This window comes from Megachile rotundata, chromosome 15, assembly GCF_050947335.1.
Source record: "Megachile rotundata isolate GNS110a chromosome 15, iyMegRotu1, whole genome shotgun sequence".
Lineage (NCBI taxonomy): Eukaryota > Metazoa > Arthropoda > Insecta > Hymenoptera > Megachilidae > Megachile > Megachile rotundata.
The window spans coordinates 9,852,020-9,996,198 of record NC_134997.1 but is presented as its reverse complement, the minus strand read 5'-3'; the positions used below and the strand labels follow the sequence as shown (position 1 = coordinate 9,996,198).

The following is a 144,179-nucleotide window of genomic DNA, read 5'->3' as shown; positions in this document are numbered from 1 at the left end:
TTTTACCAATGGATTTCTGGTGCTTTTCTGGTTAAAACGAGACCAAACACGATGTGGTTTGAACTATTTTTACTGGTTTATCAATTTTGAACGCGCGAAAATATGGAATAAAAATAATTTAATTATGAACTTCGCCATTTTGTTTGACAGAACATAGAAGTAGAATATGAGGATTAGTATATGATTTTATACATTTGCAAGAGAATATAAATTAAATTTTTAAATATGATTAACTGTTTAACTAACTGTTTAACTAACTGTTTAACTAACTGTTTGACTAACTGTTTAACTAACTGTTTAACTAACTGTTTGACTAAATGTTTAACTAACTGTTTAACTAACTGTTTAACTAACTGTTTAACTAACTGTTTGACTAACTATTTAACTAATTGTTTAACTAACTGTTTGACTAACTGTTTAACTGACTGTTTAACTAACTGTTTAATTAACTGTTTAATTAACAGTTTGACTAACTATTTAACTAACTGTTTAATTAACTGTTTAATTAACAGTTTGACTAACTATTTAACTAACTGTTTAACTAACTGTTTAACTAACTGTTTAACTAACTGTTTAACTAACTGTTTAATTAACAGTTTGACTAACTATTTAACTAACTGTTTAACTAACTGTTTAACTAACTATTTAACTAACTGTTTAACTAACTCTTTAACTAACTGTTTAATTAACTGTTTGACTAACTGTTTAACTAACTGTTTAACTAACTGTTTAACTAACTGTTTAACTAACTATTTGATTAACTATGTAATTAACTGTTTAACTAACTGTTTAACTAACTGTTTACCTAAATCGACACTATACAGTAATAACAAAGAAATATCTTACAGTAATTCAGTAAACTATTCAACTAAGAAATGATAAGGTTGCAGCAGCAAAAATAGCTTCTGAAGTATGAAAACGTTTCGATGCAATTTGCAATGTTGTTGTAAAACAACGCCTACACAATCCCCTACGGTGTAGCTATTAACAGCCGTTGCAAGCCTAGCAGGCCCATCTTAACGTAATCGATCTCCTCTTCAACCTCCACGTCCCTTGTGTCTCTATTGTACACACACGTGTTTGCACGCGTACATCACGGAAGGGCAACTCAGTGTTTTGGCTATAAGACCGTAAACAATGGCGGCAACTGTGCCGAGAGAGCGAACACATGCAAGTGGATTTAACGGTCAAGCAATATGGGGAGAAAGACGAACCTGCGGCTTTTAATTAGAATTAATTTATGGCTGACCGCGTGAAAGCTTCTTAAACCGATTGACCTTTCATTCATTGAGTTTCGTGATACGTGAAGATCTATGCAAAATGCAGATGTATTCGTATAATTTAATATTAATTATTTAATGTGTAGTTTAATGGTTTTAGGTTATGTGTTCGGCAATTCAATGACTTAGTGGTGCAACTATTGGACAATTTGACAATTTGATAATTTGACAGTTTGGCAGTTTGATAATTTGACAATTTGATAATTTAATAATTTGGCAATTTGATAATTTGACAATTTGACAATTTGACAATTTGACAATTTTACAGTTTGACAGTTTGACAATTTGACAATTTGACAATTTGACAATTTGACAATTTGATAATTTAATAATTTGGCAATTTGATAATTTGATAATTTGATAATTTGATAATTTGATAATTTGATAATTTGATAATTTGATAATTTGACAATTTGACAATTTTACAGTTTGACAGTTTGACAATTTGACAATTTGATAGTTCGACAATTTGATAGCTTGACAATTTGATAATTTGACAATTTGATAATTTGACAATTTGATAGTTTGACAATTTGATAGTTTGACAATTTAACAATTTGACAGTTTGACAATTTGACAATTTGATAGCTTGAAAATTTGATAATTTGACAATTTGATAGTTTGACAATTTGATAGTTTGACAATTTGACAGTTTGACAATTTGACAATTTAACAACTTAATAGTTTGACAATTTGATAGCTTGACAATTTGATAGCTTGACAATTTGATAATTTGACAATTTGATAGTTTGACAATTTGATAGTTTGGCAATTTGATAGTTTGACAATTTGACAGTTTGACAATTTGACAATTTAAAAGTTTGACAATTTAACAATTTATCAATTTTACAATTTTATAGCTTGACCGTTTGACAGTTTGACAGTTTGACAATCTGACAATTTGACAATTTAACAATTTGACAGTTTGACAATTTGACAATTTGACAATTTGACAATTTGACAATTTAAAAGTTTGACAATTTAACAATTTATCAATTTTACAATTTTATAGTTTGACAGTTTGACAGTTTGACAGTTTGACAATCTGACAGTTTAACAATTTAAAAGTTTGACAATTTGACAGTTTGACAATTTGTCAATTTGACAATTTTACAATTTGACATTCTAACAATTTGACAATTCAAGAATTTAATAATTCCCAAGTTCAAAACATCAAAAATTTGCATAATCTTGAAAAGTAAAGAGAATGTAGAAATTTCAAAATTTGAAAGTCGTTTGAAATTATTCGAAAACACCGAAGTGCACTTCGCCTTTACCGAGATTTACGTGTCTATCGACTACATCGGGTAATCAAGAAGCAATTAATACGTGAGCGCGGAGTACGGCTGTAATATGTATAACACGTACTGCGTTATAGCAGCGCCAACTGTAACGCAATTTAAAATTACGACTCCACCGACACACATACGTTCACTGCAGCTTACGTAAATGAACATACATCAACGAATTTCGCTTTATTTATTTGTAAGTTAGCAATTAAATTGCGAATTTCGCGCTCCCTGTTAAATCATCTGGTTTAAATTCAACGAATCATCATTTTCGAACGTAATAAATGTTACCAAGAATATCGCTAAGATTTTGCTGTAATTTTTATTCTTCTGCAGTTAAAGGATGATTTTTAAACTGAATATGTGAAAGGATATAACATAATTTACAAGATTTAATATAATATAATTCATCAAATTTAATATTGTATAATTTTTTAAAATTTGTAACATAACCCATAAAATTTGCAACATAACCTATAAAATTTGATATACAACAATTTATAAAATTTGCTACAATGAACAAGATTGAAAAGTCACAAAACTTGAAGCATAAAAAATTGATCAATTCGAAGATTTAATTTGGAAACCCCTTTAAACACGAAGAGCCGAGGGCAGTGGCACGTTTGCCCGACATTGACGTTCAATGCCGTTGAAAACTGAACGATGAAAAACTTTGAAACTAACCGAAAATCAATAGCACGTTGATATATCGAATTCAGCCACGGGCTGCTGGTTACAATAGGCAGCAATCACCTGTACCGAAATTGAAATCATGATTTTATTTGCTGTTATCCAATTTGCGTCGAACATCGAGCGGGAAGCGGTGAGAATAGAGATCAATTAGCGTTACATTCATTTATTTGCGTGTTAGATATCCAGGTTTCTATATGCAGCCAACGTCACGGCGAAAATTAGTATCGTAGCGAAGTACATGTCGACCTACTTAACACGTTTCCGTAATTGGAGAGTTTTCCACCTCGAGAATTTTTTACTGTTGCGCAGTGTTTTAGTAACATTCTTTTAATTCCGGATTCCGGCAATTCGATTATTTGTACAGAGTATGTTGGGGAAGTAACGGAAGTTAAATTAAGGGAAAACTAGCGCCTTCTATTAAAGCGTGTTATCTGAAAATAGTATACCTCTTCTGCAGAACATAGCAATCATTATTGTGAGATAGAACGAATAGATTTACAGATGTTACTTTAATACCGATTAAAGTTGTGGCGGTTCGTACGCTCATCGCTAGACGGCGCATGAGACTTGACTTTCTCGCGAGTACTCAAGGAGCCCTCCCACACAGTATGTCGGAAAAGTAACGGAACTTAAATTTAAGGAAAACTAGCGCCATCTATTAAAACATGTTATCTGAAAACAGTATACCCTACAAAACACAACAATCATTGGAATCGAGCAACGAATTGTAAACTTATAGCGTTTAATGCGACAGAACCTTCCGTCACCGTGTCACAAAATCACGAGCAAGCGCAACAAATTGCTCGCGTTGAATATTGCGAGGATCTTATCAAAACAGCACGACGAAACTGTACATTCCTGGAATCAATTGTAACTAGTGATGGGACTTGGTGCTTCAAGTCTGAACCTCGAACAAAGCGCCAAAGTGCTACGTGGAAATCTCCAGGCTCTCCAAAATCAAAAAATTGCGATTCCAGAAGTCCCGAGAGAAGACAATGTTAATTTGCTTCTACGATTCTGAAGAAATTATACTTCAGGAATTCGTTCCACAGGGATGAAATGTTAATGGCGAATATTATCTGGGTGTTATGGAACGTTTGTTGAAGAGGATCGTTCGTGAAGCCCGAATATCGAGCGCCGAATATGACACCATGCGTCGTAATTCCACGCGTTGTAATTTCTCGCTTCGTAGTTCCTCGCGTTATTAACTCCATGCGTCGTAATTGCATGCGATATAATTCCTCGCGCTGTAATACCATGCCTTGTAACTTCTACGCGTTGTAATTCCACGCGTCCGTAATTCCACGCGTCATAATTCCACGCGTTGTAATTCTACGCGTTATTAATTCCACGCGTTATAATTCCACGCGGTATTAATTCCATGCGTCGTAATTTCACGCGTTGTAATACCATGCCCTGCACTTCTACGCGTTGTAATTCCACGCGTCATAATTCCACGTGTTATTAATTCCACGCGTCGTAATTCCATGCGCCATAATTCCCCGCGTTGTAATACCATGCCCTGCACTTCTACGCGTTGTAATTCCACGCGTCCGTAATTCCACGCGTCCGTAATTCCACGCGTCCGTAATTCCACGCGTCCGTAATTCCACGCGTCATAGTTCCACGCGTCATAATTCCACGCGTCATAATTCCACGCGTTGTAATTCTACGCGTTATTAATTCCACGCGTCGTAGTGTTATTAATTTCATGCGCCGTACTCCTACGCACTTTAATTCCACGCACCGTAATTCCACGCGTTATAATTCCTCGCGTTGTAATTCCACGCGTTATTAATGTGAAAATTGTATAATTCTTGCTAATTATATTGCACAAGTGCTATTATCTTTAACAATTTTGCTACCTATTTTTTATTACTTATAACAACAATTTTGTCATTTATTATATTTAACACTAAATGTAACAATAAGCTTCTAATAAAAATTTCATTATTTATTATATTTAACAGTAAACTTAATAAGCTTATTTAACCCTTACATTTACCTCCTTAAATTTAACGCATAAACTCTCTCTCCATAATAAAAAACCAACAAGATAAAATAGAGAAATTAAACAGAGCCGCATAATATTTTCGAAGCAGAATATTTGCATAAAACATGCACGTCGGAACGGGGTCGTATAACAAACGTAACATTACAGGATAGCTTAACTGAAACTCGCAGTTGAAGTAAACTGGTCGATCATAAATCAAGCATCAAACGAAAACACGAAACTGGAACTGTTGTCAGTGATATAACCACACAAGTGGTCAGCCATCAAGTGTACGCTAGGCAACGCGTTGGAAACGTAATTCGATATCAACAACAGTGGCATTGCGGTGAGAGTATCAGCTGTTACTCTCTCTTGAAATGTTCACTTTTTTATGTAGATAAATTCTGTCAATTAGATGTTAAATTAAACATGCTGTCGGAAATATCAGTTACTAGGCGTTCATTTTCGTTCGTACACCGTTTATTGTTCTTTTGTTGTTTTTTTATTGGAAATTGCAATACTTTTTATTGCTCTTCAATATTTTATTGCTGCGGAATATTGTTTTTTATTACATTTGATTACAATGTTAGTAATATATTTTTTTTGTATTTTGTAAGTGCAATATTTTGATGACGAACATTTTTTTAATTTCTCTGTGTTGCTAAACTTCTTAATTTGCAAAAATGCAATAAATACTAAATTTCTCAATTTTTAAATTTGGTAACTTGCAACACAAATTGTATTTCTATCGCTAAACTTTGCTAATAAGAATTTTCAAGATCTTCAACTTTGAAAAACAACCCTCACACATAAAACCCCAGATCTATAAAAAGTACATAAAAGTACCTCTTGAAGAATCGGAAAAAAGAGTAAATAATGATTGGAATTTCCTAATATTTAATGATAAATCAATAACCAAAAGAAAAAGAAAGATATGAGGCACAGTTCAAAGGGTTAATGAAAATGTTATAAACGTCGATGTAAATAATTGTCACATTGAATATACGAAATTGCCGTCACTTAATCACCAAGGTACACATTGAAGTGTTAACGATTTGGAGTACACTCACCAAGATGAGATACCATCAAATATAATCGTCTTCTTCGACGACTGAAGTAAATGAACCACTTAACGAACAGCGTGTCAAGAGAGGTCGTGCGAGACACGAGCAATAAGGGGTTAAGTTGATTAACGCGGAGAAAATAGTGGCAGACGGGGAAATTTGCTCTTCGAGTTTTCGATGTTAATAGAATGGCCATTTTGCGGATATTTCGCAATCACAATTTTTATTTAATACACCAATTTTTTTCTTATACTTAAAGGCTCAAAAACCTGCGATTTAAAATATTTTTTACAAGGCTAACTTTTTAAACTTTTTAAACTAAATTTTTTTCAATTATATATGTAACTGTAGTGACTTCTTTTTGGAAATTATTTTATAATTTCATATGGAGACTTCTTTTTGGAAATTATTTTATAATTTCATATAGAGACTTCTTTTTGGAAATTATTTTATAATTTCATATAGAGACTTCTTTTTGGAAATTATTTTATAATTTCATATAAAGACTTCTTTTTGAAAATTATTTTATAATTGTCTGATTTTATTTTATTAATTTTAGATTTATTGGATGATTTATTAAAATTTCGTGTTGTTTTAAAATTAACATATTCTTCCCTAAATTAACATAATTTGTGTAAATTCAGAAATTCAGCATAAAATGTTAAAACGACCTTCCCCATAAAACGCAGAATTAACCTAGAAGAACTAATAGGCAAAAAGAGGACATTATAAACACGTTTCTTCTGCACAACCGAAGAATTTCCCAGAATGCTTGTGTCAGAGCTTGTAACGATTTGTACATTAATAGCTGAAAGCCACGGAATACTCATTAACTCTCCCTTGATGGTCTTTCGCTTCTTTTAACTGCTCATTAGCTATTTATACCGTCGTCACTCTGTTAGCCGCATGTTTCATCGTGTTCTTCAACGTTGGCGTGGCACGTGCGTCAACATTCTTGGTAGGGATTAAATTTTATTTTCGTCATTTCACTCTGTGCGAAAGGATCTATACATAGATGTCGAAGGTAAAAAATTCTTACTTAACAAAATTAATAAAAAGCAATTTTACATATTTTTCATTGGTAAATTTTCACATATTCACATACTCGGAAATTCACATATTTAGATGTTCAGATGTTCACATGTTCACATATTCACATATCCACACATTCACATATTGACACATTCACATATTCACATATTCACATATTCACATATTCACATATTCACATATTCACGTATTCACACATTCACATATTCACACATTCACATATTCACACATTCACATATTCACATATTCACATATTCACATATTCACATATTCACATATTCACATATTCACATATTCACATACTCACATATTCACATATTCACATATTCACATATTCACATATCCACACATTCACATATGCACACATTCACATATTCATACATTCACAAATCCACATATTGACATATCCACACATTTACATATGCACACATTCGCATATTCACACATTCACATATTCATACATTCACAAATCCACATATTCACATATCCATACATTCACATATTCAGACATTCACACATTCACATATTCCCACATCCACATATTCACATATCCATACATTCACATATTCAGACATTCACACATTCACACATTCACATATTCCCACATCCACATATTCACATATCCACATATTCACACATTCATATATTCATACATTCACATATTCACACATTCACGTATTCACATATTCATATATTCATATATTCACATACCCACACATTCACATATTCATATATTCACATATTCACACATTCACACATTCACACATTCACACATTCACATATTTACAAATTCTGTTCACAATTCATTCATCATTTGCTATTTCCAAATCTTATCTTCACTAAATGCTAATTTACCTAACATGTTCTCAAACCAACAGTTCATCAGTACTTACGAAAGAAGGCTCAGTAAAAAAATTAGTTTGTCACACATGTACGGTTGTTGAAAACGACAAGTGTCACGTTCGAAACGGTACAAATGGCGCAGCAAGGACGTCCCAAGAGAATCCAGCTCTCGAAATTTCGCTGACTTCCGCATTTATCGCCTCTCGTCGACCGCGTTTCAACGCGGAAATATTTCTCGAGGATCCAATTCGACAGAGAATATCCGAGATGACTCGCGATATTATCGCGTCCAAGCTCGAGGATTATCCTGCCATTGGTTTTCAATCGAGGCTGCTCCGATGGACGAACGGGTCTCTGCATTTCGTGTGTACAAAGTATGCTTGTTCGAGGCGAATCGGGAAATTGGTTTTCCGTGATGCCGAGCATTTGTAACCTGGGTCTTTGAACTAAATGGAATGCCCTTGTATCGTTGACGTAGTTACATACTACTCGTTTCATTCATTCGAAAGACCAACTCTTACGATTCGGTTAAACATTTTTTCCCTGACTTGTAAATAAAATACTTCTCTTACTATAATTCGGTAAAACATTCTGATGAGTTTGGTAAATGGTAAAAGTTCGCGGGACGCCATTAAGATCGAAGTCACACGACCGGTCACGTGATCGGTCACGTGGCAATACCGATGCAAGTATGAAACTTTAATATTTTTCACTCGATTGTTGTCAAACTTTTACCAATGGATTGCTGGTCTTTTTGCGATTAAAATGAGACCAAACACGATGTGATTTGAACTGTAAACACCGGTTTAATCGACGATTATCAGTTTCGAACGCGGGGAAATATGGAATAAAATTTAATGAACTTTAGAATTGTGTTTGATAGGACGCATTAGAATATGAGGATTAGTAATTTTATACATTTCGAATATAAATTTTTATTGAGTACTGTTTGGTAATCTACCGTCAGTAAAATCGATTGTTATTAAACAGTGGTTATTAACCAGTTTATCAATTTATCGCCCGATATTCATCCAGTGATTTATGGCTATGATACACCGATCAAAAACGTGAAACAGTGAAAAAGCTCATGAAAATCCAGTGAATTTTTCAGCTGAAATCCGCTTAAAATCCCCCGTGGCTAAAGTCAAAAGTCCATACTGATATTATCGAAATTATAACTTTGGAACCGAAATCCCCGGTTAATTTCTGATAAGCTCTTTACAAAATACGGGAACGAAACTTTTCATTTTATTTCGGGGTTGAACAAAGAGCGAGCGAAACAAGATTCGCTAACTTCCTCAAACGATTACTTTATTCGGCGAATTAAATTCGAAACTTCTTCGAAACGCTAATTAGCAATTTCGATCGAATTACACAATTAAACGGGGAAGGATACAAGTGGCGAGTACATGAATTAATTGCCTGTTTATGCAGACCGAATCTGTTTCGCTGTAACATGTTCCTTCAAACGTATCCTCTGTACGACTTCCCTATCGCAATTACAATGTATCCTTTTGATCTTCTGCACGGCCCGAATAAACAATAGTCGCAATGTACAATTGTTATTCAGCTGAGCCTTTGCAACCTCGAGTGCGTGAATATTTGTTGAATAATTCCGCCGACGGATCTATTCATTTGTTATTCTTTCTTTGAATATGTTACGGACGAGAAATTCGAAGTACGAACAGGCAAAATTATAGGAATACCTTCTACAAAGAGATTTTGATATTTTCCATGCAAAAATCATGATTTTTAGGTTAGGAAAGTTACGTTATAACATTTTAAGAGTTTTAATTTTTCGATATTTATAATATGCGATATATTTAGATTTTTAGATGTTTTTATATATTGCAGAAATTTTCTTTGCAAAAATTATGATTTTTAGGTTAGGAAAGTTAGGTTATAAGATTTTGAGAGTTTTAATTTTTCGATATTTATAATATGCGATATATTTAGATTTTTAGATGGTTTTATATATTGCAGAAAAATGGATTTAGAGAGTTTTGTATTGGAGACTGAATATTGTACTCCAATTTTTATATTTATAATTTAATTTTTATATTTAATTTTTGTTATAATTAACTTTGTTAATTTAACTCTGTCATAACTTCGTTAATTCATAAAATAACTAATAATTAATTTTGTTAATTTAATTTTGTTATAACTTTGTTAATATATAAAATACCTAATAATTAACCTTGTTAATTTAACTCTGTTATAACTTTATTAATGTACAAAATAATTAACAATTAACCTTGTCAACTTAACTCTGTTATAACTTTGTTAATGTATAAAATAATTAACAATTAACCTTGTTAACTTAACTCTATCATAACTTTGTTAATGTATAAAATAATTAACAATTAACCTTGTTAACTTAACTCTGTTATAACTTTGTTAATGTATAAAATAATTAACAATTAACCTTGTTAACTTAACTCTGTTATAACTTTGTTAATGTATAAAATAATTAACAGTTAACCTTGTTAACTTAACTCTGTTATAACTTTGTTAATGTATAAAATAATTAACAGTTAACCTTGTTAACTTAACTCTGTTATAACTTTGTTAATGTACAAAATATTTAACAATTAACCTTGTTAACTTAACTCTGTTATAACTTTGTTAATGTACAAAATAATTAACAATTAACCTGGTTAACTTAACTCTATAATAACTTTGTTAATTCATAAAATAATTAACAATTAACCTTGTTAACTTAACTCTGTCATAACTTTATTAATATATAAAATATTTAACAATTAACCTTGTTAATTTAACTCTGTCATAACTTTGTTAATGTATAAAATAGCTAACATTTAACCTTGTTAACTTAACTCTGTTATAACTTTGTTAATTCATAAAATAACTAATAACTAACTTCGTTAACTTAACTCAATTATAACCTTATTAATTTATAAAATAAAAAATATCCATCCCTACCAATAACTTAAAATAAATCCCCACATCAACCACACTAAACTAACAACATTTCACCATTTATTAACAATTAATTGAAAGTTTTCAACTCAGTTTGAAATTCCTAATAAACCGTGAAACAAGGTAAAGCAGTAGGTGGCAGTATATCAGAAGTGTCCTCATTCAAAGAAGGCATAAAGTCAACCATCAAATAGTTCATCGAGGTAGAAGGTTCCTGATAACTTCCGTAATTCGGTATTTCCGGTACACTCGCGGCTATGTACGTATGCAAATCCTCCAGCAGGCAGTTCCTTGATCCTGTCACTGAAAGTTTCACGGCTCGAAGTAACTCGCCGTCATGGCGTATTTCGGCCAGATCAATGATAACAACTGCCATGAATCGTATTCCCTGGCGTAGTTTATTGCCAGCGAAGTTTGCGATGCCGACAGAACTTCGTGATAGATATTTTTGTCTGCGGATTTTGACGGCACGCTTAAAGATTTAGAAAGCACAATCTTTGTACACGTTGAACTTATAAAAGTTTGACAAGTTTATTTTTTAAATTTCAGAAGTAATTTTGCTGCTTTTTATCTTGATAGATGTCTTTATTTTTTAAACAGTAGGATGCGTGATACGAGGATTTGCTCTCTGCGCATGCGCAGTCAGATTCCAATATGGCGGCTTACGATCTTATCGAGAGACTCGTATTTAAGATAATTTTAGAAAATTATTGAATACAACGATTGTAAATGAAGAAAATTTGTTATGTAGTTCAATATAAAGATGGCACAAACTGTTTTAAATATAAAATTTTTAATTTTAGTATGAATTTCAATGTAAAATGATAGAACATTTATCTCTGATACCAGGTGCAATGTTTCTTCTATACATTAAATTAAAAATTATTGAACTAAGAAAGATTATCGAAAGAGAATGAAAGTCCAATATTTAAGAGAAGAAATGTTAAAAAATAATTGAAGTAAAATAATAAAAAGTTGCGAAAAATCCAGTTTATCGAAGCACTGTTTTCCCGTGGAGCAAGAAAGCATCAAACTAGACCGTCAGAAAATTCCGATTGGATTCCCTCGACCACGATGCCGGAGTGTGAGTTTTTTCAATTAAATCGGCAACGATAAATTCGCGTCAGTCGACGAGAACGAACAGCCGTACTTGGCAACGATCGAACTCAACCGAACTGAAGAAGATCCCAGGAAATACGTCGACTTTAACGACACGGTGATAATGCGACACCGGTGTCTGTCGATGGCATCCGGCTCTATTGGGTTTTGATACAGTCTCAAGCTGCAACCAACGTAATCTGACGTTGAATAGGAAATTAATTACATGAGCCGAAGACCTCAGGTATACAGGACTCTATTAAGTAGGCGTACGCCTTTGTAACAAAGAGCTAAAAGCTTTCTGATATCTAATAAACTTTAACCTGTGAAATTGTTTGGAAACTTGTTTTAATTAACTTGAATGGTCAGGTTTATGGGGGTTTAAATAATCGGACGTAGACGCTTTAATAACTGGGACTTAAATGCATCGCAGATTTACTGGGACCTAAATAACTGTAATATCTTAAATAGGTTAACTATGACTTAAATAGCTGTAATATGACTTAAATAACTGGGTAGTAAATATGACTAGGTGTAATAGCTGGGGGTTAAATAGATTTAATAGGTGGACTTGAATAACTGGGTATAATATGATTTAAATAACAAGATGGCTACTGTGACTTAAATAATTTGATGTTAATAAAATTTAAATAATTTGTTGCAATAATTATTATACTTTACTAGTTGTTACAATTATTGTTCAAATCATAATTCAATGATGACTGTATCCATAATTTATTTAAATTACAATTGCTGCTAACTTTAAGTCAATTTCTGGAGAATTTGTTCAAATAAAATTTAATAATAATTTTCTAAAAAATTATATGAATATTTAATTTTAATATGCACATATTTTTTAATATTATTTATTAACCATCTTAAAGGTAGTTTTTCTTAAATTAGTAAAAGCTATGATTTCATTTTTATTTAACCTTATTTTACTTCTTTTTTTTTTTAATTTTCAAAGTAGTTTAATTGTATTTATAGTAAACTTCTAAATTATTTATCTTTAAGTGCATATTTTCTAAAATATTATTATCAAATATTATAAAGAATTTAACACAGAACTAAATGCATGTGTGTTCATATTTTTAAAAAAGTAAGGTTAGGTTAATAATGCACAAAACAAAGAATTTAACAAAAAATTAAATACATGTGTGTCCATATTTTTAAAAAAGTAAGGTTAGGTCAATAATACACAAAACAAAGAATTTAACAAAAAACTAAATTCATGTGTGTTCATATTTTAAAAAAAGTTAGGTTAAGTCAATAATACATAAAACAAAGAAAACTAAATCCATGTGAGTCCAAAATTTTAAAGAGGTTATGTTACAAACTAAAAAAGATGAAATTGAATATAAATAATGAAATTATAATTGTGTACATTAATATAATCTCCTACTGAAAGCAGAGGAAAATGTTTTAACATGGTAAAAACATTTTAATAAAGCGCAACCTTTCATGCCATTACAAATATTGTAAAACGTGTTAAATTCTTGCAGTACGTTATCAATGAAATTATCAGATACGTTTACAATAACAGAGAATATATTTGAAACCAATTTTAAAGGGGGTGCAAAATTTCTTCATAATTATTTTGCAATCACAATTGCAAGAGTCAAATTAACAAAATAACTTTGAATAGTCAGAAATGTTCAATAGTCTAACCACGTGGATTTTCAAGAAGTAAAAAATGTAAAGGAAAAACTTACCTAAATAACGTTGTAGGAAAAAGTGAACGAACCCCTTATCCAGTACACGATCACAGAAATTCCCATGCAAAAAGTTATCTGTCGATCGATGCACCACCGTGCTTTATCACCGTTTCGTTATGGTACAGATCCCCCGACACAAGCTTTAATCGTCAAGCGTATTCGTCGCGTGTCCGGTGAAAAGACAAAAAACCACCCGAATCGCACAGAAATCACGAACTCGCTAATCCTCGATCGATGTCGGTCAACGCACACAAATAAAACATCTTCGTCGAAGCACTCTCTTCATTTTTCGAATCCGTCGTAATTGGACAACCGACTTCTCGATATCCGAAGCTCTTTTCCGGAGGGCTAATTAGGAGACGGGGTATTTTTCGAGGGTTTCTGGCAGCTTTGATCGAAGCGAAACTCGGCTGAGGTGTCGAAGGGGTTGCGCGGGAAAATCAGCCGGGCTTCTCGTTAGGATGGTGCGCAGAAAAGCAGCAAAAATCAGCCGACTGGCTGCGTGGCGGCGTTGTTGCTGTCCGCGGAGACACTACGGGTCGACGTCGTTTCCAACCCCCGGGTTTCCAATTTCCCAACCCCTGCTGCTACCGAAATGCTGCCCTCCCTCCCGCTTTCGCTCGTGCGTTCTTCACAATCGCGCTGCCGGACGATGGTTCGATGCGACCGGTGATTTGGAATAAATTTGTTCTTTCAGCCTCCGCCTCGTATTTCGACGCTGTTTTTTTCTGCACATAGTGTTGCGTAGCAGATTCAATTGAAGTTTTTCTGCTAAAACGCGTTACTCTAGAGCAGAAGTCCTTTTTGGAGATAACTTTCGAAATACCAAGCGTACTTAATACACAGTACGAAAAATAATAGAACTTTTTAAGTAAAAAGAGAAGAATTAGTTATTTTGCTAAAATTAATTTTTCCTATTCAAAATACATTCTTTAGATACAAACACCCTTGTCATAGCTGCTTGGACTTCACTTCCTACGAAGAAATTATGGCGCGTGGTATTACAGGGCGGGGAATTACGGTGCCTGGAATTACGACGCATGGAATTAATAACGCGTGGAACTACGATGCGTAGAATTAATAACGCGTAGAATTACAACGCGTAGAATTATAACGCGTGGAATTACGGTGCGTGGAATTAAAGTGCGTAGAAGTGCGGCGCATGAAATTAATAACACGTGGAACTACGACGCGTGGAATTACAACGTGTGGAACTACGACGCACGGAATTAGTAACGCGTGGAATTATAACGCGTGGAATTAAAGTGCGTAGAAGTATGGCGCATGAAATTAATAACACGTGAAATTACGACGCATGGAATTAATAACGCGTGGAATTACAACGCGTGGAATTAACAACGCGTAGAATTACAACGCGTGGAATTACGGACGCGTAGAAGTTACAAAGCATGGTATTACAGCGCGAGGAATTATATCGCATGCAATTACGACGCATGGAGTTAATAACACGTGGAACTACGACGCGTGGAATTAATAACGCGTAGAATTACAACGCGTGGAATTATAACGTGTGGAATTACGGACGCATGGAATTACAAAGCGTAGAAGTGCAGGACATGGTATTACAACGCGGGGAATTATGGCGCATGGAATTACGACGCGTGGAACTGCGACGCGCGGAATTAATAACGCGTAGAATTCCAACGCGTGGAATTATGACGCGTGGAATTACGGACGCGTGGAATTACAACGCGTAGAAGTTACAAAGCATGGTATTACAGCGCGAGGAATTATATCGCATGCAATTACGACGCATGGAGTTAATAACGCGTGAAACTACAAAGCGAGAAATTACAACGCGTGGAATTACGACGCATGGTGTCATATTCGGCGCTCGATATTCGGTCCTCACGAACGATCCTCTTCCACAAATGTTCCATAACACCCAGATAATATTCGCCATTAACATTTCATCCCTGTGGAACGAATTCCCGAAGTATAATTTCTTCAGAATCGTAAAAGCAAATTAACATCGTCTTCTCTCGGGACATCTGGAATCGCAATTTTTTTAATTTTGGAGAGCCTGGAGATTTCCACGTAGCACTTTGGCGCTTTGTTCGAGATTCATACTTGAAGCACCAAGTCCCATCACTAGTTACAATTGATTCCAGGAATGTACAGTTTCGTCCGGCTGTTTTGATAAGATCCTCGCAATATTCGACGCGAGCAATTTGTTGCGCTTGCCCGTGATTTTGTGACACGGTGACGGAAGGTTCTGTCGCATTAAACGCTATAAGTTTACAATTCGTTGCTCGATTCCAATGATTGTTGTGTTTCGTAGGGTATACTGTTTTCAGATAACATGTTTTAATAGATGGCGCTAGTTTTCCTTAAATTTAAGTTCCGTTACTTTTCCGACATACTGTGTGGGAGGGCTCCTTGAGTACTAGCGAGAAAGTCAAGTCTCATGCGCCGTCTAGCGATGAGCGTACGAACTTCCACAACTTTAACCAGTGTTAGAGTAACGTTCTGTAAATCTATTCGTTCTACCTCACAATAATGATTGCTGTGTTCTGCAGAAGAGATATACTATTTTCAGATAACACGTTTTAATAGAAGGCGCTAGTTTTCCTCAAATATAAAAACTTCCGTTACTTTTCCGACATGCCGTATAATTCTCTTTTTCATTTAAGAAAACAATTTAAATACCGCAGATTATTTTTAACACGAAAATTCGAAAAATATTCCAACTGCCTCCCGAAAACATTAAGAATTCAGAGTCTGAAAATTTAAAACATCTCTTCGAGCTTAAAAGCCCTAAAAAGGTTCTCAATCGTGAAAACGCTTGAAAGCTCGGCAACCTTCAATATCTAAAACGAACTTTCAAATGAAAGTTGCAACGTCCTTTTTTATCATTAACGAGACCATAGCTGGAAACAAAACGACACGAATAACGTGTACGAAGGATGCAACGATAACGAGTATAAAGAATGTCCCAAATATAATATCCATTAAATCGAACGAGTGAAATATGCTGCACGGTTCCAAAAGTATTGATTGTAACTCGAAATCCGGCGTAGCTTCTAACGATCCACGAACAAAACCGGATGTTCCGGGGGTAGAGATAACCACAGCGCCACGATAAATTCGCGATGCACTTTCTGTTTTACAGCGACATTCATTAACCCGGCGACGGGGGATGAAAAATGCAGCGGCCGCATAAACGAGTACAAAAGTGCTCTCTGGCTTGGTGGACAGTGTTGCAGCAGAGAGGAAAAAAATGAAAGAGAAAGAAAATGAAACAGAGAAACAAATCTAACGCGGGGTGAATGAGAACGGAACAGATCGCAAGGACGAATTCGGACGACGAAATCTTGGTAAAAGACTTTTGGGGAAGAAACAGCTGGTAAGTCAATTTTATTACATTTTACATTATTATTTGTATTAATACTGCTGAATTTTGTTAGATATAAATTTATATTAATTAATCAGTCAGTAGGAAAAATTAATAAGAACAGTGCTTAATGATGGACAAAATTAATAAGAATAATAATTGTTATTCAATAAAATTTCTAGCAATGAAGATTTTTGATGATGGATAAAATCACAAATAAAAATTGTAAATATCAAATAAAATTTCTGACATTTCTGAGCGCCGATTATGACAGCATGCGTCGTAATTCCACGCGTTGTAATTTCTCGCTTCGTAATTCCACGCGTTATTAACTCCACGCGTCGAAATTCTGTGCGCCATAATTCCCCGCGCTGTAATACCATGCCCTGTACTTCTACGCGTTGTAATTCCACGCGTCATAATTCGACGCGTTGTAATTCTACGCGTTATTAATTCAGCGCGTCGCAGTTCCACGCGTCGTAATTCCATGCGCCATAATTGCCCGCGTTGTAATACCATGCCCTGTACTTCTACGCGTTGTAATTCCACGCGTCCGTTATTCCACGCGTCGTAATTCCACGCGTTGTAATTCTACGCGTTATTAATTCCGCGCGTCGCAGTTCCACGCGTCGTAATTCCATGCGCCATAATTGCCCGCGTTGTAATACCATACCCTGTACTTCTACGCGTTGTACTTCTACGCGTTGTAATTCCACGCGTCATAATTCCACGCGTTGGAATTTTACGCGTTATTAATTCCGCGCGTCGCAGTTCCACGCGTCGTAATTCCATGCGCCATAATTGCCCGCGTTGTAATACCATGCCCTGTACTTCTACGCGTTGTAATTCCACGCGTCCGTTATTCCACGCGTCATAATTCCACGCGTTGGAATTCCACGCGTTATTAATTTCATGCGCCGTACTTCTACGCACTTTAATTCCACGCACCGTAATTCCACGCGTTAATAAATAAGTGATTAATGAACTTCAAAACTTGTTAAAAAAAATTGTAAAATATATATTTACATGTCCTATGGTCCTCAAACTAGATTTTATTAAAATACTTACTTCAATAACATTAAATGTATAATATACATAAAAATCTACTATTATTATATAATATAAATTAACAATTATATATAGCAAAGATTTGTTACAGAACCTCCAAAGATTTGGTTCATTTAATTCACCAACATATCTGCAAATCAAAATTATTCAATCAGCGTGTGTAACTTTGATTTCCCGGTGTGCGATGTTTAAACAGGATTTAATTCCATCGTTAAACAAACAAACGAGTAAATATGCCGCTGTTTGGAGCAACTCGATCCGTAATAACACGAGTATGTTTTCACGCGATACTTGTAAATGAGGACATTAACTATGCTTGTTATTGTAATAACCAATTTAGTAAGAAAGTCGAACGCCATTTTATGACGCCATCGCACAAAATGGCGGCTATGATGCATCCACGCGAAACTTCATATTTGACGAAATTATACAAAATTAAACTTATAATTTTATAAATGATGTGCATTTAAAAAGGGTTCGTTTAAAATAATTTAAATGAGTTCTACACAATTTTTCGCAAAGTGCGAATTAACTTCTCGAGTCACAAACGTACTGCAGCCGTACAAAATCAAGATGGCGCAGCGATCGCCTTCATCCGTCAAAAATAATAACTTCATGCGAGACAAAATTTAAAACCGCCACGTGTTCCGCGAATTTTGGCGAAGTTTTATCGTCGCTTCCAAATGAGAGGATAAGGGGGAAGGGAAGGCTTGTTAGCTAATGAGAGAATTTTAAATCTCCGGTAGAATGATGGTAACTCCGTGCTGGGATAATTACGTGGCAGGGTGGGCACGTAATTCCGACTGGAACTTTCGCAACTCGTAAAAACGAATAACGAAAAATCTCTGATAGTACAAATACTTCACGAATTCTTGAATTTCATTTGACTGTTCATATTTTAACGATCGACGTCTTTCCAGTTGTCGTACAATAATAATGACGTAGCAATGTTATACTTTGTTATTTTGGTGCAATATCAGTAGTGCAGTTAGGTTAGGTTGAGCTAGGTTATGTACTTATTATATTAGTACTGCTATATCATTAGTGTAGTTAGGTTAGGTTAGGTTAGTCTATATACTTATTATGTTAGTACTGCTATATCGCTAGTGTAGTTAGGTTAGGTTACATTAGCTCGAAAAAAGATAAACACTATATTTAAACAATCAACCATTCATCATAAACGAACCAAAATATTGCAGCATATCAAACAACAATTTTCTCTGCATCCATAACATTTATATAAAAATAAGAACACATGAATTTGTGATCATATTTTGTTTTCAATCAACTATGTATCAATTTAAAAAATAAAATGAATCCAGTTTGAATCTCGTGAACTCCATATCCGAACCGACCGAGGTGTAGGTCAAAAGTCATCGTTGACAGCGGGTTAAACCCGAGTCGAGTGTCGATTACGAACCCGAAGATCGAGAATCGAGTGTAGAGGGAATTTCGATTCGTCGCATCAACCCTGTCGACGAGGGTCGAGGTCGGAAGGTCAGGTACCGTTCGCTATTTAGAGCAGGACCTTGGGCGCTGTTCTTATCTCGAGAGCGCGAGAGAAAGAAAAAGGAGAGAAAAAAAAAATGGAAAGAGGTACACGCGATGTCGTGTCGAAAGATGCAAGGGAAAGTTTCTCGGCCAGAAGTGGTCACGTACCGGCTTTGTCAGACGCCGCCAATCTCCTCGAACGATCTAGCCTCGAAAAATCCTACTTTCTTAGGCACGCTGCCTTTCCCTTTCTCTGTCCTTCTCTCCCTAATACCCCTTTTCCTTCGTGATCGCTGACTTCATTTTCCTCCGCCTTTTTTTCTGCCTGATTGATTTTTTCCTCGAACCTTCACTTTGTTGCAAGTTCTCGCTTTTTTCTGCTTATCAGTACTTCAAATTTACTGACGATTTAGTTTAGGGGAGCCCTTTTATTGCTCTTTTCGGTATACCTTTTGCTGAATTATTTTTGATGCTTTGTACGAGGTATTTTATGTTGTGCATCGTTAAAGCTATCATTTTAATAATTAGTATAGTATAATGCTAGCTTTGACACTGTTTTGACTATATCTTTGTAAAAGACGTTTCATGAATATTATAACAGCATGTAAATACGATTTTAGGTATCATTTCAATAACTTAATTATCAAAGTGCAACATTATACTAGCTTACACTAGCTTTAATGAATGCACTAGCTTTGGCACTACGCGTAGTTTTCTAACACGTGGTAATCCAACGCGTAGTAGTGCAATACGTAATTCTACGCGTAGTAATGCAACGTATGGTAATCCAATGCATAGTAATCCAACGCGCAGTAATCCAACGCGTAGTAACCCAGCGTGCGAATATCCAACGCGTAGTAATCCACCACGTGGATATTTAACGCGCAGTAATCCAACGCGTAGTAATACAACGCGTGGTGATTCTACGCGTAGGAATCCAACGCGTGGAAATCTAACGCGTAGTAATGCAACGCGTGGTTATTCTACGCGTACTAATGCAACGTGTGGTAATCTAACGCGTAGTAATCCAACGCATAGTAATTCAACGCGTAGTAACCCAGCGTGCGAATATCCAACGCGTAGTAATCCAGCGCGTGGATATTCAACGCGTAGTAATCCAACGCGTAGTAATACAACACGTGGTAATTCTACGCGTAGGAATCCAACGTGTGGAAATCCAACGCGTAGTTAACCAACGCGTAGTAATGCAACGCGTGGTAATTCTACGCGTACCAATGCAACGTGTGGTAATCCAATGCGTAGTAATCCAACGCGTAGTAATCCAACGCGCAGTAACCCATCGTGTGAATATCCAACGCGTAGTAATCCAGCGCGTGGATATTCAACGCGTAGTAATCCAACGCGTAGTAATACAACACGTGGTAATTCTACGCGTAGGAATCCAACGTGTGGAAATCCAACGCGTAGTTAACCAACGCGTAGTAATGCAACGCGTGGTAATTCTACGCGTACCAATGCAACGTGTGGTAATCCAATGCGTAGTAATCCAACGCGTAGTAATCCAACGCGCAGTAACCCATCGTGTGAATATCCAACGCGTAGTAATCCAGCGCGTGGATATTCAACGCGTAGTAATCCAACGCGTAGTAATACAACACGTGGTAATTCTACGCGTAGGAATCTAACGCGTGGAAATCTGACGCGTAGTTAACCAACGCGTAGTAATGCAACGCGTGGTTATTCTACGCGTACTAATGCAACGCGTGGTAATTCTACGCGTACTAATGCAACGTGTGGTAATCTAACGCGTAGTAATCCAAGGCGTAGTAGTCCAACGCGTAGTAACCCATCGTGCGAATATCCAACGCGTAGTAATCCAGCGCGTGGATATTCAACGCGTAGTAATCCAACGCGTAGTAATACAACGCGTGGTAATTCTACGCGTAGGAATCCAACGCGTGGAAATCTAACGCGTAGTTAACCAACGCGTAGTAATGCAACGCGTGGTAATTCTACGCGTACTAATGCAACGTGTAGTAATCTAACGCGTAGCAATCAGAGCGCGAGGATTACGCGCGCTCAGCCACTAGGCTCGAGCTGTCGCTCTCGCGTCTGCGCATGCGCAATCCTCGCGCTCTGATTGGTCCGCGTTTTTCCTTAATAATTCAAAAACGAAGCTTCCTACCCCATTTTTGTAAAGGAAAATCTTATTCAGAATCACGTCAGCTACCTCCCATTTCAGGGACCACTAGTTATGAGGCACCCTGTACAGTACTAACATATTAGTATTATCACACTGCAATAACATACCACATAATACATCATACAACTAATATATTGAATCAAATCCATTGTACTAACACAGCTCATCTGTCATACAATTACCAAAGTATTAATATAATCTCTTATATGTAGCATTAAGCAGTATACCGTAGTATTAACGTACACAGTATAAGTAGTGTACAGGAAAGTGGCATGTGTAACGTGTCGACAACAAGGTATCGAAGTTAACGTTCAACTTTAAATGCTTTGCCGCGAGTATCACTTGAAAGATCTTATTAGCGAAAGGTCGTGCTAAAGTACCACTATTTAGTGAACCTATGCAATTTCGTGCAGTAGAATATAGAACCTCCAATTTAGTGCTATGTTGTAACTGTGGCTCTCAACCTCCCTTATTCTTTTTTTCACAAATCTTTACCGAGAATTTTCAAGCTTTGTTAGATATTTATTTCAAACTTTATTAGATATTTTTTTTCAAACTTTGTTAAATATTTATTTCATACTTTGTTAGATATTTATTTCAAATTTTGTTAGATGTTTATTTCAAACTTTGTTAGATCTCTATTTCATCTTGAATGCTCAAACCTGAATAATTTGTGCGTCATTTCCGAATTGCCAATCATTAATGTCGCTCTCATTTATAATCAACGCATTCAATATCGAAAGCATCGAATATTCATGACAGTAATTTGAAGGTAATTTTCCCAAACTATCAAAGTAACAATACTAGCAAAGTACTAGTTTTTTACAACCTAATTAATTTTCCTTCCACCCTCCACCTCCACCTTCCACCCTCTTTACTCTCTGTTCTGTTCCCAAAATAGCAAATGTTTTAAAAAAACTTTTGTTTACGAATTTCCAACCATCCTTTATCAATTTTCAAAATCCTTTTCAAACGCCATCGTAAAAGTGGCGCATTTAAATCCTGAGAGCCGCTGTTTCAGAAACGTGGACAAAGTATAGGACGTGTACAGTGGCACAATTAAGTTGCACCTCGAATTGCTTGGTAAAATGGTTAGCAGCCCCGTTTCTCATAGCAATTTAACATCAAAGAAGTCTCAAATGTGAGCCAGTACACGGAGTCATTTATCGTGTGACAAAGAAACGGAAGCAAAGGGACACGTTAATATTCCCGGATGCCACGAGTTGGATATACTGGCAATTTGGGAAACTATTACGTAATTAAATTAAACATAAAACGCCGCTTTTTTGGGTCAGTTAAATTATTAAATAGTTTTACGACTCGGAGATTCTATTTAATCTTCACTCACTGCAAAGGTGATTCTTGGGGTTGCGATGCAGCAGTAAAATTTATTTTGCTAAAATTTGTTTTGTAAAAATTTATTTCGCAAACATTTATTTCATAAAAATTTATTTTGCAAACATTTATTTCGTAAAAATTTATCTTGTAATTATTTTGTAAAAATTTATTTTGTAATTATTTTGTAAAAATTTATTTTGTAATTTATTTTGTAAAAATAAATATTGTAATTATTTTATAAAAATAAATTTTAACATTTAACTACATTCTGTACATATAAATAAAAACCTAAATATTTTGCAAAACCTAAATATCTTGAAAAGCCTGAAAAAATAAATTTTGCAAAAATAAATCAATTTTATAAAAATAAATTTTATCATTTAACATTATGTACACATAAACAAAAACCTGAACATCTTCGTTAAAAAAATTCATCACAAAAGTGAAGTAAATATAAAAAAGAAGTAGGTCATAAAATACAATATTTTTTCGACATCCACTTTTTGTAAAAAAAATTTGTAAAATGTTTTTAGTGAATTTTTTCTGGAAACTGATAAATTACAATAAAATAAGAAAGATCATTTTGCAGGAATCTAAATTCATCTCTTTTGAAACAGAGAATCGTCTTAGACAGTGTCCAGCCTCGTTCGGCTGATTTCGTTAGAAGCTCGAGTAACTCCGGAATAACAGGTATGTCCCTGGACTTCGGCAAACGAGATTAGGACAAATCTGAGCGAACAAGTCGCAAGTCCCACAGTTCGTTCTCCATCGTGTCCTCTGGAACTGCAAACAGTCGTTTCACGGACGAAATTGGATTCGAGAGACACATCTTGCATGTGCCAGCCTTTCCATGGACTCGATTATTAACCTTAGTATACCAGAGACACTGTCTTTGTTCTCTTAAAAAGGATGTTCCTTTAAATTGTGCAAAGGAGCGGGAAATTTAAATCGAGCAAATCTTTCGTGTCGATCTCTAATAATTTGTAATAAATTTTCTGTATATAATATTGTCTTTTGAGGTATTTTTATTAATTTTACGGCGTTAGTTGAAAAAGAAAAGAATAAAAATTGCTCTACAAAATAGTTTAGTAAAGTCAAAACAATTCGATGTTAATTGCACTTTGATGTAATTCGATTCATATTATAATTATTATACTAATAAAATCAATTACTATTTGAATTTAAAAAGATACGCGTGGCGCCGTCTGGTGGCAGTGTGGAGAACTAATGAAACTGCTGTTTCAAACCCGTGTAGTTCACCCTGTTCGCCGGAGAGATGGCGCCACTAAAACCGCGCGAAAATTTGAATTTTTAAAAAAATATAAGAATAGAACTTTTCGAAAAATAGGAAACTATTGTGTGTTCAAAACAGTTTGCACAGTATAATAATAAATAATCTATTCGGTAATAAATAATTACAAAGAATTGCGTAAAAATAAATTTGAATGCAATTCGTAGATAATTTACAAGATATTCGCGCGAGAAAGTTATATAAATAATGAATTACAATAATTAATTTATATAATAATGAGTTACAATAAAATATATTGTAATACATTGTCAATTATTTTGCAAAATATCTGCTGAAGTGAGTTAATAAAATTAGAATTAGAAAAGTGAATTGGAATAGTTACAATTTTATAAATAAATAATTAAAAAATTATTAATTACAACAAATATATCGTAATATATTAATTGACAATCATTTTGCAAAATATCTGCTGGAGTGAGTTAATAAAAACGATGAATTAGAATAGTTACAATTTTATAAATAAATGACTAAAAAATTATTAATTACAACAAATATATCGTAATACATTAATTGACAATCATTTTGCAAAATATCTGCTAGAGTGAGTTAATAAAAACGATCGATTTGAATAGTTACAATTTTATAAATAAATAACTAAAAAATTATTAATTACAATAAATATATGGTACTATATTAATTGACAATCATTTTGCAAAATATCTGCTGGAGTAACTTAATAAAAACGATGAATTTGAATAGTTGCAATTTTATAAATAAATAACTAAAAAATTATTAATTAGAATCAAATATATCGTAATACATTAATTGACAATCATTTTGCAAAATATCTGCTAGAATAACTTAACAAAAACGATGAATTAGAATAGTTACAATTTTATAAATAAATACCTAAAAAATTATTAATTACAATAAAATACAACTATATTAATTAACAATCATTTTTCAACATACCTACAAAAATAATAAATTTAAACAATTGCAACAATAAATTTGTTAATAAACAGTCAAAAAATATAAAATTATAACAAAATTAACATTAAAATAATTATACAACATGCACTCATAGTGGTTGCACGCTATTGGTGGGTTACATGATGTCTGATTGGCGCTATACACTACCAATCACTCAACACTCGAATCAGATCTATTGATGGATTATTATGATGTCCAATTGGCTGCTGTAAACTACCAATGACTCGTACACTGGAGGGAGGTCAAATGTTCTCAGTCGTATTGTGGAAGTCGAGGAGGTCGGGTCGGACCTGTCAACACTTACCGGTACGAATTAATGGTTCACTTAACTGATACTGTGCTTGTCCCTGGGTTACCTAGTGTGCTACTACTAGTGTTTAGTGTGCTTTAACAAATATTTTTTAATAAATATGTGGTTGTATTAATAAAATTTATGGTGTGATTCTACAAGTGTCAGTGACTTAAACAGTGTGCTACCTGCATGCATATACGGATGCATTAGTGTACCTAGTGCACTACTACTAGTGTTTAGTGTGCTTTAATTAATATTTTTTATTAAATATGGGGGTGTATTAACAAACTTTATGGTGTAATTCTACAAGTGTCAGTGACTTTAATGGTGTGTTACCTGCATGCATATACGGATATATAAATGTACCTAGTGTATTAATAACAGTGTTTAGTGCGCATTATTAAATATTTTTTATTAATTATGTGGGTGTATTAACAAATTTTATGGTGTAATTTTACAAGTGTCAGTGACTTTACTTGTGTGTTTTATTAAGTGATTGCGCACGTGTACACGAATTTATTAGTGTGTTTTATGGTGCGGTTATTTAAGTGTTTTATTAATTTTTTACTGGTTTAATGTATTTTGTGGAGTGATTATTTAAGTGTTTTTACAAATTATTAGTGGTTATTAGTGCACTTTATTTAATGGTTATTTAAGTGTTTTGACATATTGTTACTGGTGCTTTAGTGTACTTTATGCAATGATTATTTAAATATTTTGACATATTGTTACTGGTGCTTTAGTGTACTTTATGCAATGATTATTTAATCGTTTTGACATGGTGTTACTGGTGCTTTAGTGTATTTTATGCAATGATTATTTAAATGATTTGACATACTGTTACTGGTGCTTTAGTGTACTTTATGCAATGATTATTTAAATGTTTTGACATATTGTTACTGGTGCTTTAGTGTACTTTATGCAATGATTATTTAAATGTTTTGACATACCGTTACTGGTGCTTTAGTATATTTAATGGAGTGGTTATTTAAATATTTTAACAAATTGTTATTAGTGTTCTAATGTGAATTATGGAATGATTATTTAAATGTTTTGACATACTTGTACTGGTGTTTTAACGTGTTTTACAATGTAGTTATTTATTTATTTTAGTATAAATTTGCAAACGTTTTAACATGTGGCATACAATAATTATTCCAGTACATTGACATACTTTTTCGAACATTTTATAATGTTTTACTGAGTGACTATACGTTTTGATACACGTTTGCAAATTTATTACAAGTTTTTGTAATGTAGTTGTATGTAGTTCTGCATGCATGCTTATCAAAATCACAAAAGCTAATCGAAATGCAAATTGATAGTTACTAAATTGTTGTCCTGCTATGATTACAGAAGGTCACTCTGCCAGTCCAATGGTCACTCTGCCAATCCAATGGTCAACCTGCCAAATCCAAACCAGTCCAAAGCAGTCCAAACCAATGCAAAGCAGTCCGAAGCAGCACGAATGTGATGCTTTGCCGGTCAAACGATCGCAGTGGCGCAAGTCAGCGATCGGTGAGTCGCATGCTTTACGATTCCTCCGGTTCCCATCATGTCGTAGGACGAATGGTCCGAAGCGACACGGGAACTGGTTGTATTTTACATTTTTGAGCGAGCATAGTGACCACGACTGTACGATCGTGCAAAATTCGTACAAACTGTCTATTATATTTATTAGCTCAGGTCAGGGTTTTCTTGTACATCGCGTTTTAACTTCTTTACAATTTAAAATTGAAATTAGTACATAGAAGTCGGATGACCCTCCGATTTCACAGTAGTTTTCGAGTCACTTTTATAAAGTTATCGAGTCACTTTCAATTTTTACGTACGCGTGAAAATTTTTTAAATAAATGTACAAGAAAGTATCGCGAGAAACAGATTTCGATATCAAAGTTATTTACGAATGTTTGAGTCATTTAGAAATTTACTTTGATATCGCAAATCTATTAAGAATGAAACTACCGTATACTTAGATTTTTGCAAAGTGATCTTCCATTTTCCATTTTGAAAGTTTTTTAAAGTTAGAGTCAATTTTTGCTGGAAGACACTTTATTAGCATGTTTCTAATCAAGTTTTTAGCTCAGGATTTTCAGCACACATGAAGAAAACTGGTAGGTCAAAATACATGTGGCCGTGTTCATTTTTATGCTCTAAATTCATGCGCGTGCTTAGATGCTACTCGCATGAGTTAGGGCAGGTGGACACGGTTTAGTTTTAAGATATTTTGGCGATCGACAAATTGACAGTGAATTATCGACACAAGTTACACGTGTGTGTGTGGTTAGGTCGTGGACCTTGTGTCGATTACACTATAGATTCATTTTTTAAATTTTGCAAAATTCTATTTGAAAATGCATACAAAATGCAAGTCGAGTCATTTGAAAACGCATACAAAATGCAGGTCGAGTCATTTGAAAATTACATAAAGTTATTAACTTACAAAATTGTATGAGTAGTTTAAATTATTACATATACATATTACATTGAATATTCTAAAGAATATGAAATATGTTCACTGTCGATTGTCGATCGATTTCAGCAAAAAGGTATGAACTTAGAGTGTGAATGTAGTATTGAACTCGGGTGTCGGAGACGTCCCGGGACGTACTCCCTAGGATTAGGCTTTTTTGCACCCGGGTGGTATGTGTGAGAACCGTGGAGTGTGTTTTTGTGAGAATGGACTTTGCAATTTTTTAAATATAGCGATAGGCAGGCAGGTAGCTTACTTCTGGTGTGAATGAGTTAGTTTTAAGTAGGTAGGGCCAGAGCAAGCTTTCACGTTTCTCTGTCCTCCTCTCTCACACGTGAGATGCTTGCATCTGGGGGGTTCACGAAAAATCGAGAAGAGAAAAATATTAAATATGAATATATTTAATATCTCTTGAACTCGATTGTTCGTTCAGGCCAGGCCTTTTAGTTTATAAGCCGTAGTCGGGTTCTAGATCCGACTGCAAAAATGAAGTATAAAGTGAAGTGAAGTGCAGTGAAATAAAATATTCTGCTCGGACATTCTTTTACGGACAGCGCATTCTGAGAATCGCTGGTCGTATTTTTAATTTCGAGTCATTTTATTCATTTTTACAAAAGTAGAGAATTTTATTTTACAAGAATTGTTACATAAAATTTTGATTTCGTTGTTGATCAAAGCAAGTGGATAGTGGTCATTTTTATTTTTATAAAAGTGACTGCACTCTGTTTGTGGAGATCGATAGCGAAATCAAGAATTTATGTAATTGAAAGCAAAGAATGTCCGAGTTACCGTAAAATTTCGCGAGTGATTTTTGTGAGGCTTTGCCGAAGAGAGAAGAGGCTGTATGCCGAAGAGCCCCGGCAAAATTGCCAAAGAAGAGGGGAACTATTAATGGCTGTCAATCTTAAGATGGACAGTCATTTTGTCACTATGCTCGCTAATATTTTCTTGTGTTTTACAGGTATTTTTTTGAACGATACAAAATGTATCGTTTTGCTCGAATTTTTACGAGCAAAGCCACTCGCCCTCCCAATTAAATTTCGAGATTAAAGATTTTTGCATAACTTCGCGATTAAATTTTGAAATTAAAGATTTTTGTGTCCCTTCGCGATTTGAGATTTTTATGCCCGCCCAATTAAATTTCACGATTAGAGATTTTTGTGTCCCTTCGCGATTACATTTCGAGATTAGAGATTTCTGTATCCTTTTGCGGTTCGAGATTTTTATGCCCGCCCAATTAAATTTCATGATTAGAGATTTTTGTGTCCCTTTGCGATTACAGTAAAAAATTAGAGATTTTTGTATCCCTTCGCGATTAAATTTTGAGATTCGACATTTTTATATCCCTTCGCGATTTTATTTCGAGCATCGAGATTTGTACACCCCTTCGCGATTTTAATTTCCCCGAATTTTATGTACTAATTATTTTTCTCTGTTTCAGGAATTCATTTTGAATAAATTGTTTTATTGTTGATTGATCTTAATTTCGTAATTGTCATTGTGTTTTCTGTTTTTCGATAGGTTTGTTTCACTTCTTCTCGTACAATTTTATAGGTTAATCAAATTTTGTATGTTTCAGATTTTATTTTTTGGTAAGTTAATATGTTCTCTTCTCAAATTTCTGTCTTAATAAATTTTTGTCTGTTTTAGTGTTTCTTCTTTGATAAGTTATGTCGTTTCCTCAAATCCGCAATTTTCATTGCGTTTTGTATTTTTTGAAATTCTTGTACGAAATAAAGAAAAATTTTCCTCCTCCTCCCACAATTTTCTGTGTTAATAAAATTTTGTCTGTTTCAGATTTTTATTTTATGTAAGTAATGAAATAATTTATATTTGTCTTAATAAAGTTTTGTCTGTTTCAGATTTTTATTTAACGTAAGTAATGAAATTTATATTTGCCTTAATAAAATTTTGTCTGTTTTAGAATTTAATTTTTGGTAAGTTCTTACATTGTTCTTTCTTCTTGAATTTTTGAGTTAATAAATTTTTGTCTGTTTTAGTCTTTCTTCTCTGCTAAGTTATGTTGTTTCCTCAAATCCGCAATTTTCATTGCGTTTTGTAATTTTTGAAATTCTTGTATGAAATAAAGAAAAATTTTCCTCCTCCTCCCACAATTTTCTGTGTTAATAAAATATTGTCTGTTTCAGATTTTTATTTTACGTAAGTAATGAAATAATTTATATTTGTCTTAATAAAATTTTGTCTGTTTCAGAATTTAATTTTTGGTAAGTTCTGTTCAATGCATTAGTTTTTTAATTCCGAGCTTGTGGGAGGAAGGGTGGGCTCGGGCGCAGGTTTTTCGTCACGATACGTGGCGAAAAGCTTGCGCAAATTGTAAGTGCCTTTTGTTCTAACTTGCACTCATTTTTACAATTTTTTAACTTGTTATATATTAGATTGTTACAAATTAGATTGTAGTAATAGCCTATCATTTTTATTGTCAATTGCTTGAAACTTAAAAGAAAGTTCTTCCAACTTTCTTCTTTAACATTTTTCTTTGCAAAGTTTTACTTTATACGAGTGCAATTTTAGAACAAAAGGCACATTTAGGGCTTTTGTATTGTAGTATGCGTGAGTGTGTGAAAGTGTGAGTACAGGATGCAGGACCTATTTAGTTTAAGAGTTTTTCAGGTTCTAAATGATTTTACTTTTTATTTCGAAGATTTCAGGTTTTCTTTCTATTTTAGTCCTTGCTTGGAAGTTTTCAAGTCTTCTCTATTTTATTCCTTGCTTGGAAGTTTTCAAGTCTTCCCTATTTTATTTCTTGCTGCAAAGGTTTCAAGTCCCTTCTCTATTTTGTTCCTTTCTTCGAAGTTTCCAAGTCTTTTCTCTATTTTAACTCTTGCTCCGAAGTTTTCAAGACCCTTCGTTATTTTATATCATCTAATATACTTTTGGTCATTTTAAATTTTTCCAAAGATGGGTTTTGAATAAAGATAGATTTCATTCCTTGTCTTTCAATTTTCTGTCTTTAACTGCATTCGTCTCTTTCAGGTTTTAAATTTATGTAAGTAATTTTTATATCTTATATTTGTCTTAATTAGTTTCGTCTGTTTCAGGTTTTAATTTCATGTAAGTATTTTTTAATATTTCACATTTGTCTTAATCACTTTTGTCTGTTTCAGGTTTTAATTTCATGTAAGTAATTTTTAATATTTCATTTTTGTCTTAATTGCTTTTGCCTGTTTCAGGTTTTAATTTCATGTAAGTAATTTTTAATATTTCATTTTTGTCTTAATCACTTTTGTCTGTTTCAGGTTTTAATTTTGTGTAAGTAATTTTGAATATTTCAAATTTGTCTTAATTACTTTTTGTCTGTTTCAGGTTTTAATTTTGTGTAAGTAATTTTTAATGATTGATGTTTGTCTTAATTACTTTTTGTCTGTTACAGGTTTTAATTTCATGTAAGTAATTTTTAATATTTCAAATTTGTCTTAATCATTTTTGTATGTTTCAGGTTTTATTTTTGTGTAAATAATTTTTAATATTTCATTTTTGTCTTAATTACTTTTTGTCTGTTACAGGTTTTAGTTTTATGTAAGTATTTTTTAATATTTCACATTTGTCTTAATCACTTTTGTATGTTTCAGGTTTTATTTTTGTGTAAGTAATTTTTAATGATTCATTTTTGTCTTAATCATTTTTGTCTGTTTCAGGTTTTAATTTTGTGTAAGTAATTTTGAATATTTCAAATTTGTCTTAATTACTTTTTGTCTGTTTCAGGTTTTAATTTTGTGTAAGTAATTTTTAATGATTGATGTTTGTCTTAATTACTTTTTGTCTGTTTCAGCTTTTAATTTTATGTAAGTAATTTTTAATATTACATATTCTTAATTACTTTTCTATGTTTCAGGTTTTAATTTCAAGTAAGTTATTTATTGTTCATATTTTTCTTAATCATTTTTCTATGTTTCACGTTTTTATTTTAACGATTCATAGTTGTCTTAATTTTATTCGGATCTTTTTATCTTAATAATTCATGTTTCTCATAATTTTGTTCAGATATTTCAGGTTCTTATTTTAATGATTCATGTTTCTCTTAATTTCTTTTAGATGTTTCAGGATTTTTTTTTATTACGGAATTGAATATTTCTTAAGAATATTGCATACTTCGTATGCGTATTTTTATCGAGTCAACTCAAGTTTTATTTCTCTTTTATTCCGACAATGGTAATATGCATTTGAATGTTAGCATGAATTGTGCATGCCCAAACATTTGAATGTTAGCATGAATTGTGCATGCCCAAACATTTTAATGTTACTAGTCTTGCATTCACTTTTCCGTCTTCTCCTTTTATTGTTACACCTAATTATTTTATAATTAAGGAATTGGTCATCATTGAATACTTCCTTCGTGGGATTTCATCAACTCATGCGCTAATTTAAGTTAATATTAAGTTGCGTCTATTGTAATACACTGTAGTATGAATGAGTGCATGTGTGAATGGCGTATACGCGAAGACTGAAGACATCAATCATCAGGAGATCATCGAGGTATCATCGAGGGATGCGTGCGTTACTTTTAAGTTAATTTTATGCCTGCGTTAGTTTTAAGTTAATTGTAATCGTGTGGGAAGGGTGGGTGGGTCCCTGTAAGTGCCTCTCATTCTAACTTGCACTCATCTTGCATCTTCTGAATTCTCAAGCTTTGTACGCGTTAGCTTATAGTATACTCAGTTATTTTTTGTCAATCGTTCCGAACCCAAGTGGATCATTGGGGGTTCATAGCGCTGTGAACACGCGGCCGAGGTGAGCTGCAAGTGCTGGTGTAGCGCCAGGGACACATCTCTGCGGGGCCGATCGATTGATGAACCATCTCGATTTGCCGCCTCACGGCAGGGGTCTCCTCTCTGCGGTCAGACTTGCTTCAAACGCAAGCGGGGAGAAATGGGAGACCCTCCGCGGATGTGTCACTCGTTCTTGCCAGTACTCTCGGTTCATCTCGGTCTCGTGGTTCACGTAAGCCACTGTGGACTACCCTTTGACCCATGGAAGGCGAGGTTCACTTGGCGAAAAATACTGATCCCCTTTTCTGACAGAAAGTTCTTCTAACTTTCTTTTCTTTTTGACAGAAAGTTCTTCTAACTTTCTTTGCTTTTAGTAGAAAGTTCTTCTAACTTTCTTCCCTTTGCTTCTTGAATTCGTCATAGATTATTTGAGTGCAATCTTAGAATGAGAGGTACCGTGCGGCGTTTAGAATAAGTACCTAATAAGAGTGTAATCGTGGGAACCTATGAGCGTATTAAATTTTAAGATGTAAAGTGTATGTGCGTGCGATACAAGTTCTTTGCTATTCTATGGTAAAGAACTTGTATATTTTTGCGAGCTTACGAGCTAAGTAGAGTCAAGACTCATTTATCCTTCCGATAAATGAGGTAGTTGCAATTGGAGGGTGGTAGGGATTTGGAGTTAGGGTGGGTCACTATCGTAGCCACCTCCACGTGGTGTGACCCGGTAATCGATGTCGTTTTCTAAATATTTTTCACGAAATTAACTTTAGAAAACGATATCGAGCTAAGAGCTACGGTTAGAACTTCTGAATTTCATATCTAAATTACATTAATTCCGAGCTGTGGGAGGAAGGGTGGGCTCGGGCGCAGGTTTTTCGTCACTATATGTGGCGAAAAACTTGCGCAAATTGTGCCTTTTGTTTTAACTTGCACTCATCTTTACAATTTTTTAACTTGTTATATATTAGTTCGTAGTAGTAGTCTATCATTTTTATTCAAAGTTGCTTTAAACTTAAAAGAAAGTTCTTCTAACTTTCTTCTTTTACTCTTTTCTTTACTTACTTTTACATTATACGAGTGCAATTTTAAAACAAAAGGCACATTTAGGGCTTTAATTTTATGTATGCAATTTATTTATTCATATGTGTCTTAATTGTGTTTGTATGTTTCAGGTTCCTATTTTAATTAAGTAGTTGAATTTTTCTCAAGTATATTGTATATTTTACAGGTGTGTTTTTATGGAGTCGGCGTGAATTGTGCATGCCTAAACAATATAATGCTACTAATATTGCACTTGTTTCCCCGTTCCCTCTTTTTATTGTTACGACTAATTCTGCAGGTAATGAATAGGTCATCATTGAAGACATCCATCGAGGGATCATCGAGGGATCATCGAGGGATGCGTGCGTTAGTTTTAAGTTAATTGTATGCGTGCATTATTTTTAAGTTAAGTGTGCTCGTGGGCAGGGCGGGTGGGTCCATGTAAGTGCCTCTCATTCCAACTTGCACTCATCTTCTCAATTCTCAAACTTTGTACGCGTTAGCTTGTAGTATACCCACTTATTTTTTGTCAATTGTTCTGCGCCCAAGTGGATCATTGGGGGTTCATAGCGCTGTGAACACGCGGTAGAGGTGAGCTGCAAGTGCCGGTGAGCGCGAGTGACATTCTTTGCCCGGCGGGGCGGATCGGGGTTGGCACCTCTCATACTCTGATGTGCCTCCCCGACCCGCCGCCATTCTGCCAAGGGGCATCACGGTCTGGGTATCCTCTCTGTAGTAAGACGCGAGAGCGCTGGGGGAAATGGGAACCCTCCGCCAACTGGGGTGTGTCACTCGTTCTTACCAAAGGTATCTTCGGTTCATCTCTGTCTCGTGGTTCACGTAAGCCACTATGGGCTACCCTTTGACCCATGGAAAGCAAGGTTCACTTGGCGAAATATAATGGTCCCCTTTTTTCACAGAAAGTTCTTCTAACTTTCTTTTCTTTTTGTAGAAAGTTCTTCTAACTTTCTTCTCTTTTAGTAGAAAGTTCTTCTAACTTTCTTTTTTGCCCCTTTGCTTTTTTACTTCGTCATAGATTATTTGAGTGCAATCTTAGAATGAGAGGTACCGTGCGGCGTTTAGAATAAGTTAAGCGTGCGTGTGTAGGATCCCATGCGATTAGTATTAAGTTAATGTATGTGCGTGTGTGTGTGTAATACAAGTTCTTTACTGGATTGTGGTAAAGAACTTGTATACGTATAGAGTGAGAACTCATTTATCCTTCTGATAAATGAGGTTGCATTTGGAGGGTGGAAGGGATTTGGAGTCAGGGTGGGTCACTGTCGTAGCCACCTCCACGTGGTGTGACCCGGTAATCGGTATAGTTCTCTAAAGATTTTTTACTCTTTAGAAAACTATACCGAGCTGAGAGCTACGGTTTTATTTCGCGATCTTATTTCGAATATTTCACTCCTTTGTCTAATTTTCTATGTTGATAAAATTTTGTCTGTTTCAGAATTTAATTTTTGGTAAGTTATGTTCCCTCTTCTCAAATTTCTGTGTTAATACAATTTTGTGTTTCAGAATTTAATTTTTGGTAAGTTCTGTGCATTAGTTTTACATGAATTCCGAGCTTGTGGGAGGTTGGGTGGGCTCGGGCGTAAGTTTTTCGTCACAATTTGTGGCGAAAAGCTTACGCATTTTGTAAGTGCCTTCTGTTCTAACTTGCACTCATTTTTGTGACAATTTTTAACTTGCTATATATTAGAGACATATTAGAGATATTATTAGAGATTTTGACAATTTTTAACTTGCTATATATTAGAGACATATTAGAGATATTATTAGAGATTTTGACAATTTTTGCAAACTTAAAAGTAACTTCTTTCAACTCTTTTCTTTACTTTTCCTTCTTTTTATTATTTTACATCACTTTAAATTACACGAGTGCAATTTTAGAACAGAAGGTACATTAGTATTTAAGATATGTACTATGTTGTAGTATGCGTGAGTTTGTGTGAATGTGAGTACAGGATGCAGGTTCATCGAGGGAGTTCATAGAGTTTTCAGAACTCTATTTTCTTTCTGGGTTCAAAGTTTTCTAAACTCTATTTTATTTCAGAGTTAAAAATTTTCGAAACTACTTTATTTCAGAGTTCCAAATTTTCTAAACTCTATTTTGTTTCAGAGTTCAAAATTTTCTAAACTCCATTTCATTTCTAAGTTCAAAGTTTTCATGTTGCTTCGCTATTCTTGATTCCTCTTTTCATATCATTTTATTGTTCGATCGTTTCTTCATACTTGTTGCCACTTTCGTTTCCGATGAAAATTTTATTTCGAGTTCCGAGGTTTTTGGATTTCCACACCATTCTGATTCTGTTCTAAAGTTTTTAAGATTTCATTCTGGTTCGATCCTCATCGTGATTTCATTTCGAATTGTCGTTTCATTTCGAATTTGAGGTTTCAGGAACATCTTAGAGATTTTATTTCGTGCTTTGAAGTTTCAGAATCTCTTCGCAATTTAATTTCGGGTTTTGAGGTTTTCGAATATCTTTGCATTTTTATTCCGGAATCTGAGGTTTTAGAACTCCCTTCATTCTTTGTGTTAATTATTATTTGCCTGTTTCAGATATTTATTGTAAGTAAGTAATGAAATTTATTTTATGTCTTAATGAATCTTTGTGTGTTTCAGGAATTTATTGTAAGTAAGTAATGAAATTTATTTTCTGTTCTAATAAACATTTGTCTGTTTCAGAAAATTATTTTATGTCTTAATGAATATTTCTCTGTTTCAGGAATTTATTTTATGTATTAATAAATGTTTGTCTGTTTCAGGAATTTATTGTAAGTAAGTAATGCAATTTATTTTCTGTGCTAATGAATATTTGTCTGTTTCAGGAATTTATTGTAAGTAAGTAACGAAATTTATTTTCTGTATTAATGAATGTTTGTCGATTTCAGGAATTTATTGTAAGTATGTAATGAATTTTATTTTATGTTTTAATGAATATTTATCTGTTTCAGAAAATAAGTATTCATCAAAGACCTACTGTAAAGTTCTGTCATCGATGGATGCGCTAATTTTAAGTTAGTTTTAAGTTGCGTCAAAAATTGTACTTCCATTGTAAAGTATGTGTGAGTGCATGTGTATATGCGTATACGCGAAGAATGAAGACATTATGAAGACATCATCGAATCATCGTGGGAAGCGTGCGATAATTTTAAGCTCGCTACTTTTAAGTGCGATAATTTTAAGCTCGCTACTTTTAAGTGCGTTAATTTTAAGCTCGTGGGAGGGTGGGTGGGTCCCTGTAAGTGCCTCTTATTTTACCTTGCACTCATCTTCTCACGTCTCAAACTTTGTACGCGTTAGTTTGTAGCATACTATCATTTTCTGTCAATCGTTCCAAACCCAAGTGGATCATTGGGGGTTCATAGTGCTGTGAACACGGGGCAGTTCTGAGCTGCAAATGGTGGTGTAGCGCCAGGGACACATCTCTGCGAGGCCGATCGATTGATGAACCATCTCGATCTGCCGCCTCACGGCAGGGGTTTCCTCTCTGCGGTCAGACTTGCTTCAAACGCAAGCGGCGGGGAAATGGGAAACCCTTCGCGGGTGTGTCACTCGTTCTTGCCACTATTTTCGGTTCAAAGCTGTCTTCGTGGTTCACGTAAGCCGCTATGCGACTACCCTTTGACCCATGGACGGCGAGGTTCACTTGGCGAAAAATGATTCTCCCTTTTACAGAAAGTTCTTCTAACTTTCTTTCCTTTTTGACAGAAAGTTCTTCTAACTTTCTTTTATTTTTTGGAAAGTTCTTCCAACTTTCATACCCTTGCTTTTGTACTTCGTTATATGTAGATTATTTGAATGCAAGTTTAGAATAAGAGGTACATGCGTTTAGTATAAGAGGCACTGCGTTTAGAAATATGTTTGTAAAGCGTGCGTGTTTTATATTGCACTCTTTTTAATTAGTAAACTTTGTACGCGTTAGATTCCTTTTCTCTAAGATTCTTCGTTTTATTATGATTTTATTATGATTTCATTCCGATTTCAATATAATTTCATTATGGTTTCAATATGAGTGCAATTTTAAAACGGAGTAGTAGGTTCCCACGAAATTAGTATTAAGTTTATAAGCTAGTTTGTATTAAAATTGTACTGCGTGCGTGCGGTGCAAGTTCTTTGCTATTTTATGGTAAAAAACTTGCACATTTTCGCGACGGGCTAAGTAGAGTCAGAACTCATTTATCCTTCCGATAAATGAGCGGTTTGCAAATGGAGGGTGGTAGGGATTTGGAGTTAGGGTGGGTCACTGTCGTAGCAACCTCCACGTGGTGTGACCTGGTAATCGCTATCGTTTTCTAAACATTTTTGTAGAAATGTACTTTAGAAAACGATACCGAGCTAATAGCTACAAATTAACTTATAATTACGTTTGTCTCACTTTTCATTTTCTAAAATTTGAGCAAAATTTTCTCGTCTAAAGTCTGAGCTTATTCCTGAATTTGTAAAAATTAATTGTAATTACTTGGTAAATTATTTGTGCAGGAGGTAATTTGCAGAAAGGGATGCTCTTTTTGAGTGATCCTGTACCAAAGACAGGAGTAAGGAGATTCGGGATAATTTATCGATGAAAACTTAAGCGAACAGGCTGTGGGTATATGTAGTTTGGAACTGCACTTAACTGTGAAGTAATTATTATAGGTGAGGGGGTGTCGACTTTGGGAGAAACTACTTCCGGAGTACGTCAGAAATTTATTAATTATTACATTGAACAAAACACGTGGCACGTTAGATGAAAGAGCTTCGGGTGAAAGTGTGAAAACCTAGTAATTACAGCAATAGTGCAGTTTATGGACTAAAAAATTGGCGTCCATTTAAGAGCGAAACGGTTGAACTAAACCTAAAAAATGAGGGTCCGAACGCACATATAAGGAAAATAAAAAAATTAATATTTCGGCTCTTTGGCAACATAGTATGGTTCCTGAGGCATTTAGAAACAAATTTCTATAAGGGTTTGATGCGTTTTGATGCCTAATAAAGACAGGAAATCAATTTTTGTCGGATTCGGTTCAAAACGGTACAGGTGGCGCCATCTAACGGCGAGCGGCGGAACTACGAAAAACTAAAATATCGATTTTCTCAAAAACTAGGGACTTTTCCGAAATTCTGAGATATACAAATTGTTCCTTGTCGCCTACGAAATCGAACGAATGTAATTATAGCTTGCTACGATAATTATTAAGGAAAATAGAAAAATAGCCCATTTCATGGACTAAAAAATTGGCGTCCATCTAGCGGTGAAAGTTGGAACTACAAAAACATAAAAATGCGATTATCTCGAAAATTAGCGAACTTTGAGTACTTCTGAGGGTCAGAAAGTGTTATGTGATCGCATTAGAATCAAAATAAAGCAATAAAAGTTTTCTGAAAGCTTTAATAAAGAAAATAAAAAAAATGTCATTTTATGGAGAAAATTTGTGGCGCCATCTAGCGGCGAAACTGCGAACTAAACTGAAAAAACGTATGTCCGCACACGCATTATGGAAAAATATAAAAAGTAATATTTCGCAACTTTGACGACGTAGTGTGCTTCTTTAGACATTTTAAAGCAACTTTTGTTGAATAAGTTATTCGTTTTTTTGCCTATTAAGCCCAGAAAATCAATTTTTATTTGACCCCTTAACGCGTGTTCGGACATACGGTTTTTCAGTTTAGTTCGCAGTTTCGCCGCTAGATGGCGCCACAAATTTTCTCCATAAAATGACATTTTTTTTATTTTTTTTATTAAAGCCCTTAGGAAGCTTTTATCGCGTTATTTTGCTTCTAATGCAATCACATAACACTTTCTGACCATCAGAAGTACTCAAAATTCGCTAATTTTCGAGAAAATCGCATTTTTATGTTTTTGTAGTTCCAACTTTCACCGCTAGATGGACGCCAATTTTTTAGTCCATGAAATGGGCTATTTTTCTATTTTCCTTAATAATTATCGTAGCAAGCTATAATTACATTCGTTCGATTTCGTAGGCGACAAGGAACAATTTGTATATCTCAGAATGTCGGAAAAGTCCCTAGTTTTTGAGAAAATCGAGATTTTAGGTTTTCGTAGTTCCGCCGCTCGCCGCTAGATGGCGCCACCTGTACCGTTTTGAACCGAATTCGACAAAAATTCATTTTCTGGCTTTATTAGGCATCAAAACGCATCAAACCCTTATAGAAATTTGTTTCTAAATGCCTCAGGAACCATACTACGTCGTCCAAGTGCCGAAATATTGCACTTTGCAAACGCAGTAGAATTGACATAGGCGTCTCACGTGCGTATCGCAATGCTGACACAAAATAATTATTCATTACCCGAACATTATTTATGAACTTTTATGATCTAACCACGTAAATAATGCATTGCTGTCCATTCTTTAATCATAAAAGTTCATAGACTGTGCTCAGAAAGTGAGTAATTAACAATTTTGCATACTCATTGTCGTGTATATTCCTCCTGCCCGGCGCTTGCGCATGCCACGGAGGAATAATTACCGAAAAACCATATCCTCGTAGATTTTAATGTAGAATTGAATTTGCTCACGCTTATATACTTGACTTTTTAACTTTTTTGTCCATGTTTTTCTCTTGCACCACTCAACCAATTCAACCGGATGACACGGTTAACTATTTTTGCTTTAGCGTGAAATTTACTTGCTCGCTCAACACCGTTAGATTAGGCGCGGAGCGCCTCAATCAAACAGACCTAGTTAAGTAGTTTTCCGAATCAATAATTTACTCAATTAAATTACATGACTGTGCTTACTAATTTTTATAAATATATTAGCAAAAGACAAAGAAATTCACTATTAATTTAATAGAAGAATATATGTGTATAAATTACACACGCTGACACATAAAAAATAGTACGTTCAAATGATATCACCGACATTCTTAACCTACAAATTAAATAAATAAATAAATCACAGAAACCAAAATCACCTATCGTATCGTTTGAGACATGTGCAATGGCGTTAACATCAGCTCGAATGCAGCATCTTTTAAGTTCGCGCCGCGTAAATTAGCTTCTTGTAAGTCTGACCCAGATAGGTCACAACACTGAAATGCATATGAACAATTTATTCATTTTATCAAGTTTTATAAAAAAATAAAAAATTGTTACCTCTAAATCAGCACCAGCCAGTACTGCTGATCTAAGATCACAGTTCCTTAGGATTGCATTTTTTAATGTTGCTACCCTAAGATTTACAGCAGCCATGTTGCTGCCTTCAAGATTGGCACCCTTAAGATTTACACCTTCCATATTCGCAGGTAAACCACCAGGATCTTCAAAATTACATGAGTGAAGATTAGCAGCAGCCAGGTTTGCACATAACATCCTGACACAAACTAACTGAGCACCTTGCAGATTTGCATGGGACAAATCTGCTCTTTCAAAACAACAACCTGATAAGTTGGCACCTGCTAGATTACAGCCACGCATAATTGCATACTGGAAAAAATAATGAATATCTAACTAGGTACAAATCATCTACTTTGATATAAAAATAATTTTACTTACCTTAAAATTAATATTTCTAAGATCTAGTTTTGATAAATCAGCACCAACAAAATCGACACCTTGGAATCTAAGTTCTGAGGAAATTGGTGTTGACATCAGTGCTTTAAGTACATCTTTACGAGTTAAAGACACCATACCACTTTTTTCAAGATTATCATCATAGGCCATTGTAAGCAATATTTCAATGGCACCTTCTATCCCATAAAAACGTGCTTCTGCCAAAACTCCTGTAAAAAATATTTATTACATTAGTTTAAACAAAAGTGTGGCACAATAACATAAAGTAACTGAATTAAAAACAATTCTATCGTACTTCAAAAACTTAATGAAGAAATTATATATCATTAAATCATGTTTAAACATAACAAAAAGTACACCTTCTACATTAACGTTAGCATCAAGTATTATTTGCCCATGTCTTAAATAATTCAGTAATGGCTCAAAGTATGTAGGACTTCTGTCAATTAAAAAGGCTCCATTTTGATCCTGCCTGCTAGGCAGGATTCTTTGTTCATTGCCTATGGTGTCAATAAACATTCTGTAAATATTTTATATGTTGAATATATTATATATAAAATATGTAGAAATATTTTTAACACAAAAATCAATCAAAAAAGTTATGTTTACCTGGCCAACATACTCATTGGCTCCTTTTTAGTCAAAGTATCTCTAGTTGTAGTAAAATATTTTCCACCAACATTTAATGTGATCCATTCTGAGTTTTTATTTAACTGACCCTGTATATGAAGCTTATCCTTTGCAATAAAATCTTCTCCACTTGAAACATATAGGACATCGTCATCTCTACAAAAAAAAACTTGTGAATTAAGCTTGTTCCTATAACAAATATTATGAAACTAATTATTAATTTTTTAATCATGACACTAATCAAAGGCTCATTAACAAAGTATGCATTTTACCGGATTAATTTAATATCATCAACCTCCCCACCTTGAGGAGTAAATATTCTTTTAGCAGTTATTTCAAACTTTGCGCTGGCAGCTGTTAATAATTCATCTAACGAATGAGTCACCATAAATACCTAACAAAATTAAAAACCACCATATATGTAAGATCTATTCCAGTTTGCGTTCATGTTAAACCATTAATTTTACATAGAAAATTACGCTAAAGGCAACAGCATACTGTACATACATCATTTAAAATGTGACAGTACAGAATTTCTTTATATTTTACAAAAATCATTTAAAATTTAAGTCAAAGACAAGAGAACGTAATTTACTATAAATAAAATTAAGTCACCTTGCCATTTACATCAGTTCCATTCACAAAAAGAATTACTCTCTTCATAACTAAGTAGCAATAAAATTTTATGTACAATAAGAGAAAATAATATTAGTATTTAATTTTACAGAAATACAATAAAGTCAAAAATAAGTTGTATTTGACATCGTACAAGTTGCCATCTTAAAAATATCTACAAAATATAAAACATAAATTTTAGAGATACATCTAATGCAGTAAAAACTATAATTGTGACTGTGCGTTGTACACCGCCTTAAAACTACATTTTCAACGAGAGATCATACTCATCGAACGAGTTTTTGTTTATTCAACACATCAGACCTGATTGGCTCGAATGTTTTGTAACCATGGATATATGATGGATCTTTGGACCGTATTCATAATTAATTAGCATAAATTATTTGCTGACTTTGTTCCGCAATTAGAGTAATTCCAATAGGCTCATTTTCATCTGCATAGAATTGTATACTTCTAACATCTTGTATTTATCGCATTATCAGCGGTTTTTACTGTTTGTTTATTTTTTCCCACCATGTATATCTCCGTATGATAAAAACTAGTTGTGCAGGAACATTATCTCTTATGGTCAGGAATTTCCCTAGACTGAATTGTACAAACCACTGACTATAGTTATTCTCTTCTTGCGGTAAACACAGTGTATATAATTTGTGCAGTTTCCAGTAATATATTCGTGAAGAAAATGCACTTTTAAATGATTGATTTTAATAATAATTGTCATTATTTATTTTGTATGATGATGTAAATAAAGAAAATACTACGATTGGTATCCCTGATTATTATTCATTTACATACTCACACAGATAAAACATTTAACCTAGACGCAAACTCAGAGAGTATGGCTGCGTACAGTTTCACGGAATGACTTCGTCGGTGAAAATGAATAATTATTTAATATTCAAGTGAATAATAATCATTTTAAATATTTCTGTTAGCATGGAATTGGGCTTATCCAACACACTATTAGCGGGTGATCCACGATTAGTGGATCACATTGTAGGAGAAGTTAAATCTCAAGGGATCTTTGATCAGTTTCGTAAAGAATGTATCGCTGATGTTGATACGAAGGTATGCAATATGTATTTTAACAATTAATTTAACAATATAATCTCAGAAGAATTTCTGTAATTATTCGAACCAGTATTCTAATGACTTTTAACATAATTCATTATAAGATCACATTGATTTGTTTTTTTAAGTACTATATTTATGTATGTAAATGCTATATCTGCATACTGAAGAAAAAAATGATTAAATGCAAATTATGTATGACTTAAAAAATATTCTCATTCTGTAATTAATTTGAAGAAAATGTATAAAATGATACATTACACAAAAATGACTTGTTGGTTAGCAAAAGAAACATATGATTAGTTACATGAGCATAAACTCCATTTTTTGTAATGGTACCATACAGATACATTTCACACATTTTCATCATTTATTAAAATTGTCATATTAAAAAACTTATATAACTTGAATATTTCATTTACTCCTGTGTTATTTTGTTAACCAATAGAGTACATTAAAATATTATTAAATTACACTGTATTGCAATAATTTAGCTGATGTCATGATGTATTATGTTACAGCCAGCATATCAGAATTTACGTACAAGAGTTGAAGGATCTGTGAATTCGTTCCTTAGTAAACAATCATGGAAACCAGATTTAAACAAAAATCAGTTGAGAGAAACTCTACGGAAACATATACACGATGCTCCTTACTTAGATGCTGGTGTAGAGCGTATAGTGGATCAAGTTGTAAATCCAAAAGTATATTCTGTGTTTATGCCGCAAATTGAAGATGTAGTATACAAATTTCTAGGCATAGAAAGACCTAAGGCAAAAGAAAAAAATGGTGCATGTGGCCTTAAAGATTTATTACCTAAGGATTTAGATCCTGTTTCACCAGAGTCTGACAAAAATAGTTTAAAAGATGTGTCTTTGGAATCCGTGGATGCAATAGAAAGTTTAGATGTGAGAAAAGATGAAAAATTATTTAATGAACAAAAGTCGCAAGAGGAAGAAGTGTCGAATGAGAAGAATAAAGATAATATTTCAGAGAATGGACAAATTTTTTCGGAAGAAAAGGTGTTAGATGAAAATGAAAAAACTTTTAATAAGACTGGTAGTAATTTAAATTTAAATACCTCTGGGAAATCGGATGACAAAACAGAAGAAGATGAAGAAGACAGTCCTACTTTTGAACCGATTGATATAATGAATTTAAATGAGTCTAACATTTCCAATGATTCACATTTATCGGGAATATCAGAATTAACTAGCCATAGATCTAGAAGTCCTGATTTTTGCAACGAATTATCGAGGGACAACTTTGAGTACAGCAACCAAGACTCACAGTTGAGCAAAGTTTCTTCAGACTCTCGATTATCGATTGTAACAGATTTTGGATCTTCAAATCATGCATCAACACCGATTCAGGATTCTTTAAAAGATGAAGTCAATAAAGATAAATGTGATGTTAGAAATATTAAAGACAATTTTAAAGCTGTCAGAGAATACGAGTCTAGTAAAAATAAAGGTACCAAAAGTATTTTTGAATTAAATAAAAATAAAGATGGGCAAGATACTAAAGATTCTAAAAATATTAAAAACAATTTATCGTCTAAAGAAAACTCGCGTGATGCTACAGATAGCAGTACAAAAGACAAATATGAACATAAAAATAACAAGGATAAAAACAAAGATAGTGAATCGAAATCAAAACCCAGAGATAAAAATCATATAAAAGATGACAAGCATCATAAAGAGAGGAGTAGCGGTAAAAAGCATAGAAGCCACAGCAGCTCAAAGTCTGATAAATATGATAAAAATAAATCTAAAGAAAAAAATGATCAGTCAAGAGAGAATGTAGATAAAAGTAAAGATACAGAGAAAAATAATTACACGACAACAAAAGAAGATAAAACAAAAGAAACGGATAAAAAAGATAATATTAGCAAAGAGGGAAAAGATTTAAAAGATCTTTACAAAGAAAAAATTAGAGAACTTAGAGAAAAGAAAGAACTTACAGAAAAAGAAAAATTAAATAAGGACAACAAAGAAACGAAATCAAATAAAGAGAATAAAGATAGAAAAGATTCTCCAAAAGATAAGAAATCTTATAAAAAAGATCATAAAAGTTCTTCCAAAAATTCTTCGTCAAGTTCTCATGAAATTAAAACGGCTAAGACATCAGAAAAAATTGTGGATGGAAAAGAAAAGAAGAGTGATTCAAAAGATAAAGATAAAAGTAAACGAGACGAAAGACGTAGTTCTAAAGATTACATAAAATCTAAAAATCATGTTAGCATTAAGTCGGATGGTACCGAAAAGTTAGAAAAACAGGATACAAAAAAAGTAGTTAAAAATGAGAAAGATGAAAAAACTGAAAAATCTGAGGTAAGAAAAGAAATTAAATCAAATAGTGAAAAACTAAATTGTAAAAAAGATGCCAAAAATTATGTGCAAAACAAAAATTTAACTCGAAACGATAAATTAGATAATAAGAAGGACGTTAAAAGTGATCCACAGGACAAGGATAAAAAACGAAGAGAAGAGAAAAAATCCAAATCAAAGGATGATCATTCAAGTTTAAGAAGAAATTCTAATGACCGGCGTTCTACAGATAGGGATGGTTCAAATGGATCAAGCAGTAAAAGCTCACAGTTCAGTAGTAATTCAGGTTCCAACAACACAAACAATAAATCAAATACATCTACTTTCTCAAAGGAAACAAATCATGTGAGTAATTCTGGTAGTGAAATATCAGACAGTATCGATGAAGTATGTACAAGTGCATTAAAATTATCACCAGAGCAGTCAAATTATAAATTGGACAAAGTTACAGAATTTTACACAGAGTACAAAACAGATGATAGTAGTAATTATGAGGTACATACTAAACAGGATTCTGAACTGAATGACGGTAACTTACCTTTAAAGAAACGAGCATTATTTGGAGAAGATAATAGTGCTTTAGGAGAAGTGAAAGTGAAGAAACCAAAATTTGCAAAAAACATACATGAAGCTAAAAAATTGATGAAGATTAGGAAACAAATAGAAAAACAAAAGCTTAAAGAACACAAAAAATTAGAGAAAAAGATTCAACAGAAGGTACAAACAGTACAACCGAGTACAGGAAATAATGATAATTTTGAAAGTATGCCAGATGAAGAACGCGTTCAAATAATAGAAATACCAGACGAGGAATATGAAGAACCGTATCCCGAGAAACATACAAATTTAACATTAGAAGAAAGATCAATTATGATGTTACAAAGAGAAGCAGGTACAAAGGATTTATTAGGAACACATTCTGATTTAAAATTAAAATTAACAGACATGGAATTGTGTATACAACAATCCTTGGGTGAAACACTTCCTAATAAAAAATTAGAAAACGTATCTTCACAAGAGACAAATTCTAAGACTCAAGCAACACTTACTGACAATAAGGGAAATGAAGAATTATCAGATAAAGACTCATTGTCTTCTATAATACTAGGAACTAGTTGCAATGTAATAAAAGAAGAAAAAGTAAGTGATTCTCCAAGCATATGTTCAGAAAAAGAAACAAAACAAGAAACTAGCATTTCTAATTTAGAAGAAAAATTAATACCTGAAAAATCAGACCCTTTTGATATTGATACCAATAAAAATAACAGAAATGAGATATCAGAACAAGACTCAACAGATAGTGTAGACAATGTAAATTATATAAAAATTGATAAAAGTATAGAAATACCTACAACGTCGAAATCTAGGGATGAAGACGTTTCTCAGGATATCCCAAATAACAGTTTTTCTAAATTAAATGAAGGTATTAATGAATCAGATAATATCAGGAGGATTAAGGAGGACAATGAATCTTGGGCTGCAGAATCTACATCAACAGTAGCTGAGGATAATGAAGAGTGTCGCTATTTCAAAGCTGATAATGAAAAGTCGGAAAAATTCTCTAATTTTCTAGAATCACTGGAATTAGTAAAAAATAGTTCTTTAGAGGACATTATAGAAAGTTTAGGAGGGCAAGTTGTATCATCAATGCCTAAAACAATGGCACCTCCTTTACCCAAACGCAAACATTCTTCTAGCCCATTAACAGATATATTGTTAAATAATTCAAATAATAATAATGATGGTCATAAGAAAGCATTGAATTTACCTACTGAAGATGCATTAAATAATATAAAAAAAAGAAAACTTGTTGTACACAAAAAGCAAAGACTTCAATCTAATGTATGTGCTCCACAAGGATTTTTAAATGGAGAAAATTTTGTTATGCCCCTAAGTCCAGAAAGTGATGTGTCTGCAACTAGTGAAAAAATACCGTCATCAAATCTAATTAAAGAAGACAAAGGGTATGTTGAATAATTATTTTTCTAGTGAATGTTTTTTACCATGGTTTCATAAATTCAGGATTTTATTCATGAAATTTGGACACATTGCTGATATTTATGAATATATATAATAAACCAAGAATACTAAATTTATATCTGTTACATTTGTTTATTTAAATCTCCTATGTAAAACAAATTTTCAGGTCAAAAACTTTTTGTAACAAAAATTTACACTGTAAGCAAAATGTGTAATGTAGAAACTTAAATTGATATATATATATATATTATTTGTAACATCAAAATAGTTCGTTTGAGATATAAATATCTCTTTACTATTCATGTCATAACTAGTTTATTATGTAATTACAGCCGGCATAGAAGCAGTCAACGTTACTCAAGTGATGATTTATACAAACCACGTCCATTATTTTCAAGTTCTTCTCGCAGAAGTAGGAGATCTAATCAGGTATAGCTAGTAGCTTGTAGTTTCAGATGTTAAATCTTTTTCTTTGAGTGATACAAAAACAAGTCCTGGTTGTTGATTCTAGTAATACACTTTATATTCTACTTGGATCAAATATTTTTGAACTTTAACTGATACTAATTCTGGTATGACCAAACTAAAACTGTAAGCTATTAGATACATTATAGTATCTTTAAAGTTTGTTCCAAATTGTATTATATGCAGAAAAGTTCAAATTAATATATTTAAAGCTTTTTTAGATAATTGTATTAGAAAAATTAAAAAGATTTCTATAGGTTGACGTTCTTTACATTTATTATACATTTTTTAACAAATTTTCATTACACTTAGTAACAAAATACTAAATATTTTAAATAATTATTGTCAAATAATGCAACTTGAACAACAGTTGTTTGTGTAGAAATATTGAATCCAATGCAGTATTAAAAAATACGCACTTAAGAAATATTTTTAAACGAATGCAAAGGTTTTTTAAAGATACTTATTTCAAAAAGGACATACTGCAGTACTTTGAAACTTTTAAAAATGTGAAAAATGATAAGTATATGTACACGTTAAAGTAAATTGTACAGTCATTAAATTCCATTAGAAATCATGTAAAATTTTATATTTACAAGAGCATGTATAAAATTTGTGTGAATAATATATTTTTAATTTACATTTAAAATTACATTGATACTACATATTTATGTAGTTCTTATTTATTAAAAAAGGGGTGAAAAATAATATTTTTTCACATTACTTATATTAAACTTTTTGTATAAAACCAATTATAAACAATACACAGGTTTGCAATTAATACTGTGCAATTTTCATTAAAATATATTGTACACAGTACATTGAGAGGTACAGAATGTATTTATAGGATCACAAATTAGATAGATATCATATATATTATTTAAAATAACTACATTACTCATATCTTACAGTAAGTTTTTATATATGATTATAAAAACCTTTCATTTTTATTGTTCAATTTTCTCATAAAATTTTTTCTGAAGTTAAAAATTGATGGAAAATATGTATGAGATTATAAGCCTGATCAGATTCAATCAGAAGAAAATTACTATGTTTGAATAATTATTGTGCATTGTGTTATGTACAAATAATTTTCTACATCTAATAATTGTTTCCATTTCTTAACATGCTACTATTGATAATTTGTTTTATAATTAAATTTAGTAAGGAGAATGGATGTTAAAACCAATTACTCTGTGATGTTAAAAGAAGATAAGCAATAGCTTCTACAAGTTTCTTTAAAAGATTATGAAACAATAGTAGCAAGAGAATTGCGGTGCAGAAGAGTCATTCATTTTTGCCATGTTAATAATTGCGCATCACATCACTTTTTACTTAATACTTAAAATTGTAATATTAAATTTTTACAAGGATGTTACATTTGTTAATAAGCGTGTTCTTTATTCTGTACATGTATAAGTTTGTATAAATATGTATATAAAACTGGAGTACATTACACTTTATTACTGTGAAAATATTGTAGAATATTTTTTCCAACTTTTTAAAATATTTATTGCCATATGTAATATAGTGATTAAAAATTTATATATACTATAAATCTCACTATTATTATGATTGCTTTAAAATAAAGCGATTTTTTGTATACATGTTAAACAGTGCATAAATATTACAACCTTCCTCCACCTTACATAACAGTACAGAAAGCTGTTACTTCATATATCGTGTTACAAATAAAACTTTTCTACTAAAAATAGTAATTCTTCTTTCTGATAATTCTGGTGCGAAAAGAAACAATTTCCCCTTTATCTAATAAACATTGCAGATAATAAAGATAAAGTAGAGTCAACTGCATACGTACGATATTTGTATTACGATATCTGACGCAAAGAACGTAAAATTGCATGAATACGGTATAGCAGGCCAAAACAAACAAATTACATTAGGTAATCAATTAATTACAACTGTATTTTAAAGCATCTTCTTTTGTTCCAACTTTTATGAAATTGTACGCGTCAATCAACCTTGCCATTTAACCGGAGTTTTCATAAATCCATATGCAATAACCACGGTGTATAGACCTTTGTGTATTATTCAGAATAAGAAATTTATGTATTAGAAACGCTAACTATTTCGCATACCATAAGGAAAATACAATATTGAAAATACACATGTGATACTTGGTAATCGCAGTATTTCCTATAAATAGAATGACAATTTGTGAACATTTTATCATACTACGTAATATGATATTGTGCGCGTTTACACAACACGTGCATTGTCCGGAATATTGTAGAATAGGGTATTAGAACACTATGAAGAATAGAGTTTTTTCAATATTGCTGGTTATTTACCTTTGCTACGCAACAAACTTCTTTCTAGATTAACTTGTTAAACGACGATAAGAACATAGGAATAATTTTTCTTTTCAAACATAATCTATTGTGAAATCATCAATTCTTTCAAAAAATATAAATGTCAATAAACAGAGAATATTCTAACCGTATATATTTCAAGTAAAACAATGTACAATGAATTTGTAGTAACAATTTAATCTGTACAGAAGAGTAAAGTAAACTCTTTTCAAATGAAAGATAACGATCATACAATACTAATTCGTATAAATTGAATGAAGCATCTCTTCGTCGTGATAACAAGTGCAATATCAGGGCCGAATTGAAATCTTCAGAGGACCCAAACGTTAAAAAATTTTAGTAGTTTAATTTTGGAAAATATGAGCCATAATAAATTCGATAAAAAATTTCTGCATTATCCTTTTCCCTTGGACGTTCTAAACACGTGTTTATTTTGCCTATTGATTTTATACCATAAATCATGAATATTTTGATGCAAAGCTAGAGCAATAAAAGAGCTAAATATCACAAAAACTGTTCACTAAATTTATTACAAATAAAATAACCAACAGAAAAGGTTTGATGGTGCTCAAAACATTAATGCAGCCCTGATTATCATGCACATCCGTGCACATGCAAGCCTTGCACGATAATCAGACCTTACGTATGTAGGTAAGCTCACTACTGCGTAGCACACATGCATGAACCACGTGGTTGAATACGACGCATGCGTGACACGTGCGCGCACACCTAACCTCATCGGATCAATGTATGAGTATTCGTAACAGTATTGTGAAGAATGCCAGTATGTATCGGATTCCGTAACGATTCGAATAAACAATCGGAGGCAAACGCCGTATATTCTTGTATTTCAAAGAGGACTTGTAAGCAAGTACAGTAATTTCTTTACAACACGGAATACGTGGAGGGGATTCACATTGTAAATTTCTCTATCGAGGTAGCAACCTTTTCGATTTCAATACGATTCCATTGAGCACGGACAACGAGTACAATTACGTCCCGTCATTTCGAACGAATAAATGTTTCCCTTAATTTATTTTTAATGGAGATTTCATCAATTATTAAGCAAATGCTGCTATATCGGCGTTAACTCGGCATCGGTCGCTGCTGAAACTGCGTTGTCTGTTTCGAGAGTACATACAGTAATTACGATAGTTTAAAGACCTGAGCTGGAGTTTGTATTAAAGTACCTTCAGAAACATGAATGCGGAAATTTACGAAAGTTTACCGACGTCTTCTGTGGCTATACACATGACAGCAGGTGCATTCGCTGGAATTATGGAACATTGCGTGATGTATCCACTTGACAGTGTTAAGGTAATAACTTTATTTCTCCTACATTTTTTCTAGGATACTTTACATAACCTCAATTACCGTTTCACGATATTTAGTTTGTTATATTCGAGTAAAATGCAATGACATGTAAAACTATGACATTGTAAGTCACATGGTCTTTGAATAACAACGAATATGGTATTCAAGGCACGAATTAATTCTTGGAATTCTACCACTTTCCTTGTTGAAACGTGGGAATCTCCATGCATCACGATCGTTGTAATCTTAAATAAATAACGAAATATTTATCTTCTCAAGATAATTACAGTCATTCTTCGGTAGTCGGTAGTCTGTAAAATTATTTTGACGCTCGTATTAGTTAAAAAAAATATTGTGTAATCAATTTTAAGCAACATAATTTCATAACTGTTTCTAGGTATTAATTCTCTTGATGCACGAACGATTGTATTAGTCATCAAATGATTTAGCAAAAATGTTTTGTAATGATGATTTACTATTATCTTTTCAGTTGTTATCTATGTAATAACAGGTGTAGGAGACATGCATACATATAATGTGCTATCAAACATTGTTGCTAATACAAATTTAGTTTTTTACATAATTTATTAATGGTGAAATTATGTAAGCAGTACCAACAAATAAAATGAATTCTGTGTAACAGAAATAAATCATTTCTATTGTCTTCTTAATTATTTTTAATGGAAGTATTCCTGTTATTTTTATTACATTGTTCTATTAATAATATATATTTAATTTATATACCACATCTATCATTGTTTTTTAATCTCCATTGTTTTTTAGTTGACATATTTCTATTATTTATAATATAATCGTTATAATCTTTATTTTAAACAATTTATGTCGAAACATGTGTATCAGTTTAAACTGTAATTATATATAAGAAGAACAACAATAGTATTAATACCTGAAAGTAAAATTATCTTGTACTGATACTTTTGTGTTACTACGAAAAATAAATGTCTGACAGTGTTAATTCATGTAAGATAATGAAACAGCAAGATGAATTTGAAACACTCGTTATATAACACAGGCCCGTCCAAGTAGGGGAAGCGAAACCCAAAACATGTGTTACATTGCCCCTTTCAGCATTGCTTCTTCAGCTTCTTGTCTCTAAGCGAGAAAGAGAGAGCAATAGAATTCTTACCATCATAGCTGAAGAAGTACTATTGGAAGGGGAAGTGCAATACATGTTTTAGGATTCACTTTCCCCTACTTGGACAGGGCTGATATAACACATTTCTTAGTTCTATTGCAGTAGATCCTATTTTTGGTTTTCTTTTCAACCTACAATCTATATTAATGATTGCTTTCATGCTTAGAAAATATATTATTAATAAAATATACACATAATGCAATATGTAAATGTGTTATATAACATTTAAATATCCCTATAGAAACGAAAACTTAAAGTTTAATGACCTGTTCTATATCTTACTTGCAAGATATTATCATTCATATCACTGTATTTATTATTGTAATTAAAGACTTTTATGACTCATAAAAATACTTTTATGTGTTTATATATCATTAATATTTATCATTCATTGTATGTTTGTATTTATATATGAAGTATGTATAGAAATTGTATAATCTTAATACAATTCTTTGTGCACATTTAGACAAGAATGCAAGCATTAACACCAGGTCCAGGTGGAGGAGGTGGAATAAGAACAGTTTTAAGTAGTATGATACGTCAAGAAGGTGTTTTAAGACCAGTTCGTGGTATGAGTGCAATGGTTGTAGGAGCTGGACCTGCACATGCACTATATTTTTCATGCTATGAGTTTATTAAAAACAAGCTCGTATCTTCAAGGGCGCATTCAGAATTGAATGTAGTTGCTTATGGATCAGCTGGTTGTATAGCAACACTTCTTCATGATGGTGTAATGAATCCAGCAGAAGGTAATATGGTTTCAAATTTATCAATTATTCAGTCTACTCATTATGAATATGATGTACTATATGGTGTCCTGAAAAGGTATGGACATGTAGAACTGTGGATGTTCCATACAAAAACAAAGCAAAAAGATTTTTTTACCATTCTGCAATTTTTATTTAAAAATGTAAATTAAAATTGGGTATTGGTTTTTCAACATGTCCTATTTAGTTGTCTGCAACTTAAGTTACACATTGCAAAATGGTAAAGAATTTATTGATTTATTTTAACACAAAGAATCTGCAGTATACATGATGCACAACTTTTTCCAGGCACTGTATGTATATAAATTAGGTGTATTTTCTAAAAAACGAAAAACACTTCTTTTATGGGGAAAATACATAAGCTAAATGTCGTTCATAATTTTTAGAATTTTATCCAATGAAGAATAAAATTATCTTATTCCAGTGGTTAAACAGCGATTACAAATGTATAATTCTCCTTATCGAAGTGTTGTAACGTGTATAAATAACATATACCAAAATGAAGGTTTACGTGCATTCTATAGAAGCTATACAACTCAATTGGCTATGAATGTGCCTTTTCAAATGATTCATTTTATTATTTACGAAACTGCACAAAACTTCACAAATCCAGAACACACTTACAATCCTATAGCACATATGGTATCTGGTATGTACATCTTCTATAAGAAAACTAATTTATACTCAAAAGAACTGCATTAAAAAAATTATATAAATTGTAGGCGCATTAGCAGGAGCTGTTGCTGCTGCATGCACAACACCTTTAGATGTTTGTAAAACGCTTCTAAATACACAAAATGGTGTACATGCTCAAGGTATGATAGATGCTGTTAAAAAAGTTTACAACTATGGAGGTATAAGTGGTTATTTCCGTGGTATAAATGCCCGTGTTCTTTATCAAATGCCAGCAACTACAATTTGTTGGTCCACGTAAGTACATAAACATAATAGTAATAATAAAATCGTTGGCAATAAAAAGATATATAAATGCATCATTTATAAACTCTAAATTTAAATCAAGTAAAACAAAAAGTTAATGGTTTATAGTTTCAAATGAATTATGTTATCTTGTTTTATATAACATGCAATACAAAAATATTCTTTTTTATAAATTATTTAGATACGAATTTTTTAAATATATTCTTCATAAGAAACAAGACGATGGATATTATATACCAGAAGCTGACAATGATTTAAGTGGAACAAATCAGCAGGCTGCTTCTTCCTGGTCTAGTCGTATTGAAAACGTGCGAGTATATCTTAAAAAAAATACTCCAACCTCAGAGTTGCTCGATGTAACTACAAGTTAGGTATTTTTGAATTCTTTAATAGTACCATTTAAATTGCACCGAAGAACTGTTGGATGAAGAAGCATCCGGTTTACGTATTTGAAGAGTTTATCGATGATATTTCGTTAATTCATCTGTTACAATGGTATTATTACACATGTATAAATAACTCGTAACGAGTGGGTATTACAATTCATTAATTAAAAATTCATTTTTGAGTCAAGTGCAGGGCGCAGGCTCATTGAAACGAAAATGTTGCAGAAAATTGTTTAAGTTACTTCTCCATATATGGCAATTTGAAAGGACATATGTTATCTATAATATAATTGCATTTTTTTATACGTTAAAAATAATCACGTAATAATTTACAAACATTATCAACAATAACAAATAACGATTACAAACTGACAAAAAAAATCAAAATTCATGAAACAAAGAATTATATAACAAACATATTTTATTCTTTTCAACAGTATACAATTTGTAAATTTTGCTGAATTTTTTATTTTTATCGAATAAAATAATTATTGCTATATTAATTTAAAATGAAAATAAATTGAAATTGAAAGTTAGCAATTTTACTTTAAGAACGATACATTTATCGATACATACTAGTATAGGTGATTGCTAATGAAGTGAGAAATAATGGATAGAAACAATATTGTCTATCGTACTGTTCATATAGAGTAACATGAAAAGTTTATCACAATAATTGAAACAGATAAATAAATTATTATTTTGCAAAGAAATAATGAAAATACCACTAAATTATTTGTAAACTATGTACAATTTGTTTGTGAAACAATTATACTTTTGTTGTGGAATAATTTATATTTTAACTTATTTTCACAAACATATTTCTAACGTTTATAAATTATGTAACGTATAAAAAATCGAAATGTAACAATAATTATACATAGAATCAACCAATCATCTTTAATATTAAATAAAAAGAATATAATTGTTTTGTATAAAAACGAAAATTGTTAAAAATATTTTACTTGATGGCAGTAAAATTGTATTTAATATAAGTATTTTAAACATACTAAATTTGAATACCTGTTCTTGAATAATAATTTTACAGTATATTCAATATTGTACCATATATGTAGATTAAAAAGATGACAGTGGGATGCATGAAAAAAAAAGATGAGTAACGACGAAGTGTGCATATTGTAATTAAGTCGGCTTAATTGAAAACTAATATTACTCTTAAAAATTCTTAATTAAAAATCTTATATGTTTTGAAAAAGAAACGAATAATTTTTACTATTTAATAGTTGTAATAACTGTAAGGCAGGTTCTAAGTTTAGACGAAATGTAAGTTTATTAAGATCTATCTGAAATGAAATCCTAGATAAGTGTTACATAAAAAATGATAGAATATTGAAAAGAAATTTTTATTACATCAACTGTCTAGACCAACTACGATGGTGTAAATTAATATTTTGTAGAACAATGTAGATAAGTTAATATTTATATGCGTATGTACAGTATGACGAGACAGGTTAGAAAAAAAAGAAATGGTAATGTTATTGTTCGATAAGTACAATTCGCCTTGATTATACAAGTACAAATTAAGAATTGCTCCTTAGTCAGTTTGTAATATAAAAAACATTGCATCTAAACTTTATGATGTACCACAATATTGCTTCCTATGGCTGTGATTACTGAGTCATTTGATGTTGACTTTAAGAGGGAGTAATATCATGTGAGAACTCATACTTCACGCCATATTTATTTATTATTAATCATTGTTACTGATATTTCATTTGGCGCTACAAAACATGTCACTAATCTTTATGCACGTAAAAGTATACATGTTTTTTACAAATATTTTTTGGTAGACTCATCTCAATTATAAATATATGTATTATTTTTGAAAATACATTCAAATTATTTCTAGACTACGATTTCAATTTTTAGTAAAAATTTTATAATAAAATTTGATAGATGCACACTGTATACACGCGAATATACATATGATATATGTAAAACGTTCAAGTATATCAAATTGCAGTGTGTTCAATGATCTTTTTACTCGTGTCTTACGTTTGTGGTAATCTCTCAAAATTTATTTTAATGCACAAATTTTTATTGTGTATTCTTTCTTTTTAAGCGTTTTAAATACTCACTTTGCATAGGGTAAAAGACAATATCAGCCGCCCAGTTTTTATCAACATCCAAAGTTTACGTTTGCGTAGGTCACAATAATCGGCCGATTCCCCCGGATTATTTATCTAAAAAATTAATAAGCAAATCATTCTTGTTTCTAAAATCAATTATACATACTAATCTCTGCCTCTTAAATTTATTGTTCAATTAGTTTGTATGTAACATAATGATCCCACTGGTATTATATAAGTTAATGATAATGTATTAAAAAAGATAATTGATTAACATTATTGAACATACAATAAAGAAACGTACTATATGTAATAATAATGTAAATAAAATAATTCTGTAAACTATGTAGAAAAACGGAAACAATTTTTTTTTGCCTACTGCACTGATGCAGGGAATTGTTAATAAATAAACATTAGAGCATCACAGATAAAATCTTTGTGTAAAAATCATGTAAATTCTTTTTATACAAGTTTCCCAGTTTTTTACTGTTCCATATTATCAAGTGTAAATTAAATCATGGCAACTGGAGGAATTTGCGACGCACGATGTCAGGCATTTTGGACTACGATGATACGAAGAGAAGAAGCGATGCGAATCAGATGGTTTCTGAAGAACCAACAAAAACTGTTAGCTCGCTTAGAAAAGTCGAAGCAAATTTCAATGTCGCCTACGCGGGAAGCAGACAAACCACAAAGCGTGGACACTGTACAATCGTGTTGCATGTCGTAATAAAGCTAGCTGTATAGCAAAGGTTAAATGTCATTTTCTGTTTCATAGATACGTTTAAAACCTTTGCCGAACTGGAGACCCATGGAACCGGACGGTTCTATTAACATGAATATAATGAAACCAATTGACCCTGAAGTAAGAGCCATTTTGTACGAAAACACTCCAAGCTTTATCGCTGCTGAAAATTACGCTCGTGAAAGGTTCATGCAATATGCAACAATTTTTGTACAACAATATAGATTACATATCTCAGAAAAACGAAAAGCCAGATATGAATTTCTTTTTTCCGTAAGATATTTTTAAAATCGTGTACTAATCTTGTACTGATAATTATAGATTAAAAGATAGCCCAGAAGATCGCTATTACTATCCGGATTGCACAAGTTGGGTACACGGATGGCGCCTTACGGATTATCCACCCGTTCCACGAAGCAAAGTCGGATCAAGAAATGTCTTGATACGTGAATTTTATCATCCGAGAATATCGAGCCTCCAAAATGACCCAGAATGGTACCGTTCGTCCCAAAAAACGCTGAATAAATGTAACAATACAAGTTAATGGACATATGCCACAATGTTTCACAAATTTGTAATAGTAAGTACTATACATTTTCTCTTTCTCTTTGTGTTTAATTTTTTTAAAGATATTGTTTAATTCTGTACATTAAAAAATATACTTTGACATTGTGTTTTATTTCAACTATTAAATATATTTTTTTAACATTTTGACAAAACATGTACCACGTTTTTCCTCGAAGCTCCAATTGTTACGTCTCTTCATTCTTATCTAACGTAATCAATCGCTGTAACTCTAATGGCAGCACATACTGTGCTTGACCCGGCGCAGCATGGAATACGAAGTCAATGAATCTCTGGAAGTGTGTAGTAATCTGACACAGTTGATCTTCTAATGATTTCTTTTCCAAATGACAATTAACAATTTCTTCCCTCATTACGCCCATGATATCTTGTAGGCGGGCAACTAACTCGCAGATTGCGTTTATTTGTTTCTATATTAACGTAAAATATTTTAGTAAAACGTTATCAGCCACGTGCATAGATGGAATTCAGTCACCTCGAAGAATTTATGTATAGTGTGCTTTTCCCTATCGCTTCGAAGCCGTTCCAAACAAAGAAGATAGATTATATCAGTCGCATTTTGCATTTCAAGTTGGTGCCTCTGAATGTATAACTCCTTGCGTAATTTACTCTGGAATTCTTGCATATTCTTGTTTAATTGTACATGTTTCTCTCTGTATAAAATTTATCTGATTATTTGAAAGAAACGGTATAACGTTTTAAGAGAATAGGAACCTCATGATATGATTGAAATCAGCGATTATGGTTTCCCTTTGGGCGCGGAAGGTGTCTTCGAAGTCTTTGTACAAAATGAGCACGACGTGAGAAATTTCGGTGCGCATCTTCTGCATCATTTCACGAACCACGTTTATTCGTTCCTGCACGACCGCCTTTTGGATGTCTTTCTTATGCTCGGCGGTCACGTTTGCCCATTCATTCTGAGAAGCAAAAATATTTTCCACGTTTTATCTTAGATAGAGTAGTTTTTACAATATAAAATTCAATATCTTCAGGGAATTAGATATCTTCGTGCAATTAGATACCCTTTGTAAGAAGATACCTTCGAGAAATTAGATAGCTTTGTGGAATATAATATTACTTTAATGATAATTGACTGAATTTGTTGCACGTGACGTAGATCATTGCACGGTCGATTTCGAAACGATAAGTTTTAAATGAAAAATATTGATAAGACAATACATTAGTCATCTACGCCTATACATTCGATACGTAACCTAACAATTTTTATACCGGTTAAATAAGCGACGCTTGATATAAATCTAAATTGATTATGTGGATCAATATTTTTCCCGTAGAATTCTGAGAAGGACCTTGAAACAAATTACTCACGTTGTACCTATTTAAAGATAAGATTTCTGAGAGTATTCTTTTATCTCAGAGTCTGGAGACCTTAAATTATCACGTAAAATCAATTTAGATGTTATTTCAGTTGTGCTTATTTTGGGTACTGATGTAGCTACCTGTTATATTGCCTTATTTCAAATACAATTGAAATATTTCATCAAACTTAAGGGACACAGTTAATGAATCACCCTGTATAAGTAGCTAGTTAATATAACTACACAATAACAAAAACATTAATTTTGGACCACCCTGTATGACTACTGTTAAATTCCATTTAAAATTAAAAGAAATTACTTCTAATTGTCGTTGCAATTGCTTCTGCACACAGCTCAAATAATTTTTGTAATTCAGGTGTAATCGTTGCACATGCTCCTGAGCTTCCCGCCTTTTTTTCGCTTGGTACATATGAAACTTTTCATGGGCTTCTTTCTGTATTCTTGCTCGTAGATTCTCTTCAATTTCCTTCTCAACGCGTTTCAAAATCTCCTCTCCTATTTCTAACGATTTTAATCGATATTATAATCACTGACATAAAAAACGTTATCTGGCGAGGTCCGTTAGATCAACAGCTGCATACCAAGAGCCTTTGGACATTTGAAATTTTAGAATTTACAAGTTTACAAATTTTCAATATGGAGGTATTTAATGTTCTACGTATTTCGATCTATATCATTCAAATTTAGGAGACTAAATCCACCCTAATTCCCATTTAACTACATTACCAATTGTAATAGGCTATAATTCGATTTTACAGTGATTACCTAGGATATTTTGATGTACGAATGCTTTGACAACTTGGAAATCCGTTGGCGGTGTATACGCGGTACCACGCGAGTCATCTTCAGACGATATCGAAAAACAATCTTTCGATATCTTCGGTGGCGTTAAAACGTCTAGTAATTTCTTCGTGTCATCATGAGTGTATTGGAAAAATGCTTGTGCTAACGATGCACCGAGACATGCACGAATCGATGATGATGGTAGAACTCCGATGGTTGGACATATTTTTGCATTGCACACGGAATTTGTTCGATCTGTAACAATTTTATTGAAAGTATGTCCATGGCAAAATGCATACTCGAATATGCAAGGAAAATGGTGTAATACGTATGCATGGACGTATTTTCGAGCTGTCAAATTAAAAAAAAGTACTTTGTGTCACCTGTTGATTAAAGACGCCCCCCCTGTCATTCACTTCAAAAGTTACCACGTGTTTATGAATTCTTTATAAAATCAAAAACAAATAATTCGAATACGAATTCTTGCATTTTTTTCCTGTAAGGACAGCTGACGTGTTTGGCACAATATTTTTACTCTTCAAAGAATACATTTTAAGCTGATAGCGTCTAAATTTACAATTTTTATCTATATTGAGTTTATGGTTATATTTATCGTTCCGATAGGGTTAAATAGTTTTGGGATATCTTGTTTACAAATTAAATAATTTACGGGCGGAAATCTTCAAAACACGAACCACTGTTTTAATAAGCGATAACATGTGCGATTGTCGACGTAAATGAAAGCATCATTGGTATTTCCTACAAGTTTATAAGCAGGATCAAAAGTTATGTATTCAATCTTGAGAATTTAGCGGGAAACCCTGACATGTAATATACGTATATAACACGACACGTGTCTTTAATTACACTCACTCATTTTTAGTGCTTGAAAATATTTTGCTGGTCAGCAATTTATACTGAAAAATTTACCTTCACGAAGAATTTAACCTTTCCAAATTTACATCTTTTTGGCAGATGACAGGCAATTGGAACGAAAAATGAAACAGTTGACTTTAAATGTTAATACTGTGAAATGTGTCTCGTTATTTCGAACATTTATAACATGGTACAATTTTCGTTACAAAATAAAAAACGTATAGTATGTTATATTTTATTTTATTTAACTGTTACTATTATAGAAACATTTATAATAGTAACATAATTAAACATGACAGAAGTCTTGTATGTATTAAGTTAAACTTTTCATATGCACTCTTTTTTATAAAATTCTTACATTTCCCACAAAGTTTTGTGTCATAATTTTTTTATATATTGTACTTAATTTAATATACGTTTATTACGTATTATTAAATTTTATTAAATACATGATCAAAGAAAATGTTGGTCGCATGTTTAGAAACAAATTTTAGTTAGGTTAAAATTATCATAGAGCATATATGCACTTATCTATCAAATTTTCAGGTCGGAATAAATATTATATAAAACCATGCAAAAATTTCAATATAAAAAACAAAAGATGTATTCTTTTAACATAAAAATGTGTTAAATGTAAATCTACTAAATTAAAACAAAGTAAAATGAAATCTGCTAATTACCAAATTTAGGAAGCAATAAGACAGTTTTATATATTGATTAACACATTAAAAGATTATGTTAAAAATTCCGAAGTGAACCTAATCAATTTTCAGGAACATATTATTGGTTTTTACAAAATTAATGCCAGTACATTAAAACATAAATTATAAAATGATTACGTTAAAATTGTAGAAATAGAATTTTAAACAAATTTTTTTTTACCTAATTTTTATTTGGACTCGATCGAATAAAATTAATTCGAATTTAATATGATCCGTAATCTAAAATTTTAAGCAGAAAAATTACCTGATTCTTCAAACTACATTACAGTGAACTCTGGCCTCCTAATTCTACAAAAAAGCAGAAAAATGTATAACTTTGGAGGGTAAATAACGGATACTATAGTATTGTCAAGTAAAATGAAAAATATAGTAGCAACTTGACCTCACTATAAACTTGTCATTGTATTCAGTTGTATTTTAACGACAGCAGTGCCGCCATCTATTCGAGCTTCGTTTTCAGTACACGAGGTTGTATTTTTGATGTCATGATCTGTAGAATATGAAAATAAATAAAATTGGTTTCAAAAATGCTACCAGTTATGCAACTTGTTACAGATCAATTAAAGCGACGTAATACTTTAATGTTACCATCATTGTTAAGGTCTTTATTAATGTATTTTTAGAATCATTCATATAACCAACAATTTTCAAAACGATTACATCAACTTTTTTATGTTACAATTTTTAGACAATTAAGTCCTAGGGCAGGATTTACGCAAAGTGTTCGAAGAGCACGAAATACAGATAAATCAGTATCATCGTTGTTTCAACCTGAACCTGTGAAATCAACCCCGGATCTGAATGTTGGTGCCGAATTAACTGGTGCTTTGAAAAAACGTGATGTTGTACAAATTTTAAGTACTTTTGCAAAAACGAGTTCAGTTAAAGAGTTAAGTGCAAAACATGGATTAGATGGTAATTAGTATTATTTACATTCTGTATCATACATTTATATTGTTTATAAATTGCTTATTCTGAAAGTAACTTTTAAAAGATGCAAAGTTTTCTGTTTATGTTAGTATCAGATCAAGCAGTCAAAAATCAATAATGTGGATACAAACTAATATTATAAAATTGATGCATAAGTTGCAACATGTTTCGGTGTATAAATGAGCCCTAAAGTTGAGAAATTAATTTATTGTTTTTGGTTTTATATTTTTTCTCTTTTTTCAGATGCAATTTTTAATTCAGCTATGGGACATTTTCGTCGATTTTGTGTGGAATCTAAGACACTTCCAACAGATCTGCATATTATTATAAGTGACATTAGTCGAAATGCTGGAAACATTACAGATATATTTCCATATTTTTTACGTCATGCCAAACAAATGTATCCACACCTTGATTGTTTAGAAGAGTTAAAGAAAATCAGTGATTTACGAAATCCTGCTAACTGGTATTTTGATATAACATTTATATAATGCTTATATTAAACTAATTGAAGTATTTTCTCACTTTTACTACTAATATTAGGTATCCTATAGCAAGGTCAAGGAAGAGAAAACTTATATTTCATTCTGGACCTACAAATAGTGGTAAAACTTATCAAGCTTTAAGACGTTTTATGTCAGCAAAAAGTGGCGTTTATTGTGGGCCATTAAAATTGTTAGCTGCTGAAGTTTTTAACAAATGTAATCAAATGGTCAGTAGTAAACAATTATTTTTAAAGAACTTTATTGATTTAGCATATATAATTTTAGGGTACTCCTTGTGATTTAATAACAGGGGAAGAACATAGGTATGCAAAAAATGCATCAGCTCCTGCAAATCATATATCATGTTCTGTAGAAATGGTAAACATACAAAATACTTGTAAGTCTGATCAGTTATATTGAAATAATATCAGCAGAATCTGAATATAGGAACTATTTTGATACAATATTATTAAATATTTTTAATAATTATTATAGATGAGGTTGCTATAATTGATGAAATTCAGTTGATACGTGACCTTACTAGAGGTTGGGCATGGACAAGAGCTTTTCTTGGAATTGCTGCAGATGAAATACATTTATGTGGTGAAAGTTCTGCCATTCCTATAGTATGGTTTATACTTTTATTTCATAAATTATTAAAATAACTAAATTATTAAAATAATTTAACATATTATATTTATTATTGGAATAGATAGAGTCTATATGCCTAACAATAGGTGAACAATTAGAAGTGAAAACATATAAACGATTGACTAAGCTTGAAATAGAAAATATAGCGCTTCGTTCGTTCTGCAATGTTCAGGCAGGAGACTGTATAGTATGTTTTAATAAAAATGATATATTTACGGTATCAAACGCTATTGAAAAACTGGGAAAGAAAGTGGCAGTAATATATGGCAGTTTACCACCAGGTACAAAACTTGCACAGGCTGCAAGATTTAATGATCCCAATGATCCTTGTAAAATATTAGTTGCAACAAATGCAATAGGAATGGGTTTAAATTTGTAAGTTTATAATTAAAAATTGTTTCTTTATTATATAATATAGCATTAAAAAAAGATGTTAATATTATTTCAGACATATACGCAGAATAATATTTTATTCTCTGACTCAGCCAGGTCTAAACGAGAAAGGCGAAATAGAAGTCAGCTTAATTTCTGTGTCATCTGCATTACAAATAGCAGGTCGTGCTGGTCGTTATGGAACACAGTGGGAGACAGTAATGTGCAATTAAATTTATATAAGAATAACTTTATAATAAGTATGACATTTAATACTATTAATTACTTGTATTATATTCTAGGGTTTTGTTACAACTTTTAAATACGAAGATCTTAATGTCTTGAAACAGTTATTGCAAAAGACTCCAGACGAAATAGAGCAAGCTGGACTTCATCCAACACCCGATCAGATTGAATTATATGCTTACTATTTACCAAATGCGCCATTATCAAATCTCATTGTAATATTTAATTGTTTATATCATTTATAGCTTAATTTAAAAATGTAAAGCAGAATTTTTTTCCAGGACATCTTCATTGCACTATGTAGGCTCGATGATTCTTTATATTTTATTTGTAATTTGGACGATTTTAAATTTGTCGCGGATATGATAGAACATATACCTTTACCTCTTCGGACGAAATATGTATTTTGTTGTGCACCAGTTAATAGAAAAGTTCCATTTACGTGTAATATGCTTTTAAAGGTGAGGTAAAAGTTTATTAATATTTGTGTGCTAAGCGGCAATACTATACTTACTTGTATATTTTACTTTGTTCTGTAGTATGCCCGACAATGTAGCAAAAACACTCCAATAACTATTCAATGGTTGTGCCTTCAAATTCAATGGCCTTCGAATGTGCCAATAAATCTTGTCGAACTTGTGAGATTAGAAGCTGTATTTGATGTATTAGATGTATATCTTTGGTTAAGGTAGCCGTATGATATATCCTACTTTTCATCGAATACTTTAAGTTTTAATACTATTTATAATTTGTACAGTTATCGAATGCCGGATATGTTTCCTGATACCGATGGAGTCAGGAATTTGCAAAAAGAATTAGACAAAACTATTGAAGAAGGAGTTCGAGTAATTGCAAGACTGTTCAAAGCAGGTATAATTAATAAAACAATATGTATATGTTATTTATTTAAAAATAGGTTAAGCAACAATATTTAATTTTGTTATATAGGTCTTTCAGGAAAATCGACAGAAAGGTCTGAGAAGATACAACCTAATGGTAATTTATTTAATATTATATATATTAATCTTTATAAAAAATATTATAAATTTGGCATATAATAATCTATTTTACAGAACAATCGCTAGGAAAAAATACGTTAGCTCGTTCATTAATATCACGAGGTCTTTTAACGCCGAAGATGTTAGAACAATTAAAAGTAGAGTGGTCGACGGTAAGGAGCATAATTTTAAAAAATTTCTAATTATTTTTCTTTATTTATTATTACTACAATTTAAAAAATTTCCATAATAATTATTAATATGAAGATAAACAGAAATTTAAAATTATGTATTTATAAAATTTCATATTTGCCAATTTCAGGAAAATAGCAAAGGAAAAACAGTGAACAAAAACTACGAACATAATTCATTTATATCCAAATTTCGCAGATGAAATACATATTTAGTGTTATTACAATTCAATTTATATAAAAATTATAAAGTCATATATTTATATGTACACATCTTCATTTAAAATAAGAATAGATAATGTCGAAGTATTTTCAATTAAAGAAACTTTTTTTTTTTTAATAATATTGATTTCCAAATCCTTGATAAAAAAAGTCTTCTCTTTAAATAATAATGTACATTGGTATAAAGTAAATGAGACATGTATATAAGAATTTCACTCTTTTAATTTTATTTGAAATTATTGTTTCAATATTTTTACAAATTCATATTTGTGATTTCGTTTTCTTATACGCTTAGATTTTTGGCGGAGAGAATGTATTTCTGAGTGGTTTGTTATAAATATGGAACGATTACATGGAAAAGAGAAGAAACTTTTTGTTTGATCTTGTAGTGTATGAGATAGAGAAATGCATCTTGTACATCTTGACAAGTCATTATTCACTAGTAATGGGCATGAAACATGCCTCCATTTTATACCATCTTTATAAGCATTTTTAATGTAATTAATATCCTTAAATCTTTCAATATCGTATATACCTACATAATATATAACAAAATTTAATATTTGATATTAATATTAATTAAGAAGTACAAAATATAAATACCTTGACAGACAATCCTTTGATCAAATTCATCAATAAGTTCTTCTATGTCTATTAAGTTTTGTACTTTTAAATGTTTCCCCTCTCTTATGAGATTGTGAAGTAGTGGGTTAAATTCTTTATTTACAGCAGCACAATGTAATACCATATCACTCTTTATAAACACTTGTTTCTCAGCAAAAGGCATTCCACTCTTTGTCATACCCATATATAAATATACTATTGTTGTTGTGCGGCCTTTAGATGTAACCAAACAGGACCACCCACGTGGTAATAATACTTCTGTACATACTTCAAGTAGATCTTCAAATAACATTTCATTTTTATCAGCATCATTGTACATATTATCTAACTCATCATAATTTAAATTATCTGTCTGACTTTCTACGTATATATTCTCTGTAGAATTAAAATTGTTATCTGTTGATTTTTCCTTATGAAGAATTTCTTTTTTTATTTTATGGTTTGACATTGATTCGTCATCTTCATTGGAGGTATCACAACTTTTGAATGAAGAATCTAAAACTTTGTTAGATGCATTAGAATAAAAGTCTTCTTTACAGGTTTGATTTTGTCCTTCCTCTTCATCAACTTTTACGTCTTCTATCAAGTTTACATCATCAGAAAAACTTCCTTCTTTTAGGCTCATTGTTTTATTCTGCTTTGTTTGGCATGAATTTTGTTTTGAGGAATCTTTCATTTTGGGATTATTGTACGACACATTATTAACATTTGAACCGTTTTCTGAGAATTCTGTATCATTTTGTGAATTTCTTTTAGAAGTATGATTATAATCTACAAATTTATGAGGAAGTTCATATAATGATGAAATTTTGTAATCTTCATTGTAACTTATTTGTATCTTTCCTTCAGTTCTAGGTATCAGAAAATCTCTTTCTTTCTTTGTCAAATCAGAACTTTTTTCAGATTTATATGGTGAGTAACAATTTATATTTACATCAAAATCATCAGAATGTTCCTGAGATTGCGTGTTTTCTTCAAGATGATAATTTCTGCCGGGAACAGCCCCTGGTCTTAATCTACATTTCTTATATTTAATCTATGAAATTAAAAAACATAAATAAGAGTAATAAACTGCAATTGTAATATTATCAATGCAAAGCTAATAAAACTTACAGTTACAACATGTGGTGGCACTCCGCTAACCCAATGTGTAATGATATCATCTTTGTGAAAATGTTTGCTACAAACATATGTATCATCGGTAACACAATAATTTTCAATGGCAATTGCATCTTGCCACTTTTTACGTAATTCAGGATCCTTAGGAGCTGAGAAAAAACTATAAGTATTCCTGTAATTTGTTTCTTTACACAACACACATTTACGCGTCATAATGACACTACGAATGGTACTTTCGCGTTATTGTACTTAAATATTTACAGTATTACAATTTGTATTTGTTTATTATATACATCATATGTTATGCATATGCATATAATTGCTTTGGATATTTTAATTCACTGAAAATCATGTAGGTTATAATGTTTGTATTAAAATTTCAGTTAAAAGAAAATCGTAATTACTTTTAACTTTGATATCATTTATTATTATTCATATGAAATTTTCAGTTAGCTATGTACGTTAAACTCGTTCGCTGGTCACATTGTTTTAAATAACTGTTTCATATGAAGCGTGTTTTTACTCAAGTATGTTCTTCGATAAGAGATACCAATACTAAGAGTTAATTTTGCAACGCATTTTGTGCATTTAGCATGTCAGAATATTTTCAACAGAAAATGTCAACGGGTTAGCATGCAATATTTTAAAACGTTCTTGCAACATTTCAAAATGCCTTATTTATTTGGATCCGAACTTTTACAAGATTTTTATCGCCCTCTAGTGACAAAGTTTTACATAAAAGTAAACTAATCAAATTTTATGAAAAGTCAGTTATAAAAAAATAATCTATTTGCTTATCAGCGATAAAAAATTTTTTTCTGATTTCCTTTATGTTCTCCAATATTATTTCTTTAGTAGTAGCTTGTATTCATTATCAGACGAGTTTTTATTTATTTTGCGCAAATTAGTTTTCATTGGCTTGAGCACTCTTTGTAATCAAACGCAATAGTATGCAATGGACATGCGCAATTGTACTCCATTCTAAAAGAGAAGAAACTAGACGGCATTTTGCGCAACTTGGAGTCTAGGGATTTTCCTAATCACAATAGCGATGCCTTTCTATAGTTTTTTTATCTTCGTGATCATATACTTGGTGAGAAAAAAGGAAGGAACAATGAGAGCAGTTGATAACGTGCTAAATGTACAACAATATTATATAAATATTAATCACAAATTAATACAATTGTTAAGAAATAATCAAAATATTAATTATAAACATAACAAAGATACTTTTTGATATTACATGTTATAATTCTTTCAATACGTTATAAAACATTGTTTTATTTTAACTTTCTGAACGTGTCGCCAGATGGGAGTTCATTCAACTCTGCTCCTTTATTCAGAGGTTTGACCATCTGTTTTTGAAAGCAACCCTTCGAACATAGAGCATTTCGATTGGAGGAGAATCACATTTATGCTCTCTATTTCCATATCGAAAAATTTTCCAAGTTGACGTTGAATGGCGACTAAATAAAGTGGTTCACTTAATCCGATCAATTTGGTGTACCACGAGGAAAATGACAGTGGTCGTGTAATTTACATAGTCTAAAGTACAAACAAACTGTGTAGTGAATAATTATGTGACTGAATGTAAAGGGGTACCATAAAAAAAAGATGTTTCATTACGAATATGAGAAACGGCTGTTGAAGTCAAACAGTGAGAGCCATATAGATAGTCTGGCTGGTTCTGGACTCCATTCATCGGCATATTTTTCGCCAAGTAAAATGATGAATAATAGTTTCGATCGGTTCATACCAACACGATCAGGCAATAATTGGCAGACAACTTTTTCAATGATATCAGAGAATAGTCGAAATGGTATAGTCACGAAAAAAACTCGCGAAAATGGGGAAAGCAATCGCGATGGAATTGCTTACTCGTGTTTACTGAAAAATGAATTACTTGGAGCAAGTATAGAAGATGTTAAAGGACAATGCGAAGAGCGAAGAATCTTATCACCATTAGTTACCAAAAATCTCTTCAAGTATGTTACACCCACGAAAGACCACACATTACTTGATCAGAGTTCACCTTATTCATTATCACCATTAAGTTCTAAAAGTCAGAAGCTCCTGAGGTCACCAAGAAAGGCAACAAGAAAGATTTCCAGAATACCTTTCAAAGTGCTTGATGCACCAGAACTGCAAGATGATTTTTATTTAAATCTTGTTGATTGGTCATCTCAAAATGTTCTTAGCGTTGGCTTAGGTAGTTGTGTCTACTTGTGGTCTGCCTGTACCAGTCAGGTGACTAGACTGTGCGACTTGTCCAGTGATGGTAATAGTGTAACATCAGTTGCTTGGAATGAAAGAGGAAATTTGGTTGCAGTTGGTACTCATTTAGGGTACATTCAAGTATGGGATGTAGCTGTGAGTAAACAAGTAAGCAAGCTACAAGGACATAGTGCAAGAGTTGGAGCATTGGCTTGGAATGGTGAAGTTTTATCATCTGGCAGCAGAGACAGGTTAATATTGCAACGAGATGTTAGAACTCCTTGTGTCGTCAGTGAAAGACGTTTGGGAGCACACAGGCAAGAAGTTTGTGGATTAAAATGGTCTCCAGATAATCAGTATTTAGCCTCTGGTGGCAATGACAATCGTCTTTATGTGTGGAACTTACATTCTCTCTCACCAGTACAAACATACACGGAACATCTGGCTGCAGTTAAAGCTATTGCGTGGTCTCCACATCATCATGGTCTATTAGCCTCTGGAGGTGGTACAGCAGATAGATGCATCAGATTTTGGAATACATTAACTGGTCAACCAATGCAGTGCGTTGATACTGGTTCTCAAGTTTGCAATTTGGCTTGGAGTAAGCACAGCTCAGAACTAGTCAGTACACATGGCTATTCCCAGAATCAAATTTTGGTTTGGAAATATCCAAGTTTAACACAAGTTGCAAAATTAACAGGACATTCTTATAGAGTTTTATATTTAGCAATGTCACCAGATGGTGAAGCTATTGTAACTGGTGCTGGGGATGAAACTTTGCGTTTTTGGAATGTGTTCAGCAAAGCACGTAGTCAAAAAGAGAATAAGTCTGTGCTGAACCTTTTTACTAGCATTCGATAAATTTATATAAATAAATAATAGGTTTATGTGTAATACACATACATACATTCACTTATACATGTACATATATACATACATAATATTACAAATAAAAATGTGTATATATGTGCATATATGCGTGCACGCACACATACATAAATGAAAACATAGTATTCTGGAAATTTACATTATGTGCAACATATATAACATATATATATATACACATACGTACACACAAAATAATTTACAAATGTTTAGTTGCAAATAAGGATTTGAATATATTTAGTTACAGATAAGAATTGAAATTTATAAGCTAAATTTTTATATGCACAGCCTTTAATATAATTAATTTTTATGTGCAATAAGTTACTAATCATGAAAACATGCCCTTACAAGGAAAAGTAAAGCTAATATTATTTTATGCATTTCTTATACAGATTTTTTTTTTATACATGCTGCTTTAAAATCTTATTTGATCAATACATTGTCTATTTCATATATAAAATATATATATATTTTTTTATTTTTTTGTTTTATAATATGTTGATTTTAAAAAAGATTACTTATACATTTATATATTTTTTTTTTATTATAGCAAAATTTAAAATGCATTGATAACTTGTATTCACTTAATATACATTGTTTATTGTGTAATATAATGCAGAAAATGAGTAAGGTCATCTGCAATTTTTAATTGCAATATTACATGTAGTTCCTTTCAAGGGCATATTATATTCCTGTGAGACTACAGATTAGTCTTCAGAAATGTATAGGCTGATTAAATTTTAAAACGATTATATAAATCCTTAAAGACTATCTCTGTAATTTTTACAACCTTAATGAAATTAATTATATATAATATCTAGAAAGAAGGTTGTGTCTTAAATACTGAAATATTTTTCTTTTTAAATAATATATTAATTTATATTTTGCAGTTAGCAAATTGTACAAACAAATTGAAATGTGAGCTATAAAATAAATTCACTTATTTATACAAAAACAAAAAATAATATATTATATTGCTATATTTACCTACATATATATTCAAAAAGAAATTGAAAACATAATTAATGCAAAGATAAAAATTCTAGTTAACTACAATTTGAAATTTATATTGTATAGGTCTTAATAATTATGTATAATCTATTTTCAAAAAACCTTTAAACAATACTTTGAAGTATATGTAGAAGGAAATAAATATATTCTGACATTAAATAATGTGATTTTTTATAAGTAAGTTATTGTATTATATCTTTCACAATATTTCAGACATTGAATAATGCATATCTATATAATAAAATCCGGAACTTATTAATGTTTTCCTTTTAAATGTTATTGTGACTATTTAAACTGTTAATAGCACAATATTGTTTAAACTGAAAACGTTAATGGGTGTAACTTATATTTTATACAAAATATAATTATACAAAATCAGTTTAGATATAGAATATTAAATGCTATGATGTATTTGAAGGAAGTACACTTAGTTTATAAAATTATGTTAGACAATATTTTTGTTTGATTTAAATATACATATGTAACTCTCTTAGGCTACCAGAACCTAAATTCTGAGATTATTATTTACAGAAAGTTTAATAACAGTATTTGTAATAGAACTTAATACTTTCATTATATCTAATAGTATTTTGTGTTACAAAATATAGTTAATATAGTAATATTGTTTATTTATAATGGTATATAATTTTAGAAAAATAATTATACACAAAATTTGTGGTTCAATCCAATAAACTGAAAGTACCACTTGTTTAGCATTTGTTTCCATTATTTGTGGAAATATGTGGTAAATAAATAACCAAAGATATGAAAATATATTTTCATTAAAAAATTAAAATTAATATTAAAATTTTGTATAATAATAACCTTGGGAAAAGCTAAACATTACATTTCTTATATCATCTTACACAATTTTTACCTGAATAATTATCTTGTATTTTTAATCAATAACAAATGTTTATATGTGTGTATTTAAATCAGACACCTACAATAAAATGTATTATTATAGTCTTCTCTTTTGATTTGTAGTACTATTTTACAATATCTAGTTTACATATTTGTTAGGATCACAAACTGCAATGTATTAAACTACATTTATAAAGTTTTAAAAATTATATAAGATTTTTTAATTATATATTTACAACTACATTGTTATATTTGTACAATAAATTTAAATTACGACAGATTGCTTCTCAAATTATGCTTTAGTTAAGTACAAAAATAAGTACTTACAATTTAGATTATACTTGACATGAAACAAGATCATAGAACACAAAAAATATTAATTAAATTTTTACTCCATTTCAATATTTCAGTACATGCAACAATGACATGTTTACATAACTTTTCTAAAAGTTTTTCTATTCAATGTTTATAATTGATTTCATCATATAAAATGAATAATATATATTTTCTTTTAAATTCATACATACTGTTTCATTTTCTATTTGCATAATTTCGTTTGCTTTTTAAATGATCTACGATGATAATATTATTAATATTAGCATTATTATTATTACTTTACAGATCTACATTATATTCATGATTCATGTTATAGTAATTTAAAATTAATTTTGTAATAGTTTTATATTCTACATGTAATCATTTTTATATTTGTCTAGAAAAAGGATATACGTAATTTTAATAGATATGCTTCTATTGTTTGTAATGAAATTTATTTTCCTGAAAATGTAATTGTTATGCATATGTCTTATAATATCTTATATGATAACCAATAAGTACAAGAATGTTTAAATCAATAATATTATATTTATACAATTCAATAATATTAATATAATTTCCAAAAGTCCAAATTCCTATATTTCTCAGTTAAATATCAAATCCTCAAATTTTCAATTTCCTACATGTTTTATGTTCCGTATTTAAAAGTTCATTAGTATGAAATTTTTTCAAAGTCGAATTGTAGGACTATTTATTCCACATCGCTATTTTATCGAAGAAAACACATTATTACTCATTTGCTTTCTTGAAGGTAACGCTGTACAAAAACATTGTTAATTGTTCGACTAATGACAATAGAATCATCCTAGCTAAATGAGTCATTAATTGTAGCTTTAGCACGTAAATATTTACGCAGGTAAATTGTTATTGTTTGTCGGGTACCAAAATGAGCCGTATGAATCAGACATAATTGTTAGGTTCATTAGGGCAAGTGGTGGGGTCCTCTTCCCCTACATTACCTGTTTCCGTAGTAAAGGTTAGGTACTCCGAATTTCAATTTTTGTACGGGGTTTTAATTACATGTCTACTTTATAGATATGTTTGTATTATAAATGATAATAGTTCTATTCGTTTTGGTTACATAATTAGATATTAATTTCTAATATCCACTTATTCAATACAAAATGGTATTGAATGTTTTTAGGCGGGTAAATATGTATTCCCTTTTTAATAATGTGGTTATGTTATTCTTGTATCTTGAAATAAAAAATATTTATATTTATTTGTAATGTATCTAAACTGTGTGTTTAGGCTATAACGTGTTATCGTTATCCATTACTTAATAAAACAGTGAGATTTTATGGTATATATGAACCTCCATATTTAAAGGTTATTTTATTCATTAAATACTGTATATGTATTATATGTTATAACATTATATTAATTTAAATATTATTGCAGAAAGTACATGAGATACCAGTATATCCAATTTTAAATATACAACTTAGGGGATATGTGTACCCTGTAATTGAAAATTATCAATCTTATATTCATAAACTTGCACGTGTTTTGAACATCACTGTTGAAGATGGGTAATTACTGTGCAAAGTGGCACTTCATAGTCTATTAAAAATAATAATTACCATATTTTCTTCTATTTGAAATGTAATAATGTATATTGTTATAATATTTATATTGATATTTTTGTAGGTTTCCATTTCCCCACAGAGAATTTAATGTAAAAAGATTTAAACCAGGAGGTACAGTAATTGACAGTGAATATGATATAAAAATATATGAAAGGGATATACAAGTTTCAGATGTTACAGCCACGAATTGTCCTATTTTTATTAGAATATTAGAAGCAACTTTACCTGAAGGAGTTTCTATATGTATAGATAAGTATGATCCTATGATACAGAACAAAAGAATTATTCCAGATAAGGAATTACTTGAATTGAAATCTCAATTAAATGAGATAATGGAAAGTAGAGCACAATAGAATTTAATTATCTATAGAAAAGAAGGTATTTAATAGTAATGTATCCAATAACAATTTATTCTGAAAATAATTTTTATGCAAACTAAATGTGGACAATATATTTAATAATATAATTAGTAAAAGTTTTATTGTATCAAAATTACATACAGCAAATACATGTCTTTATAAAAGATTTAAATATATGTAAATATAGTTTTATATATTTTTTCTATTAAAATCTAAAACTTTTGTTTATAGAAGTCCAAAATGTACAACCTTTATTTTGGAACCCTCTTCTGATCTTAGAGATTCTTTTGTTTTATCGTTAATCTCGTCTTCTGTAATATACAATATTACATATTATTAGAAAATTGTGTTTAGTTATAAATCTATTATTACTTACTTGATAAAGGTTGAAAATCTTTAAGATAATCTTCGAGACCCAATGGAAGACTTTCTGGTAATTCGCGCTTTGGGTCAGTTAAGTGCACTTGAGTAATTGTAGATCGTTTTTGTTTATGTGATTGACCCTGATAGGAAGGAAGAATTATTTGTTACTAATTATGGAATTTAGTGTACATTCAATTTTCTGCCTTAGTGCAAGTTGTATGCAATTATACTTACAGTACCAGGTACCAATATATGTGTTACTGTATCTGAAAATTTAACCTTTGGTTTTTCACTTGTTGTTAGTGTTGTATCTGTGACAGTAGAAAAGGGAGAACAGGGTATAGAAGCAGAAGTGGATATAATAGGAAGTGGTGGTACATTAGAAGATACTTTAAAATGCTTATTAATACTACCATTTGTACTATTTTGTGATGATACTAATTTTGAATGCCTATTATCAAATCTGTTTTGTATGCTGTACATAGAAGAGAATTGTGAACTACCTAGTTCTATATTATTAGTGGAGGAATGCATATCGATATTATCACAACTTCCATGAAATGAAATGTAATCAAAATCGTAATTCAGTCTGTATCTAGAAGGTTTAATGTTACTGTATTTGTGTTGATCTTGTAAAATATTAGATGTAGAATTTTGTTTTTGCAATAAATGCGATGTGACGTTCCTTGATCTTATAGATGAAAATTTTTGAACAGATTCATCAATATCTGCTAATCCGGATGTACTTCTAGATAGAGGAAGATTTTTTCTTGGAAGATTTTGAAAGTAATTTGTAAATGAATTTGTTATAGAAGATGGCAGTGGTGGAATATTAAAATCTACTTGTTTTTTTTCCACAAAAGGTTGTTGCAATTTGATAGTGCCATGGTTATCTTCAGTACTAAAACTCACTGTATTACTATTACAGGAATCTTGTACTTGATTTTCGAGAAAATTAAATGAAGTTGATACAAGATTTCCATGATTACTTTGAAAATTAGATGTCAATTTGTTTGTGGCAATGGAATCTGTAAGTGTTTTTGATATAAAGTCGGTTGACGCACTAGATGATTTTATACTTTTCAAAGGAGACAAAGAAACAGTCGAATCAGATTTGCTACTTATTAAATTGTTAAATGAAGTGTTATATTGATTTGAAATGTCTGCACCAAAAGATGTAGACATAATATTATTATCTATATTATCTAATGAAGATCTTAACAAATCAGAGGAAACATTTGGTGTAACTGGTTCATATGTTGGATTGTTGAAAGGAGTTGACATAAAACTATTGTCCCCTACCAAATTTGGCGGCATTGCATTGCTGCACACATTATCAAGAGGATATTGCATTTCATCAAGGAGAACATTATTTAACTGTTTGGTCTCTACAGAATTTTCAGTAGGTCGATTAGATGATATTTTACGTTCGTGTAAAGATAAACTTCCAAATGAAGTAGTCATTAAGTCATCAGAGATGTTACTAAAAGATTGTGAATTGTTGCTAGATGTTGCTGTAGTTGTTGATGTTGGTTGTGTATGTGTTTTATATAGCGATTTATTGAACGATGTTGTTGTAAAAAATGTATTTGAAAGTGAGAAATGTGATGAATGATTAAAGGAAGTTGTTGTAAGAGTGTTATTGTGTATACTGAAAGATGTAGATTCCATAGTACAATTATTTTTTTCGCTAGTTAAAGTATCAGTGAATGATGTAGGCAACATGTTTTTATTAGGCGAATGTGGATGGAGAACTGGTAAGGGCGGAATTTGACTGATGGATTCCTTTTTATAATTATGATTTTTAGAGTGTTTTGTGTCAATATGATTCTCTTTGGATGAACTTTCACTTTCATCACTACAAGACTCTCCTTTATCACTCGTTGAATCAGAACACAATGAGCATGATGCTCTAGAGCATGTGGAATCTGAAAATGTTCTCTTATAGCATTTTGCATGAAACTGAACTGCAAACATCTTAGTTCATTCTTACGTGAGCTACTACAGCTGTTTGATCTACTTAATATACGTTCAGCATTTTCTTTAGCTGCAGTGGCCATTGCTGTATCATTTACAACTAATGCATAAAAATGTATATCCATAAAAAGGTCATGATCATTTAAATCTATAGCAAGTCTAAAGGCCTTTTCAAACATGTGATACCTACAATATTTAAGATTAACTTTATATGTAACATCATAACTCCTACAAAATAAGGTATATATTATATACCTTAATAAGTGGTGGAAAAATCGCCTTGTTAAATCTCTGATTTCATCTCCATATTCTTCTTCAATAACTTGACTTATTGGTTTAACTGGGACATGAAAACTACCCAATGCATTCTGTATAAGATCTAAAGAAGATCAAATTATTTTTACTAAATATATAAATGAATTAAAAAATAATATTAAGTCTTACTTTCGTGCTCTGTTGTCAAAGGTAACTTGAATAAGTAATTTAAAATTTGATTCAGTGCATGCATACACACACGAGGATGTGTATCCCAATTCATGGCCAATAACAAAGAAGTTGCTTGTTCAACTTGAGATAAAGATAAATATCTTTTGACCAATACATCACCGGTAAAAGAATTTCCTTCCAACATTTTTATGACACCTATAGGACCTCTATTAATAATATTATATTAATACAAATTATCCTCTTATATTTAATTTACTTTATAAAATGAAGATTGTAATATACCGTTGAAAAATTAATAGCAATAGCGAATTTCCACGGTTATGTAAATCAACATAACTATTCAAATCATTTTTTTTATTCCATTCCACACGTAGTAATGCCGGTTGAATTCTATAGTAATTATAACCAGTGAGTTACACTTATTAGAACACATTTCAGCAAGGGGTTAAGGAATAAACGATTATAAAATAATACCTGAAATATGATGATAAATCAAGAATGGTAGTTTGTGTTGCTTCTTCACTTAATGTCTGACTTTTAATGCAAGATAAAGAAATGTCAAAATGTTGAAATTGACCTTTGTCATTCCCAATAACAAATATTATTCCATCACTGTGCCATGATGCTAATGTTGGAATCTTAAAAATGAATAAACATATTTTCTTTAGTTTTATATGTATAGCTATAAATATATACATATAAAACTTACAAAAGCTGCTTTCACATTGGTAGTAGTGCCTCTAGTTTGATCATAAATCATAACAGAACCATCTATGCAACATAGTAACAACAATTCCTGAGTAGGTGAAAATTTGATATAACTTGTATGTGTAGGTAAAGGCACAGAGACCATTGCTATCCTTTGAAGTTTATCTTGCTGAGAAATTTCATATGTACGCCACTCTATGGTCACCTCCCCCTATATCATACTTATGATGTGAAGTATTCAGTTGAAAAAGTAATGTTATCAGAATAATTAAAATAATAAATGATACACAACTATTACCTTCCTTGATACTTTTTGTTCTACAGAATGAATAATATTATCATTATTAGTATCAAACATTATACACAATGGGTCAAACTCACTGCGTATATAACAAATTAACCCTAATTTTGCTCTGAAAGTAAAAATATACTGTATTCATGTGCTTTCATTAAAGAATGAAGAAAGCTATATTTTATATACCCTAATAAGCGGTAGAGATGTATATTTGCACGGTCATGTTCTTTCACTGCTGGACTCCAAGGATAAACTTCATTAATAGTAGATTTCCACCAAATTAGTATCTATAACGTTTGAAAATTAAAAAATGAGAAACTGGGTAAAAATTGTAACTTATTATAAGTTGATAATATTGTAACATGTTTACCAAGTCACCGCACTTATTGGTTTGTATTTTCTTGTCCAGCCTGCGCCCATTGGGTCCAAACAAATCAATAGTAGACAATTTTGGCTCAAGTTTACTGATTTTGTCAAAAACATGACGTTTTGATCTTGTAAAGTGTACATGAGTTACTTGATTATCGTTGTAGGTACAAAATATATAATTTTTAGTAATTATCACTAAAAATATGAACAATTATAGATTATCCCAGCATATTGCCATAGAGCAAACACATTAACATAAATCATATGAAATATAATAATTACCATCTGATATATGCTCCAAAAGTTTTCCTACCAGGTATTTATCAAAAGTTATTTTATATATATCACCAGTAGCAATGTTAACTTGTATTTGTATTATTAAGGCATTAGTTAACATTAATTGTATAACACAGTCATCGTACCACTGACAATATACAATTGAATTGTCTTTTAATTGTTCCTATAAATTTGGAAAGTGATTATAAATGTTTGCAAGTCAGTAACTTAGCTGATATTTACCTCTAAATATTTAATACAATCTTTTAACTTGTTTCCTTTCTTATTTGTTGGTACATATATCATACCACGTTTCTGACAATAAGATCTCTTTCCTTCTTCATAAAAACTATCGATACGTTTATCATGGTAACTGCAATAATATTTTAAAGTTTCCAATTCATTTACAATTAATGTTTCATATAATATTATGCAGAGTTATTCAATTTTAAATATTACATGAAGAATATAATTGATCACAAACATAAATTTATTTATCTTACCGGAATGCACCAAAATCTGTGCTCTTTATGTTAATATTATCATCGAATGTCCACAAGTTTACTTCACCCAATAATGTAAACATTATAAAAAACAAACACTCTAAAGTAGTAGAATGTTTACATTAAAACAAACATAAACAACCTCACATTAAACAAACGAACGATGCGTTATATTATATTACAAAAAAGTTTAATTTTCGAAAGCTTAAATACGCATAAAAACCACAAAAAACAATATACCATTGTATTTAAGAACTCTCTAAAGAGTTATTGTTCACCATTTTGTTACAGGACGCTGCTTTATTGACAGGCATTACAATTCTAACCTAATTTTTATTTTATTGCATAAAAGGTTGCAGTACATGGGATATGAAATCCTATAAAATGGCAAATAATTGTCGGATAGTAATATGCTAAGAAGATATTGGCAAGGTATTTATAGCTTCATTTTAAGAGGTTTTTTAAAATTTATATTTACGCGCGTGCTACTGTAAAAAGGTTACAGTAGCGTTATCTGTTGGTGAATGAAAGAAGATAAAAAGGAAATTTTATTCTATTCTGTATAATCAGTTCAATCGATATGGTAGTTATAGAGAATTGCAGAGTATTACTTTACTTGCAGATGTAATTTCAGTACAAAATAGCATGCGTCGGTAAGTGTTAGAGGAAATTGGAACATGTTTTCCGAATTTTCGAATATAGAGCTTAAAATTTAGTGTAAAATCATTTATTACAATTTATTATGATCCCAGAAAAATTTCTGAGTACCAAAACGTAAATATTCGGCGTTTTACAGAAAAAAGCAATCTTTTTATTTGAGTAGTGCGACGCGTGCCCGTCAGATGGCGCCATTTATATTTTTTCAAATAGCGCGCGCAAATATTTCAAAACCACATAACGAATTAATCTTCCAAATCTACTTCCGACTATTCAAGTTAATTAGTTCATAACGCACTATCGTTTATACCATTTTTTACAAATTAAATTGTTTTTTTAATTAAAAATACTAATTGTAACATTTAATTATAAGTTGGGAATTAAAAATGAGAAAAATTGAAAAATATGAAATAAAGAACTAAGAAACAAGTTGCATGAATATTATCGTGCGATTACACGACGTTTGATATGCCAACGAATTGTCCAATAAATCGTGAGAACGTGTCATGTGTTCCAATGATAAACACTTGGATGAGTAGGAACAGTGAGCAAGCACGATTACACACATTAAATCGCGCAACAGATATCAAATATTTTGCGTATCATTAAAGGGTACACAATACAAAAATATACAATCGGATACAGCTGTTGTCACGATTAAAAGTGGAGGAGAACTGTCGTTTTTCCGCTAACGATGCTCATTATTGATACTAACGATGCTGATGAAAACATTCTGTCTGTAACAGCAGGTGCAATTAAAGATTTCCGTATTTATTCTTATTTTAATTTATTTGCTTTTACAAAATTATTTCTACTTTTTTTTTTTAAATAAATTATATCTTTATATTGGTTAGGTTAGGTTAGGTTAGGTTTTATATTGGTTAAGATATTAGTTAATATTGTTAGTTAATGTTGTTAAATATAATAGTTATTAATATTATAATTAGTGGATATTATTAAATGTAATAGTTATTAATATTATAGTTAGTGGATATTATTAAATATAATAGTTATTAATATTATAGTTAGTTGATATTATTAAATATAATAGTTATTAATATTATATTTAGTGGATATTATTAAACATAATAGTTGTTAATATTATAGTTAGTTAATATTATTAAATATAATAGTTATTAATATTATATTTAGTGGATATTATTAAACATAATAGTTCCTAATATTATAGTTAGTCAATATTATTAAATCCAACATTAATATTATTGACAATAGTAAATATTACACAGCTCAAAAACAATAATTTATAAAATTATGCTTCTATAAAATTATACTACTCAATTTTTTAAAATTACTGAAAAATACTGTATGCACAGTGATGTAATATGTAACAGGTCGATTTGTCATAATAATATCAGAGGATGTAAATCATTTTTAGTTGATTCACGTTCAACTAACTTCATAGAAGGAAATATGAGATCCTCCGTCAACGCCAAGTTTTCACAGCGTTTCTATAACATGCTGCAATAATATTAAAAATCTAGTAAAGTCTGCCTCATTTATCACAATAGTTCACTTTTAATCTGTCTCACAATTGTAAACTATTTATTTGATTGTTTTTGTAGTTTTTTTTACTCTCATTCTTTTTTTATTTTTATTTTTATTATTCATTACTATTCTTGTTATTTATTATTGTCTTTTTATTTTTATTTTTATTAATCATTATTATCTTTGTTATTTATAATTGTTTTTTATTTTTTTTTAGCCAGTATACTTTTTTATTTTTATTTTTTATCTAATATTTTTTCTTGTTCTTATTTTTACCTTAGTCTTTCAAGAAATAAGAGCTACCTTCTTATTGAATTTAACCTAACATTTTTTAAACGTAATTTTAAAAAGAAAATTACTTAAAATTGTTAAGTTATAATATTTAGTTAAACGTTGTTAAATTATTATGTTTACTTCATAAAGAAATTAGAAAAGTTTATTTACCAGCAAAGTGAACATTTACTTCGTATCATTTCTCTTCTGATTACATCCTCGGTTTATCCCATTAGGGTCTTTCAAAGTGCTTTCGGTATGCTATTCTCAGTTCTAAACGGAACGCAGTGGAAACAATGAACAAAGAAACAAGTTTTGAAACGAAGACGAAACACACGCTATGCTTCGATACTATTGGATAGTTGTATAACTCCTTAGAATTGACTATGGTATTCGGTTACCATTTCGTTGCTCGAATACAATGTTCCCTCCGTTGCTTACAATATCTTCATATATCCAGTTTAACTACTGCGTATTATGACCTTCTGTTGGTTGACACGGAGAATCACTCTTGCAAATTGGTTATCATTTTTTAGGTTATTTGTGTTATATTGATTCACTGTTTAAAAACGGCAGCCATTTTGCTGCAACATTACGTCTGGCCTCGAGAGGTCATTTATGAGTTTCTTAGTTTTAAGGTTTTGAAGTTTTATTATTGTAAGATTGTAAGATTGTAAAATACTCAAAGCTTTCAAAGTCCCAAATTCCCAAATTCCCAAATTCCCAGATTTCCAAATTCCCAATCTCCCAAAGTCCCAAGCTCCCAAGGTCCCACGCTCCCAAAATCCCAATCTCTCAAATTCCCAGATTCCCAAATTCCCAATCTCCCAAAGTCCCAAGCTCCCAAGGTCCCACGCTCCCAAGGTCCCACGCTCTCAAAATCCCAATCTCCCAAATTCCCAATCTCCCAAAGTCCCAAGCTCCCAAGGTCCCACGCTCCCAAAATCCCAATCTCCCAAATTCCCAGATTCCCAAATTCCCAATCTCCCAAAGTCCCAAGCTCGCAAAGTCCCAAGCTCCCAAGGTCCCACGCTCCCCAAATTCCCAAGTTCCCAAATTCCCAAAGTCCCAAATTCCCAAATTCCCAAAGTCCCAAATTCCCAAATTCCCAAATTCCCAAATTCCCAAAGTCCCAAATTCCCAAATTCCCAAAGTCCCAAATTCCCAAATTCCCAAATTCCCAAATTCCCAAATTCCCAAATTTTCAAATTCCCAAAGTCCCAAATTCCCCAAGCCCCAAATTCCCAAAGTCCCAAATTTCCAAAGTCCCAAATTCCCAAAGTCCCAAATTCCCAAATTCCCAAATTTCCAAATTCCCAAATTCCCAAATTCCCAAATTCCCAAAGTCTCCAAAGTCCCCAAGTCCCAAAGTCCCAAAGTCCCCAAGTCCCAAAGTCCCCAAGTCCCAAAGTCCCCAAGTCCCAAAGTCCCCAAGTCCCAAAGTTCCAAATCCCTAAATTCCCAAATTCTCAAGTCTTCAAACCCCAAATTCCCAAAATCCCATATCCCCAAATTTCCAAATCCCCAAAATCTTGAAAATCCCCAAATCCTCAAAGTCCTGAAAATCCCAAAGTCCCAAATCCCCAAATCCCTGAACTTTCGACCCGAAATTCCTTCAACTCCCAAATCACTGTAACATTAGTAGCAGACGTAGTAGACGGTTAGAACACGTTACGAGCTTCAATAGCTGCGAACCAATTTTACACGCAATGTTAATTAGCAACCTGCACGTACAATAGTCCTTCGTATGTCCTGCCCGCATTTAGAACGGCAAACGCGGTGTGGGAATTTCGATGGTCCCTTTGGTGTCTCTTCTAATTTTACGTCTCCGCCTACGTTCAGTGTCACTTTAGATTTTGACTTTATTTCGCGCGGGAATTCTGAAACCTTCGTATTATTAGTTCATTCACTACATATTATTAGTTCGTTGACCGATGTCAGGCACAGATTGTGAACTTTGTTTAACACATATTTAGTAACTGTTAATTTTAATAAAAGAATAATACTTGTTCTTCAGAAATGAATGCTTGTTCTAATATAACACGATTTGGATATTATTTTGCTTATTAAAATTAATTTTTTAATGTCTTGATATTGAAACCAGCACTTGTATACCACATTGCTCTGATTTTTTTTTATTAAAATGAGCTTTTTAGTTGTAGTATGACATTCATAGAGAATTTAAAAAATTTGAAATTGTGGAAATTTAAAAAAAAATTACAGAACGTATTAGTTTTACAATTTTTTTATTATTCCACCACGCTTGTTCTACAAAAAGTACTTGAATGTGAAAACACCATTAATTTAAAGCGACTACATGAATTTTATTATTTAATATTATACTTCTCCTTTTGAGAATACAATTATTTTTCTGCCAAATTATGTAGGCATGCAATATGGAACACATTGAGTGCATGAAACATGTTCCACTCTTTTGCATCAACTTCAGCGAAATTACGTGATAGTCGTATGATTGATTTCTGACTTTTAACAAGTAGCGTTTGCAAAAACCAATTAACATGGAGTGAATGGTGTACTCTTGTTTTGGAGCCTCCCACGCTCTGAATATTTCTCGTATTTTGTAAAATTAACTGTTATTGTTCTTTGAAAATTAAAAATTAATAATTGATAATGATTTATGGGATGAATTAGGTAAGTTAATTAGGGAAGAGTTTTGAGGAAGGTTAGTTTGAAGAAGGTTAGTTTAAGGAAGGTTAGTTTGAAGAACGTTAGTTTAAGGGTTTAAGGTTAGGTTAGTTTTATAGATTTTTGTAAGGTTAGGTTAATATGATGTACATAATGGCATCAAAAGTCTAATGGTAACTAAATAATTCTTAATTACTTTTCTCACTTTAATTATTCCTTGATCACCCTTTATTATTTGTAAATATAATTTTGGATAAACTTCTAAGAATTTTGCAAATTAAATTCCTTGTAAATTTTGAAATTTTAGTAAGTATAATAAAGTTGTTAAAAATTGTACAAGATTATAGTGTTACATATTAAATTTTTAGAGAATATTTAATGGTTTACTTCATAAATACTTCAACATACATAATTCTTCAATTATAATAACTATTACTACAAGAAAGGAAGTAGTAAAATAATTAAAGATTGTTCACTCTTAAAATTCAAAAAATAAAACAATTGACTGCAACATAAAATTAATACAAGTGTCATAATATGTTATAATACATTTTCTTAATTATATAAAAATGTGTTTTAATCATTAACAAAAGATATATAAAACATGAAATAATATCACAAAGCTTTAAAATTGATCGAAGAAGCATATCCACCCGATAATGCAATATGCGTGATAGGCCTGTTATCGCGAGACCATTAACTACAAGAATATGAAGCACACAGGTGATGACTAACTCCGGTATCTATTAAATTACTTTCGAGTAAAGTCTAGCAGGACTTTTCGAGTACAGCCACATGCTCGACAAACATACTTTGATCGTGTTCATGAATATTTTTATCATTTAACTACGCAGTTAACAATTCTTAATAACATATATTGCATATAAAGTAACATATTGCGAGTAACATATATTATACAACATATGTTATATTTAACACACATGTATTGCATGTTACACATATTATAAAAAGACACACATGCACCTTACACATTAAAATTATATGATACATATACAAATTGCAAGAAATTAAAAAATCCTAATTCCCAAACCTCCAACTTTTCAAATTCTTAAATTCTCAAATTCCTAAAACTTCAAATCTTTAATTTTTCAAATCCTCCAATTCCTAACCCCTTTAACACACATGTATTGCATGTTACACATATTAGAAAAAGACACACATGTACCTTACATATTAAAATGATATGAAAAATTTAACAAATTGCAAGAAATTAAAAAATCCTAAATCCCCTAAGTCCCAAACCTCCAACTTCTCAAATTCTTAAATTCTCAAATTACCAAAACTTCAAATCTTTAATTTTTCAAATTCCCCAATTGCCAATCCCTTAAATCCCTGACTTCCTAAATCCCCAAGTCCCTAAATCCACAAATCTCTAATTTCTTAAATCACAAAATTCCCAAACCTCCAACTTCTCAAATCCCCAATTTCCCAAATCCCTAAATCCACAAATCCCTAATTTTCCACATCCCCAATCGCCAATCCCTTAAATCCCTGCCTTCCTAAATTCCCAAATCCCCAAATCCCCAAATCCACAACTTCTCAAATTCCTAATATCCCAAATACCCAGATTCACAAATCTCTAACGTTCCAAATCCCCAAACCTTCAAATCTTTAATTTTTCAAATCCCCTAATTTCCAACCCCTTAAATCCCTGACCTTCTAAATCCCCAAATTCCTAAATCCACAAATCTCTAATTTCTTAAATCACAAAATCCCCAATTTCTCAAATCCCTAACTTCTCAAATTCCCAACTTCCCAAATCCCTAATTTTCCACATCCCCCAATCGCCAACCCCTTACATTCCTGACTTCCTAAATCCCCAAATCCCCAAATCCATAATTTCTCAAATTCCTAATATCCCAAATACCCAAATTCACAAATCTCTAACGTTCCAAATCCCCAAACCTTCAAATCTTTAATTTTTCAAATCCCCTAATTTCCAACCCCTTAAATCCCTGATCTCCTAAATCCCCAAATTCCTAAATCCACAAATCTCTAATTTCTTAAATCACAAAATCCCCAATTTCTCAAATTCCCAACTTCTCAAATTCCCAACTTCCCAAATCCCTAATTTTCCACATCCCCAGTCGCCAACCCCTTAAATCCCTGCCTTCCTAAATCCCCAAATCCCCAAATCTCCAAATCCACAACTTCTCAAATTCCTACTATCCCAAATACACAAATTCACAAATCTCTAACGTTTCAAATCCCCAAACTTCAAATCCTTAATTTTTCAAATCCCCCAATCTCCAACCCCTTAAATCCCTGACCTCCTAAATCCCCAAATCTCCAAACCCCCAACTTCTCAAATTCCCAACTTCTCAAATCCCTAACTTCCCAAATCCCCAAAACCTCAAATCTCTAATTTTTCAAATCCCCCAATCTCCAACCCCTTAAATCCCTGACCTCCTAAATCCCCAAATCCCCAAAACCTTAAATCTCTAATTTTTCAAACCCCCTAATTCACGACGAACAAATTCGAAAATTTCGACAGTGATTAAAATCGAAGCAGCAGCAAAGACCGCAAACTAATTCGGTCACGAAAGAGTTAAATGACCCTCGAACTCGTGTCACCTTCAACAAGTTTCATATCGAGTTCTGCACCAAAGATTCCATGTACAAACCGTATATACATACATGTGCGACATACATGTACACCTCGCGTATGATAATACATATATCGTTTCGTGTATAGCGCATTATAAATGTACGAATTACGTGTGTAGGGTGTTCCACAAGTACGAACGACGTGTAGGGTGATATACGTACACGAAAACCACCCACGGTGTCTATGTGCTTTACAAGCATGCTCCATGGGAGATGTCCTGCGCCACGCTAGTTTTCGCACCCGTAAAAGAACCAACGCGCAACGTCCCCTTCGTTCATTCACAAACCACCTGCTCGGCGAGGAACTATCCAGTTCCTGGATTCACCTGCTTGTCAGTCACCAACTAACCACATAAGGAGGATGTGGAATGGCAGGGTTTTCGGTTTGTCGGCCGGCATTACCGTCTGCTTCGTTATGTTCCTGCTTGGTGTTACCGGTACTTACGCTAAACGTGAGTAATTTTATTCTATTTTTCTTATGATATTTTTTGTGCGAGGTACTTTTTATGTGAGGTTGCGAAATAGCTAGAATTGTGCGATATTTTAGGATATTTTGGGATATTTTGGATATTTTGTGTGCTTAGGGAAGTTTTCTTTGCAATTTGTACGTTTTGAGGATTTTTTGTGGGGTAGTTTAGAAACGGGAAACGTAGTTAATCATTTTAAAAGAATATGTCGATAGATTTAGGTATTTTTAATGAAGGACAACTTTTTGGTGACTTTTGTGCTTTTGTTGAATTTTAGAATTTTTGGGGGGTTTGTAGTTTGGAAATGAGAAGGTTTAGTTGTTGTATAGGTAACAAGTTTGTATTAATTTTTAAGGAAGTAAATCTGGGTAGTTTGTGTGGAAGACAGCTTTCTTGGTGATTTTTGTAATTTTGTTGGTTTTTAGAATTTTTTGGGGGTTTGTTGTTTGGAAGCAAGAAAGTTTAACTGTTATGTAGTTAATAATTTTGTATTAATTTTTAAGGAAATGAATCTAGGTATTTTTTATGAAAAATAGCTTTTTTGGTGACTTTTGTAATTTTGTCGATTTTTAGAATTTTTTGGGGGTTTGTTGTTTGGAAGCAAGAAAGTTTAACTGTTATGTAGTTAATAATTTTGTATTAATTTTTAAGGAAGTAAATCTAGGTATTTTTTATGAAGAATAGCTTTTTTGGTGACTTTTGTAGTTTTATCGGTTTCAATAATTTTTTGTGAGTTTCTAATTTAAAAATGAAAAGGTTTAACATCTGTGTTAATAATTTTGAATAAATTTTTGCACAAATATGTCGATGTTAAATCTACTTCTCACAAAGAATATTTTTTTATCTTTTCATTTTAATAATTTTAATAACCAATGATTATCTTCATTACGATAATTATACAATTGTTGAACTTTACCAATATTTCTTGAAGAGAATACATTTATTTAAACAATAATTACTAATTGAAGCCTGAAAGTGCAAAATATTTCACTGCTTCCAGTATTAATTTATACGTAATTAATTAATAAAATGGTTATTACATGAAAATCAACGTGACATTTCCAATTAAGTGATGAAAGGGGAAGAAGGTTATTTTATTTTATATTAAATATTTATTAATTAAAACTGTCGTCATTAATTTTTATTTCGATTTATTTGGATTTCTGTTTTTTCAATTTTTGACTTCTTAAGTTCTAATTTTTTTAGATTCTTAGATTTCTAAATTTCTAGATTCCAAACTTTTAAAATTCCACAATTCCCAAATTCCACACTTCCCAAATTCCACAATTCCCAAATTCCACAATTCCCAAGTTCCATAATTTCCAAATTCCACAATTCCCAAATTCCACAATTCCCAAATTCCACAATTCCCAAATTCCCAAATTCCAAAATTCCCAAATTCCACAATTCCCGAATTCCACACTTCCCAAATTCCACAATTCCCAAATTCCACAATTCTCAAATTCCCAAATTCCATAATTCCCAAATTCCACAATTCCCAAATTCCACAATTCCCAAATTCCACAATTCCCAAATTCCGCAATTCCCAAATTCCGCAATTCCCAAATTCCCAAATTCCGCAAATCCCAAATTCCGCAATCCCCAAATTCCCAAATTTCGCAAATCCCAAATTCCGCAATTCCCAAATTCCGCAATTCCCAAATTCCACAATTCCACAATTCCACAATTCCACAATTCCACAATTCCACGGTTCCAAAATTCCAAAATTCCAAAATTCCAAAATTCCATAATTCCATAATTCCAAAATTTCCAAATTCCCAAATTTCCATCTTTCCACATTTCTGAACGTCTACATCCAAACCTTGAAAAGTATATAAATTTCAAACATTGCGATTTCCGTATTCCAAGATCCCTACATCCCCAAATTCCTACATCCCCTAATTCCTACATTTCTATTCCTTTGTCTTCGTGCCACAAACCCCCGTATTCCTATATATCCACTCTTCTATATCTCTGCACCCTCACATCCTTGCATCCACACATCTTCGCATCCTCACATCCTTGCACTCCACATCCCTCTCCCTAAATACCCACTTCTCAATCTCCAGTTCTCCAACTAAAACAAAAAGAATATTTAAGAAAACTTCCCTCGTCGTATATTAATGAATGCACAATCAAAAGATGTACCACAAGCTCTAAAAAAAGAAATCCCATAAAAGAATAACAAGAAAATTTCAAAGCAGAATTTATGCGAGCTCATGAAATTCATCTATGAAACTCCATCAACGAAGGATTTTGAGACAACCAATTTGACTTGCAGAACTACCCACTTTTCTGAATAGTTCGCGTCGAATCAATTAAGTGGAAACCGAAAAATAGAGTGTTCGAAAGCAGGGAGGCTTAAAGGTCGTATAATAGCGAAAGAAAATGAAATTCTGCTCCACGTAGGACGCTTAATTTTCTAGCATTCTCGATTATCTTTACATAATACTGCTGGTAATTGGCTATTCAATTCTTTCGGGTCGAAATTCGATGAGGTCTTACGAGGACTAATGCGTCTATTGTTTTTGATTACACAGAAATAAAGACAGTTCCTGATCAGAAAATGATAGGGGTAAATTTCTTGCATTTCTCCTCTAGACGGAACCGCCATTGTTGTTATTTGCGGACATGGACCTACAATATGTAATTAAAATCTTATACAACACGACTAATTCTATTTTAGATGAGGAGGATAAGGAGGATCATTGGTGAGGGCTATGTAAATTGATATCTAATTATGGGTCTATTAGTGTGTGGGGCCATTGTATATTGATTTTTACGTTTCTTCAGAAATCTGATATCTGCAATTTTTAAGGACCTCACTATGTACACAGTACAGTGAAACTTTTTAGAACTCATGTACAGTAGTCAAACCACGAGTTGGCGCGTGTAAAAAAGCTTCCACTTCAACTTCGACTAACAAGAATAATAACAACTGCTGAGAAGCACTATCTCACTCTCGTCTGTCCTTGTTTTTGGCCTAATGTACCGACCGTGAGCCAATTGCACCGCCGAAAATACGTGTGGCGTCCATTTTTCTATTCCGACCAATTGCAGCTCTTCTAAACACGTCAACTCACGCGCCAACTCGTGGGTTGGCATCGGTACCCTTGCCTCATGATTTATTCGCGTCGGTCAGAACTAATCACTGCTGCAATACTAAAACAGATGAAGAAAGTTAAAATATTATATCAATTTAGTATTATTCGGTTGACTATGTAAACTGCCGAGGCTCTTCTAAACACGTCAGCCTCACGCGCCAACTCGTGGGTTGGCATCGGTACCCTTGCCTCATGATTTATTCGCGTCGGTCAGAACTAATCACTGCTGCAATACTAAAACAGATGGTGAAAGTTAAAATATTATATCAATTTAGTATTATTCGGTTGACTATGTAAACTGGTGCTCTTCTAAACAGCTGGGTTCATGCGCCAACTCGTGGGTTGGCATCGGTAGTCGCTTTCATATAATTCATTGTCTTCTTACACTTTCTGCTGTAATAATTTATAACACGTTTATAATAATACATTCTCAAACAAGTTTCTTAATTTTGCAGCACTGCAATTTACTTCATTTCTTGATTTCTTTTCGTACATTAATTGTTCATTTCTTTTTGTACATTATTAAAATTATATATCTTCTGCAAAGTTTGTTCATTTTGAATTGTTTACACCTTGATGACATTCTTATATTTGACGTCCTTTTTAATGTACAACCCCGAAAAGGTAAATAAGTCAAAGAAATGTAAGCACGTCAAGGAAGGAATGTACTCAGTAACGAATTGAATAAATTGTACACTGATAAGAATGACATAATGACTTTCAAGGCAGTGCTATTCTTCGCCCCCGCGTGTACGAACAAGATTCTTTTCATGTTCGTCCGCTTCCGGCGAGAATGGCAAACTATTACACTCGAAACGTGCTTCTAGGAGATATGTGTCAATTTAGACCTTTCATATTCGAATAAAATTTTGAGACGCTGCGAAAGAATGATGTTATATTGTTTTTTTATGTGCTGAAGTACTTACTTGACTGATACGAAATTTATGAGAGCGTGTTTTACGAGATGGAGGAAGAGTCACTGCGGACAGTTAAATAAAATATAGAAGTATGTAGTACATCAGTTTTTATTAAATTGTAGTGGAAGTTTTGATGTATTGTATTTAGAGAATGAGTGGATTGATTGTTGGATTTCTAAACTGGTTTCTAAACTTCCAGATTTTTTAGTTACAGATTTCTAAAGTCCCGACTTCTTAAATCCCTGACTTACTAAATCCCCAAATCCTCAAATATTGAAATCTTTAATTTCTTGAGTCACCAAATCCCTAAATCCTCATCTTCTCAAATCTCTAAATTCACAAATCGCTAATTTTCCACATTTCCTGATTTCCAACCCCTTAAATCCCTGACCTCCTAAATCCCCACTTCTCCAAGCCCGCAACTTCTCAAGTCCTTAACTTTTCAAATCCCCAAAACCTCAAAACTCTAATTTTCCAAATCCCCAAAGCCTCAAATCTCTAATTTTCCAAATTCCCAATCTCCAATCCCTTAAATCCCTGACTTCCTAAATCCCCACTTCCCCAAGCCCCCAACTTCTCAAGTCCCTACCTTCCCAAATCCCCAAATTCACAAATTTCCAATTTTCCAAATCCCCAAAACCTCAAATCTCTAATTTTCCAAATCCCCAATCCCCAACTCCTTAAATCCCCGACCTCCTAAATCCCCAAACGTAAAATTTCCGTAAAAAATTATTCATAGTAATCGAACGTATTCCCCGCCGTTTGGTGCAATCGAAACTTAAATTGGTTCTCGTCGTGACGACAAACGGAGATTATCGTTACGCGTTAATCCAAATGTTTAATTACACACGTACCGCTTTCAATCATTCAACGTAGAAAATCTGATTTAAACAAGATTCAAATCTCTTTCATTTTCTTTCGACTCTAAACTCCATCAAATACTATAAAAAAAGATAAAATATCACCAGTATAATTTATATTGTTTTAAATTCACTTGTGCTTAATTAAAATTCTTTAATTAATTATTGCCTTCGATTTAACATTTGAATATTATAACAACGATTTTCAATGAGAACAGAAACGAATAAAGCAAAATAAATAGGTTACAAATAGATCCCGCTTAGTTAGGATTCAATTAACAAAAGGTTACGTTTCAGTTCTCGGAAAATTTTTCGTTCGTTTGTACAGTAGTCACTGCAGGAACTGTGGAATTTCATTCATTTTTCTTTTGATTAGTTTAATATTGACTCTGAATACCATTCCGAATTCAACTCATTAAAATTTCAAAGTGATAAGCGACTTTGTGAATGGTTTCCGCGAACTGCGGCGGAGATATATATGCTAGCTTAAATGGCGCCAAATTCAAACTTCGAAATTGCGCTAATTCTGTTTCTTTGGAATATAAAGAAATTTTGCAAATATTTTCAGCTTGAAATATTTGTAACACGAATGTAATGTATTGTTAATACCTAATTAATCATGATTCTAACAATTATTTATTAATATTTAATGTAATTACTTGGGTAAATGTTTTAAGGTAATGTTATTGAAGTATGCATAGTTTTTTAACTTAATAACAAAAACAACATTACAAACAAATTTTAGAAGACATTTATAGAGCTTTTGTAGGTTTTTATAAATTAAAATAGCAACAGTAATAATTACTACACTTAATAATTTTAATAAACATAATATTTTTGCAATATCAGTAATTTTAACGAACTTAATAATTTTGCAATATCAGTAATTTAATAATAATTGCAACAATATTAATTTAAATATACTCAAAATTTATGACCAATTAAAAATCTTAAAAGTTGACAAATTTTAATTGCTTAAAGCATTTTCAACCTTTAAAAATAATTACACCAAAAATAGCAAGTGCTCAATTAATATTATTTTATTCCTCTAAGAAATTAATAAAAATTACTCTAAAAACAAGATTTATTTAGATTTACAACATTAGCCACGCATGTGTAATAAAAAAAGTTGATTCTCCAAATTCCCATTTATCCAATTCACGTATCAATCGTTATTCAGTTACGTTATATTTTACTGGCCAATTAAATTCGCAGGTAACAGCGAAAAACGAGAACAATATCTCTGAAACAACATATTCGATTTCACGAATATTTTTCTTTGGTCAGAAATTACATTAAAAGAGGAAAGAATAAGCATCGCGAAACTGTGAATGATTATCGTTGCTTTTAATAATGTTCGACCGAAAATGTCGTATATGTATTATTTTGCAGCGAAGAAACGTGGAAAGCTTGCCATTTTCCATTGTTCATGCGACAAACACTTACGCATTGTTTGTGTTTATTTCGCGCGTGCATCTTCGTTTAGATAGCGTGTTCAATGAAAATGAATCGTTAGTTTTAACAGCGGAAATCGAACTGGTTATTACGAATATTTCGTCCTTTATCGCCGCCATTACGGATTTGTGCGAGCTACAAAATGGCAGAGGTGGATAGGGCAAATGTTTCGAGATGGGGTTTTGTTCGAATGTGGAGGGAATGGAGGAAGGGTGGGTTTTAGTATTTTTGAAGGGCAAGTTTTAGTATTTTTTGTGAGAAGAAATTTGGGGATTTTGGAATTTGGGAATTTGGAAATTTGGGGCTTGAGAAGCTGGGAATTTGGAAATTTGGGGTTTGAGAAGTTGGGGAATTAGAAATTTGGGAATTTAAGAAGCAGGGAATTGGGAATTTGGGGATTTGAGAATTTGGGAATTTGAGAATTTGGGAAATTAAGGTTTTGGGGATTTGAGAATTTGGGGAATTGAGAATTTGGGGATTGGAGAATTTGTGGAATTGTGTATTTGGGAATTTAGGAAGCAGGGACTTAAGAATTTAAGTAATTGGGAATTTGGGGATTTGAGAATTTGGGAAATTAAGGTTTTGGGGATTTGAGAATTTGGGAAATTGTGTATTTGGGAATTTAGGAAGCAGGGACTTAGGAATTTAACTTATTGGAAATTTGGGGAATTGAGGGCTTAGGAACTTAACAAGATGTTAATCTAGGGATTTGAGAATTTAGAAATCTGTGAATTTTGAAATTCGACAATTTAGAAATCTATGAACTTTGAGATTTGCTAACCAAAAAATTAAAAAATTTGACAATGTAAACACATGAGATCATCACTATTCCTCCTACATTCTAAAAAACCACATTTTATTTCTTGGTCCCTTTAGTTTCAAAAATCTGATTTATTACCGTACGCAATTTTGGGTAGAAATCCTTACTAAATAAAAAAAAGCGACAGCTCAAATCCTAGAATTTAGCAACTCGTACGGTTTTATTTCGTAGGATTACTGCCGATATAATTGAAATGTTAGGTCGTGGCAGATACCGGATACATGTCAGTTACCATAAAACTGGTTGACATTTTATTTTGCTTAGTTATTTAATTCCTACGTGAATGTGGGGAAAAAGTCCACAGTAATAATTTATAAAAAAAATTGTTCAATTTCGTTGATGTCTTAATCACAATTCATATTAGTATAAAATACTTTTACCAACATATAAATTTTATTCGTATTACTACTAATTTCTACATATTAGCGTAATTGAAGCTTTATTTGATATATTGTAGAATATTGCATTTCAGTGAGGTATATTCGTTAATGGTATTATTTGTAACATTTCGAATTTTGCAATAGTTTGATGTACAGTAGTCAAACCACGAGTTGGCGCGTGTAAAGAAGCGTACAGACTTCTACTTCGGCTAATAAGAATAAAGACAACTGAAGCACTATTTCACTCTCGTCTGTCCTTGTTTTTGGCCTGATGTACCGACCGTGAGCCAATTGCACCGCCGAAAATTCGTGTGGCGTCCATTTTTCTATTCCGACCAATTGCAGCTCTTCTAAACACGTCAACTCACGCGCCAACTCGTGGGTTGGCATCGGTACCCTTGCCTCATGATTTATTCGCGTCGGTCAGAACTAATCACCGCTGCAATACTAAAACAGATGGAGAAAGTTAAAATATTATATCAATTTAGTATTATTCGGTTGACTATGTAAACTGCTGTGGCTCTTCTAAACACGTCAGCCTCACGCGCCAACTCGTGGGTTGGCATCGGTACCCTTGCCTCATGATTTATTCGCGTCGGTCAGAACTAATCACCGCTGCAATACTAAAAAAGATGGAGAAAGTTAAAATATTATATCAATTTAGTATTATTCGGTTGACTATGTAAACTGGTGCTCTTCCAAACACCTGGGTTCATGCGCCAACTCGTGGGTTGCCATCGGTACATTCAGAAAATATATTATATTCGCTGGAAATTGGTTTTACTGATGGTTGAAAAGATGTCTAACGCATCCTATCTTTCGTTTCGTACGTCTCAAAATATAGGAGCTCGATAGCTGATCAAGTATGAATTGGTTTAAATAAGAAAAATGATAGAGCGATCCTCGAACGCAATTTTCTTCTTATCGTTCTATACGTTGCATTGAAATATTGCTAAATACTGTTTGACCTTTCGAAAAAGTTATAAAAGCTATAGAAATGTGATTATTCATTAATAAACCTTTCATTTTTCAATTGAGTACATTTGGGTCACCTAAATAAATATATTCTATTAATATTTTTTTACTTATGAATTCAGTTTTAATTTCTGTTTCAAATTTGTTCATTTAATTTTCACATTCTTAAATTCATTGTGTACAAAGTTGTATGCAACAGTTTTTAATAATTGACTTTTACTGAAAAAAGTTGTTAAAGCCAACATGGTTTTTGCAGCGTTTTATGAAGAAACAAAAGAAACCTGAACTTTGCAGTTTAACTGAAATATAAATTTTAACATTTGCAACAAACTTTAACATAGTAATAGTTTCCCTCCAAGAATTTAAAGAACGAATACTGAAATTTAAACACTGGAGTAAAATAACAGATAAATAAAAAGAATAATATTTTATCAAGTGAAAGTATTTATTTTGTTAGTACATCAAAATCACAGCAAAATACAACAAATAATTTTGAAGTGATATAAAATTTTGTAGGTTAACTACGAGGCCTCTCCATTTTGTTATTGAATCCGTAAACACATCGTTACGAGCTAACCTCGTTTCAGTTTAATACAAAACGCATTATGTAAAATTATTTCCACGATTGGGAAACTTGTCCTGAACGGTAATCAATGCTTTCTTTCCAATTGCGGATCTAATTGGAGTTTTGAATGCGTTCTGCGAATGGATTTACTGTAACGGTGCAACTTTTATTGGGGAAATAACAAAGTTACGACGGAAACTATGCACGTTTTTATAACTAAAAATGAAACTTATACTACACGTTGACTCGAAATTGTACAACATTCTACCTCCATTTTGTATTCTTCAACGAGGAAATAAAATAATAAACGCAGTGTAACAAATCAATATTTTTTACTGATTTATTATAAATAAATTACTAGAGACATTGATATTCAAAGCAAATCCAAAATTCATACAAAAACAATTTTTAAATGAAAACAAATAATAATCGAAACTTTATTATAATTTTAATTTCAACAAATTACTTTCTACAGATTTTATTATTCTTCATTTTGTAAAATGTTCCTCTCGATTTTTCTGCTGGCATTTTCGTAATTTCGATAATTAACGTCACATTCGAGTTCCAGTAATTAGCGATATTTCGTGAACAAAAAGACATCATATAACGAACATAATTTATCCGGAAGTCCGGATTATTTATCCAGGAAATGATTTCATAGCGATGGTGAGGAGCAAAATGGCGGCGAGGTGGAAAATCACTTTTGTAAAGTCGCACGACCCCGGAAATTGCAATAGGCAGTAAACGGAATGCACTCCCGTTATGCAATAAATAAAAACAGTGATTAAACGTCTATTGCTGGGCAAATACTTTACGTCCGCGAGTTCGTTATCGTCATTATTTGTCGTTTCATTGACTACAGCCTGAACGTGTTCGATCGAAGGATTAACGAACAGTTCGTAACACGTTTTTCGATATACGCTTGCGTAACGGACAATTTCCTCGATGATTCTTGTATTTTTAACAGCTATTTTATTCCACCGGCTTTTTATACGTTGTTAGCCATTTTGATTTGATATTGATTGTTAGACATTTTCTATTTGTCAGCCATTTTGATTTAATATTGTTTTTTAGCCATTTTTTAACTGTCAGCCATCTTGGTTTGACGTTGTCTGTTAGCCATTTTGATTCAATACTGTCTGTCAGCCATTTTGTAACTGTCAGCCATTTTGATTCAACATTGTTTGTCAGCCATTTTAATTCGACATTGTTTGTTAGTCATTTTGTAACTATCAGCCATTTTTATTCGACATTGTTTGTTAGTCATTTTGTAACTATCCGCCATTTTGATTCGACATTGTTCATTAACCATTTTGTATCTGTCAGCCATTTTGATTCAACTTTGTTTGTCAGCCATTTTGTATTAGTTAATGCTTTACATAGCCATTTATAATCAATTTAAACAATAGAGTTGCATCAAAATATCACAAGTACCATCTTGATTCCATATTCCTCCCAAAGAGAAACACACAACAAAAAACTAGTTAAATAAGAAAAAAACGAGTACCAAATGAAACGCTAAACATCATCACCGCACAGTCCCAGAGAATTTGTGCCGGGACGAACGGTTTTTATTAAATCATTCGATCAAGCGAATAACGTCATTTCTATCCGACAACGAGGTCGAGCAAGCTGTTGCTTCTTTAGTTTCGCTTTTGCTTCGTAAGAACGATGCTCCGTTTTATCCGCGCAATCGTTGCGGCTTTAAGATCCTCAGACCATAAAACTACGTTAAGGAGATGCTTTGACATGCAGAAGAATTTTAAATTCTTAAATTTCTCTTTTAGAGAATATTTTTCTGTTTCTTTTAGGGAAGAATTTTTGTATACGTTAATAAATTGTTAATAAATATTAATTTTTGTGTCGTACGTTTGCTTACGATGTGTTTGATTGAGTAATGTTCAGTTATCGGACGGTCAGTCATCAGGAGTTCACTTATCAGGCGGTCAGTCATCAGGAGTTCACTTATCAGACGGTCAGTCATCAGGAGTTCAGTTATTAGGCGGTCAATTGTCAGAAATTCAGTTACCACACCGTCAATCGTCCAGAGTTCAGTTATCAAGCGGTCAATAGTCAACAGTTCACTTATCGGACGGTTGAGAGGCGTTCAGTTATCAAGCGGTCAATACTCGAAGGTTCACTTATCGAATGGTTGTAAGGCGTTCAGTTATCAAGCGGTCAATAGTCAAGGGTTCACTTGTAGAACGGTTATAAAGTGTTCAGTTATCACACGCTTAATTATCTGACGTTCGAATTCTATTTTGCAGAGACATACATTGATCAAAGGTTTTTTAAACGTTATTAATTCTATTCATACACATTTGATTACACATTTACAGTTAAATAAATGCAACGAGATATTCATCGCAAACCCATTAAAGTTAATAATTTCCAATGGATATTAATTGTAACACGATATATTACGATTACGTATCAAAGTCATGAATATCTACACGCAGCCGTCAATCTGTTAAATTGTCCATAAAATATTAAACAACGTATATCTGTCGACGATCCTACGCACAAGCTGTCACAGCATATCAGACAGTGAACAGAAACAATAAAGTCAGGATATATGTCATTACATTTTGAAGCATCTTCGAATCATGCGAGTTGTCGATACCATTCGTGTTTAAATGTGCGCCTAATTGTTGGCCACCGAAACTGGGAATAGCTTGTCGAAATGTAGAATGCATGTCAACGATCGCGAGCACAAAGTGGGAACGATGGAAACTGGTCGTTCGGAAATATTTCTATTTCTCTTTGAAAATCAATTTATGAAAGAGTGTTGTTAAAAGTCAGGGACGTGAGTGTTGTTTGCATAGAACGAGTTTGTTTTTGTATTTTGGTACAAGTTATGTGTAGATATCTTGTATATTGGACGGTTTAGAGATCTTCAGAGTTGACGCGCTTTACGAATTGTAGGAAGTTATTTTATGGAGGGAGTATTTTGTTTTCATCCGTTTTTATCAAGGTTTTAGGAATATTTGTCTGTAGAGGGACATATGAGTTCTGCAGGGACATGTGAGTGACTGCTGAAGGTTGACGCAGTGCAGTATTAAAGGTGTTGAGGACCCTGCACTTAGGGTGTTCTTTGGCTAGGGATAAATGGAGGTGGGATAAATGGTTTAGGGAATATGTCAGTTTTGGGGTTTTGGAAGGTGGGGACCTTTAGAGTTAGGGGATTTGAGAATTTGGGGATTTTTGAGTTGGGGAATTTAGGAATTTGGGGATTTGAGAATTTTTGGGATTTAGGAATTTTAGAGAGTTGAGAATTTGGGGATTTGAGAATTTTGGGGATTTGAGAATTTTTGGGATTTAGGAATTTTAGAGAATTGAGATTTTGGGGATTTGAGAATTTTGGGGATTTGAGAATTTTGGGGATTTGAGAATTTTTGGGATTTAGGAATTTTAGAGACTTGAGATTTTGGGGATTTGAGAATTTTGGGGATTTGACAATTTTGGGGATTTGAGAATTTTGGGGATTTGACAATTTGGGGATTTGAAAATAAGAGACTTAAGAGTTTAGGAATTTTAGAATTTGTAAACCTAGGAATTTGAGGATTTAATAACTGTCAGTCTTGAGAGTTTGAAAACTAGAGTATTTGGGAATTTGAAAACCTGTAAATTTGGATATTTGTTAATTTTAGTAAAACTAGTAAAATTTAAATGTGTCGATTGTGGGTCACAATTGACGAACCCAATGTAAAACACGACACCCTATATATTCGTTATCGTAGGTGTAAAGTCAAAACTTGGTTTGAACTCGTGTTTTATTCATTGTTTCAGTTTGTTTCTTTGTTGATAAACCAAACAATGCCGGTTATAACTCTATCTTTTATAAAACAGTATCTGGATTTTGCGTCAGAAATACAATATTATTTACTTTTTTCATACGATACTTCACCTGTATACATTTCATCAAAAATTTTTGAACAATATTACTTATTTAACAAGGAAGTTTACAATGAGTGCTAAAAAATGTATTACACCAAACAATATCGAATACAAAACATTTTATATGATTTTCATCAAATGAAAAACTCATTGTTACTATTTTTTATAAAAAACCTAATAAGACTGCAAAATTCAAGAAGCATATATTCGTCAATACAATTTAAATAATTTTTTAATGCTCAAATGGATTTCGTAATTTTATAATTTATTATTTAACGAGGATAAATTAATTTCAATATCTTTTTAAGGATTGGTTAAAATAAAAAGACCGAAGCAATGTAAAATTTATTGCACAAAGATATGCATATGACAAAAATATGCGGAAGATTTTAAGAGTAAGGTACACAAAATATGATGGCGATATGGCGCGTAAAGGTATTATCTTGCATCTTTGTTTGCTTTGCGTTACTATCTGCTCTACTTGCTTTCCTTTGCTCCACAATGTTTGATGTATTTTAACATTCTACTTCAAGTTACCACGCGTCGAATTACCATGGATCGAATTACTACGCGTAGAACTACCACGGATCGAATTACCACATGTTGGGATTCCACGCGTCGAGTTACCACGGATCGAATTACCAGGGATCGAATTACTACGCGTTGATCTACCACGGATCGAATTACTACGCGTCGAATTACCACGGATCGAATTACCACACGTTGGGATTCCACGCGTCGAGTTACCATGGATCGAATTACTACGCGTCGAATTACCACGGATCGAATTACCACGCTTCGATTAACCATGGATCGAATTACTACGCGCCGCAATTCCACGCGTCGAGTTACCACGGATTGAATTACCAGGGATCGAATTACTACGCGTTGATCTACCACGTATGGAATTACTACGCGTAGAACTACCACGGGTCGAATTACCACGCGTGGAATTATGACGAGTGGAACTCCTCCGCGTTGAATTACCACGCGTGGAATTATGATGAGTTGAACTCCTCCGCGTTGAATTACCATGCGTTGAATTACCACGCGTGGAATTACGACGAGTGGAACTCCTCCGCGTTGAATTACCATGCGTTGAATTACCACGCGTGGAATTACGACGAGTGGAATTCCTAAGCGTTGAATTACTATGGGTCGAATGCAAATATCCGCAACAATAATAACACTGATATTTTCAAAACTACTATAATCATCCAAAGGCAAAATTTGAATAATTAAAATATTCTACAACTTCAATAACTACTTACATCAGTAAAATGCAAAAACCCGCTTAACAAAATTTTTATCCGAATAACATTCAAAGTTTCGCTTCAAAATCTCCTCTCAAAAATAATTCCCTCATTTTCCAACCATAAAATTAGCACCATCAAATTCATCTTTTGCTTCCCTATTTCAAAAGAGAAATTTACGCAGTAGCTCTTTGTGTCCACTAAAAAAAACCTACTCATCTAACGAGTATACTCAGAATCCCTTTTTGAAATGTTCGGAGCTTTTAAAATCGCGCGAAAGAAAGCTAAATGAAAGAAGCTTGAAACCAATGATCGATTAAAGCCAGCTCTCGTTTAAGATAATAATTGAGTGAATAAGTTCGTGCGCTACGCCCTCGCTCGATTTGTTCGTACTATTTTTTTCTTTTACCATTGCTTTTGCAGATCACGTATAACCAATCGCGTTTACTACTCGACTTTTTAGTTTAGCTTTCAGTTGTGCCGCTCGTGTACGACGTGATTTTCCTCTTTTTCGTTGCGTTCGATTTATAATTTCCTTCCACTGATTCGTATCGTGCATTCGTAATTTACGTTTCGTTTTAAGAAACACGCAAATTGCGGAAATTGCTCTTTTTATGAGATTAAAAAGGTTCAATTTTCTCTTTCACAGTGTAATCTGGTAGGAGATGTATTTGATTCTGTGCTTTCGATCGATAATGTACGGATAGGTTGGGTGCAAGGGTATATGTTTCATTTTTTAGTATATTGTTGGGGGTTTGTGAGAGTTCGTGGGGAATTATCGTGCGTGGATTTAGTACGCGGTGAATTAGTGCGTTGGGAGTTACCACGCGTCGAATTACCACGGATCAAATTACCATGCGTCGAAATTCCACGCGTCGAATTACCACGGATCGAATTACCACGCGTTGAATTACCACGCGTCGAATTACCACGGATCGAATTACCACGCATCGAATTACCACGCGTCGAATTACCACGGATCGAATTACCACGGATCGAATTACCACGGATCGAATTACCACGCGTCGAAATTCCACGTCTCGAATTACCACGCGTCGAATTACCACGCGTCGAATTACCACGCGTCGAATTACCACGCGTTGAATTACCACGCGTCGAATTACCACGCGTCGAATTACCACGGATCGAATTACTACGCGTAAAAATTTCACGTCTCGAATTACCATGCGTCGAATTACTTCACGTTGAATCACCACGCGCCGAATTACTACGCGTGGAATTACGACGAGTGGAATTATTACGCGTTGAATCATCACGCGCCGAATTACTACGCGTAGAATTACCCCGCGTGGAATTACCACGCGCAGAATTACCACATATTACAAAGTATTAATATTAAATTGTCATAAATTCATTTCGAGCACCATCTCACGCATACACACACCGAAAACATCTGTCTAAAAATAAGTATAACTTCCGTGTGTCATCCTCAGAAAGGACTCCTCTTCGGACTAAAACGTTTGCAGGTCCATAAAGAAAACGCTGTCTGTACAAAGCTGTCCATTGTGTTTCATAATCTATATTCAGAGGCCACATTTTCCTAGTTCCTGTAATATGAAATTTATTTCCAGTTAAGGAATCAATGAGTTACACAATCATGTTCATTCATCCTTTTATCGAAATAGAGTTGAATGAAATTTCTGCTTCAGTAATAATATTTCCTTAGGTATTGTATTTAGCTTTAGTTTCAATCGGTTGAGACAAGTATTCATGTTTAAAGTGGCGGAAATTTTATTGTTGGCGAATATCCGTATTTTGGACAACATTTCGTTACAATGATATTGTACAGCGTTAAAATAGTATTCTGGTTTCTTATATAAAGTAAAGTATTTATGACAGAGATAAAGCAATTGTCTATCGTATATTGTACATAGTTAAATTCGTAGTTTGATTCATAGAATATTGATTATTAATTAGTATCTTTTTTTCAGGTGGCTGCTCAGCTTTTGGACACTCCTGTTTCGGTGGACACGGCAAGAGGTTCGATTCACATTTGCGAGATATTACGTTTCAACGAAATGAGGTGCCAACAAGTGACAACATCCAGGGAACACAAGACGTTCCTTTGTACAATCAGTTTGAAGTGCCGAAACAAAAATTCCTAGGACAACGAGAAATATTTCTTGAAGCGCGCCGTCAGCCGCCAGTGAGGCTTGATAATTACATCTTGTCCTCCATCTTTCGACAATGGGTACATTAAGTTTTATTTCTACGTGGATATTGAAGGGGTTAGGAGGGGGTTAGTTATCCAACGTGTGGTAATCCAACGCGTAGTAATGCAGTGCGTGGTAATTCTACGCGTAGTAATGCAACGCGTGGTAATCTAACGCGTAGTAATCCAACGCGTAGTAATCCAACGCGTAGTAACCCAGCGTGTGAATATCCAACGCGTAGTAATCCAGCGCGCGGATATTTAACACGTAGTAATGTAACGCGTAGTAATGCAGCGCGTGGTAATTCTACGCGTAGGAATCTAACACGTGGAAATCTAACGCGTAGTTAACCAACGCGTAGCAATGCAACGCGTGGTAATTCTACGCGTAGTAATGCAACGCGTGGTAATCCAATGCGTAGTAATCCAACGCGTAGTAATCCAACGCGTAGTAACCCAGCGTGTGAATATCCAACGCGTAGTAATCCAGCGCGTGGATATTCAACGCGTAGTAATCCAACGCGTAGTAATACAACGCGTGGTAATTCTACGCGTAGGAATCTAACGCGTGGAAATCTAACGCGTAGTTAACCAACGCGTAGTAATGCAACGCGTGGTAATTCTACGCGTACTAATGCAACGTGTGGTAATCCAATGCGTAGTAATCCAACGCGTAGTAATCCAACGCGTAGTAATCCAGCGTGTGAATATCCAACGCGTAGTAATCCAGCGCGTGGATATTCAACGCGTAGTAATCCAACGCGTAGTAATACAACGCGTGGTAATTCTACGCGTAGGAATCTAACGCGTGGAAATCTAACGCGTAGTTAACCAACGTGTAGTAATGCAACGCGTGGTAATTCTACGCGTACTAATGCAACGTGTGGTAATCTAACGCGTAGCAATCAGAGCGCGAGGATTACGCGCGCTCAGCCACTAGGCTCGAAGCTGTCGCTCTCGCGTCTGCGCATGAGTAATCCTCGCGCTCTGATTGGTCCGCGTTTTTCCTTAATAATTCAAAAACGAAGCTTCCTACCCCATTTTTGCAAAGGGAAATCTGATTCAGAATCACTTCAGCTACCCTCCATTTCAGGGACCACTAGTTGTGAGACATCCTATATGTATTTGAATACACTTTCACTGCACAAAGTAAAATATTTTCTTAATTGCAGCTGACGTCACAGCATCGTCATCAACCGGAAATGGACATCAACGACAAATAAACGGAAGTTTCTATTGTACTTGAGTTCGGCGTTGATCAGAAAAACAAAAGCAAAAGGGAAATGTATATCAAACAAATTTTCGACAAACTACTTCGGTCATTTATCAATTATAATCTTATTGATGTTATATTTCTTGTGTGACTTTGTAGCGAAATATATAATTTGAAGTGTAATATTTAAGAGATAATATTAGTTATGTAAATAACATTTTGTTCGTGTTGAAAGAATAAACGAAAATGTTATTATACTTTATTATCGTTGCATGCACCTGTGGACATCTCTGTTTGTACAATAAAGAATGAAATAAAATATAAAATATTTGTTTATTTTATTCGGTTTTATTCGTGATAAGTCTATTAGGACTAAATGAATATTTTGTAAATACTATTTTATTATTTATTAAAAACATTAATAAGTATCATTTAATTAAATTAAATATTGATCTTGTAAATATTATATTAATTTTTATTAAAGACATTAATAAATATCATTTAATTAAATTAAATATTTATCTTGTAAATACTATTTCAATGTTTATTAAAAACATCAATAAATATCATTTAATTAAATTAAATATTGATCTTGTAAATATTATACATTACCAATGTCATTAGATTAAACTGATTTCAATTTGCAATTTTAAAATTAAAATTAAAAAAAACTATATAGGTTCGAGGACATCATTTTAGGAATACCCTGTACTCGTCTAATCTTAAGTCCAGTAAAATAATTGCAATCTCATCTAGCTTTTATTGACTTCTAAAATAAAAATTAATAACTCATTACAAATTAATTGATTTATTATTCATATATGTTTCATCGTTTGTATCAGTTTATATTGCCTCTGTTCATCGTAAACGTTGCACTGTATGAATAAACCGTTCAACAGGAAGGAATCAATATGTAAACGATGGTCGATAATGAACTGAAACACCTGTTCTATAAACAAATGACTTAAAGGATTGTTAATGCAAATATTGTTGTCTATTTAAAATACCGATAATATATTTACAAAATTGAAAGTGGGAACGTGTACACGAAAAATGTTCATAGATTTTTATTCGCGAAACACAATCGCTAATAAATTAATTGAAATTAATAATCTTATTAGCCTCGTTACAATAAGTTTCGTGACAATTTCTATTTCAATAATGCGTCGACATAATCTTAAACTTTGTTATTCGAAATTACCGTTCGCGTCGCTCTGCAAGTAAAAAGTATAATGTTATTATAGGGCGATATATTGAGTGGGATTTATATTGAATGCATGCAAAAATTTTAATCTCTAGATTTTTAAACTTTTATATTCTTGGATTTCAAGATTTATAAATTTTTATATTTTTAGATCTCAAGATTTATAAATTTTAATGTTCTTAAATCTCAAGATTTCTAAATTTTTACATCCCTAGATCTTAAGATTTTTAAACTTTTATATTCTTGGATTCCAAGATTTCTAAACTTTTAAATCCCTAGATCTCAAGATTTCTAAACCTTTATATCCCTAGATCTCAAGATTTCTAAGCTTTTATATCCCTAGATTTCAAGATTTCTAAACCTTTATATCTCTAGGTCTCAAGAACTCTAAACGTTTATATCCCTAGATCTCTGAATTCCTATACTCTTAAATCCCCAGATCTCTAGATTTCTTTATCCCCAAATTTCTATAATTCCAATAACCTTACAAGTCCTCCTCCAATATTTCCATAACTTTCAGTATTTCCATAACCTCAATTATCTACTACTTTATTACCGACCGTCGGTAACATAGCAAAGGCGGGAATTCGACTGAATTTAAACGAGAGACTAAAACTTTTGCATACTAGTAACGATTCAGAAGATTTTAATTTACCAAAAATTTAAAGAAATCAAGGTTCTGTGGTTTGCTGCCTTGTTCATCCTCCTCGTTCCTTAGCATCAGTACAATTTTCGGTATTTCGTTTTTCTCGTTGTTCAAATTTTCTATCATGTCCTGCACGTCGTGTTTCGTTTTGCCACCGTCGATGTCCTCGTTGTTCTGATCTCTGTCGATGACAGTACAAATTATTATACTCATTACAAACACTGATAAATGAACAAAACAACTGAAAAATTTGCAAAATAAAATTGTAAATATAAAATGCAAAACAGCAGCTAAGTACATTATTAACTTCTTTCATTTCTCATGAGATTTCTGACATTTTTAAATAAATTAGAATTGATACCGATCGCAACCCACGAGATGGCGCATGAGCCAAGGTGTTTAGAAGAGCAGCAGTTTACATAGTCAACCGAATAATACTAAATTGATATAATATTTTAACTTTCTTCATCTGTTTGAGTATTGCGGCAGTGATTAGTTCTGACCGACGCGAATAAATCATGAGGCAAGGGTACCGATGCCAACCCACGAGTTGGCGCGCGAGGCTGATGTGTTTAGAAGAGCCACGGCAGTTTACATAGTCAACCGAATAATACTAAATTGATACAATATTTTAACTTTCTCCATCTGTTTTAGTATTGCAGCAGTGATTAGTTCTGACCGACGCGAATAAATCATGAGGCAAGGGTACCGATGCCAACCCACGAGTTGGCGCGTGAGTTGACGTGTTTAGAAGAGCGGCAATTGGTCGGAATAGAAAAATGGACGCCACACGTATTTTCGGCGGTGCAATTGGCTCACGGTCGGTACATTAGGCCAAAAACAAGGACAGACGAAAGTGAGATAGTGCTTCCCAACAGTTGTCATTATTCTTATTAGCCGAAGTGGAAGTCTGGGAGCTTCTTTACACGCGCCAACTCTTGGGATGAGTACTATAAGTGAATTAACTTAAGTTTGCGTTTTATATTTATTGATATCCCTTGATACTTCTTATGACTAGAAAAATGAAATTATATTGTATTGTAAATGAGAATTATACACATATATTATTTTACATATAATTTATATTTGTATTGTTACTACTTACCCAATAAGTTCATTAGTAATACGAGTATTGACATCATCGTCGTTCAAATGTTCTGGATAATTCAACTTCACTTTAAAAAGCCTGTCCCATCTTCCTTTGTATTTATTAGACATCAATGGCCGACCAATTAAACGTGATATTAAATGCTCTTTCGTAAGTAACGGTACTCCTTGTTGCATGTCGTTCATTCCTTTTAAGGGTAACACGTATCCGTTGTTATGGCCTCCACTTCGTTTACCATGTGCTGTAATTATGAAATAATGTGTCACTACTCTGTCAATCAAATTAAATACTAAATTTCAGCGAAACACTGCTTTTAAGTTGCATCTACATGACAATATTTGACCCTATACGTAAGACATTGTTAATGAACAATTAATGTTTAATATTTCATTTAGAACAGTATATAGAGCGTTTCAAAAATAATGAATCAAAATTTCTAATTTTATTTTCAATCTATTTTTAAAATTATAAAATTACTAAATCTTCTGTCAGTCATTTTTTAAGTAAATCAAAATAATAATTATTATAAATTTTGTAACAGCAAGAGAATAACTTGTTATTAAAAAAATAAACTTGTTATTAGAAACTCATCACACTCATCTTCATAAAAAATTAAAAAGCCTAAAGTAATAATAAAAAATAAAAAAAAATGTTAGAATGATATACTGCTATTATCTGTTTAATTACAGATTTGTATAAAAATGTGAAAACGTACCTCCCCAACATGAATGTCCATAGCTCAGGCAAGAACCTGAAACAACGAGTGCGAACATACGTGAAGACCGCGTATTTTTATTTAAGTCTACTGAATGAAAACTAAGGTGGGCGATTTCAGTCTCATTAGGGTTTCCTAAAATAATACCAATACGTGGTTGCGCGGTGAATTGGGTTAATTAAAAATTCTAAGGATTCGCAAGAAAAAGAATTCCTCGCGATACTCCAGAAAATATGGAGTATGCCTCTGAAATGAAATATTATGTAGAGATTAATTTTCCACATCCGCGTGATATCGCATTCCGATCAAATTATTAAATACAAATACTGACAAAGGCTTTTATTTGTACTCGGTGACATATGCAAACAGTCGAATAACATTCAGGATTTATATATTTATTCAATTTATTCGAAAGAAGAATGCAACTCTTTTAATTGATAAGGGATGAAAGAGTATTCTTCTTTTTTTCAATTTTTTGTCTTTCTTGTCTCTAGGTATTCTTTAGTTAGATATTCTTGAATTATTTTACGTTAGATTTCCTTATTTGTGCAATCAAAAAAATAATTTCAAGTGTATAAAATTAAAAACAATAAATATATAAATATGTAAGAATTATTTTAAGAAAGAAATATTTTCAGAAAGAATTATGTGTGCATAAATAAACAGATAATTGTGAAAATAGTGCGCAGAGGGAGAATGACGTCTTCAAGCAACTTTGTGAGGGTGAACAAAATGGCGGACGTCAGATCGTCCATTTTAAATATGCTGTTGAATTGACTAGGTGACAAAGACAGCGATTGCTTTTCTGTTTCAACGTCGATGACGGTCCATTTTCTTTTCTCCTTGCATCTATGCAAGTGAAGCTATTCTTTTTATTCAGGTTCGCGAAGGAAGACTGAAATGTGCAGTGTATGAACGTATATGGGATGCTATATTCTCAATATTTTTTTCGTTGAACTTGTAATTTGATATTTGGTGCTTTGGAAATTTGGGAAGGGTGGAATTTAGAAATTTGGGGAGTTAGGAGTTTGGAAATTTTTTCATTTTTGAACTTGGGGATTAGGGGAATTGGGGATTTTAGTGATTTGGAAATTTAGATGGGTGGACACTTAGAAATTTGGGGATATGGGAATTTGGGGATGTGGGAATTGGGGGATATGGGAATTGGGAATGTGGGAATTTGGGGATGTGGGAATTGGGGGATGTGGGAATTTGGGAATGTGGGAATTTGGGGATGTGGGAATTGGGGGATGTGGGAATTGGGGGATGTGGCAATTTGGGGATGTGGGAATTGGGGGATGTGGGAATTTGGGAATGTGGGAATTTGGGGATGTGGAAATTGGGCGATGTGGGAATTTGGGAATGTGGGAATTCGGGGATGTGGGAATTGGGCGATGTGGAAATTTGGGAATGTGGGAATTGGGGGATGTGGGAATTTGGGGACGTGGGAATTGGGGGATGTGGGCATTGGGGGATGTGGGAATTGGGGGATGTGGGAATTTGGGGATATGGGAATTTGGGGACGTGGAAATTGGGGAATGTGGGAATTTGGGAATATAGGAATCTGGAGATTTAGGAATTTGGGGATGTGAGAATTTGGAGTTTTATGAATTCGAAAAATTTAGAAATTTAAAAATGCAAAAAAGTAAAAATTTGCAAATTCAAAAGTTCAAAAATTTCCACATCCAAGATTTCAAAAATTTGCAAATTTAAAAGTACCTAAATTTCCAAATCTGAAACCTTGCCTACAAAGTCTACAAAAAGAAAAAGAAAATCCCTATTTTCCCTCCTAAATTCTCGCACTCCACAAAATTCTACCAAACATCCTTCAAAAACCAAGGAATTCAATTCTAAAAATGTGATCCGTATTTTTTTTTCACAAAACAATTCTTGTGTAATAAATTGTTTGTTCATGTAACAAAATGAAATATGCAACAGCTATAAGAGATAGAACGTAAACCGTTGTGGTAACAAAACCGCGGGTTTGAAGGATAAGCTGCAACAGGTTACTACCACATAACTGCCAGAAAGCGTAAACTTGTTAATCTTATAGTTCGTATAGTTTGTGTACGAGGATTTTAGGTATACAATTAAAATTGAATGCATTTGATGGAAACAAGGATCGCTGGTCCATGGATAATTCAGTTAATGTATCACAAACTTTCTTGTTATTGTTCGGGATGGACCTCCTTAAGCTTGCCTTTAGAAGCTTCTATTTTGCGTAAAATAACAGTGTTTTATTCAAATAATACTTCAAGAATTATTCACAATTATTGAAATTATTATTTATATATTTAAAATTATTGGTTTTGTTTTTGATTATACAAAGGTGGGTTGATAATTGTTTTTCATATTTTTTAATATCTGTTTTTTTTTTATAATAAACATTTTTTGTGTTATATTATTTATTTATTTTATTTGTTTTGTTTTATTTATTTTATTTAGTTTTTTTAATTTACTTAGTTTATTTAGTTTTTTTTTAGTTTATTTAGTTTATTTAATTTGTTTATTTTTTTTATTTTTTTTTTATTTTTTTTTAGTTTACTTAGCTTATTTAGTTTTTTTAGTTTATTTAGTTTATTTAATTTGTTTAGTTCTTTTAGCTTATTTAGTTTATCTAGTTTATTTAGTTTATTTAGTTTATCTAGTTTATCTAGTTTATCTAGTTTATCTAGTTTATTTAGTTTATTTAGTTTTTCTAGTTTCTTTAGTTAACTTAGTTTATTTAGTTTATTCAGTTTATTCAGTTTATTTAGTTTATTTAGTTTATATAGTTTATATAGTTTATTTATTACGTTTATTTGTAAATGATAAATAAATAAATAATTTTGATAAATAATCATTATTATATAATTTTTTATACACTAACATAATATTTTTTTTCTTAAATTGTTTATTTGAAATAATTTTGTTAAAATTCTCTACTCAAAGTCAGTTCATAATTATTTATAATATTTATATTAAATTAAAAAGTTTATAAAAAAATTTGTACAATAAAGGTAATTTTAATAACGAAATATTATTTTAACGAAAGACATTTCATTTTCAGTGAAACTGTTCCGCATTATACAGTATTCAAATAATGAACCTTGAAATTTGCATAATCACAATTTAAATATTTTAAATCGTAGCAATCAATAGTAAAATGTTGTCCAATTTTTAGTTATGCGGATAATTTGAATTGTAGAGCATGGTTTTGTCACAGAAGAAAGAACAAAAAGACATTTTCTATAGAAATATAAAAAATTGTATTTATTATTAAATAAATTATACAAATTTTCTATTAAAGTCAAGCTAAATATTTGAACTTGCAAATCGAAATTGCAAATTGAATTTTAACAACAAATTACAAATAGGAAAATTTATTAAATTCTGTTGATCAAATATATTATTAAAATTTTCAATTAACATCAAGTTAAAAATTTGCAGAAATCACAAACAAAAATTTCAGCAACAAATAACAACTACAAAAGATTAAAAAACGTTCTTGACAATTAAACTTCAGTAAAAATCTCATTAGACTTCCCAATGTCTTCACCTAACCTTTCAACTTCAATAACAGTTCTCTCTCGCTATATCGCCGCCACTTTTCAGAAATTCTTTTATTAAAGTTGCGCGTTCTATGATGCTCTTAATGAGTTTATTAACGGACGTAATTACCTTCGGTCGGGAAAGGGGATTAATTTTGCGAATGTTATCCTTATTTGTTTATACCGTGATATAATGTCAGGTGTCAGTGAATTCTCATTTAATTAACCCCCTTCTGATCCATAAATAAAATCCGCGGGATACCTGTATTTTTTTCGCTTATTGCGCTGGTATAACACTATCTTTTATGAAATTACTATTAAATGTGTGCTGAATAATTTATTACGGAGCTTATTTAATTGTTTACTGGGAGAAGAGTCATTTTGCATTTTTTATTGCGCAGTTAGAGCTTGTTAAAAAAAAAACAATGATTTTTATTTATTTTATATTAAAAATTATATTCATGTTAGATACAAAATTTATCAAATGTAAACAAATAAATAAATGTATGATAAATAAATAAATATTATTAAACAAATGAATAAATAAGTATTATGAAACAAATTAATATTAAACAAATACATAAATGAATATTATTACACAAATAAATAAATGAATATTGTTAAACAAATGAATAAATAAGTATTATGAAACAAATTAATATTAAACAAATACATAAATGAATATTATTACACAAATAAATAAATGAATATTGTTAAACAAATGAATATTCAACAAATAAATAAATGAATATTATTAAACAAATAAATATTAGACAAATAAATAAATATTAAGTTGAAACGATAAATATATGGCAAATTTAACTTAATACATCTTTCACGAAATTTTATTATTTAAATATTTTTAAAAAAGTTAAAAATGACTTATACAATATTGATAACGTGTATGTTAATTATTTTAGAATTGAAAAATTTCAGAAAATATTATTAATTATTACTGAACTGCACAAAATTTATCGCATGATTAAACTATCTAATAACAACAAATAAAATAAAATACAAAAAATCGATTTGAGTATCTACGAATATTTATCCCATAAAATAAGAAAATTTCACTATAAATGTTTATAATATAAGATGTGTCTATAGAATCTCCATACTGTTAGTAATGAAAGGGTTAAATCAAGCTGAATGGCAAGCACAACTGTTGCATGAATGTGAGACGACGCCTGCATACGTACGCAACCAAAAGTTTGGTAACATTCATCAATGTGCACGGAACTCTCTAAAGATGGAGAAACTTATTGATTGATTCGATAGTAGTTTTAATTATTTTCGAATGGACGATGAAGGTGTATACGTACCAGCTGCATAACCGATGAAGCAGAAAAGTATCATGAAGTTGCGTATGATGGTAGGTACTGAATTTTCAGAAGCGATCGCCATGTGACCAGTTTTTATCTGCATTGAACACATATGGAATTAGTTAGTACTTCATCAAGAATAATTATTATATATTTATAATTAATAATCAATTTTTACAATTTAATCCATTAGACGATGTACATGAAATGAAATATTTGTATTTGATGATACATTCAATAGTTATTTATAATTTGATGATGTTTTCCACGTGTGGAATTTCTACGCGTTGAATTATCACGCGCCGAATTTCTACGCGTTGAATTACCACGCGTCGAATTATCACGGGTCGAATTACTACGCGTAGAACTTACACAGATCGAATTACCACGCGTAGAACTTCCACAGATCAAATTACTACGGATCGAATTACTACGCGCCAGAATTCCACGCGTCGAGCTACCACGGATCAAATTACCACGGATCGAATTACTATGCGTTGAATTACCACGCGTCGAATTACCACGGGTCGAATTACCACGCGTAGAACTTCCACAGATCGAATTACCACGCGTCAAATTACAGCGGATCGAATTACTACGCGACAGAATTCCACGCGTCGAGTAACCACGGATCAAGTTTCTACGCGGCGAATTACTACGCGTCGATCTACCACGGATCGAATTACTACGCGTCGAAATTCCATGCGTCGAATTACCACGGATCGAATTACTACGCGTAGAACTACCACGGGTCGAATTACCACGCGTGGAATTCCTACGCGTCGAATTACCATGCGTTGAATTACCACGCGTTGAATTACTACGCGTAGAATTACGACGAGTGGGATTACTACGTGTAGAATTACGATGAGTGGAATTCCTACGCGTTGAATTGCAATGCGCCGAATTCCTACGCGTGGAATTGCGACGAATGGAATTCCTATGCGTTGAACTGCAATGCGCCGAATTCCTACGCGTGGAATTGCGACGAATGGAGTTCCTATGCGTTGGACTGCAATGCGCCGAATTCCTACGCGTGGAATTGCGACGAATGCAATTCCTATGCGTGGAATTGCGACGAATGGAATTCCTATGCGTTGAACTGCAATGCGCCGAATTCCTACGCGTGGAATTGCGACGAATGGAATTCCTATGCGTTGAACTGCAATGCGCCGAATTCCTATGCGTTGAACTGCAATGCGCCGAATTCCTACGCGTGGAATTGCGACGAATGGAATTCCTATGCGTTGAACTGCAATGCGCCGAATTCCTATGCGTGGAATTGCGACGAATGGAATTCCTACGCGTGGAATTGCGACGAATGGAATTCCTATGCGTTGAACTGCAATGCGCCGAATTCCTACGCGTGAAATTACAACGAATGGAACTCCTACGCGTTAAATTACCACGCGGGGAATTACAACGAATGGAATTACCGCGCGTTGAATTACCAAGCGTGGAATTACGATGCGTGGAATAACGACGCACCAAATTAGAACGTAAACCACCACTCAAACCAATAATCATTTGATTAATGATCACAAAGGAAAGTATCAACAACGATATATCGAAATGAAATGAAATATTAGTAAAAGTTTAAGTACAAAATAAATGCACATTTGTATGCTTAAATTATGTCAATAATCTACAATTACTCATTTGAAAGCAATCCTTCAAAACAGAATGAATTCGAATATTATATTTATAGGTTAGTTTCGACATAGTTGAGGTTAGGTTACGTAGGTGAATTCAAATGTCAACCTACATGTCCACTCTAATAATCAATAATCACGAAGAGAATTTACTAATTAATTATCGAAATTTATCCAGCAAGTAATTATAAGAATTTATCGAACAATTTAATTAAAATTCACAAAGTATGCTATTAATAAATTAAACCTCCATAATAAAATCCTCATCGATTTTTAAAAATTGTAAACTCTTTGTTAATAAATAATCTGTTACAGTTCTGTGAAATTCAGTTTAATTACACATAAGTATCAAAAGAGAATAAGCAGTTGAAGAATTTTAACGAAAAAATTAACAACATACGTCATATAAACTCAACGAATGAATCCGCTGTAAACTTTTAACAATTATTGATTTTAATTTGAAGAACCGAGACACTTGATCAACAATTTCATTAAAGCGCATTCGGAATCCGTTTGTTTATTTTTCATATTAGAAAATGTTACAACAAAAACTCATTGATCTAGAAAGGTACATATTGTGTTTTAATTTTCTTCGTTATTTCTCGGCAACTATCTAAGTGTACAAATATCCGGGTGTTTAATATGAATGAACAGGAAATTGTAATATCGATGTAAATTAAAAATTCCGTACAAATTTATGCATAATAATAAACGGCGTGTAATGAAAAAGTGTAATATTCTGCATAAAACAAAAATTGCCATTAAAAAAGGGTTCAATGGTATTTTCAATCCACACTTTTATTAACTCATTCTTGAATCTTTCGAAGTTAAATGAAAAATCCTTGCTCCGATTTCCCAAGAACCTTTGATTTTTCAACTTCGCTTCGAATTTACCAGAACCGTGTAACAACGGAGAAGTTGCCACTCTAAAATCTGAAAGAAACTGGAAGAAAGTATCGGACACTTTGAACTTCGAAATCTGCTTAAACAAAGGCGATCGAGTTGCGAATAGACAAATTGAATTTGAATGAAAAAGCGGACGTCCATTTTCTTCAATGCTCCTTGATCTTCCGTGAAAGGAAAGATAAGCTAGTAAGCAGCTCGAAAATACGCTTTTCAGGAATCTCAATTGTCACGGATTTTTGTTCGCGTGCCGGACATACAAAGTCATACTCCATTCGAGAACAATCGATCAGCGTGTCGGAAAGATTTACATTTAATCGAGTCTAATTTTCATGTGAATAACGCGTAATGCGAATTGCGGGATGCGATTTTTATTGAAATTCAAAATTCTGCAAAGGGATCTGGCGAAGACGTTGAAAGGGGAGGATTGAAATTTAAAATTGTGCGGTAAGTTGGTTTTATAGAGGACTCTTGCTGTAGTGGTATATTCTTGGGGTAGTTTTAGGTACTTTGGGTAGCTTGGAGGTGTTTAATACTATTATCTTGAGTTATGTTGATAATGTAGTGGGTTATAAGACGGTATGTAGACGCAGAGTTGTGGTAGCAAGCGTGGAATTAGTAGGCGGTGAATTAATACGCGGGGAATTAGTATGAGCTGAATTATAGCGCGTGGAAATAGTAGGCGGTGAATTACCATGCGTGGAAGTAGTACGTGTTGAATTATGGCGCGTGGAATTAGAATGCGGTGAATTAGTACGCGTGGAACTCGTAGGAATGGGATTATGGCACGTGGAATAATTACCCATGGAATTACCACGCGTGGAATTAGTACACGTCGAATTACTACGCACTGAAATTCCACGCGTCGAATTTCTACGCGTAGAACTTCCACAGATCGAATTACCACGGATCGAATTACCACGTGTCGAGTTATTACGCGTAGAACTTCCACGGATCGAATTACCACGCGTCGATTAACCACGGATCGAATTACTACGCGCCGCAATTCCACGCGTCGAATTACTACGGATCGAATTACCACGCGTTGAATTTCCATGGATCGAATTACTACGCGCCGCAGTTCCACGCGTCGAATTACCACGGATCGAATTACTACGCGTAGAACTATCACGAGTCGAATTACCACGTGTGGAATTCCTACGCGTTGAATTACCACGCGTCGAATTTCTACGCGTTGAATCACCACGCGTGGAATTACGATGGATGGAAGCCCTACACGTTGAATTACCACGCGTGGAATTACGATGAATGGAACTCCTACGCGTTGAATTACCACGCGTGGAATTAGGACGAGTGGAATTACTACGCGTTGAATTACCACGCGTGGAATTACAATGAATGAAACTCCTACGCGCTGAATTACCACGCGTCGAATTTCTACGCGTTTAATTACTACGCGTGGAATTACGACGAGTGGAACTCCTACGCGTTGAATTACCACGCGTGGAATTACAACGAATGGAACTCCTACGCGTTGAATTACTACGCGTGGAATTAGGACGAGTGGAATTATTACGCGTTGAATTACCACGCGTGGAATTACAACGAATGGAACTCCTACGCGTTGAATTACTACGCGTGGAATTAAACGAATGGAACTCCTACGCGTTGAGTTACCACGCGTGGAATTACGATGATTGGAACTCCCACGCGTTAAATTACCACGCGTGGTACTACAACGAATGGAATTACCGCGCGTTGAATTACCAAGCGTGGAATTACGACGCGTGGAATAACAACGCACCAAATTACAACGTAAACCACCACTCGAACCAATAATCATACGATTAGTGATCACAAAAGAAAGTATCAACAACTTCAGTTGAAACAAAGATAGAAGCATGATTTCAAAGGAGCAGCGGAATAAAAGTTCCGCAGATTATTCTTCGAAGGCAACAAAAACAACACGCAATCAACAACTGCATACATAATTCCCGTATTCGAGAGAACTCTATTCTGTACATTTAAAAGCAAACTTCTATAAAAATATCGATTATTCAAGCGAAGCTTGGACACTCACTCAAGCGTAGATCAACAAGTCAATTTAAATGAACAAATGAATTTTCAATAAAATCTGAAGGAAAACTTCCGGATATTTTTCCCGTTATGTCTTTCAATATTGATTGAATGATTCCATCGGTTGGCTTGGGTTTTGTTTAAAACGCGGGAACAACATCTATGCGATTATAAACATATTTTTTCGTTAGAACAATTGTTTTTAAATAATTATTTCATAATATATGTTGACAAAATTGTTGTATGTAAAATGCAATTTTATTTGCAATTATTGTTCTGGTTTTTTAATTTGTTATTTTATGACATGACTAGTTTTTCTTGCAAATTTTTTGTCAAATTTTTTTTATTTGAAAATTAGGAATTTGGAATGTTAGAAAAATTGTTAAGTAGGGTGTTTGGACATTTAGAAATTTTGAGGTTAAATTTGTTTAACTTGGAAAATTAAGAAGACAATTGGAGTGTTTTGAAATTTGAGGATTTAAAAATTTTGAAAATTAGGAAATTTGGAATTTTGAAGATTGAGAAGTTTGATGGTATCGAGATGTAAATTTTGAATTCGAACATTCAGAAATTTGGAAACTCTTGAAATCTCAACGATTTTAAATTTCGAAATTTCCAACTCAGAATTTTGACAATTTATAAATTTTAAAATTTAAATATATGAAATTTTGGAATTTTGCAATTTTAAAATATTGAAATTTTGAGAATTTGAAACTTTAAAATAATTGAACTTCCCTTAAAAAGCCACAAGAATCTAACCTTAAATCACAAAAATCCAAAAGCTACAATTTCTATCACAATTTCAAAAAACCTTCCTCAACCATCTACCAATACTCTCAAACTAATTTCACGGAACAAAAAATCCACCTAATTTAAATATTTGCATATTTAATATTACTCCATAAATTCCCAATAAAATCTAAAGAAAAATGTCACTATTATAAAATAATTTGTTAACGTGTATCACCTTCGACTCGAAAGCGGAAAATGGTAGTCCACTCGTTCTATATGGCACTGATTCACGAAAAACTGAGAGTTCCACGCTCGATTCTACGAGGATCCCGATCGAAGAAGTTGTCGGGTAAACTCAAAGGCAGGAAGTGGTGCGATCAGGGCTTTTATAGACCTGTCTCGTATATGGTGGAGTATGGTGGTGCATGGTGGTGGGGCAACTTTACAGCGCATCTTCCGAATGCGCACCTGCGTTGGCGGATTCCTCCAGGATCAGATAGAAGAAACGTGTGTGCGATTTTAGAAATCAGAGTCGCTTCTCTTAATTTATATCGGATTTCTTCGAACAATATCTTTCTTTATACCATTCAAATTTTAGTGGATAAATGTATTTGTAAACTGGTACAATTATCACATTATTTATTGGTTCATAAATAACGATACTGTTATAATTTCGTAACATACTTACTGTAATTGTAAGAAATGATTTAAGTAATTGTCTTGTGAGAAACAATAAAAATAACTTAAATATCAATAATCATTTTTAATAATCAAAAGTAAATTAAATAATTTATTTAATAGTTTAAATAACTGTTCAGTGAGAAACAATTTTAGTAATCAATTAATTTGAATGATTTTGTGGCACTGAAACAATTGAAAGAATCAGTTAAATTATTTAAATAATTGTATAATAAAAAACAGTTTAAATAATTGTATTGTAAGAAGCAATTTAAATAATTATATAGCAGTATGAAATATAAATGTTCGTCAGTTTTTATAATTACAAGCAATTGAGTATTGATATTTCGAATTAAGAGATTAATATGGAGGAACAATATTTTAATATATATTTTTTAATAAATTAATTTAATAGTTATAAATATGGATGAAAATTTATTAGAGTTATTCACAATTTTCATATACTTTATTAGCGATTTTAATCTTGATTTTATTATCGATTTATTTTAATATCGTTGCACAGTTCGGTCCGCCATTTTGATTACGGTACATCAACATGGCGGACGTAACGACACAAACAAGTTTTAAAATTGTACATCTAAAAATAACAGTTTTCTTGAATTTTTTTTTCATTATTTCTGTTGTATTAACAACGTAGTTTTATTATATTAATAACAGAGTATTAAATTAATAATAAAGTAAGTAATTCATGTATTAATAGCGTGTTACCCAAGCTAAAGTCAGTTACTTGAATACAGGCGAGTTTGTAAATGTACAATTGAAAAGATAATGACGTCAAGCTCTCATAAAATATTCACGAAGGTCTTTCACGTACGAATTTCAAGAAGTTCATTCATACGAATCGCAGAAACGAGAATGTGTATAACATAGATTCGGTGAGACTGAAACATATAGGCCAGATGAAATTTAATTACGCGAACATGGTAGGCCTATCGCTCTTAAATTGTGCGTAATAAAGGAAAATTTCTATGAAACGTGTCAGATTTGATGAAACTACGAAAACCCTCCCGAATTAAATCGCTTAAGCCAAATTTCGAATAAATTTATCTGATGTTATTTTATTATTCATTCTTTGTCATTAAATTTGTGAAAGTGACGTTTCAATGAAAAAATTAATTCTGACAAGTTTTAAGAATTTACAAGAAATGACTGCTGTGACAATTTTTAGTAATTTGCAATAAATGACTGCTGGGAATTTTTAATAATTTGCAAGAAATGACTGCTGACAATTTTTAATAATTTGCAAGAAAATGGCTTCTGACAATTTTTAATAATTTGCAAGAAATGACTGCTGACAATTTTTAATAATTTGCAAGAAATGACTGCTGTGACAATTTTTAATAATTTATCAAAAATGACTGCTGACAATATTTAATGATTTACAAAAAATGAATACTGACAATTTTTAATAATTTGCACAAAATGACTGCTAATAATTTTTATCAATTTACAAAAATTAATGCTGATAATTTTTAATAATTTATCAAAAATAACTGCTGACAATATTTAATAATTTACAAAAAATGTCTGCTGACAATTTTTAACAACTTACAAAAAATGAACACTGTGGCAATTTTTAATAATTTACACAAAATGACTGCTAATAATTTTTACCAATTTACCAAAAATTAATGCTGACAATTTTTACCAATTTACAGTTAATTCAAAAATTGTAATAAGTAAAAAATTAGAAGAATCTATCATGAAACCGTTGTTTTAATATGTACGACGCCTACTGGTATCGCTAATTATGATTTCTTGCTGGGACATTAAGACTGTCAGTAGGCGTTAGATATTACCAGCTATTAAAGATTGAATTCCCCACATGAATTATGTCTTCGCGCTAAAAATTATACAAAGCAGGTGCGCAGAATTTCGTCGTTACAGTAACCCTTTCGTTGCGAATCGATTAAAAATCAGGACTCGGAAACATAACCTCAACGGGGTGTTCAGGGAAATAATTCTTCAAACATTACTTTGATAAAGTTATGCACTATATTCATTGTTACAGTATAATTAAATCACTTAATTTGCATACCACGTTGTTGACTTTGCTGCCACTATCAGCTAATTAATTATCGATTAATTGCTACTTGTAGAATGTTTCAGTTATGGAACAAGTATTTATTTTCGTATCGAGTCTTGTCTTAATAAAATATTATTGCTGTTTTGTTATAACATAAACTTACTATAATAACATATAGTGTGTACTTAACATAATATACTATAGTAAAATAATTTTGTTATGTTACAAAGACAGGAATTTTCTGAAAGAAGTTTAATTATAAATTCATATAATTTCATGTTAAGTTAGCTTGTGTTAATAAAATATTATTGCTATTTTGTTATAACATAAACTTACTATAATAACATATAGCGTGTACTTAACATAATATACTATAGTAAAATAATTTTGTTATGTTACAAAGACAGGAATTTTCTGAAAGAAGTTTAATTATAAAGTCATTTAATTTCATGTTAAGTTAGCTTGTCTTAATAAAATATTATTGGTATTTTGTTATAACATAAACTTACTATAATAACATATAGCGTGTACTTAACATAACATACTATAATTAAATAATTTTGTTATAACGTTACAAAGTCACAAAGCTTCTAAAACAAATATAAAGTCATATAACTTGTCATTTTTATTAATATTCTACATATCTGTAAATTCACAATAATAAATAAAATAATGTTACAAAATAAAAAGATAAAAAAATTTCCGAAATAAAGAATAAAGAAAAGAGCAATACCAGTATAAAAAATTAATAATCATGCACGTGTAAAATTGACAATTAAACGTATCGAAATCGTAGCTCAGGGGTGAAATATTTGGTACAAAGAAATATTTGATCGGTCGAACGTAATTGTAAATTCATGCACCGTTTAATGTTAAATTAACATTTAAAATAATATAAATTATCGGCTAATGATAAAGGCAAATGCGATACAGAGAAAACGAATTGCGGTAATTCTCGTTGGTTGAAAGGCACTTTATTGGAGGAAGAGGGCAAGTGGTAAAGGTATTGTTTGACTCGGCCATGTGGCTCTAAGTAGTTACGACGATTCAGAGTCAGACCGCATGAACTAAAGTCGCATACCCGCACCTGGATCCTGTTATTTCGACTCGATATCATTGTACACGAACCATAAATCCTGCGTTATTAATATTTCATCTGGTTTTAGCCGGATACCGTCGTCTTCGTACTCGCTGCAATTTTACACGGGAAAATAATGGTGCCATTGAGTAATGGTACTGCTAATGACTATGTTATGCCACGTAATTTGATTCGTAGAATCGCCGGGTATGTTATAATTTTCTGTAACTTATTATATAATTCATTTTGGGTTTTTTATAAAATGTCGACGTTTATCATATTTTATGTAATTTTGTTAATTTTTACAATTTTATGTTACGTAATTTGATTTGTAGAAACTCAAGCTAATTATATTATAATTATTCCTGGATTATTATAACTGTACTTCATCCTAGTTTATTTTATAGTTAATTTTAGTTCATTCATAAAATATAGAAATGTATAAAATTTTGTCTCTCATTTTTGGCCAAAATAAATCATTTTGAGTGAAAGATTTTATGTCATGGATTAATCGAAAATTTGAAGAAATAATGAGGATACAATTTATGACATGAATTATGCATGATTGTAAAGCACTGAGAAATCTGAATAATGACAGGATGATTTTGGGACAACAAGGTAATTTTATGTACCAGAAATGAAATTGTTACGTGTAAGTAATAAAGAAGAATGTAATAACAACGATATATATTAACAAAAATATGATAGAATTTAAAAAATGACAGAATTAATAAAAGTGACGTATTTATATTTTTATTGACGTCATTTCTGGTGCATGTTTGGTTGAATAATTTTATTATTAAATAATATTGTGACGTTAAAAGCTAGTTTGCGATACAGTAGGTGTCAAAAATATTTGTATGTCCTTTAAAAAATATTTGTACATTCTCTAAAAAATATTTGAATTTTTTATTCTTTAAAGTAAAATAACTCTTAGAAGTTGAATTAAAAATTTTATGAGAGGTTACAATGGTATAAAATTTAAAGAATGATGTAGAGTACGAAATTCAATTCAAATTTCGCGCCGTTCGGTGACTAAAAGTTAGGTTAGGTTGTATCATCAACGATGAGTCACTCACATCAATTCTTTACATTAAAATATAAATAAAAATAGTAGAACTAGTATGACTATCTTTTATAATTCTAAAAAATGAGAATGTTTAAAAGAATAATATTCAAAAGTAAAAACTTATTTTACCTGTAAATAACAAATTGTTAAAAAAATATCTAAAAAAGTATCGTTAGTTACAAAACTTTTGAATGTAAAAACATAACAGTAAAAATATTTGGAAGTCAAAAAGCAACGTCATATTGACAAGAGGAACATATAAAATATTTCAACCATAGTAAAAATATGGAGATTCATGTACAAATTGTATCAGTTATTTTCACAGCATTTTTTCACACGAAAAAATTACAAAATTGTATTAAACAAATTCGAATGCTCTGTATCTACATATTAGTTTAAAAACAATTACAAAAAAATAAAGAAAGAATATTAAAATTAATATTATTTAATACGTGAAAAAATTATAGTAAATTAAATTTGTGTCTAAACTTGAGAACTAAATAAATTGCTATAGTATAAACGACAGTACATAAAATAAACCTAACCTAACCATAAAATGCTTCATAGCATAAATAAAATGCACCAGTAAATTAAATGTACACATAAAACATAATTGTCGTCAATTATTTACTAATACAAAATGGCGACTACCAAAAGATATAATGCAAAGTTGCAAAATGGAACCATAAGAGACTCTCATCACTCGAGTTACGTTGTCAACTGCGTTTTATCGTGGAACACAAGAGATTCATGATAGTCGTAAAACCTAAGTCATAAGAAGCAGCTTGACTTTTTTCCCTCAATTACTTTACCACGTCTAAACGACGCAATAACAATTGATCCTCTTCTAATTTCATTTAACTCTTTCGAAAGCACTTCAATTTTCGATGCAATTCTTGTGTCATTGGGGATGACTTTTGCAATCGGGGAATAGGAGCTAACCTTGTTATTAGATAAATTGATTCAATGAGGCTAATTGAATTGATCTGTAACTGAATTTATTGGGCATTTATAACTAAGGAATGAAGGAATTTTTTATTCTGTAATTTTGTTTGTACTTGAAATTATATTCGTGTATAAATTTATCAAACTAGTTAGAGTAATTATTAATTTAGTCACTGGTTTAATAAAAATTTATCAAATATTTCACAGTGATCAAATTAATAAAATTATTCAAATTGATTGTCAATTTAATTAATTATAAATTAATGAAGTTTCTCAAATTTTTTACTTTGAACAAATTAATAAAATTAATCAAATTGATTGCAAATTAACTATCAATAGAATTATTTATAAATTAATGAAATTTATCAAATTTTTTTACTTTTGTTAAATTAATAAAATTACAAAAATTAATTTTCAGTTTAACTACTCATAAATTAATGAAATTAATCAAATTGTTCTCATTGATCAAATTAATAAAATTACTCAAATTAATTATCAATTTAACTACTTATAAATTAAACAAATTAATTAAATTAATAAAATTAAATTACATACAAAGTAAACAAACTAATAATTCATTTAATTGATTAATAAAATGAATTTTAAAGGAAAAATTCATTACAATATATTATGAATTAGTATAATTATAATATAACGCAAGTTTGTTATTCAAGAAACAGTTATTTCTGTAATTTTAGGTTAGGCAGAATATTGCGAGATACTTTCTCTTCAGACATATTTCTCTCCTATTTCTAGGCTAATGGCGATAACAAGTACCATTCGTTTAGTCCGGAGATTGCAAAACGATAATTAGATATCCAACTTGAATCCATAAAATGAAACCGTACGAGTGCTTCCTTTACTGTCAAGCTTCTGTAACGAGCTCAAACTTGAAATTTATTTTCAGAACTTTCATGTTTTCCAAACTTTTTAATTTTTAAGTTGTCAAATCTCCAAATTCTCTAATTTCCAAAGTAAAATACTTCCAAATACATAATGCTCCAAATTCACAATCCCACATTTCCTTAAATTCCCTGAATACCAACTCCCATAACCTCAATTCTCGCATTTAATAGTAACGTAACCTAAGAGTAGCCTAACATGACATAACCTAATTTAAAATAACTGTAAATTAATAGTAAATTGAATAAAAAATAACCTAGATGAGTAGTAACTTCAGCTAATAGTTACCTAACCTAACCTAAATACGTAGTAACTTCAGTTAGTCGAAACCTAAGTTAGTAACCTAACCTAACTTACCATAACTTAACCTAACTTAAAATAAACCTAAATCAATACTAACCTAAATAAATAATAACCTAAATGACTAGTAACTTCAGTTAATTGTAACCTAAATAAATAATAATCTAAATGAGTAGTAACCTAACTTAGGAGTAACCTCACCTAATTTAAAATAAATCTAAATTAATAGTAACCCAACTTAAACCCTAAATTAGCACTAATCTAATAGTCACCTAACTAATACTAACCTAACCAAATAGTAACCTAACCCCACCCGAAATCTTCCAAAGATCCAAAAACGCCTGAAGCACAAGAAGCTTCGTCACAACAATTTGCCAAAGCATCAATTAGAGAAGAAGCGTTAAGTTTCGTCAGGAAACGAACACACTGTTCGACGAGGGCATCACAAGCCATTACACCGGCAACGTTCGATATGCATTTGCAATAAAAAAGGAAGACAAACGAGGCGCGTGAAATGTCGTAGCGCGTCAATCCCGGCCGTGGGCGACGCCACGATTTCGCGTCGTTGCTCTTTTATTTTTACAGATGTACGGGGTTAAATGGGTTCCTTCGTTCGTTTAACGTTCGAACCCTCCCCTGACGCAATGGCCAACAACGGGATACGTTTTGCATAAACGTCGAAATCGCTCGAAAATTGCCGGTTACACTACTACGTGTATGAATATTCAAGTTAACACGTGCCATTTAACGCGACGGGCATCGCCGGGGACATTTTTATCGTTACAAACTGATTTCTCGTTAGTTCTTGCTGAATTTTAAGCCGTGTTATCTTTGTTGCTGTTGGAATGGTGTATTTGAATGTTGTACTGGTTCTTGAATGGGGTGCAATTTTTGGGCGGGAATTTTTAGATTATTTCGGGGAATTTGGGAGATTGCGAGGTGATTCGGGGAATTGGGGATTTGGAAATTAGGGAATGTGGAAATTGGGGGTTGTGAATTCGGGGAATTATGGATTTGGAAATTAGGGAATTTGGAAATTGAGTAGTTGGGGATTTAGAAATTGGGGGCTGTGAATTTGGGGAATTATGGATTTGGAAATTGGGGGCTGTAAATTTGGGGAATTATGGATTTGGAAATTAGGGAATTTGGAAATTGGGTAATTGGGGATTTAGAAATTGGGGGCTGTGAATTTGGGAAATTATGGATTTGGAAATTAGGGAATTTGGAAATTTACGAGTTAGGGATTTGGAAATTGGGAGTTGCGAATTTGGGGAATTATGGATTTGGAAATTGAGTAGTTGGGGATTTAGAAATTGGGGGTTGTGAATTTGGGGAACTATAGATTTGGAAATTGGGGAATTTGGAAATTTAGTAGTTGGGGATTTAGAAATTGGGGGCTGTGAATTTGGGGAATTATGGATTTGGAAATTAGGGAATTTGGAAATTGGGTTATTGGGGATTTGGAAATTGGGAGCTGTGAATTTGGGGAACTGTAGATTTGGAAATTGAGAAGTTGGGGATTTAGAAATTGGGGGCTGTGAATTTGGGAAATTATGGATTTGGAAATTAGGGAATTTGGAAATTGAGTAGTTACGGATTTGGAAATTGGGAGTTGTGAATTTAGGGAACTATAGATTTGGAAATTAACTGTAGTTACTTATTCAGGTTATTATTTATTTAAGTTAATATCTATTTAGATATATTTTAAATTAGGTTAGGTTATACTAGGTTTGGAGGTTAGGTTACTACTCATTTAGGTTATTATTTATTTAGGTTACTATTAACTGAAATTACTAGTCATTAAGGTTATTGTTTATGTAGGTTAGTATTGATTTAGATTTATTTTGAGTTAGGTTATGGTAGGTAATGTTAGGTTAGGTTACTAACAAGTTAGGTTACTATTAACTGAGATTACTATACATTTAGATTATTATTTATTTAGATTACTACTAATTTAGATTTCCTTTAAATTAAATTATGTTTGGTTAGGTTAGGTTACTATTAATTTGGATTTACTTTAAATTAGGTTAGGTTATGTTACGTTACTACTGACGTACTTCTTGAAACTTCATTTTTTAATTTTGAAACATTATCCTTTAAATTTTAAAAATATACCGTCAAACATTACGTATTTCTTAAAATTTGATTCTTAAAAATTGTTGACCCTTGAAATTCCTGAAAATAATGTATTACAAGAGACGACCATAAATTGAGAGGACTCTATAAAATGTTTCGATTTGCTGTCAAATAAACCACTTTTAAATAATGGACGTTCGAAACTTTCTATAGAGTTATTGCTATGTGACAAAAATCTGAATTAAAAAGTGAGGTCGTAATAAAACCATTTCTCCATTTTCCGTAGAAACACGAATTTAATTTTATCAAAATCCATCAACGTTCTGATTCCATTTACGCAACCTTTTTATCGATACTTCAATCTTCAATTATTTCACTGCTATATTTAAACGTTGGAACACGGAAAAATATAAAATATGAACATTTCAAAACATTGACATTTTTATTTTCTTTTGCATCTACAATTTAATGATACATAATTTCATACTTATACGTTCTCTCATTCCTTTTATTAAATAAATAATTTCTAATGTTTTTTCAATTTTTGATGAAAGGTAAATTAGAGAAATAATTTATATTATATTTTATAAATAATTGTAGAAATTTATAATTAATGCAAGAGGTTCAAAATAAATTTTAATTTAAATATTTTATCTAATAAATTAAAATAAATGAATGTATGTTAAAATAAAGCTAAATTAGAGAAGTAAATTAAATTACAATTAATGAAAAAAGTGTAAAAGTTAATAATTATGAAAATATATTTAAATTGCATTTTCTGAATATAACGAGTTAATTTTTTTAACGAGTGAAATCTCACGCTGTGATTTAACAAAGTTAAATATCAAAAGCAAAGGAGAAAAGAAAGAAGTTGCTAGCATAAGCAATAAATGCGTATAAACTTTAATTATTCAGAAAGTTACGCTCGAAGTTTAAGGCTATTACGCATACACCATGGAACGACATATTTACGTCTTTTTCATTGTTCCCTTTTTTATTATATCGCCAGGTGAACTATCTTGCTTTATGAACGAAACAATTTTTATTAAAAAGGTCCACTAATACCTCGTTCATTTGCGGATAATTTTTTTAATTACAAGATCTACGAGTTTACAGATTTTGGTAATAAACTTTTCTTGGAAACTTTTATTTTATGTACGTTGTAAATGATTAAAATTACAGGGCTATAAAGTTGGACATTAACGCGTGTTCAAGATTTTCAGCGGAAGAAAATGAAAATGGAAACCAATATCGTGAGGTCAATAACCCACATGCTAAAAATAAGGGTGCAATAAAGGATACGCTTTCGGGAGTTAATGAACTGAGGGAGGAAGGTAAATCTTGGATAAAACACGATTCTCCTTTATTGAACTGCGGATAATTAATTGATAGTCAACTTGTAAATTATTGTAATTATTTATGTTTTATCAAAGAACGTTTTCAAGCTTTGAACATTGGACAAATTTTGAAATACATTCAGGGTGTAATAAAATTTTACTTGATTTAAATAATTAAATTAATTTTACAATTTATGGGAAATGGTTTAAAGCACAGGTTTGTTATATACTAGCTTAACTCACAGCGCCACTATTTTAGAACAGTAAGTAGTTTATCAAGTTTAAAAAGTTTCTCCCTATTTATTTATTTAATTGCATTCAATGATAATTGTGTAGATTTGTTAAAAAGTTTAACAATTTAAAAAATTGTATGTTAATAATGTGTTTAAAATTTTATATTAGCAAATTTACCATCAAACGGTAAAAGAATCCCATTTTTATTAACTGATGATTGTGCAGAGTTCTGTTTTATCTGCTCTATCTGTTTTACCTCTTAGCATTCTCTATATTGCCGACGAGAGGCAATATAGTCTGCAAAACTGTTCTGAACATATAATCCACATCTTCGGATCTGCAGAATGCATTATAAACATCATAGAATCAATATTAATAAATATATAACATATTAATTAATAAAATCAATATTAATTAAATAAAAAAAAAAATGGAATTGTGGCGCCATCTCTCCAGCGAACAGGGTGAACTACACACTTTTGAAACAGCAGTTTAATTAGTTCTCCTCTTCTGTCGCTAGATGGCGCCTCAGACAGAAACCAGGTTAACTAGAATTTGCCTACGAATGGTTAAAAATTGATAAGTACAGTCAAAACAATTGCAAGTTAATTGAACTTGCATTGCTATGTAATTCAATTCATTTTACAGGTAATTGAACTAATGAAATCAATTATATTAATTAAATTGCATAAAAGGACTATATACTTGGCGCCGTCTGGCGGCTGAGTGCCGAAAATAAAAAATTTATATTTCGGCACTTTGACGATGTAGTATGGTTTCTGAGGGATTTAGAAACAAATTTCTATTAGGGTTTGATGCGATTTGATGCCTAATAAAGCCAGAAAATCAATTTTTGTCGAATTCGGTTCAAAACGGTAGAGGTGGCGCCATCTAGCGGCGAGCGGCGGAACTACGAAAAATTAAAACCTCGATTTTCTCAAAGACTAGGGACTTTTCCGAAATTCTGAGATATACAAATTGTTCCTTGTCGCCTACGGAATCGGACGAAGGTAATTATAGCCTGCTAGGATAATTATTAAGGAAAATAGAAAAATAGCCCATTTCATGGACTAAAAAATTGGCGTCCATCTAGCGGTGAAAGTTGGAACTACAAAAATTTAAAAATGTTATTTTCTCGAAAATTAGCGAACTTTGAGTACTTCTGAGGCTCAGAAAGTGTTACCTGAACGCATTAGAATCAAAATAAAGCAATAAAAGTTTTCTGAAAGCTTTAATAAAGAAAATAAAAAAAATGTCATTTTATGGAGAAAATTTGTGGCGCCATCTAGCGGCGAAACTGCGAACTGAACTGAAAAAACGTATGTCCGTACACGCATTAAGGAAAAATATAAAAAGTAATACTCTGCAACTTTGACGACGTAGTGTGCTTCTTTAGACATTTTAAAGCAACTTTTGTTGAATAAATTATTCGTTTTTGTGCCTATTAAGCCCAGAAAATCAATTTTTATTTGACCTCTTTACTGTGTGTTCGGACATACGTTTTTTCAGTTTAGTTTGCAGTTTCGCCGCTAGATGGCGCCACAAATCTTCTCCATAAAATGACATTTTTTTTATTTTCTTTATTAAAGCTTTCAGAAAACTTTTATTGCTTTATTTTGATTCTAATGCGATCACGTAACAATTTCTGAGCCTCAGAAGTACTCAAAGTTCGCTAATTTTCGAGAAAATAGCATTTTTATATTTTTGTAGTTCCAACTTTCACCGCTAGATGGACGCCAATTTTTTAGTCCATGAAATGGGCTATTTTTCTATTTTCCTTAATAATTATCCTAGCAGGCTATAATTACCTTCGTTCGATTCCGTAGGCGACAGGGAACAATTTGTATATCTCAGAATTTCGGAAAAGTCCCCAGTTTTCGAGAAAATCGAGATTTCCTATTTTCGTAGTTCCAACTTTCACCGCTAGATGGACGCCAATTTTTTAGTCCATGAAATGGGCTATTTTCCTATTTTCCTTAATAATTATCCTAGCAGGCTATAATTACATTCGTTCGATTCCGTAGGCGACAAGGAACAATTTGTATATCTCAGAATTTCGGAAAAGTCCCTAGTTTTTGAGAAAATCGAGATTTTAATTTTTCGTAGTTCCGCCGCTTGTCGTTAAATGGCGCCACCTGTACCGTTTTGGGACCGAATTCGACAAAAATTGATTTCCTGGCTTTATTAGGCATCAAAACGCATCAAACCCTAATAAAAATTTGTTTCTGAATGCCTCAGGAACCATACTACGTCGTTAAAGTGCCGAAACACTCATTTTTTTTATTTTTTTTATATGCGTGTTCGGACCCTCATTTTTTCGCTCACCTTCGGCTTGCTCGCTCAATAAGTGCACGTTTTATATCATTTATTAAACTCACGTAATAGTCAAGATATTGTTAATAATAAATTTCAGAACATTCTTCTTAAAATTAAAGCGCGTTCAACTTTACCATCTCATGGAAGATAGAGTAGGGTTCTGTAAAGTGCGAAAAGAACTCTGCAAAAAGTGCTGTTAACGTCATCGAGAGTTGAATGTCCGAACTACAGAAAAATTGAAGTGAATATCATTATGTACAGTGTCAAAGTAATCTCTAAAATACCTAGCCTTACTGAAAATACCTAACCTCACCCTTAAATATCTAACCTTACCTCTAAATACCCAACCTTACCTACACATAACTTTTGAAAGGAAGCTCAGCTTAAAATTCTCATCAAACTTGAAGACTTCTTGCAGACAAAATCTTGACATTTAATTATAGTAATGTATACCTGAAAATAGTAAAAAATTATTACAAGTTAAGAATAATACTTTAATACAAGTGACACAATTGTAATCGTACTTGATACAATCACTAACTACAAAATAAAAAATAATTGCGAATTGTTAAAAATTTAACAGACGTGTACACTTATTAATTAAACTCGATTCAATGAAATCGACAATAAGCTCGAACAAAAGGCAAAATATTTACGACTTCCTTTTGACGAGTTCACGGTGGTTTGCGAACTGAAATTGGCGGTGCAATTTTTAGCGGGTTTCCCGTCGACACTACAAAAGGAGAACAAAGTGGATACTGATAACTTAAACGATTGCTTTTAAAGACGTACAAAGTCAAGTTGCATTTAATGTGTGAACATGAAACAGAGTTAAAAAGTGTAAATGAAATGTGGAAGTAATGAATGTGTCTTTTGAAACATTTAGGTTATAATTTTCTCAAGTGATATTTTATGTTATATTACATTCTCAAATATTATAAATATTATGTTCTAAAATACTATAAATATTATGTTGTATAATATTATAAATATTATGCTCTAAGATGTCATAAATATTACATTTTAAAATATTATAAATATTATATTCTGAAGTGTTATAAATATTAAATTCTAAAATATAAATATTTTAGTACCTTCAAGAATATAATTTCAACTATTACTCTCATACACAAATTTCCATAAAATTTTCATGAAGCACAGATTCTTAAATTATTTTCGATCACTTATTGATCGTAACTCGCTCGTCATTGATATTCCGCTCATACGATTTTTATAACCTCTTCAAATAGCTCCTAAAAGTTACGATCCCCTTATCGCATGGATTTCCAGATCGATTCTGCAAACTTAAGGTCCATTTAATTAAAAATACAATTAATAAAACCTCCTCCGATTTTCAATCTAATTTTCCTTTTTTTCAGGACATTGTCTTCGAAAGGTTAAGAAGAAGATATTCCTTTGATTCCATCTTGATGATGTCGTAAGAGACGTCACGGAAGATTGTACTTACAACCTCTTCGCGGTAAAAGCGACGGTATTAAGGTCGATTAATTCATTAAGCTGAGAAATTCATTAAACTGCAACCTGTATTAAAATGTTCTCTCTTAAGGCTTACGAGAGGAGGAGAGGCACGGGTTGGCGGAAGCAATAGAAACGAGGGTGGAAAAAAAGCAGCTGTTTGCACTGCAGCTTCATCCACTACACAGTCAATTGTAGCTGCTGTTTACTTGGTGCATCCAGGGGGATGATCATCGAACCCCTATTTTTTATTTGTCAGCTTTTTTGTTTCATTCTCTTTGATTCGTGATTCTGTTTTCACGGGAAGGGGACAATCTGATTACATGACGAAAGATTTTTAACCTTTTCCGAATTATTTTGGCGAAACGATTACTTTCTTTTAATTATTTTTTTTTTAAATTGAAAATTATATTCATTTCGGATGAATTATATTTATTCTGATTAATATGAATTATATTTATTTTGTTAAAGTAAGGTTAGAATAAATTGTTTGTTCTGTTAAAATAATATTAGAATAAATTGTTTGTTCTGTTAAAATAATATTAGAATAAATTGTTTATTCTGTTATAATTTATAAGGTGAGGAATCTTTGTAAATATTTTTATACTGTGTTTACTGTAAATTTTTAAACAAATTCTTTAGCTGCATAGTAGTTTAAATTGTCTGTACAATACAATTAATAATGCAATAATTGGTGTTTTAATAATTAATGATTTAATTATGAATGTTTTTATAATTGAATAATTGAGTGTTAAAATAATATTAGAATAAATTGTTTATTTTGTTATAATTTACAAACTGAGAAATGTTTTTGTACTGAGTTCACTATAAATTTTCAACCAAATTGCTGGACAATAATTTATTGATCTGTACAATACAATTAATAATGCTATAATTGGCATTTTAATAATTAATGATTTAATTATGATTGTTTTTGTAATTGAATAATAATCAGTATTACAAATGATCAATACAGAAATATAATTTCAGGAACAGCTTATAAAAATTTCACTGTCACTTTTGCAGGGACTTCCCATTCTCAACTACCGGAAGTTTCAAAGTTGTTCCAGGGACAACACAGGAAGAATAAGTGAAGGATGTTAATTCAAGGAAACTGCGAAATGTCAACATCCCGGGGAATCGCGTTTCTCCCGCAAAAATAACATGTTTCTGAAGAGCAGCTATAAAGAAAAAATCGATGTGCACCTTGCATTATAGTCGTCTTTCATTTCAAGCTGTTACTTATCCTGGAAATAACATTAAACCAACAAAATACTTATTTATCATTTTTATCTGATGTAAATATATTGTATTATTATTGTATTAAGTCCTAGTAAGATCTAAGCACTAAAATTTCATTTGTATCAAGTTAATTTTTTTTAGCAAAATTTCAAAAACCATTGTAAAATATTTTCACCATTTTTTTAAAAATTAATCTGTTAAGATTTAAATTAATTTTAATATTGAATAGTTGTGTATTTAATAATATTTAATTGTAAAGAATGTTCACTGCAATAGAAAGCGAATTCCGACAATGAACTTTCTTCGCGTCGCCAAAAGAAAAATGATCGAGAGAAAGCGAAGAGAAACATCGTTTTCCGCTTGTCATTCGGAAGAACTTTCTTCGATGCGGTGAACAAAGGAAACAAAAGTGGTCATGTTGTTTCTCCGGATTAACACGAAAAAAGTATCGGACAGAAGAATCACGGTGTCCATAAATTTCTCTCTCGAATCTGTGCGATCTTCAGTGTTCGAATTAACTTGACTGCGTCACTTTTGTATCGTTCGTGTTTCTTCATCATCGCTAATATTTCTGCTCACATTAATAATAATAATTAAAATGAAACCTGTGATAGGATTCATCTTACTTTTCGCTATTTTTGATTCTTTGGCTGGGAAGAGAATTGTTAAGGTTCCCAGCGACTTCCGGTTTAAAGGTGACCTTGAAACTGCTGCTAGTGAACATAAAGGTGATAATTGTTAATTGTAAATTGTACAGTCTCATTTTTAATTTATATACATTTCAAAAATATTTTAATTCTTTGGAGAAATAATTTTCCCACAGGGTAAATATAAAATTGAAATTTATCAAATGTACAATTATCAAATGTGCATTTATCAAGTGTACATTTATCAAATGTGCATTTATCAAGTGTACATTTATCAAGTGTACATTTATCAAATGTACTATTAGAAGAAATAGTGGTTTAAATTTTAAGTTGTAATAAAATATTTGTTGAAGTTATAAAATTTCATGCATATCATTTCTAATAACATGTAATTTCAAGATTTTTTGTAAAATGTTTAATTTTTCATCAAAATCACTGATGAGGATTATCAAGGTTTATAAATAATATCATTGTAACAGATAATTGTTGTCATGTATTTAAATATGTAGACACATAATTTTCTATAAAAAGAGACTCTGTAAAGGAGAATTTCTTGCAAAATTTTATAACTTATTATATTGAAATTAATTTGAAAACAGTTGAAAATAAAGAAGAGGAGAAAGGAGGAGGCACGAAGTACCAGGAGGACCACCATGTTGTTGACGAGGAGAAAGGTGACAAGGTAAAATATTAATTATAAAAGAGTAATTGCAATCCCTAACAACAGTAATTACTAACAACAGTATACTAATAATGTACAAATCTAACGTGTGGTAAATGCAACTCGTGGTAACTAGTGGTAGTAATCTAACGCGTAGTAACCCAGCGTGTGGTTATCTAACGCGTAGAAATCTAGCGTGTAGTTAACGCAACGCGTGGAAATCCAATCCATAGTAAATACTACACGCGGTTATCTAACGAGTGAGTACCCAACGCGTACCAAATACAACGCGTGGTAATCCAGCACGTGGTTATCTAACGCATGGTAATGCAGCACGTGGTTACCTAACGCGTGGTAATCCAGCGCGTGGCTATCTAACGCGTAGAAATCTAACGTGTGGTAAATGCAACGCGTGGTAACTCAGTGGTAGTAATCTAACGCGTAGTAACCCAGCGCGTGGTTATCTAACGCGTAGAAATCTAGCGTGTAGTTAACACAACGCGTGGAAATCCAATCCATAGTAAATACAACGCGTGGCTATCTAACGCGTAGTAACCGAGCGCGTGGTTATCTAACGCGTAGAAATCTAGCGTGCAGTTAACACAACGCGTGGAAATCCAATCCATAGTAAATACTACGCGTGGTTATCTAACGCGTAGTAACCCAGCGGGTGGTTATCTAACGCGTGGTAACCCAGCGGGTGGTAGGTTAGTGGGTAACACTAGCTAACAGAATACTAACTAAAAATAAATAACAATGTACCAATAATATACTTACTAAACAACATACTAATGTATAATAATATAGCTACCAAAAATTCCTAAAATAAAAGCAGATAATCACATAATTATTAAAACGATAAAACCGTTCAAAATTGATATTTTCGATACAAAGCGATACCGTTCCTTTCGCAAGACAGCCATCGACGGTGCTCGTCATTGTCAACGTTCCTCGACGACTCTTCTTTCTTTTTATATCGCCCGTAATATTACTGTCCAGGGTATTATTTATTATACGGTCGTTTTTGCACGAACGACCTTCTCGCAACGTCGTCGAACGACGCCTCCTTTCTTCGTCGGGAAAATATTCTTTGTAACGATAGGGTGTTTCGCAGCCACCTTTCTAGCCACCCCTTTTCTACTGCACGCCTTCTGATATTGCTTTTCACTTTTATTCAGTGAGGATATCGGCCGGGAGGGCAATTAATTCGTTCTGGCGACTCGTTACTTGCAGGGGAAACGCTTCAAAATTGCCCACATAGATTCTTCTTTGCTACCGGATCCTTATTTATAACGCGGACGCTCGTTATGGATGTTCGCCATATTTAACTGGGATGATCGGTTGCTTCGTTGGGGAATGGAGTTTGGATTGGGAAGGATTTTGTAGGAGACAATGTTATGTGCTGGATTACTAGATAATCACGCGTTAGATTATTGCGTGCTGGGTTATGATGCGTTGGATAACCGTTCGCTGAGTTACCACGCGTTAGATAGCCACCCGCTGGATTACTACGCGTTGGATAACGGCGCGTTAGATAGCCACCCGCTGGATCACTATGCGTTAGATAACCATGCGTTGTATTTACTATGAATTGGGTTTCCACGCGTTGTATTAATTACGCGCTAGATTTCTACGCGTTGGATTACGACGCGTTAGATTACTACGCGTTGAGTTGCCGCACGTTGTATTTACTACACGTTAGATTTCTACGTGTTAGATAGCCATACGCTGGATTACCACACGTTAGATAGCCACCCGCTAGATTACTACGCGTTGGATAACGACGCGTTAGATAGCCACCCGCTGGATCACTACGCGTTAGATAACCATGCGTTGTATTTACTATGAATTGGGTTTCCACGCGTTGTATTAATTACGCGCTAGATTTCTACGTGTTAGATAACCACGCGTTGGATTACGACGCGTTAGATTACTACGCGTTGAGTTGCCACACGTTGTATTTACTACACATTAGATTTCTACGTGTTAGATAGCCATACGCTGGATTACCACGCGTTAGATAGTCACCCGCTGGATTACTACGCGTTAGATAACCACGCGTTGTATTTACTATGAATTGGGTTTCCACGCGTTGTATTAATTACGCGCTAGATTTCTACGCGTTAGATAACCACGCGTTGTATTTACTATGAATTGGGTTTCCACGCGTTGTATTAATTACGCGCTAGATTTCAACGCGTTAGATAACCACGCGTTGTATTTACTATGAATTGGGTTTCCACGCGTTGTATTAATTACGCGCTAGATTTCTGCGCGTTAGATAACCACGCGTTGGATTACGACGCGTTAGATTACTACGCGTTGAGTTGCCACACGTTGTATTTACTACACATTAGATTTCTACGTGTTAGATAGCCATACGCTGAGTTACCACGCGTTAGATAACCACCCGCTGGATTACCACGCGTTAGATAACCACGCGTTGAATTACTACACGTCAGATAATTACGCGTTCGATTACTCCGCGTTGTTACTACGCATAGTTTCTTTCGTTGCGTTGTATTCTCAGCATATTGTAACCTTTCATGATCTTATAATCTCTACATATTGTAATGCGCATTCAACTCAATATCAACTCCCAAAAGTTTTCGCTATTACACCAGTGGCAATATAGCGAGAGTCCAACGATATATGTACATCCTCTGATTTGTCATCAGGGTTATAAAGTTTTCCACGAGTTCGACAAGGGTGAAAAGGGCCACCACGATAAAGAGAACCACAAACAGAAGTACGAAGAGGAAAAGGGCGAAGAGGAAAAGAAGCACGAGGAATCTGACCATTACGACGAAAATCACCGTGACGAAGAGGGCGACAAAATGGCGAAGTTTGACGAGGAAGGGAAACACCAGAAAGGTTATAGTACCAAAGGAGAGCATAGTGTTTTCAAAAAGGTTTGTGTCACCGGAAACATTCTTTATATTCAATTCATTTTGCAATTAATTTCAATTTATTTTGCAATCAATTTTGTATTAGACAAAGAACTATTAATTTTATAATAAATTTATGTCAATTTTGTGATGACTTTATGCAACTGGCATTACTTTTTTTTTTTTAGTAATATTTGATAACATGAAATATGTTCTCTTTTTTTCTTGAAATTTTGAGAGATTCGAAACTGTTAATTTGACGATAATTTTATGTCAATGCATCTAGTATCTTTTTAATTAAGCCGATTGAAAAGCTGATGATCTTTTGAAAAGCGGATTCGATGAAATTTGATAAAGGTACTGTCGTAATTGTTGCAGGACGAGTATGAAAAGAAGCACGATTTTTACGACGAATACCACGAAGACGGAGAACACGAGAAGCACGGGGGTTATCACCACGAACACGAGGGCAAGAAGGGTGGACACGAGAAGATGGGTCATATGGATTCTGGTAACCACGAGGTTCGTTAAAAACTATAATTATTATTATTACACAGTAAGGTTTTCCTATTATTATATAATGATATGATACAATTTTTTAAAATAAGTTTCATAATATAATACATGATGTATGATATAATATAATAATAATGATAAATATAACAACTATGTGATACAAAATATATAATACAATTTTCCTTCCCATTAAACGCTAACTTTGTTTTGCATAATTTTTTAGGATCATCATGGTAAGAAGAAGAAGCACGAGGAGGGTCACCATCACCGCACCCAAAAAGGTCGCAAACTGGCCGAAGGTCACGACGACCACCATCAACAGGGTAAAAAGTACGGGAAGAAAGGTGGACACGAATCGGGGAAGAAATGGTTCTCTAGCAGTGGTCACTGAACAGTTGTTCTTGTATCTTATTTTGCAAGATACTTCTTGACTAGTCATAACAGTGTACTGTATTTGTTAATTGCTGATGACAATGTAATAATAAAAAGAAAAACACAAACAACATATTTTTCAATTCTTCTTTTAACGTCACTGTCTAAGAAGGTTAATTTAACGAATCAATTAAACTTGATTAAAAGAAAATGTCTCAATCACAAGACCTCACTGCAAATTTCCCATCTCCCCAAATTCCCACACTTCCAAATTCCTACTTCCTCAAATCCCCTCACCCTCAAATCATAACAACCCACATCCCTAGATCTCCACACCCCCTCATACCAAACTAAACAAGTGATCCATTGAGTCCTATCCGTGAAAACCATTGTGCATTTTCATTCAACCGAAAGGCATTTTCCTAAATCCCAGCAAAATTCTTGGGAAAAGCAGTGCGTCATCGTTCGCGAGAACCCTCTTAGGGTCGCAGCGTAAAGGGGAACGTAATCGAACGTAGAAGCGGAAAGCACGCGTAAATACCGGTGCAGGTGTGTGAAATTGTATCTGTTCGTTGACTGTTCGGGTTAATGGACTTAATAAGCACAATTCCAGCGGAAACTCGGGGAATATGGAGTCGATGCTGTTCCTGTTATAACCTCTATGCATTTATTAACTGACGACTAGTTCTAATGACTAGCTTTCACAAAATTTCTTTTCTTAAAATTTTACTTTCAAATTGGAGAAATTTTCTTTCAAATTTTACTTTCAAATTTTCTTTCAATTTTCTTTTAAATTTTCTTCTAAATTTTCTTTTAAATTTTCTTTCAAATTTTCTTTCAAATTTTCTTTCAATTTTCTTTCAAATTTTCTTTCAATTTTCATTTAAATTTTCTTTCAAATTTTCTTTTAAATTTTCTTTCAATTTTCTTTCAAATTTTCTTTTAATTTTCTTTTAAATTTTCTTTTAATTTTCTTTTAAATTTTCTTTTAATTTTTTTTCAAATTTTCTTTCAAATTTTCTTTCAATTTTCTTTCAAATTTTCTTTTAATTTTCTTTCAAATTTTCTTTTAATTTTCTTTTAAATTTTCTTTTAATTTTCTTTTAATTTTCTTTCAAATTTTCTTTCAAATTTCTTTCAAATTTTCTTTCAAATTTTCTTTTAAATTTTCTTTCAATTTTCTTTCAAATTTTCATTCCAATTTTCTTTCAATTTTCTTTCGAATTTTCTTTCAATTTTCTTTCAAATTTTCTTCCAATTTTCTTTCAAGAAAGGAAATTTTACTTTCAAACTCTGACAAAACAGAGTTTTGACGTTCTTTATCATATTTTCGATAACTTTGTTGCTGCGGTTGCTAATATTGGTGAAAGGAAGCTTCAATAAGAAGTCACAGAATCGAGCACACTTTTTGTCAACCTGAGGTATTTAGAGGCTTCAATACGTCGAATATTAATGGACCTTCATAAACCTCTGGCACTTCAAATTTAATTAAAACAGCATTAAGTATCTTATACTCTTAATACCAGTTCGAATTTAAATTCCATAAATATCTCTTTCATTTCTTATTTTTTTTGCAAGTTCATGAAAATTCATTTCGAAAATATCTTTGGGCATTTTATTATTAATTGCAAAGTTTAAGGTGTTTTACTATGTATAATTTTTATAATTGGACCTGTAATTGTTAGAAGATTGTGAATTTTTATAATTGGACTTGTAATTGTTAGAAGATTGTGAATTTTTATAATTGGACTTGTAATTGCTAGAAGATTGGGAACGGAAATGGGGGTAAGACATTGTAAGACGGAAGTTCGTCTTTGGCAAACGAATTGACGAAATATCGTCGGTCAGGGCAATCGATCAAGCAAGAAATCGTTTACGTTCCGTGTTGGCGTGAAAAGTGAAAATCCTGGCGTGAAATTGGCTACGGTCCGCTAACGCGTTCCATTGTCGCCATCTGAATCGACTCGCGAGATTGCAAGTCTTCCTACGATAGGAAGCCAAACGTTTCGTATCGTGCTTCTTCATCGTTCCATGACTACCAGGAACGATTCCTTGAACAACAGATAGTTAATTAACTTCGATAATGCTCTTATAAAACAGCTCGACTGTTACAATTTCTCTACTCATTCGTAACTTAGTATTTGGTATGGTTCGTAACTTCGTATTCACTCGCTTTTATCAAGTTTAACTTCGTGCGTCATGGCGGCCATTTTGTGATACTTTTCTGTCATGAATTTTCCTTCGAGTTTTTGTGCTTGCTTGGATTTTACTTTGACTCATTGTTTGCTTTAGTCATTCATCGTTCAATTTAGGTTAGTTTTAGTTTAGAAAACTTTATGCAGGTATTTTCAGTAGGCTTCAAGCTTTAATTTTGTGTACTATAACCGCCATTTTGTTATACTTTTCTGTCATGATTTTTTCGTCGAGTTTTTGTATTTATTTGGATTTCACTTTGACTCATTGTTTGCTTTAATGATTTATCATTCATTTTATATTAATTTCAGTTTGGGAAACTTTATGCAGTTATTTTTAGTAGGCTTCAAGCTTTAATTTTGTGTACAATAATCGCCATTTTGTTATACTTTTCTGTCATGAATTTTTCTTCGAGTTTTTGTGATTGAATCTGCTTGTTCGAATTTCACTCTGACACTGTTCGCTTCAAATAGTCACCACTCATTTTGTGTTCATTGTAATTCATGAAACTTTACGTCGCTATTTTTGTTAAGCTTCAAGCTTTATTTTGATGTGTCATAAGTGCCATTTGGTGAAACTTTTCTGTCATGATTTTATCTTTGACTTTTTATATTTTGAAATTGGTCATTTGAGTAATATATCATTTTCTCCCTGATACATTGTCTGCTATAATTAACTACCATTCGGTTCACA

The 144,179-nt window shown here is 32.2% G+C and overlaps 13 protein-coding genes and 1 long non-coding RNA gene across 29 annotated transcripts in view; 8 read left to right on the top strand and 6 right to left on the bottom strand.

The window, feature by feature from the left end:
* Positions 1 to 14,510, bottom strand: part of LOC143265889 (uncharacterized) — an 81,347-nt gene extending 66,837 nt beyond the window's left edge. The window contains exon 1 of the long non-coding RNA XR_013040675.1: positions 13,963 to 14,510. This is a non-coding gene — a long non-coding RNA (uncharacterized LOC143265889). The remainder of the gene's footprint in view (positions 1 to 13,962) is intronic.
* A 26,353-nt stretch (positions 14,511 to 40,863) lies between these two features.
* Positions 40,864 to 57,891, bottom strand: LOC100881130 (BTB/POZ domain-containing protein KCTD9). Of its 4 annotated transcripts, none has more exons than XM_012286068.2 (7): positions 57,795 to 57,891; positions 42,591 to 42,712; positions 42,298 to 42,474; positions 42,048 to 42,208; positions 41,671 to 41,897; positions 41,272 to 41,601; positions 40,864 to 41,207 (listed from the first exon to the last, which is right to left on the bottom strand). In XM_012286068.2, exons 1-7 carry the CDS (start codon positions 57,840 to 57,842, stop codon positions 41,091 to 41,093), a joined length of 1,182 nt encoding a protein of 393 aa, XP_012141458.1. In that variant the 5' UTR covers positions 57,843 to 57,891; the 3' UTR covers positions 40,864 to 41,090. The 4 variants fall into 4 exon arrangements, with proteins under 4 accessions (XP_012141458.1, XP_076396531.1, XP_003703544.1 ...); XM_076540416.1 differs by lacking the exon at positions 57,795 to 57,891 and adding an exon at positions 43,258 to 43,467; XM_003703496.3 differs by lacking the exon at positions 57,795 to 57,891 and adding an exon at positions 42,934 to 43,209.
* On the top strand, positions 43,777 to 53,100 carry LOC100881240 (uncharacterized). Of its 6 annotated transcripts, none has more exons than XM_012286082.2 (5): positions 43,777 to 44,022; positions 44,547 to 48,319; positions 48,668 to 48,764; positions 49,965 to 52,450; positions 52,845 to 53,100. In XM_012286082.2, the coding sequence occupies exons 1-4, from the start codon at positions 43,891 to 43,893 to the stop codon at positions 49,965 to 49,967; spliced, it is 4,005 nt and encodes a 1,334-aa protein (XP_012141472.2). In that variant the 5' UTR covers positions 43,777 to 43,890; the 3' UTR covers positions 49,968 to 52,450; positions 52,845 to 53,100. The 6 variants fall into 6 exon arrangements, with proteins under 6 accessions (XP_012141472.2, XP_012141473.2, XP_076396528.1 ...); XM_076540413.1 differs by having other exon boundaries at positions 43,778 to 44,022; positions 48,668 to 51,996; positions 52,075 to 52,450; XM_076540412.1 differs by having other exon boundaries at positions 43,778 to 44,022; positions 48,668 to 52,070; positions 52,200 to 52,450.
* LOC100879742 (mitoferrin-1) lies at positions 52,334 to 56,486 on the top strand. The gene is made up of 5 exons (XM_003703648.3): positions 52,334 to 52,450; positions 54,070 to 54,352; positions 54,795 to 55,019; positions 55,093 to 55,300; positions 55,491 to 56,486. The coding sequence occupies exons 1-5, from the start codon at positions 52,334 to 52,336 to the stop codon at positions 55,678 to 55,680; spliced, it is 1,023 nt and encodes a 340-aa protein (XP_003703696.1). The 3' UTR covers positions 55,681 to 56,486.
* Positions 57,712 to 62,288, bottom strand: LOC143265895 (uncharacterized). 2 transcript variants are annotated; one of them, XM_076540418.1, is made up of 7 exons: positions 62,112 to 62,286; positions 61,221 to 61,493; positions 60,754 to 60,956; positions 59,830 to 60,032; positions 59,591 to 59,768; positions 59,257 to 59,525; positions 57,712 to 57,899 (listed from the first exon to the last, which is right to left on the bottom strand). In XM_076540418.1, the coding sequence occupies exons 1-6, from the start codon at positions 62,113 to 62,115 to the stop codon at positions 59,283 to 59,285; spliced, it is 1,104 nt and encodes a 367-aa protein (XP_076396533.1). In that variant the 5' UTR covers positions 62,116 to 62,286; the 3' UTR covers positions 57,712 to 57,899; positions 59,257 to 59,282. The 2 variants fall into 2 exon arrangements, with proteins under 2 accessions (XP_076396533.1, XP_076396534.1); XM_076540419.1 differs by lacking the exon at positions 57,712 to 57,899 and adding an exon at positions 58,976 to 59,047 and having other exon boundaries at positions 62,112 to 62,288.
* Positions 58,303 to 61,981, top strand: LOC100879851 (uncharacterized). The gene is made up of 4 exons (XM_076540420.1): positions 58,303 to 58,491; positions 58,564 to 58,715; positions 58,852 to 59,110; positions 61,214 to 61,981. Exons 1-3 carry the CDS (start codon positions 58,303 to 58,305, stop codon positions 59,072 to 59,074), a joined length of 564 nt encoding a protein of 187 aa, XP_076396535.1. The 3' UTR covers positions 59,075 to 59,110; positions 61,214 to 61,981.
* Positions 62,289 to 63,280: 992 nt separating the features above from the next.
* Positions 63,281 to 67,034, top strand: Suv3 (Suv3 RNA helicase). Its single transcript, XM_003703650.3, has 15 exons — positions 63,281 to 63,437; positions 63,525 to 63,751; positions 64,010 to 64,232; positions 64,310 to 64,478; positions 64,537 to 64,648; positions 64,747 to 64,877; positions 64,964 to 65,277; positions 65,351 to 65,492; positions 65,577 to 65,735; positions 65,802 to 65,981; positions 66,060 to 66,208; positions 66,278 to 66,390; positions 66,469 to 66,516; positions 66,594 to 66,691; positions 66,841 to 67,034. Exons 1-15 carry the CDS (start codon positions 63,364 to 63,366, stop codon positions 66,910 to 66,912), a joined length of 2,211 nt encoding a protein of 736 aa, XP_003703698.1. The 5' UTR covers positions 63,281 to 63,363; the 3' UTR covers positions 66,913 to 67,034.
* Positions 67,035 to 67,135: 101 nt separating this feature from the next.
* Positions 67,136 to 68,887, bottom strand: LOC143263889 (uncharacterized). Its single transcript, XM_003703498.3, has 3 exons — positions 68,669 to 68,887; positions 67,535 to 68,591; positions 67,136 to 67,466 (listed from the first exon to the last, which is right to left on the bottom strand). Exons 1-3 carry the CDS (start codon positions 68,885 to 68,887, stop codon positions 67,168 to 67,170), a joined length of 1,575 nt encoding a protein of 524 aa, XP_003703546.2. The 3' UTR covers positions 67,136 to 67,167.
* Positions 68,888 to 69,984: 1,097 nt separating this feature from the next.
* fzr (fizzy and cell division cycle 20 related) lies at positions 69,985 to 72,033 on the top strand. Its single transcript, XM_003703651.3, has one exon. It carries the CDS (start codon positions 70,289 to 70,291, stop codon positions 71,747 to 71,749), a length of 1,461 nt encoding a protein of 486 aa, XP_003703699.1. The 5' UTR covers positions 69,985 to 70,288; the 3' UTR covers positions 71,750 to 72,033.
* Positions 72,034 to 74,558: 2,525 nt separating this feature from the next.
* On the top strand, positions 74,559 to 76,985 carry mRpL48 (mitochondrial ribosomal protein L48). Its single transcript, XM_003703652.3, has 4 exons — positions 74,559 to 75,132; positions 75,236 to 75,313; positions 75,386 to 75,516; positions 75,635 to 76,985. Exons 1-4 carry the CDS (start codon positions 75,109 to 75,111, stop codon positions 75,924 to 75,926), a joined length of 525 nt encoding a protein of 174 aa, XP_003703700.1. The 5' UTR covers positions 74,559 to 75,108; the 3' UTR covers positions 75,927 to 76,985.
* frtz (WD repeat-containing and planar cell polarity effector protein fritz) lies at positions 76,037 to 81,165 on the bottom strand. 2 transcript variants are annotated; one of them, XM_012286091.2, is made up of 15 exons: positions 80,871 to 81,165; positions 80,611 to 80,740; positions 80,374 to 80,551; positions 80,093 to 80,286; positions 79,909 to 80,009; positions 79,720 to 79,840; positions 79,429 to 79,638; positions 79,194 to 79,357; positions 79,002 to 79,109; positions 78,717 to 78,925; positions 78,528 to 78,651; positions 78,289 to 78,458; positions 76,530 to 78,223; positions 76,309 to 76,435; positions 76,037 to 76,243 (listed from the first exon to the last, which is right to left on the bottom strand). In XM_012286091.2, the coding sequence occupies exons 1-15, from the start codon at positions 80,951 to 80,953 to the stop codon at positions 76,158 to 76,160; spliced, it is 3,699 nt and encodes a 1,232-aa protein (XP_012141481.2). In that variant the 5' UTR covers positions 80,954 to 81,165; the 3' UTR covers positions 76,037 to 76,157. The 2 variants fall into 2 exon arrangements, with proteins under 2 accessions (XP_012141481.2, XP_012141482.2); XM_012286092.2 differs by having other exon boundaries at positions 79,726 to 79,840.
* LOC105662567 (uncharacterized) lies at positions 80,281 to 106,972 on the top strand. 4 transcript variants are annotated; one of them, XM_076540422.1, is made up of 4 exons: positions 80,281 to 80,407; positions 81,223 to 81,302; positions 105,226 to 105,485; positions 106,619 to 106,972. In XM_076540422.1, the coding sequence occupies exons 2-4, from the start codon at positions 81,281 to 81,283 to the stop codon at positions 106,667 to 106,669; spliced, it is 333 nt and encodes a 110-aa protein (XP_076396537.1). In that variant the 5' UTR covers positions 80,281 to 80,407; positions 81,223 to 81,280; the 3' UTR covers positions 106,670 to 106,972. The 4 variants fall into 4 exon arrangements, with proteins under 4 accessions (XP_076396537.1, XP_012141479.1, XP_076396536.1 ...); XM_012286089.2 differs by having other exon boundaries at positions 81,162 to 81,302; XM_076540421.1 differs by lacking the exon at positions 80,281 to 80,407 and adding an exon at positions 88,700 to 89,032 and having other exon boundaries at positions 81,218 to 81,302.
* A 292-nt stretch (positions 106,973 to 107,264) lies between these two features.
* On the bottom strand, positions 107,265 to 134,712 carry CCHa1 (neuropeptide CCHamide 1). 2 transcript variants are annotated; one of them, XM_076540138.1, is made up of 7 exons: positions 134,586 to 134,712; positions 133,845 to 133,944; positions 115,185 to 115,281; positions 110,333 to 110,368; positions 109,615 to 109,858; positions 108,519 to 108,690; positions 107,265 to 107,873 (listed from the first exon to the last, which is right to left on the bottom strand). In XM_076540138.1, exons 3-7 carry the CDS (start codon positions 115,264 to 115,266, stop codon positions 107,847 to 107,849), a joined length of 561 nt encoding a protein of 186 aa, XP_076396253.1. In that variant the 5' UTR covers positions 115,267 to 115,281; positions 133,845 to 133,944; positions 134,586 to 134,712; the 3' UTR covers positions 107,265 to 107,846. The 2 variants fall into 2 exon arrangements, with proteins under 2 accessions (XP_076396253.1, XP_012141487.2); XM_012286097.2 differs by lacking the exons at positions 133,845 to 133,944; positions 134,586 to 134,712 and adding an exon at positions 120,744 to 120,845 and having other exon boundaries at positions 107,266 to 107,873.
* A 348-nt stretch (positions 134,713 to 135,060) lies between these two features.
* Positions 135,061 to 141,426, top strand: LOC105662570 (uncharacterized). 2 transcript variants are annotated; one of them, XM_076540137.1, is made up of 6 exons: positions 135,061 to 135,179; positions 135,994 to 136,937; positions 137,456 to 137,538; positions 140,196 to 140,429; positions 140,784 to 140,927; positions 141,145 to 141,426. In XM_076540137.1, the coding sequence occupies exons 2-6, from the start codon at positions 136,808 to 136,810 to the stop codon at positions 141,310 to 141,312; spliced, it is 759 nt and encodes a 252-aa protein (XP_076396252.1). In that variant the 5' UTR covers positions 135,061 to 135,179; positions 135,994 to 136,807; the 3' UTR covers positions 141,313 to 141,426. The 2 variants fall into 2 exon arrangements, with proteins under 2 accessions (XP_076396252.1, XP_076396251.1); XM_076540136.1 differs by lacking the exon at positions 135,061 to 135,179 and adding an exon at positions 135,362 to 135,545.
* Positions 141,427 to 144,179: the final 2,753 nt, after the last annotated feature.

Coding starts and splice junctions, on each gene's coding strand:
- LOC100881130 (XM_076540416.1), bottom strand. CDS start 43,317: ATGAATACGGTCCAAAGATCCATCATATATCCATGGTTACAAAACATT. Junction 42,209..42,297: donor CCAATGAGTATGTTGGCCAG/GTAAACATAACT, acceptor AAATATTTACAG/AATGTTTATTGACACCATAG. Junction 41,602..41,670: donor TTAGAAATATTAATTTTAAG/GTAAGTAAAATT, acceptor TATTTTTTCCAG/TATGCAATTATGCGTGGCTG.
- LOC100881240 (XM_076540413.1), top strand. CDS start 43,891: ATGGAATTGGGCTTATCCAACACACTATTAGCGGGTGATCCACGATTA. Junction 44,023..44,546: donor TCGCTGATGTTGATACGAAG/GTATGCAATATG, acceptor ATTATGTTACAG/CCAGCATATCAGAATTTACG. Junction 48,320..48,667: donor CTAATTAAAGAAGACAAAGG/GTATGTTGAATA, acceptor ATGTAATTACAG/CCGGCATAGAAGCAGTCAAC.
- LOC100879742 (XM_003703648.3), top strand. CDS start 52,334: ATGAATGCGGAAATTTACGAAAGTTTACCGACGTCTTCTGTGGCTATA. Junction 55,020..55,092: donor TATAGCACATATGGTATCTG/GTATGTACATCT, acceptor TATAAATTGTAG/GCGCATTAGCAGGAGCTGTT. Junction 55,301..55,490: donor ACTACAATTTGTTGGTCCAC/GTAAGTACATAA, acceptor TAAATTATTTAG/ATACGAATTTTTTAAATATA.
- LOC100879851 (XM_076540420.1), top strand. CDS start 58,303: ATGGCAACTGGAGGAATTTGCGACGCACGATGTCAGGCATTTTGGACT. Junction 58,492..58,563: donor AACCACAAAGCGTGGACACT/GTACAATCGTGT, acceptor TCTGTTTCATAG/ATACGTTTAAAACCTTTGCC. Junction 58,716..58,851: donor GAAAATTACGCTCGTGAAAG/GTTCATGCAATA, acceptor TGATAATTATAG/ATTAAAAGATAGCCCAGAAG.
- LOC143265895 (XM_076540419.1), bottom strand. Junction 59,769..59,829: donor GATTTCAATCATATCATGAG/GTTCCTATTCTC, acceptor AATTTTATACAG/AGAGAAACATGTACAATTAA. Junction 59,526..59,590: donor CTATACATAAATTCTTCGAG/GTGACTGAATTC, acceptor ACGTTAATATAG/AAACAAATAAACGCAATCTG.
- Suv3 (XM_003703650.3), top strand. CDS start 63,364: ATGCTACCAGTTATGCAACTTGTTACAGATCAATTAAAGCGACGTAAT. Junction 63,438..63,524: donor ATGTTACCATCATTGTTAAG/GTCTTTATTAAT, acceptor TACAATTTTTAG/ACAATTAAGTCCTAGGGCAG. Junction 64,479..64,536: donor TTAACAAATGTAATCAAATG/GTCAGTAGTAAA, acceptor ATATAATTTTAG/GGTACTCCTTGTGATTTAAT.
- LOC143263889 (XM_003703498.3), bottom strand. CDS start 68,887: ATGACGCGTAAATGTGTGTTGTGTAAAGAAACAAATTACAGGAATACT. Junction 68,592..68,668: donor TGCCACCACATGTTGTAACT/GTAAGTTTTATT, acceptor TTAATTTCATAG/ATTAAATATAAGAAATGTAG. Junction 67,467..67,534: donor TCAAAGGATTGTCTGTCAAG/GTATTTATATTT, acceptor TATATTATGTAG/GTATATACGATATTGAAAGA.
- fzr (XM_003703651.3), top strand. CDS start 70,289: ATGTTTCATTACGAATATGAGAAACGGCTGTTGAAGTCAAACAGTGAG.
- mRpL48 (XM_003703652.3), top strand. CDS start 75,109: ATGGTATTGAATGTTTTTAGGCGG. Junction 75,314..75,385: donor ATGAACCTCCATATTTAAAG/GTTATTTTATTC, acceptor ATATTATTGCAG/AAAGTACATGAGATACCAGT. Junction 75,517..75,634: donor AACATCACTGTTGAAGATGG/GTAATTACTGTG, acceptor ATATTTTTGTAG/GTTTCCATTTCCCCACAGAG.
- frtz (XM_012286091.2), bottom strand. CDS start 80,953: ATGTTTACATTATTGGGTGAAGTAAACTTGTGGACATTCGATGATAAT. Junction 80,552..80,610: donor ATTGTATTAAATATTTAGAG/GTAAATATCAGC, acceptor CCAAATTTATAG/GAACAATTAAAAGACAATTC. Junction 80,287..80,373: donor TTTGGAGCATATATCAGATG/GTAATTATTATA, acceptor TCATATTTTTAG/TGATAATTACTAAAAATTAT.
- LOC105662567 (XM_076540421.1), top strand. CDS start 88,942: ATGTGGAATGGCAGGGTTTTCGGTTTGTCGGCCGGCATTACCGTCTGC. Junction 89,033..105,225: donor TACCGGTACTTACGCTAAAC/GTGAGTAATTTT, acceptor TCTTTTTTTCAG/GTGGCTGCTCAGCTTTTGGA. Junction 105,486..106,618: donor CCTCCATCTTTCGACAATGG/GTACATTAAGTT, acceptor TCTTAATTGCAG/CTGACGTCACAGCATCGTCA.
- CCHa1 (XM_076540138.1), bottom strand. CDS start 115,266: ATGGCGATCGCTTCTGAAAATTCAGTACCTACCATCATACGCAACTTC. Junction 110,369..115,184: donor CTTCATCGGTTATGCAGCTG/GTACGTATACAC, acceptor TCGTTGTTTCAG/GTTCTTGCCTGAGCTATGGA. Junction 108,691..109,614: donor ATTACTAATGAACTTATTGG/GTAAGTAGTAAC, acceptor TGTCATCGACAG/AGATCAGAACAACGAGGACA.
- LOC105662570 (XM_076540137.1), top strand. CDS start 136,808: ATGAAACCTGTGATAGGATTCATCTTACTTTTCGCTATTTTTGATTCT. Junction 137,539..140,195: donor ACGAGGAGAAAGGTGACAAG/GTAAAATATTAA, acceptor ATTTGTCATCAG/GGTTATAAAGTTTTCCACGA. Junction 140,928..141,144: donor TGGATTCTGGTAACCACGAG/GTTCGTTAAAAA, acceptor ATAATTTTTTAG/GATCATCATGGTAAGAAGAA.